General features: G+C 43.8%; 2 protein-coding genes and 1 pseudogene across 5 annotated transcripts; 2 read left to right on the forward strand and 1 right to left on the reverse strand.

The window, feature by feature from the left end:
• The first annotated feature begins 6,454 nt into the window (after positions 1-6,454).
• IGF2R (insulin like growth factor 2 receptor) lies at positions 6,455-67,178 on the forward strand. Its single transcript, XM_072856206.1, has 48 exons — positions 6,455-6,714; positions 14,889-15,022; positions 21,166-21,290; positions 22,968-23,066; positions 23,459-23,588; positions 24,702-24,822; positions 26,698-26,812; positions 28,245-28,407; positions 28,556-28,736; positions 30,014-30,117; positions 30,554-30,718; positions 31,033-31,173; positions 31,560-31,706; positions 32,595-32,726; positions 33,138-33,285; positions 34,485-34,662; positions 35,239-35,354; positions 35,771-35,933; positions 37,481-37,660; positions 38,711-38,812; positions 39,544-39,645; positions 40,311-40,485; positions 41,841-42,008; positions 42,591-42,734; positions 43,439-43,617; positions 43,976-44,063; positions 45,185-45,391; positions 45,773-45,903; positions 46,616-46,713; positions 47,581-47,717; positions 48,349-48,539; positions 49,180-49,306; positions 49,684-49,806; positions 50,900-51,162; positions 52,865-53,077; positions 54,007-54,156; positions 55,228-55,389; positions 55,888-56,095; positions 56,504-56,650; positions 57,124-57,358; positions 58,353-58,489; positions 59,529-59,643; positions 60,623-60,769; positions 62,221-62,405; positions 62,905-63,091; positions 64,186-64,350; positions 64,973-65,042; positions 65,475-67,178. Exons 1-48 carry the CDS (start codon positions 6,584-6,586, stop codon positions 65,874-65,876), a joined length of 7,431 nt encoding a protein of 2,476 aa, XP_072712307.1. The 5' UTR covers positions 6,455-6,583; the 3' UTR covers positions 65,877-67,178.
• A 130-nt stretch (positions 67,179-67,308) lies between these two features.
• On the forward strand, positions 67,309-81,202 carry LOC140649267 (solute carrier family 22 member 2-like). 4 transcript variants are annotated; one of them, XM_072856207.1, is made up of 11 exons: positions 67,309-70,108; positions 72,338-72,441; positions 73,558-73,712; positions 75,885-76,053; positions 77,047-77,161; positions 77,262-77,368; positions 77,485-77,699; positions 78,120-78,228; positions 79,309-79,421; positions 80,471-80,570; positions 81,080-81,202. In XM_072856207.1, the coding sequence occupies exons 1-11, from the start codon at positions 69,698-69,700 to the stop codon at positions 81,144-81,146; spliced, it is 1,665 nt and encodes a 554-aa protein (XP_072712308.1). In that variant the 5' UTR covers positions 67,309-69,697; the 3' UTR covers positions 81,147-81,202. The 4 variants fall into 4 exon arrangements, 2 of the variants coding, with proteins under 2 accessions (XP_072712308.1, XP_072712309.1); XR_012041545.1 differs by lacking the exon at positions 81,080-81,202 and having other exon boundaries at positions 79,137-79,421; positions 80,471-80,506; XR_012041544.1 differs by lacking the exon at positions 81,080-81,202 and having other exon boundaries at positions 79,270-79,421; positions 80,471-80,506.
• Positions 81,203-86,893: 5,691 nt separating this feature from the next.
• On the reverse strand, positions 86,894-100,497 carry LOC140649889 (solute carrier family 22 member 2-like; annotated as a pseudogene).
• Positions 100,498-121,903: the final 21,406 nt, after the last annotated feature.

A 121,903-nucleotide genomic window follows, 5' to 3' on the forward strand; every position in this document is an offset into this window, starting at 1 on the left:
CTTAAAGAAACAGATTGTTACTTTTCTTCTAAATGAGTTTATATGTAAACCTTTTTTCTTACTCTTCTACTTCAGATATCTTAAAACATTTTACAGACAAATGTAATGGAAATAAAATGCATATCTAGAAGACATTTAATATTGGTCTAAACACATTTATGAATGTGGCTATGAAATCAAATGTGTATACATGGACAGAATATATAAATATATTCTAGCAAGACAGGGTGATAGAAGAAAACTGAATAAATTATACCACATATTTTAGTCCTCCACAAATAGCACATTAGGCAAGAAATGTCTTGCATAGCTTCTTTCCCCTGAGAGGAATATGAAGAAAGAAAATGTAGGTTGAGCCTTGATGCTTTAAACAAAACTGATTTGGTCATTTCTCTGCTGTGTATGAAGTTTGTTAATTTTTAAGTGTGATGTTGAAGGTGCCATTTTCATTTTAGTGTCCTTCAGTTACAAGGGAAAGAAGTCACACTACACAGAGCCAGGAAAAATGAAGCAAAGCAGAAATTTATCAGCTACCTTGTGACAATCAGGATGGAACAGATGACAACTTATTGCCATACATAGTAATAATGAATTAGGTGAAATAACTCCTGAATTAGAAAAAGAAAAGTTGCTTATTGTCTCAATAAAAATACAACATGATGGGGCAGTAAGTCTTCCAGATGTAAGAATTTTCATTTAGTCACTTCAGCTCCACCAGAGATACCTGCAGGTTTTTGCCATGGCAAGTGGTCTTTACATATCTTGTATTAGCTTGCACTTCTCACAGCAGAGGAACCATGACTGTTTTCAGCTACTGTAGGTGAGGGAGCAGAAGGTTATATTTTCCCATTATCACATCCTTCTGTGCTGAGCTGCAACTTACATTGAGATAATTATGTTACAGATGAGGTCCCAGATGCAGGAAAGAGAAACACGTCATCTGCAGAAGGTCCCAGATGCAGGAAAGGGAAACAGTTCATCTCCAGAAGTTAAAAAGTGATTGGAAAAATCAAGTTACTGGAGAGTAAAACATGATAGATTATCATATATGGAAAGAGATGGTGATATTTTTGGAGTACATGGTTAATGACAACAGATAACAGCCTGGGAGATTGCTGACAAATATGTCAGGAGGGGGATAGAGGGAACTATCAGAAAATAATTCTGAAATAACAAATACGTTTGGGGACATTTTCATTTCCAAAGCCTGCCTTGCAAGTGGGGGCTGTGTTTGCTACCACCACACTTACATCTGCTCGTCTGACAGAATGCTCTCTGGGAACACAGCAAGGTCAGCCAGAGCAGGTTCGCGTCGCATGCCCGTCTGGTATCGGCATAGGTCACAGAACCAAAGGATGGTGGCTAGCTCAGAAAAGGCTGTCAACAAGAGGCCACAGAGACAAAAGCTCCTGGGAAAAGAACAGACCAAAGTGTGAAGAGTGACACTGGAGTAAAAGTGCCCAGGACTGGGTAACAAGGTTTAAACCACTGAAGAGTCTTTCATTCTACATTTACTGCCTTGGTAAGGTGCTTTGAGGTTAAATCGTTTGTGATAAATTTCTGGTAGGTGCTTCAAATGAAACAGGATTAGCAGAGAAATCAAATCATATTCCTCTGACATACATAAAAAACTTGTGCTAGTTAAATTTCATTGACTGCCAATGTAAGTACCATTGGTTTACTCTGGTGAAGTGGTTTGTATTTTACAGTTCTTGCTCTACTTGCTGCAAGTCCACCAAGTAACCTAGGCCCTAGCTGGTGAATCAGAGCCTTCATCATTATAAAATATTGAGTTCTGACCCAAGCATAAATAGCCAAGAGTCATATGCCTTGAAAGCTAGACCAAAGATGTGAAAAGAGATGGAGGAATACAGAAAAGCTGCTACAAACTTGCTCAGGCAATGACTCAAGAATGGCCTTGACTAGGGCCGTCTTCTAATCTTCTAAGCCACGGTAAAAAACAGTGCCCTTTCCAGCGCATACACCGAGTACAGCATGTAAAGACTTTCCCAACAAGACAAAGATTTCAAATAAAGTCAATGTGTTTAGACAAAGTTGATATTCTTTTACAGTTTCGTTGAACAATATCAGCTAGATTAGGAAATGTCATTAATTATCTCTCTAACTGCATTGGGAAGCCTAAACCTAAGTCTGCGAAACAAGGTCATCAGGCACTGTTTTACTCAACTGTCTTATTTTAAATTGTTATAAAGCAGGGTAACTCATCATAACAAATCAGGAGGGAACTCTTATCAAGAGCTTGCCTTTGAAAAATGCTAGAGAGAAAGAAACACGGAAGAGTAGAAGTGGAACAGAAAAGGAAGGAAAAGGAGTAGAAAGAATTAGAGAAATGGTGAAAGACTGAACGAGCAGCAAAAAGAACAAGGAGCATTCAGAAATAATGGCAATGGGTGTCAGATTAGGAAGACTAAAGTTTAGGTGTAGCGAGCAAGGAAAAGGGAAAGAAGAGAACAATCCAGTGAGTGGTGCCTCTGTGCTTTCTGAAGAACAGCATGGCTCCATGAAAGAGCCTTATGAAGTTTTCACAAAGTATAAAAACAATTATTTTATTATAGTGTAGCTTACAGACAGATAGAAATAAACTGTTCAGACATCACTGGGGAAAGAATTTCCCACAATCAAATGTAAACCACCTCTGGATTCTGAAAGAGTTTTTGTTCCTACTTTATTGATAAGACAGAGATCAGATATGAGTGTTAAAGGGAACCGAGACAATAACAGTAGAAACGAGCTGCCTCTCAGCCAGCCTGTACTGCACAGCTGATACTGGCCACATGAAGCAAGACTGTGAATCAGAAGAACATGAAATGATTTGACATTTGACACCTGGCAAGCTGCAAGGAAGAATCGCAGAGGACCTATGTATTCATCACCTATTCATGATACCCTGCCTACTGAAAACCTTGGAAGTTTCAGCATGAGTTTCAGGTGTACCGGGATTTACTGCAACGTAACTAGCAGTCATCGTGCTGAGCCTCTCCTGAGGAAAAGGAAAAGGTAAGACTATGAGATTACATTTCAGAGTATTTTAAGACTGTCCCACAGTATCTGGTTAGCTGAGATGCTGATATCATTAAACATGGGTGGTAAATATTTAAATGATTATTTATAAATGATATTCAGAATGAAACATTCCTATTTGCAAAATATAGTTTAGGATACAAAAATGACTGACACATAGCTCCTGCCAATTCTTATGCGTGTATGTAGCTTTAAACATGGCAGAAATTCCATGGATCTTGAGAAAACCACGGGATCCCCCAGATTATAAAAGTTAAGGAAAAGATACAGGAAATGGTAACAGTCACAAGATTGGAATCTGCATGATTTGCATAGGATTGCAATCTGCAAACTTTTACTTTATAATTTTATTTTAAAGGTATTTGTATTTACAGTGTATATTTCAGTATTTATGCAGCTCCACAGCTATCCTTGCTGTGTTGCAACTTTGATTCATTATTAGCTTGATGCATATGTATTAGTACTGCAGATGAAAGTAGAATTTCTGGTTTTTTCCCTTTCTACCTGGGATTTTTTTCCTGATGTTTCAATTTCTTTCCTTCTTGTTAGGTAGCTGTTCACATACTTTTCTCTGTATGCAAAGAAACTGCTCCGAAGTCTCTGAGCCTTGTGCAAATATAGGGGCCTATGCATACAAAGCAGTATGCAGAATGAAGAATGTAACTGGTATGAACTTCTTCATCCTTTTGTCAGTAAACAACTTTGAATTAGCTCTTATCAGATAACTGACATTAACTGTTTATACACTACCAGGCCCTGACACTGCAGATCTTTATACACATTCTTAATGTTAGCAAGGTGAGCAGTCACATTGTCTTCAGCGGAGTAATTCACATGCTTACATGTACACAAAGATCGTTTCAGGAATAAAGCTCTATTTGCAGAAACTCAGGTAGCTAATAAGATCAGAAGCTACAGTATGCCTCACTGCTGTCTGCAGTGGTCAATACTTTTTTAATTCAACTTGGTAAGCAGAGACAGAATTTACCAGTAAGTCTTATGTATCTGCACTGCTTTGTCTAGAGTGAGTGATGCTGGTACTGCCAGCAGAGCAGCAAAGTTTAAGAAACATAACCACAGAAATAATAAACTTGGTATTCCTTTAGTCTACTGCATTTGTCTTCTTTTGAGCCTTTGAGTTCATGCCATCAAGCTTGTCTTTAAACTATACACGCTAGAGCCTTAAAAGCAGACAACTGGGATTCTTGGGTAATCAGATTTGGAGCTTTAAGGAATCCACTGAAGGCTAAAACAAAAGAGCAAGAGTTGGCAATAATCCATCATATAGTAATAGAAAACTGCCAAGGATAACAGCATTTACCCAGTCCCTTTCATTAATTTTTTTTCTTAGGTTCTGAGCAAAGAGAGATTATTGTTTCATGTCACAACTCTCTTTCCAGCATAAAGATTGAAGGTCTTCCTCTCTTCATCAGCTGAGGACATTGCTATGAGGTTAGGATGTGATAACTCTAAAAGCTAAGTTGCCACCACAGCTGAACAGACCAACCGGTGCGGTCCTTGTTCTGCTTTACCTTCCTCTTGCTCCTCTGCCCTTGTGCCAGGATTACATAACTTCACTAAACTGCTACAACTGCTGAGCCAGCAGAAAACTATTCCTTTTTTTTTCAGCAGGTGATTTTTTCTGTTGGACTAATGGGTTGAATTGAGTTGAGTGGCTTTACACAAGTACAAGCACATAGTGTGCAAGCAGACAGGCAGAGGGGACCAGGGGCTGAGGCCACACATGGCAGTAGGGAGCCATTGGCTTGACTTGAGCTGTAACTTCTGGCTTCTCTGGTCAGGTGAAATTTCACAGCAGCTAAAGCTGATCTTACTCAGGGCCTCCTCCCACCGCAGCACCAGCTATGCCTTCCTGTCCCCCTTCTTGAGCTGGTGTCGGTGTTTGTGCAGATATGCAACGAGCCAAATTAAGTCAGGCAATTGATGCTGCTGAAAACTTACCTAGAACAATCAAAATAGTATGTTAGCTTTCAGCCAGATCAGCATCTATAACCAGCTGACTGCCCTGTTGCAGAACTAATGCTACTTAAAAGGAGGGAAGTGGAATATGTAACCGAGAGAGAGGAGGAAGAAAGGAGTAGATCACAGCAGCCTGGAATCAAGTTAAACTGCCATAGAAGCAGACCTGCAGTGCTGTCTTATTCCTTTGGATATCAGGGAATGGCATTCAAGCAAGAAAAACAGAAACTATTTCAGTTGTAGGCCTTTTGCATTTCTTTGTGCAAATGACTTTTGGAAAGCATTCATAATTAGTGAGCAGAATTTCTCCACACAAATAAGACAGCTGTCTGTTTAATGAGCGTAACTTTTATTTTTCTTTCACTCTCCCCACCTTTATGCTTCTGCCCACTCTCAAAGGTGCTTTGCTTAACTGCAGTCTCATAAAAATTAAATGCCAAGTCCCTCTTCTGAATCTTAAGCACCCCAGTTAAAATTTGCTAAATCCTGGAAATAATCTATTCTATAAGCTCTGGGCCGGCTGGCTCTTCTCAATAGTCTAGGAGGCAAAGGCAGTAGGACAGCATCTCTTCCACTTCCCTCTGATGACACTGCTGCTTTGTGCAAGCCTCCCCTCCTGCCTGCTGTTTGAAACGGGGGATAATTTCCACACCACGCCAGCTTCCCTGCTCTGGTAGTAATTATTGCAATAGAACCAACGCCGCTGCTGTCATCGCCTCCTCAGTCTTCATCCCCAACGGGTTTAATTTTCTGGTCTCTCCCAAGCCTTCACAAGCACATTTTGAGTAACTTATTTAAAACCCCATTTAACTTTTTCCAAACAGCGTCTCTCTGACTCAGACACCATGCCACTCACCATGCATTTCACAGAGTGAGCCTCCGCACACCTAACCCCACCCAAAAGCCAGCCAGCAGCCGGCACAGCGCAAGGCCTCGAGTCTCCGCGCCGACAGCACACGGCAGGGCAGGCAGTCCGCCCCTGCCGATGCCGGCGCTCCAGAGGAGGGACGACCCGTCCCCGGAGCTGCCCGTGCGGCAGCTGAGGCAGGCAGCAGGTCTGCCCCGCGCACCCACACCCACACCCACACCCACAGCGTGGGATGCAGAGGGCTGGCACCCCGGGCCGCCTGTTTCGCGCTGGGCGCTGGCGGCCGTCCTGCACCCGCCCCGGCCGGACTGACTGACCGAGTGACTGACTGACTGACCGGCCGGGCCGCGCCACAGCGCTGCAGCCGCGTAACCGCCACCCTCCGCGCGCGCGCGCGCGCCCTCGCGGGGCGGGGGCACGCGGCCAGAGGGCGCGCCCAGCACGTGCAGGGCCCTCTGAGGGGCGGGGGGCGGCGGGAGGCTCCACCCACCGCGCGGCAGGGGAAGGGGCGCATCATGTGAGCGCCGCGCCCGCACATGACGGCGGTCACGTGACCGGGGAATGGGCGGACGGGGGTCACATGACGTGCCGCTGGTCACCGGCGCCGCCTGACGTCCCGGGGCAGCTGCGTCTGCCCGGCCCGGCCCGGCCCGGCCCGCGCCCACGGCGCCCACGGCACCCGCCGCCCCCCGCATGGCGCCGGCTCGGCCCCGCGCCGCCGCGCTCGCCCCGCTCCTCCTCGTCCTCCTGTCGCTGCCCCTCGGGCCGGAGGGAGGCGGCGGGGCCGCCGCGGCCCTGAGCGACGCCTACCGGGACCTGTGCAGGTGGGCAGCGGGAGGCGGCCGGCGGGCCCGGCGGGGCGGGACGCGCGGCGGCTGGAGAGGGCCTTCCTGCGGGGAAGGGCTGTAACCGGCGGAGTGCGGGGCGAGGGGTTCTCCCGGTGCCTGCGCTCGCTCCTGCCTTCCGCCGGGCCCCGTGTGAACGGGCGGGAAGCGCGGGAGCTCAGCCCGGGGGCTCGGCGGGGCGGGCCCCGTCCTCGGGGCGGCCTGAGCAGGGCTTTTGGTCGCCCGTTCCTGTGAGCGTGAGGCCGGGGAGCGTTGGGGGAAGCGGCGGCTGCGGCTGGGCGTGCAGGTGTGCCCAGGCAGAAGACCAAGCTTGGTCTGTAGCGATCGCGCCCTGGGAGGTCGGCAGAGCTGCGTGAGTCTCTTCAGAGGGTGGGCTGAGGGGTGTTGGCGGGCTGGCGGCGTGGAGCAGTCCCCCGTGGGACCTCATCGTGTGACTGTCTGCAGATAGAGGAAGTTTGCAGGTGAGAAGATGGGGAGACTTGCTCCGTTCACGTCGCCTGCGGTCAGGACTGCTGGGTTATGTCACTGTATCCGTTCCAGTGTGAAAAAACCCAGAGTGATTTGGAAGGGGCATCAGTTGGTAGCCTTGTTTTTACTAAGGGTATTGCCAGATTCCAGTAAGTTACTTACAGGGGAGTTAAGAAAGCTTCCAGAAATGAGAACTGCTGTGTGGAAATGGCAGTAGTCTTCATGTTTTGGCATGTTCCTACTCTGAATTCAGCCATGAATTTAGTCTGGCAGCAGTATCTTGCTAGTCTTAATTTCTTCATTACTTAGCCAGCATATGCAGCGGTACTTACAGGATTACATTATCTCAATCAGCAGCACTGGGCAGGCACCAATGTAACACAGTGGATGTAGCACTGAGGGCAGAGGTTGGGTCACTGGAGGGAGTAGGCTCTCCTGGCGCAGTCTGGGGTATGTTACTGTTAAACAATGAAAAAGGGGAAAAGTAGGTTCGCTTGCAAGATTAACCTGTGAGGGTGGCAAAAAGTGGTTTTGTCAGATGACCACTGTAATTGTAGAACTGAGACAGAAATGAGAAACTATTGTGTGACTTCTGGAGGGAATATAACTCCTCTGACTCTAATGATTTTTTTTTTTGAAAAAAAAAAACCACCCCTACCCTAAGTTACTTGATTCTCAGGCAGTTCCTATTTTGAGAATAGCGTTAAGTCCTATCAATGTCTGTCTTTGTTTTGTTGCATGTCTGTGACTAGAGGAATATTTGGGAGTGCAATTGAGAGACATGCAGTCTCTTTTTGGACGCAAAATACTTAAGCTAGTTTCCTTTTGTTACTGGCAAGTGAAAAATAAATTGTGAATAGATAGCATAATCGGCAGTTTTCCTTTTAAGATGGACTGCTTCAAAAACATGCGCTTGCTGTTTTGCCATGGTGGGAAAAACTGCTTTGAAAGACTTATGCCTACTAATCTAGAATGGGTAAAGGAAAAAACAAGAACTTGTGGTTTGACAGGTGGGAAGACCCCGTGGATATTGGTGGTGAAGTGTCATCTTGGGCACGGTTGCAGAAAAAGCTACCAAGTGAGGGATGATGCAGTTAGGTAATGCAAACAGTTACACTACTGGCTGATGTCTCGGCCAAAAGATACAACATGGGTGTGCAGGACAAATCCCTGAGCAACCTGGTTTTACACTGCCTTAAGACAAGGTTTTGCTTTGTTTTGCAACTGTTAAGAAAATAGTGTCCTGATTTTTGTGTGGCATAATACGGCTGGTGAAGCTGCCACATTATGCCACAGAGCAGCAGCCTCTGTGTCTGGTGTGTGAATGTCAAAAGGTGGGCGAGGAAGGAAAATGTTGGTGATTAGAAGAGGCACTGACTTTTCCTTTAAATAAGAGTAGAGTGATACCCAGGGTAGGAAAGCTGTCTTGCAGGGAGGAGGAAAGGTGTCAGAATTGTTTTGTGCAAGAACTGTGGCATGGGGCTACTTAAACTTGAGTTAGTGGTTTTCATTGCTTGTTTCGTGTAGCCTTACTGCTGGTATGCTTGGACAGCCTGGCCAAGGAAGAAAAGCTTTCATTCTTTGTCATGAAACTTTGTCAAATGTCATGGCTTGTAGTGACTGGTTTCATCATGCTTCCTCCTTTGTTCTTGTGTGCTCCGACAGCTGTCTGTGCTGTTGTGTGACTTGCAATTGGAATTCTCTTTTTACCTTCTGTGTAGAGGTGTCTCCAAGATTGCTGCAGGATGAGCACCTGGGAAAGAATACAGGGAACTGGTTGGATATAGGAAGTTACTAGCCAGTTTGGTCTCTTTCCCTGTTTTTCCTTCTTCCCCTTATACCTTTCATGTGACAACACAGGAGAAACAAATTCTGTAGTTAGAGTTAATTTTGTGAACTGATCTTTAAATCCATGTACTTTAGAAACAAAATAAAGCTTGACAGTTTGGGTTCACCTTCCACGTAACATCAGGGAAGTTACTGTAAAACCTTCCTTCCCCTCTAAAAAAATTGCAGGAAATGTTTCAAGTGTGATGGCAGAGCAGCAAATACGAACTGCCTCCTCTGCCTGCTGTTTTGCCTGGTAACCTACCCTGGATGAGAGATGATTTGGTGACAGGTAATGTTTCTGTCTACTGTGGAAGGGTAGGAGTTGGTGCATAACTTCTGTAACTTTTAGACTTCTGAGTGGAAGGAAAAGTCCTTAAACTGCTGTACGTCACCGGATTGCTATTATGCAGAATTTACAATTTTGGGGTTGTAAGTCAAGTCTACTTTACATTTAGTGTTGTAGTTTTTAATAACACAACTCCTACGGTTGACTGTACATACAGTTTTATTCATTCAAGCACTGTCTTTTCAGCCTTTGTCATGAAACCACAACTGTGCTCTTCTGTGCTGCTGGGAACCCTGGGTTTAGCGTTCAGCTTAGCCTTGGTGAAGAAGCATGTGCTGAGTACAGAGAGGTGACCTTTAGGTGAACTTGCTCAGCTCTGTTAAGTGCTTTGACATATTTAAGTGGGAGATGTCCTAAATAAGTCATTACTGGACTTATTTGCATATGTGCATGGTTGCTTCACATGCCTGGGAAGCTGCCATTATAATGGCTTAAACATGATTTCTCAGCACTTGAGCTTCCTATACCTCTTGCATACTTGAACTTCAAATTGCTATCCCTTTTCTTACACGTTCTGCAAGATGATGTAGTAGATGTGGTTTACAGTGTAGCGGAAAGACCAAAGGTTTTTTGGATGGAGAAAGCTCAACAGCTTGTGGTGTAACTGTAAGGCTATTATGCATGATGCACATGCAAGAAAACTTGCCTGAAGACATGCACTGTGTGTGATGGTTGGAAAAAGTGACAGGTAAGCTAGAGCAGAGCTAAGCATGAGTAGGGCATTAAAAAGCTCTTGAAGCATAGCTATAGCTTTGTACCTTGTGTCATTCAAGCTCTCATTTTCTGTAAGGAGAACTTGCTTTGACATAGAAGTTTCTTTACCATACGTATTTGTGCTAAAATGTTAGCCACATCTAATAGTGATTTTTGTGGCAACTAGTGGATCTGAGCTGCCAGCTTCAAATTTGAAGTGGTCATCCTGGAAATTCTTCCTGAGCTTGTCTACCTGTGATCATGCTGGTTGAACCTGCTCATAAAGACCTTCAGGTATTAGTTTCATCTCTGCAGTGTTTTGATAGCTGAGGAGCTGCTGGGCACAAATTTGTGTGGATGCATAATCACATACAGATCCACTTTCCAACCCTGTGGTTGTAGGTTGCCTTGTCTCTGTGCTGGGTCATCTGTGTAACGCCACTTCAGTGCGTTCCCTAGGGAGCAAACGCATGTTTCTTTGTAACTACGCTTTACAGCTGTTTGGAGCAGGGTGTACACTTTCTAGCAGTCATCCCTTGGGTAAGAGTTTGAGAACCAAAAACTTGAGAATGGTTATGAGAACGGTAGCAATACTCTTTCTGGTGCTCTGTTGCATTTGAAGTGGTTCACTGGTGCTCAGACCTCAAAGTGGCTCTGGCGTGGGGATGCACGTGCTGTGACAGCCGTTAGCTATCTGCACCTTGTCTGACTTCAGTGCCTGAGCTACTGATTCGCAAGGTAAACTACACTCACTAATGCTCATATCCCTTTTCCCTTTCTCATGCGTTTTTTTTCCATAAGTTGCTGCTTTGCTTTGTCAAAAAAAATGCAGAGCTCTCTTTTGATCTTATGACTTGCTGGAAAGTGGTTTAATTTTCTTTTCATGCTGTTGCTTCAGTGTCTTAAAAACAAAGCTAGATAACTGGAAAGGCTGACCTGCAGGCAAGGTTATTCCCAGTAACTCGTTTGGACCTTACTTGCACAACTGCTTTTGACAGTAGCCTGGGTTGGTGCTGCCTCCAGCAGGGGATCCTCGCTGCCTGCCTCGCTGCCTGCCTCGCTGCCTGCCTCGCTGCCTGCCTCGCTGCCTGCCTCGCTGCCTGCCTCGCTGCCTGCCTCTGGTGTATGGCCAGAAACCACTGCGAGCCAGACTGGGAACTGGCCAGGTTCAGTGCCCTCTCCACACGCATGCACGTGCACCTGTTGCTGAGTTAATTTTGAGAGAAGGCAGTCCCTGGGTCCAGCTTGTGTCGGGCACTGGGGCCAGCAACACGCAGGGGAGGGGAGAGGAGGAGGGCCTGCCTTTTGAGGCTGACATGGGTGTATGTTTCAGGCCTCTAAATGTGGGCTAGTCCACTGTTGGGTTTATCTGGAAACAGGCATCATGTTGTGACTTCAGCAAAAATAACTGTTTGACAGTTTTAATCAAGGCAGATGCCATGTTTGAGCCCACATCTTGAACTGCACCAGAAATGGCTGCTTGAATGGTGTCATCTGCAAGGTAGCAGCTCTTTGAGCCCCCTGGATAGAGGGTGCATCGCACCCCACCCCATGACCAAGGCTGTTGCTTTTTAAAGCTGTTGGTATAACAGCTCCCTAAACTAGCTCAACTGCATTGAATCTGGGATAGCTTAAGCCCTTCAAACAAGATAACTTTGGCTGGCCCTGGCAAGGGGGTGATTACATGAGGCATGACCGCTGGTGGAGGTGAGTGCTGAGCAGCTGGAGGAAGCTGGTCCATGTGGCTCAGCCATGGTCAGGATGGGCGATGTGATTGCCAACAGATTGTTTCTGTTATGGGATGCAGCAGAGAGGTCATCTTGTATCTTACTGGGAAGTAGAGCACATGCAACTTGAAACTATTCCCAGGCTCTGATTTAATGCCAGGAGTCTTAACTGTGAGATAAATAATTCTTGCTTTTACTGTGAAAGTGTATTTTGCATCTCTCTGATGAGAACAGCTGCTTAGGCTACATCCAGCCTGCTGTTACTCCCAATGAATAAATCCTGCCCTGTTCCTCCCACCCATTTAAAAAAAAAAAAAAGTCCCTTGAACTTCCTTGAAAGTAATACTACCCTGAAACTGCATTAGATTTTCACTTTTGTGTGCCACTGAAGGTGTGGTTTGGAACATGATTAAACATGGGATCTCTTATTTGCTTTCTGTGCAGTGTTTTGAAGGACTCCTCAGCCTTCCCTGTCTAGGGGCCTGTGAAAGGGCGGAGGGAAAGGCTGGCTTCAATGACTGCTTTGCTTCTGTTCTGTAAGCTGCTTGTCTTGTTTCTCTTTTGCTTCTGGCATGTGGGTGAACAGACTTGAAGATGTTGGATTCCTCTGTTTCATAACATGGAACTGGGAAAGCAAACCCCTTAATCTCTCATAGAGTGATAATTTTTTGTGTGAAGGACTTAGATTCTTGTTCAGTTCACAAACAGATTTTAACTTGCAAGTCTTCTAAAAAAAAAACAAAAACAAAAAAACCAAAAACCACCACACTGAAGAACACTGTAACTTGATCAAAAACTTTGTGCCTTAGTATTATATGTTACCTTTTTGTCATCTTCCAAAACCAGTCAAAAAGGAGTACTGGAGCCCTTGGGAATTTTTCAGTGAAATGCTAACTTTCTGGGGCTTCATTGTGAAGAAATTGTGTTTTGATTGAAATACATTTTCTCCTGGAGGTAAAACTGGCTTAGGCTTAATCTCTTGCTGTTTTCAGAGCCCTTGAAGGTAGTCAGGTTCTTCTAACTTTTTTTGTGTGTGTTGTCAAGCTTTCTTCCATTGCTGAACTTTGGTTATTCTGTACTGTAGCTTAAGTCTCATCATCATGCTGCATCGGGATTGTCCTTATCCACTTCAGAAATGCAAGAAACTAGCTCAGAGAACTAATCAGTATGATTGTAATATGTCAGCTCTGCCCGCTTATGAGGAAAGAATAATGGCAAGTATTTGTCTAGGATTGAGACACAGTCCTTGAATCTGATTAAAAAGTAATTTTATTGGTGTTTTGGGTAATGACTCAGTACCTGGTAAGTTATTTTTTTGAGCCTTATATTATTATATTTGAGCCTTTATATATCCCAATATAATTAGGATATAAAGATTTTCTTTTTTTTTTTCCAAACTGTCTTGTAGTTGTCCCTAACTTGTTCCAGCCATTAGCAGACTGAAACTGATAACAGCTGCTGTAGTACAGAGAAGCCAAGAACCCTGTAGTCAGTAATTAAATGGAAAAGTATGTGGTATCTTACTGCTGGCTCTTTGATTAGAGATGGGATGCACAGGATTTGAGAGGAGTTCTCGGAGGACTCGGAATCTAGAGTAAAGTAGCTTGAACTGCTGTTGCCCCTTCCTCACCCAAGGACTGGGCTTCAGAGTGGAACAAGAATGGGTTCTCCTCCTGGGGGGAACTGGGGTGTGATAACGTCAAGTGGTGCAACACCTACGAGCTAGAGATTAAGGCAAACAAACCTTATGGGTGAAGCTTCTGGTCAACTTCTAATTTCTTGATAGCTGAGAGGGGGGAGTGGAGCTCCCTCGCTGGATTTGGTACTAATCTGTAGATTAAGATGAATGCTTCTATGGATCAGATAGATGCATTAAACCCTGTGTGGGTTGTAAATAATGGGAATACCTAATATGTCACTGTGCTGTCCTCAGTTTTCTGATGTGATGACTCTGTATTAAATCCTACTGAAGTTTCCACCTGGGATAGAAGGGAAGCCAGGAAATCTTTTATGTTCCAAAAATCAATACCATCCAGAGGGTGCAGGCTGCTGCCAGCACCAGAAGAGGTGTAGCTGAGCCAAGCTGACAGCAAATGTTTACTGAGCTGTGCCTTTTTAACAGAGCTTGGCCACAGCACCGTGCTAGTAAGCCAGGCTGTCTAAAGAGCTCCTGATTCCAAACTGGCTGATCTGGGCCTGCCTTGAAACTGGGTGGTGTGTGTGATGTGGCGGACCATGTCTCACTGCAGTCTCAGTGCTTGCTATGAGGGAAACGAATCCTTGCTCTACCCCTGAACTACACGGCATTTAATTTTTTTCTTCTGTTACACTGATTTATTCCCCATTGTTATTTAACCAGAGCTTCACGTTCCTTTTTTCAGTTTTTAGACAGCTGATGTTCTGATATGGCTGTAGCTAGCTAGTGTGATCTTTCACTGGGTCTCTCGTGGATAGCTCTGCTTGCTTTCCAGCTTCTGACATCACCCTTCAGAAACAGTCCTTTCAATATTGAGATAGATACATATATAAAATGCATAAAAGTGCAGATAGGCCCTAATAAGCATTATTGGCATCTTTCAGTCAGAACGCTGCGAGAATCTCAACTGCAATTTTGGCCCTGAAGGTAGGTGGCTCCGCTGCTGGCAGGCAGGATGTGGCTGGCTGTTCTATTCCACTTAGACTTAGCACTTCTGCCACTGTTATTTGGTGTCGATAAAGTGCAGTAATGTGCAGCCTGCCAAAGATGTTTAAGAAGTATATCAGGCTCTCAAGGAAAAAGGTTCACCACCTGTGATATACCTAGTCAGAGTGGCCTTCACAGAGATTTGAGGGGGAAGAATGGGTGGTTGGGTGTTCAAGAAAGGGGAAAATGGACCTGATAGTAATTCCTCAAGTGGTTAAATCTGTTTTGTTCTTGGTCCCAACACAGTAACAATTACATCTGGTATTTATGGATATAGATCACGAATAGGAAACTAGAGTTAGTGGTGCTCTTAGCTTTATGACTTGGTTATTTCAGGGACTGGTGTCCAGAGGACGGCAGTGCAGACAATATGAATACCACCTGACAGGCTTTTTTTTCTTTTCAGTTACACATGGGAAGCAATTGATGCAGACAAACATGTGCTTTATAAAATAAACTTCTGTTTTGGTGTTGAAGAGTGTGGAAGATCAAGTGCAGTCTGTGCATATGACATCAATAAGAAGACCTATCTGTCCGTAGGTAAGTAAACAAGTGTCTTTCCTCATTAGTAGTTCAGAGTCATGTTAGTGTATGGTCTTATAACTATTGCATACTTTGACATGTTAGCAAAGATTTTTTTCTTCTCAGAACAGTGTAAAACTTTATCGTGTTGTACATTTACTGGGGAGATTTGGGAAAACGTGATCTGATTGCAGATAATCACTTCACAGGACAGTGAAACTTATCTTATGCTCTAGTTAACTGTACACTAGTGTGAAACTGTGCAAGGCTATCTCAAGTAGAAATAAGTGTATCTACCTGTGGCAGGATATGCCCTGTGCACAGCCTTGTTTGAAGCTTGATACCAAACACAGGATAAAGCTTGAGTTATAGCTCTAAACTATACCACAGCCTAGCCTGACATTACATCAGCTCAAGGGTTAGGGTTGTTCAGAGTCAAGTTACTCACTGTAATGCAATCTTGGAGTCTTGCTAAGCTTCTGGGCTGTCATCTAAGTTGTTACACACAGAAAGGAAGTCAATTACATGCAGTCCTCTGTTTTCAGTTACACTTCGTCAAATCTGGTGGCTGCTTCAGTAGTTCACAGATGTCCTTGGTATTCTGAGGAGCAGTGGACTTCTGCATGCTGATCTAAATATGAAACTGGCATATTCCTATACACATGCTTGCACATGGTTTCATCAATCAGAAGCAGCTTGTGCTCTGAACAGTATTTGTGTGCTTATTTTCATGGATGCTTGTTGCTTTCAAGGTTGCTTCTGTGCTTCAGCTAATGAAACAATAATAAATGAATACTGATTAAGAGGTTTTCTGATAGTTGGCTGTTACTTCTAATAGAATAAAGCAATAGCTTTCTGAAGAGTAATATCTCTTCAGTCTGCCTCTTAGTCCAGCAGATCTGAAGTCTGAATCTAACATGCTTGCCAATCTTCCTTTCCATTGTCAGAGAGCTCTTATGAGAAGCTGTGAGTCTTCAGTAAAAGTGTTTGAGCTTGAACTGCTGGAAGATGGTGAGGAGGAAGATGATTCCCACCTGTATGCAGATGCACAGCAGTTGATTAGCCTCCATTCTCCCCACCCCTCTCCATTAACTGTAGAGGTACTTTGGTTTCAGGCTGTGGTCAATCAGTGCTTTTCAAACAAACTACTAGTGTTGCGACCCGGGCTTATAAAATCACTGGGTGCATGAATAAAAGTATATCTCAGTTCACAGCTGCATGGTTTTTTTATGTAGAGCAGTATATCCAAGCTCCAGAGTTTTCTGGGATGACCGATTAGATGCATCTGAGTTCAAACTGCAGTTGCGTATAGTAGCATCTTCTATTCTGAGGAGCGTGACATCTCAGTAGACCACTTGATGCTGTTAATGTGTTTCATTCCTAAAATGTACAGCAAGAATTTTGTTTCCTGCTGATGTGGGTCTCAACTCATATGTGGTTGAGGCTTCAGCTGCCTGCGGATTACAAAAGGAAGCAGCATCTGGGCATCTGGGCATCTGTTTTAACATGCTTTTTTGACTGAGAGTGGAATGTGGCAGGTTGAGGAAGCTTCTTCTCCCCAGGGAAGTGTGGGACCTAGAGGCTTGTGTAGGTTTTGTTCCATGCTTCTTGTGGAAAGAGGAAGGGAGAACAGAGGTGGGTGATGACCATGAACAGTATCAAATATTCCACTGTATGCACACTTTGAGTGTATTATTGCCTGACTGCTACTGGGTGGAAGAGGATTTGGCAACAATCATCACTTGGTCTTGCAGAGGCTGTTTGAACTGATTCTCGAGGGTTAAGCCACAAATCCTGTTCAAGAAAGATATGTTTTTAACCACCCTGCAATAAATTAAGAAATCAAGGCAGTGCAGTTATCATCGACATTGAATTTTGCTTTGTTTTATTGGTCAAATTGTCTAAGTTTTGTTCTTTTTCATGGTAAGTCTGAGGCTTATTAGTGATGCCTGCCATGCTTCATTGTACTGCCTCTAGTTGCATTGGAGCTTCAGCACCATCACACTGAGTTGAGATCATGTTAATGGATTATTGAGCCTCTTGTTTGTCAAAAAAAAAAAAAAAAAGATAATCACTCTTAATGAGAAAAGAGGAATCTCCTTAATCCACGTTTAGGCAGATGTAGACTCCCAGTGTAGATTCCAGTTACGTGGGAGCTAAGCTGCATACATGTCTTCAAGCAATCCAGCTGATATGAGGTTCCTTGTATGCCAAAGTTGAGTGCAGCTGAAGGGCTTTGATTTGGGGGAAGAAGGGCAATTTGCCAGCTGATAAACTTTGCTAAGTTGTAAGATTCCTTCAAATAAGGGCTTAATCAGATCTCTTCTTAATTCTCTCAGAAAGAGGCTTTCACTGCAAACAATAGTTTTGCTTTTGAATACCAGCTATGCAAGAGGTAACAGCTATGGAGCTGGTTCTGTTTGTTGATCCCAGCTGTAATAGGGGGTAAGGCCGAATGCTCTGTGACTGTGATCAGTCTGTATCCAAAGGAAGCCTTGTGGCTAACGTTAACTTGTGTCAGTGTGATGTACCAGTGTTGGTGTTGAGACCCCAAAGGCCTCTCCTGGAAAAAGCTCTTCAGCTTCATTGATTGACCTTCGAAGTTTTCAAGGTGTAGGCAAATGCTTAGTTCTTGAATGTCAGTGAGAATAGAAATGATGTGGTACTTATGTAACTTAGTGTGGCACCTAGTGACTCGTGTGCTATTTAGCTGAACTACTACTAAAATTAAAAGCGGAAATACTACCATAATTGTTTGTTAACCTAAGTGGTGGAACGTGTGCTTTGTCCAGCTGCAGTAGAAGGACTGGACATGAAATGATAGCTGCCACCTAAATTCCCCCTTCTTCTGGACAACTGATTGGATGTGTTCCGTTATTGCCTTTCTCCTTCCAAACAGCTGAACAGATAAAGGAGTCAATGAGTAAAAGGTGTGGACAGTGCCTTTGATACTGATTTAGCACAACTGTGTAATATGAAGTATCTGGCACTAATTTTTGTGAGCTGTACTAGCCGATTTTAGTGTGTTACTTCGTGGAAGGAATGCATCTGTAAAGTCATGAAGAAACATGAGTGATCATTGAAGAGAGAGCTTGATGTTATGGAAAAGGTGGTTGCAGAACTGGTGCTCTGGAAGGAAGCTCATAGGAAGCTGATGGTGTGAGGGGATGGTTCATGAGACTACCCACTCTGTGAGCAGGGATGGGAGGAGTCACGTGCCACTGAAGAGATTCTTGCTAAAACTTTTAGCAAGTTCTCAAACTAGTTTTAAGCATGCAGTGGGGAGGAGAGCATGCATATTGGCCTGTAATAAACAAGATGTACTGACTTAACTTGATTTTTCTTGAATATCACTTTAACTAAGGAAATTGGAATCTGCTCACATGGCCTTTAGAGCAATGTAGTATTTTCTCAGATTTGAGAGAAAACTAATGCTTACAGAGCATTGAGGTAAGTCCTCAGATGGTGCTGCCATAAGTTTTCTGCTAAGTTGGCACTTAAAACGGTGTACATTTATAACCAGAGAGTTTTTAATAATGTGTGCATATTGTTACTATACACAGCTCTCTTGACTAGAAAGTTGTGTTGGCTTCCTTCTGCTAATTTAGGGAAGAAAAGAGGACACTTTGCCAGCATCTTCTAAGCAATGATGTGATAAGTAGAAATCTTGCTCTCAAAGGTTTAAAAGGGCTGCATTGGCATCTTTGTCAGCACCAGTGCTGGAAGTCTTAAAACCTGAAGATAGCCTTTTGATAACAAGAGTGCCATCAAATACAAAAAGCATGAAACAGTGACAGTGTCCAGGTGCCTGGAAGGTGGCACTGAACCGTGGTGGTGGTACCATGTTCCACTGTTGCAGGTTCTCAGCCTGCACACATGCATGCATGTACAGGTTTAGTCTGTGCTGCCATTCTTCTGGGCTGGCAAGTTTCCACTCTTACCTTCCTTTGAGAAGGTGGAGGGTTATTGAAAGGTCTGTAATACTTGTCACCCTGGTTATACAGGGAGTGCTGCGAATGGCTGCTTAGATATGAGCATCTTAATGTGCCTTCCTGTAGTGCAGTTAGCGTAAGCATATGCAGCATGAATAGAAGAGCCCTGAGCTGCTGAGGGGATGCTGTGTGGGTTAGCATCCAGTTTCTGTTCTGACTGCCACCATTTCAGCTTTACCTGCAAGTTTGGTGGCTATAGTAACTTTCTGCTACAGTTCAACGCAGCTGATGATTATCAGAAAGTCACAAATGGACCTCTTCCAGTTCCTTTGCAAGATTGAAAAATAGTGCTGGGGAACTTTTTGGAAAGATGCCAAACAGTGCCCATCACTAAGAGAAGCACTCGCAGCTGGTAATAGCCTTGAGTATGGGTGCCTGGAATAGTGTTTCTGCAGAATATTGCCTTGACTGTATTTTTGAAGTTCTCGTACCCTCTTCCTGCCCAGTTTGCCTACTTCTGCTCCTTTTGTTCTCAAGACTATATTACTCGAGTGTAGTGTAGTTTTGCTTGCCTTGAGTGAGGAGATAACAGGCTGGGCAAAGTTCCAGCGAGTATGTTTTTAAGATGAAACAATGTCTGGCCTAGGTGCAAAGCTGTTGTCTGCAGTCATGACAGATTTGACTTGCTTTCTCCCTAGTGTAGACATCAACAAAAATGGAAAGGGGCAAGCTGGTCAATACTCGTATTTTATAGCATTCTCTGTAGTTCCACCCAAACTCTGTGCAGAATTAAAATCTACCTATCAAAAACGGACAGGGTGGAGTTGGCATGCTAGATCTAAAAGGGCTTGGTGCTTAATGCTAACCAAAATAGGTCTGAGCAGGAACATTTCGGTGGCCTGAGCTGCTGTTCATGACTTGAAATGTGCTGCACCTTTCCCCTTTGTGTCAGGTGCTGGGGAGGAGAGGGGTGCGCAGTGACGCAGCACTGACCCCAGCCTTCATGCAGCATGCAGGCTGTGCTAAAGGGGATGGGAGCTGCAGGGGCACATGCACTGAGGCAGTGGATCTGTGTTGGGTTTGTCTGCAGGCAATGCCAGTAAAGTGGCTGTGCCCAGGCACCAATGAGTTCTTCATTAAGTAGACTTAAGATTAAGGTCTAACTAGAGCCGGCAATGTGCACATGCAGCCCAGAAAGCCAACTGTATCCTGGGCTGCATAAAAAGTGTGACCAGCAGGTTGAGGGAGGTGATTCTGCCCCTCTGCTCTGCTCTGGTGAGACCCCACCTGGAGTACTGTGTCCAGCTCTGGGACCCCCAGCACAGGAAAGACATGGACCTGTTGGAGCGGGTCCAGAGGAGGGCCACGAAGATGATCCGAGGGCTGGAGCACCTCTCCTATGAGGCCAGGCTGGTTGGGGTTCTTCAGCCTGGAGAAGAGAAGGCTTCGGGGAGACCTTATTGCAGCCTTTCAGTACTTAAAGGAGGCTTATAAGAAAGGGGGGACAAACTTTTTAGCAGGGCCTGTTGTGATAGGACAAGGGGTAATGGTTTTAAACTAAAGGAGAATAGATTCAGACTAGATAAAAGGAAGACTTTTTTACAATGAGGGTGGTGAAACAGTGGAACAGGTTGCCCAGAGAGGTGGTAGATGCCCCATCCCTGGAAACATTCAAGGTCAGGTTGGATGGGGCTCTGAGCAACCTGATCTAGTTGAAGATGTCCCTGTTCAGGACCTGTAAAGGTCCCTTCCAACCCAACCCATTCTATGATAGACTCTCTCACATTGTGCTGATGTTATTTGTATAAATGGCTTAAAGGCTAAAAAACTGATAAATAGAAGCTGGTGGGAGGAAGGAGTGAATTGTGGTACTTGAAACTAGTTGGTAACAGTTTTCTGGTGGAGTCCCTTGTTCCTAAGGCAGTGAGTGACTAGCTTGTAGTGGCACCTGCTGTTGGGCTTCTTAACATTCAAAGTGTTTGCTAAAAAGCTTTGAGAAAGTAGAAGTGTGATTAGAGATACCAAACACTATATTAACTTGGATCTAGTCTTACAAATCGCAAGAACCTCAAGGAAGGTCTTCAGTTGTACGCTGTTCAAAGACTGTCTCCAGGTGGACTAGTGTGTCTTGTGCTGCTCAGTGCTTGAAATTAGAGCCTGTCTGTTGAGCTTCTGTGAAGGCGCTGTTTTGTGATAACCCTCGTTTCCTTTTTTTTTCTTAAACCCTAGGTGACTTAGGCTTGCAAAAACTTTCTAACACTCTTCTGGAACTCAACACTACACATGACTGCTTGCAGCAAGGCAGTCAGCACCAAATTCAAAGCAACATTAACTTCCTGTGTGGGAAAACACTGGTGAGTCTAAATCACATGTTCTTATCTTCAATGGAAATGGCAAGTACTTCTAACTTGCTTTTTAAGGAGACTTGCTGTACTCATGGATGTACTAATTACTGAGCTTCATAGCTTAAGGAAGAGCCAAATTGGTTTTAGTACCAAATTAAGGTCATTATCTACTGTGGCTTTCAAAATTCAGTCTCGGTAGAAAATAATTGCAGATCTGCAGCTTAGCTCTGATCACGGGCTCTTCTGGGTCTTTAATGTTTTTACAAGGATTGCACTGCAGTATTTTAATAGTGTAATATGGAGGAATGAGTCAACAGTGTACAGGGTGCTGTAACAATGAGAGCTATTGTTTAAATGCTGGTTGTTCCCAAGCTGTGGACCTAGCATGGCTGTTTAATAGAACAACATTGAAGAAAATGACTGACCTCTGTTATGGGTCAGTGTAGCTGACAACAGTAAGCATTAGGTTTTGTCTGCACATAGTTGAACTAACAGTGCTTGCGTGTCCAGCTGGGCTTCTGGGGGAGTAGTTTTTTGTGAGAATCTGCTTAAAGTGTGAATGGAGATCCCCGAAAAGTTCCGAGGGGCGTGTGTTTATGCAGTTCACCTCCACGTGCTTTTGGAGTTACGCCTTCCACGCACTTAACTGATACCACAGCTTGGTATACTGTACAGACTGTGATCAGTTTACATATTTGTGTATCAGAGATAAGTACTTATTAGTGCCACTGTTGGCACCAATGATGCTGTTGCACACCCCCTCTTGGAAATCTAGCCAATTCAAACAAAGTGCCAGTGCAGCAGAGATTTAAATGCTTCCTGTTCTGTTTCAGCAGATGACTCTTTAAATTAAAAATTATTGCTCAACTCCAGATCATAATGATCTTTAAACAACTTCTAGTTAGCGTAGTTCTAACACCTATTCTTCACGTGACCTAGTAAAAGGATTTTGTAATAGTTTCTGGAACAATTTGTTTCCAGCACTTTTATGGCAGGGTAAAACAGGGAGGGAATCAGTTTAAATATGCTAAAGTGCTTCTAGCTGAGGTGGTGGAGGGAGAATGGAAAAATCTGATTGTTGTCTTTCTCGAAGTAGAGACGTTCATTTGAGCATCTAGCCCTGAACTGTGGTAGAACCCCCATCTTGAAATAGATACAAATGTGTATAACATGAGCCTATAGGAAAAAATAGCTGAGATCAGAGGTATTCTTTCTGTGTAGCAGAAGAGATTCCTAATCAGTCTTCTTTGTAGGATAAAAGGCAGGGAACTGGTAAACCATGCATTGCCTTGCTGTTCATCTATTTATACACATTTGTATTGGTGTTTTCCTTTCTAGTAACTAGATGTGACTGGTGCTTCTGCCAATATGAATTGGCATAGTGAGCGCTTCTAAAAGATGTAGTATAATTACTGCATATTAGGACTGGCACATGTTAATTTGAGAATTGGGGCATATGCACACTAAGAAGGATTTGGCACCCTGCACCTTTCTGAGTTTACCAACAAAGCTGTTAAATAACAAACTTGCTTTTAACAAGTGCTATTAAGAAACTGTATGCCCTTGCTCTGTGACATGCTGTATTCTGTTTTTCTTAATCTCTTCAATGAACTTCTTGCTGTCTACAGATGTAAAATAAAACTGAAGTCTGTTTTTCAAATAATTATTTTTTTCTCCTTTAAATAGGGTACCCCTGAATTTGTAACAGCAACAGAGTGTGTGCACTATTTTGAATGGAGGACTTTTGTGGCTTGCAAGAAAGACTTGTTTAAACCTGTGAAAGAGGTAATCTATGTACTATACATGCAGAAGTTACTCTTCACACATCTGGCAATTTTACCCACACCCTAAACAAATCCCAGCAACCTTCATAGACTTAACTTCTTCATAGGCATATAAAGCATCTGTTGGAATTGAGTGGAGCTGAGAATTTTGAATAACTCTTCAACCTTTTTTGCCATCTGGATGGTTGTTTATAGTAGAATTCTTCTAAAAGCTAGAGCAGGACAGTCTAACTTTGGATGCCTCATTTTAGACAGCATATCTAGCTTTAAGTATTTGAGCTTCCAGAATTAAAAACCTTTCCTGCGTATTAACTTGGCTTTATATATGCCTGTTCATAACTTCTCCCTAGTTGTGTAGCAGGGATTGCATGTAATTTTTTGCTGTTGTTCTAGGTCCCTTGCTATGTGTTTGATGAAGATTTGAAGAAACACGACTTGAATCCTCTCATCCAAGTTTCAGGACACTACTTGGTGGATGATTCTGATGATGACTCCTTGTTCATAAACATCTGCAGGGACTTAGGTGTGAACACTTGCTTGTGTTACCTGTTGGTGTATAAGTTTCTAGTAGTGTGGTTCTTTTCCAGTGCCTCAGTTGAGGTTGTCCTATGACCACAGATCAGTATTTTAGGACTTGTGCTATTGTTTCAAGCTACTTTTGATGATTTGAAGGCTGCTTTCTGTGAAGCCAAGTCTTACCCTCCAACTACTGAGGTGTTGAGAGATATGCCCCTTCTGGAGGGGCAAGTGCCGTTAGAAAAGTTGACTTAAACTGGACTAAGTGAAAGAGCTCAGCTTGTCTTGTAGCTGCTTCTTTTTGCTGCCAAATAGGACTGGGATGGTTCATAGCACTTCATGTGCTCTAAATTTATTACTCTGGGCTCCAGTTCAGGCTGTTGCTTAGTTCCAAGTGAATGTCCTGAGATGCATCTAAAATAGTGTTTAGGTGCTTGGGTAAGTAATGGTGCATAGTTAGCACTTTCATGCTAGTTGGGAGCTATATATGTAAGGAATTAAACCAGCAAAATCACTCATTTGAAGCTTGCTGAAAAGGCTAGTTTAGCTGTATACTCCCACTGTAGTTTTTTACTCTGCAGTTAAATATGTATTTTGTGCCCCTGTTAAGGGTTTAATACTTCTAGTTTTAGTGGCAGGTCTATTCTTTTAAAAATCCCATTAGTCTGAAACTTTTCGCTGACAGCTTTGAATAAGTTGGTTTATAAGAAACAAAGGAGGGGGAAAAAAACCTTCGCTGTGAGGAGGGGTTACCCATTATTTGGTATCATTTTGGTGTTGTGGAAAAAAAAAAATACTTGGCACACTTCTAGAAGTTCTCAAAGCCCTACACATCCAGCGGCTGTACTAGCAACTGGAAACTAGTTGCAGCTGTTTCGGCAGGAGGGATGAATTTGCTGTCCAAAAACAGGGCAGCATGAACTTCCTCCTGTATATCACAAGCACTTCAGGTTTTGTCTTGCCAGTTTCACATTTTAACGTAACCCATTTTAAAGGTATTTTTAGAAAAGGGTAAAGCAATGAATGGTAAGTGAGCCTACAGATAAAATGGCAAGATACTTCAGGTAGAGCAGGGTTTAAAAACTGAGTCCTATATTCTATTTTCTGTATTCTGTAACAGGAAGTTCAAGTGGAGAGACCAGAAACTGCCCTGCTGGCAGTGCTGCTTGCTTGTTACATGAAGGTCAGGCGTATGATGTTGGCCATCCATGGAAACAGCTGAAACTTCATGACAAAGACAGGTACGTAATTTTTGTGGTGATACTTCTGTGAACACTTCTCAGTCACCCGGGCTGGAAAAAGCAGTCTTGGTAACAGATGAGTCTTCTAAAACTTAACTCGATACCACTTCAATTTTGAAGCATTGGCAGAAAAAATTTCTTAAAATACTGGCAGGGCAGTGTCTTTTTCAGGCACCCTGTTGTACTGCCATAACAGATCAAATTTTCTTCTTCATTGTGAGAGACTCCTTTTTACAGAATTGTAAAACTCTCAGAAGTGAGGGATGATTGCTGCTCTCTGCCCACAAGCAGAAGAGTGAGATTTGACCCCATCTGCCTACTGTCTGAGGGCCCACAGGGTAAATGCACTTGGCTCTCTATGGGTTTACGCACTGTATTTGGCTCACTCTAGTGCCCCGGAGTACTTTAAAAGTTGATAGATGTTGCCCTTCTGTATTTTTACATTAATGAGTTCTTAATAGAAGAAATAGATAAGCAATGCAAGGCTTATTGTTCCTGGTGGTGGCAGAGCTGGGACTAGGAGAAACTGTTTCCTTGATGCTGCCTCTGTTCTGTTTGCTGCCTTTTGTGCTGGAAGTGTACCTTGAAAGAAAACAAAAACAAACCCCAACCCCCCAAAAACAACAACAAAAACCCACACCAAAACCCCACCCAAACAACCCAACATGGCTCAGGGGACTGACTTAACATGCTGATCTTTCTGAGCTTCAGGTCATCTGAGCCTGCTTACCTTGTCTGTAGGGTCAATAGTACCCTGTTGACTTCTGCGGTACTTTTATCTCAGAGGCAAGCTGAAGAAAACAAGCAGAATAAACCAGGTTAATAACAGGGTTATTTTCAGTGACAGGGTTGTGGGTTTTCTTCCGGTTTACAGATGAAATTGTTAGTCTTTTGTTGCAGGGCTTTTCCCCCAGCATGAAACAAGTGGCTGAGGTGTTCTGTACCAAGGCAGAAGCTTACATCTTGAGGAAGCACAAGCTTGTTCTCATATTAAAGTGCAACCAGTACTCTATAAAAGTGCTTGGCGAGAAAACTTTATCTTATCCCTGCTAGGATTGAAGAGCTCTTCATTGCTTGAGGAAAATTTATTGTATGTGCTCAATCAGACTAGGGTGGCCTGGAAAGAGAGTAAGATGATGGTATATCTGTGTCCTTGGGTATAGAGAGGCCAGTTAGAGGTGTGGCTAACCTGAAGCCAGGCTGTCATCCCGCCATGAGCTGTTGTCTTCTGCCTCTTAGATTGTATAGAACAGTAATGCTTAGCTGGGAAGCGGTGTTGGTTGTCTTGTTTCCTCATCCAAGTCATCTTGCCATTTGTCTCTTGCTGTCAGATAGTTACCATGTTTCATTCTTCTACTCCTGCCCTGTCTGACCTGTCCCAGTTGCCTTGCTCCTGTCAATTTGCTAATGACTTCATCTTGCTTTTAATTCTGGGGGCAGAATGGAAAGAGATTATGCATACAGAGGTGGTAAAGTATAGGAATGTGGTTAAAACATGAGTGGTTATTCCAAAAGTTGCAAGAGTGTTTATCACATCTGCTCTCCAGCAGTTTGAGAGCAAAGCTAGAGTGTTCTTGTGACTATCAGCCAAGTTCCCACTACAATATGGGTTACAAGGCATTGAGTGTAGTCTTAACTGGGGTGCAAGAGGATGCTGTATTAAGTAATTTTGCTGGGACTGTCTTAATCTTTATTCTTTTAATCTTACAGTTAACCAAAATAAAGACCTCCATAAAAGTATCTTTCAGGAGCAGGGCTACTTTAGTATATCTTCTCTGGGTATCTAGCAAAGGGTGGATGTTCTTTCAAAAATATCCTTCTGTACAGTGCATAGTGTCTTAATTGTATTTTTGGTTTGCCATTTTCTGTTTCTAGGCTGATATTGAGTTATGAGGGAATATACAGTGATGGAGAAAAGCCAGACTTCTGCCTAGGCCATAACCCAGCAGTGACGATCACTTTTGTGTGCCCATCAAAGAGGGGAGAAGAGGTAACTGCTGTTTTAGTTTGTGTTGAATGGTTGGTCTTTAACTTCTGTTATAAAAATTATCTTTAATTTTTATTGAAGGCTGAAGGGAACAGAAATCCTCCTGGTTTGCAGCTTGTGAAGAGTGTAGGAATCTAAATAAATTCTAGGAGGCTTTTGAAAAGTATAAGAGATAAACAAGAACTTGAATAAAATTTTCCCAGGGGTGTGTTCGTTATTGTTTTGTTGAATTTGGTTGCCCTTTTCTGGGTTCAAAGCTTTCCTCTGAGAATAGGACAGAACTAGTACAATGTTAATTCTTGTCCCAGAGCTCTGCTTGCTGATGAGCAACTCTTCATCATCAGTCAGGCTGGACATGCTTACAACTGTTGTCTGTAACTTGTTTCTTTATTAATCTGGCCTTCCTCAGGGAAAAAAAAAAAAGCTAGTAAGTGTCATTGCATGGCAAAAGTCTGTTGTTTACTAATGAACTCCTGTTACCTTAAAGTAAAATCTGTAGTGTTAAGCAGCAGCTCCGTTTTTGCAGGACACTGTTTTAGCCCAGCTTCAATGCAGTATGGTGACCACTTTGATGTGATGCCAGGTAGTCTCAGCCACCCACACTCCTTAAATTGGGCCAGATGTAGACGGGTACCATACTTCATCCTCATTGCTGCAGCAACAAGCCATAGGCCTTTCTCTACTGTCATTTTGTAATACGTCACTACAGCTACGCACACATGTAGTATGAATAGCATTGCTAATGTTACTTGTGCCTGTAACTTATCTGATACTTTACCTGTGTATCTGCCTGTTGTTTTAGTGGGTGGCAGAAATACAGATTTATGAAACAAGGTGAGCTTCTAAATGTTTCACTTTAAAGTGAGGAAAAAACAAGACTACCCCTTCTCCCAGAGGTGCAAAAATTTTTCACTACAGAAATGCATCTGACGAAAGCATTGGCTAAAGAATTCTCAAATGTCTTTCAGTCTTCATTTCAGTCTGAGGGAATCAAAGTTGCTAAAACACCAGTGTCTAAGAGGCTGCTTTGCCTTTGGAGAACACTTGATCTCTGCTCCCTTCTTTGAGGACACCTCTGAGGCAAACACAATCCAAGCTGTACTTAGCAGTTTGGGTTCACGTGTCTCTGCTTCTGCCAACATGTTAAGGAAAAGTGCTTTTTAATGTACTGTTACTGCTGCTGACCTTCTGCTAATGCTTGATACTTTACCTCTGTTTAGACTTCTAGTTTGCCACATCATTAATAAGAGCTGTTTTACTTTCTTCTCAACACCTATTTCTGAGAGGCCAGAGACAATGTTTGCAGCTGTTAAGCAATTTACAGGTGAAGTTAGTTATTACTGACCCTATGTGAATGTGATACTGTTGCTTTAAAGATTATATTTCAAATAAGTCTCTGTACTTGTAATTTAAATAATGTTCACTTCTGTATCAGAGTGCAGGTCCCAAACTCACAGCAAAAACAAATTGCCGGTATGAAATTGAGTGGGTTACTGAGTATGCCTGTCACAGGGATTACCTGGAGAGTAGGAGCTGTCTTCTGACTAATGAGCAACATGATATCTCCATTGATTTAAGTTCACTTACTCAACTTCCAGGTAAGCTCACTATTTTTCTTTTGTAGTGTGACTAGCCAGTTTTCCAGTTCCATGTTTGGAGACAGGAAAAGTGTCCCATATAGATATTTGGTTTTTTACATCTGTTTTGCTGTGGTTTAGAACACTTTTCTTTTTCTTATTCATTCAGATTATGTCACACCATATTTAGCCAAAGATGACAAAGAGGAGTATTACTATTACTTGAATATATGCGGGAAAACCACTGCGGGTAACTGCAAAGACAGCACAGGATACGTTTCGTCTTGCCAAGTAAAATCTTCAAATAACCAGCAAAAAGTGACAGGAAGATTTGAGAACCAAACCCTAAGGTGTGTAAAGGCTCTTTAGCCCTGTTGACTTGTCTGAATGACTGATCTTTGTTTCCTAATTTGATGCCCTTATTTGTCATGTAAGCAATATTTGATACAAAATGCAAGTATTTTTGATCAGTTTTGTATAGAAAAACTTTAACAGTATACCAGAATAGCATTAGGAAATGAAGGCACAGATGGGGTTGGTAAAGGCCATTGCCTAGACAAAGAAGAAACTTTCATCAACTTTGGTGTCAGAGTTGCAGATTGTGCTGTGTCGCCTCTTGCCCTCCTTGAGTTTTGCAATGTAAAGTGGCATCAGGATTGGATGTTTTAGAAGCTGTCCTCAACAAGAGGGCATCTCTGCTTCCTTTGCAAGAGCATGCATTAATCATATCCAAGACTACTGAAGTCCAGGGTTTTGTGATTTTTTTTTTTTTTTTTTTTTTTTTTATTTAAAAGAACTTCAGGATTCCCGAGTGGCATACTGGGACAATAGTTTGCATGAGATTGCAAAGCAGAGATTATTCATCTAGATATGGTCTTCCATTCTGTCTGTACGCATATGACAGAATTGTTGGAGTGATCTTCCAGGAAGTATGAGTTCTTCCACCTGCAAAAATAGCCATGCAATAAACTATTTGGAGCAGATATTCCACCTTTGGAGAAAAGGAGGCTGAGGGGTGACCTCATTGCTCTCTACAGCTTCCTGAGGAGTGAAAGTGGAGAGGGAGGTGCTGATCTCTTCTCCCTGGTATCCAGTGACAGGACACATGGGAATGGTTCAAAGCTGCGCTGGGGGAGGTTTAGACTGGACATGAGGAAGCATTTCTTTACCAAGAGGGTGGTCAAACACTGGAACAGGCTTCCTAGAGAGGTGGTCGATGCCCCAGGCCTATCAGTCTTTAAGAGGCATTTGGACAATGCCCTTAATAACATGGTTTAACTTGGTCAGCCCTGAAGTGGTCAGGCAGTTGGACTACATGATTGTTGTAGGTCCCTTCCAACTGAAATAGTCTGTTCTAACTGAAAGCACAGATGATCTATTCTATTCAAAGCTGGAATAGCTCTAGAACATTCTTTAAACTTTATACAAATTCATGAAAAGTAACCAGAAAAATAAGAGGATGCAAGCCTTTGTTGCAGTAGAAATGTCAGTATTAATGTTGAACGAGCATTTGTTTTCCCTTTGAGTGAGACAATTATTAAATAAGAGTGTGGCTTCTGTTATATGAAGAACACTGTGTGATTGTGTCTGATGCTATGTTTCTGTCTAAAACTGACTTTTCACTCAGATACTCTGATGGGGATCTCACTTTAATTTATCCAAATGGTGATACATGTAGTTCCGGCTTTCAGAGAATGACTGTCATAAACTTTGAGTGTAATGAAACAGCAGGTGAGTTTAACGAGCTGTGATGACTTTGCTCAGCGTTTGACTTCTGTGCTTGCTAGTAGACCTTATGTTCAAAGGAATGCATGCTTTGAGCCCAGCTAATACAAAGAATAAATATTGTTAGAGTAAGTGCTAATTTCTATGGCTGGCAGGATTGTTTTGTGCTGTGTAGTAGCACTACTATTCTAAATTTACGCTGATGATCAAAAATATCGAGGTATAAAAGACCCTCATTTCTTAGCCAACTGTTTAAAAAAAAAAAAAAAAAAAACACCAAAAAACCAACCAAACAAAAAAACCTCAAACCCCAAACCACAAATGCAAGTCCCGTGCAGCAAAAGGACTTTTATCTTCCTTGCTCATTGCTAGTCCTCAAGTCTCCTTGCTTTTCTCCCCCCACTGCAAACCTAACATCTGTTTATCCATCTTCAATGTTAAGGTAATGATGGTAGAGGAACTCCTGTGTTTACTGGTGAAGTGGACTGCACATATTTTTTTACTTGGGATACAAAATATGCATGTGTTAAAGAGAAAGAAGATCTCCTTTGCAGAGTTGCTGATAAGAGAAAACACTATGACTTGTCACCTCTGATCCGCAGTTCAGGTATGGCAATGAAAACTAGCTTTCAGTTACTTTTGTCCGGAGTTTACGTGCCATCTCTAGTGCAATTCTTTAGCTGAACTTTAATCAGCTTTTGATTTTTCTTGGTGAATTTCTGGGGTACTGGTGTTCACTTCCCTCATTCCAGAAGGAGTGAGTGCCTTATGAAAGTAGCCATATCCATGACTGCCTTGGTTGCTGTCATCTTGTGTGGTTTTAAATGTGGGTCCTTTTTTTGTGATAAAAGGCATTTTGGCATGGAGAGGCTAGAACAATTAAGCCAGATGACTTGTTCTTAACAACAGCCTGTATTTCAGAGTTAGCCCAGAACTGGGAAGCTGTGGACAGTAGCTTTTCGGAGGTAGGGAGGAAGCATTATTACATCAATGTCTGCCATAAAGTGCTGAAGAAAGGAGGAGCTTCCAGCTGCCCAGATGATGCTGCTATTTGCTCTGTAGGTGAGTCTTTTTGTTTTGGTTGGTTGGGGTTGTTTTTTTGTTTTGTTTTTGGTTTTTTTTAAGGCTCTGAATGCTTGGCACTTCCTCTGCAAATGGAGTTGGCCGCCCTGAGAGCCTTCAGTTATTTGAGGAAACAGAAGTTAGGAGCACATTTCTCTTGTGCTCTCAAAGACCCTAGAAGAAATTACGCAAGTAGCCCTTTCTAACTAAAGAATGGCATTACGCTCTCCTCCAGGCTTTTTAACATGGTTTTGGTGAGGTCAAAAACAAACTCCTAATCATATGCTTTCTTAAGACTTTCCATTTGGCTAGTTAATATTCTCTTAATAGTGTAAACGTCACTTTTTTCCAGGGAAACAAAAGTGATGTATTTACTGTCTTTACAGATAAACAAAACAAGAGTAAGAATCTTGGAACATTTGTGTCTTCTCCTAAAAAGGTTGGAGAAAATATTCAACTTACCTATTCAAATGGAGACAGCTGTGGTGTTAACAAAAAAATCAAAACTGTCATCACGCTAGTGTGCAGACCAGGTGAGACTATCCACACCCTGTTTTCTGATCCAGTTAAAAACTGGAGGTCATTTAATATGCCCAGGCATGAGTGCTAAATATTAGCATATGCCTTTGTGTTCTCTTTCCTTCTATACAAAAGCTGAAGCATTGTGTCTTGTTTACTAGGATGATAGCAATGTAATTGCAGGTATTTAGCTCTGTTCACCTTTTATACAAGTACTCTTTAAAGACCCTTGAGCAAATCTTTTGAACTAAGGTTCTCCCAAACATGATGAAAATATGTGTAAGAGTTTAAAGTTCCACAAATACCTGGAAGCTATACAAAGCACTTTCTATCCGTAGATTGTCTTGATGGGAAGACTGGTTCTGAACTGAGATCAGATACTTTAACCTTCTTTTCCAATGAGTATGTTTTGTGTCTAAACCGCTTGCATTTTATGAAAAGCAAAAGCATTTGCAGAAGTTGTTAATGTTTATCTCCATATAATAGCCCACTAGTTTAACCATCTTCCATGGAAATAGAAAGTCTGAGGAAGCTGAATCTTCCAACTGTGCTGGCTGTTAGGATCAGGTTATGTACTACTTCCTAATAAAGCTGTTGCTTTGTAGCAAAACACCAGGTTTGTGTATCAAAGCAAACATTTTTTCAAAGAGTGTGATAGTACTTGGGAACAGACTGAGCAGTGCATCTTCACCTCTGGGCTAAACTTTTATTCTGGGGAGGAGGATGCAAAGAATTTGTGCAAGGAATTTTTTATTCTATTTAGTCCTTATTTTCAGAGGAGAGATACTTTAACTGTTAATCTTGGTCTACTGTTGGGGAGGACTTAGTGTTCCTAGGTTTAAATTCATAGTTCCTTTTGGTAGTCTGACTGTATGTGTAACACATTGCTCTTGTGATACCAGGTGATCTAGAAAGTGCTCCAATCTTGATGTCTGAGGGTGTATGTTCTTATGCATTTGATTGGTATACTGCTGCTGCATGTGTCCTGTCTAAAACTGAAGGAGATAACTGTCAAGTCTCTGATCCTCAGGCGGGTATGTATTTATGTTCAGCATATTGAAAGGTCGTGAGGGATAGAATATGTGTCACAACACTGAGTCCTTTTGATATGCAAGAACAAAGTCAGTTCAGCCTAAGTCTAAGCACCCACAACATTTGATCACAGCAGTTTTAAGCACATGTGTATGGAGGATCAGAACAGCACGGGCTTAATATTCCCCTAGTGTGTATGGAGGAAAACAGGTGTAGTGTGCATTTTACTGTAGTGAATATCTCTGTATAAGAAAACATGCTTTTAGTATGTCCAAATTGTTTCTGGAACAATCATTACAGAGAAGGAGGCTTATGTGGGGGGAAGTGAACTAGCTATGTGACTGGTAGAATCAAAACCTGTGAGAGATGGCAGGAAAAAATTAAACTGATAAAGTTTATTCCTTCCTGATTAGGCTTCTCTTTTGATTTATCACCTCTGGCCAAGAAAAATGGGCACTATATAGTTAATACTACTGAATACTTGTTTTACATAAACATCTGTGGCAGTGTGCCGGATGAGTTGTGTCACACAAAATCAGCAGCATGCCAAGTAACACAAAGGTGAGTAACTAGTTCTGTTGTCTGTAATAGAAGATCTGTTGTTGCATGATGTGTTGTCTGTGGTAACAGTGAACAATTTGCATGTAGAATAATTACTGTGCTGCCTGTAATAGATTCAGGTAATTTGCATGTAAAATATTATTTGGTAGTGCAGTAATTATGCTGCCAGCTGTTTCAAGCAAAGTGCACACACATGTAATCTTGCTTAAGCTAGCTTTTGACATTGAATGAGTGTGTCCATTGCTCCCCCTTATGTTTCCCATAGGGACTGTAAGCTGTAGATAAACTGCTGCAGCTGTATCAAGCTGACACACAATTTGGATTCAGGGTCAGTTGGATTCCAAGAGCCAGCCTAAAGAAGCACTACTGTGCTTGGGACGAGTAGTGGCTGTCTTATGCAGATGTGGAGCCTAGAGCTTGGGTGTTGCACCGTATTTTCATTACTAGAAGTGTTGCGCAGGCACAGTCCTAGTGTATACTGCTACTCTAACAGCATCATTGCTGTTATCTTCTACAAGCTATGTCTGAGACAGTATCTGTACACTTTAGGTTCCAGGTCAGCCTGTTGCCAGAGATGTGGTACAGTGCAAACACATGCAGCTGTACTTGAGTTGGCTCTATCTGAGTTACTCTCCAGCCAAAGAGAGTTCACTGCAGACACTTACGACATTCTTCAGGGGAAGGTGGTCAGGCTAGGTCTGACAGAGCCACTGTTGAGTTAGGGTAAAGAAACCACCCCGAACCAAAGCTGGTCCCGAGCTAAGAGCATGTGAAGGCAGTTTTACCTGAGTAAAAAGACTTGCTGTTGTGCAGTGCTAGGCCTTCACTGTCCACATATAGTTGCATGGAACCAGTTTGAGCCCAGCATTAGGGTGTCTGCAGTTTGAATTCTACTCTGGAGAATGGGAACTTGATATTTCTGTCACTCCTCTAGAGAAGGGAGTGTTAAAGTTTTCTAGATATCTAAGAAAGGTACAACTTCCTTTCCTTTCCAAAGAAGGACACCTGTTCCTGTTTTAAGTTTCCTTTTGGCAGCATTCTATTCATCCTAGCTCACTTATTCTAGTCAACCTTACTTAATTCTTTTGTCTTATTACAGTGTCTTCTGTAAACTTACTTGTGTGCTTTCTACTTGTAAGACTTCTCTTACAGAGATTTAATTTTGCGTTCAGTCTCAAAGCCCACTTTTTCTTTTCTAGTAAGGATCAGTTTTGGAGCCTTGGACTGCCCAGTTCCAAACTTTCATATTATGATGGTCTGATTCAGTTGACCTACAAAAATGGTACAGCATACAATGATGAGAAGAAAACACAACGATCTACCCTTATAACTTTCCTGTGTGACCGTCAAGCTGGAATAGGTCAGCCTGAATATCAGGTAAGAAGTTTTACATGAAGAAGGGAAAGAATCTCCATCCCAAAATCCTGACAATAATTGCTGATAGGCCAGTGCATTCATGGATGGAAATATCCAGTATCTATAAAGCAGGCTAAGAGAAATAGTTATTTTCTTGATATATCTGCCTCTTGTTGCAGCCATAAAGCTTGTCTTAACCACTGAACAGTAAGCTGTTCACCTGGATCCAGGTTCTTACTTCACTCTTCTCTGGTCTCTGGGCCATATAATTACTAGTGCTTTGGATCATCCTGTATTTCTAGCTGAAAGAAACCAAACTGTCTGAGAAGTAACAAGTGGTGGGACTGTGTGTCCTGCAACACAGCAGACAGCAGTTACATGGCGCTGATTGCTCTGGTTCTGTTATTTTTGGAAAGAGTATTTTTGGTGACACAGCAAATGACAAGATCTACAACAAAACAGACCTACACAAATCAGTCTGAGAAGGTATATCCCAAACCCAAGGGGAAATAACAAGCTTAACGTATAAAGGAGTAGCTACGAGTCACGAAGTGTTCTGTGTGGAAAGCCTCACTGACCTATTCTGCTGTTTTTTAGATAGAAGATAACTATACCTACAACTTCAGGTGGTACACTGAATATGCTTGTCCTGAAATGCCACTGGAATGTGTTGTGACTGATCCCAACACCATGGACCAATATGACTTGTCAAGGTAGGAAAGTAACATATACAACATAACTTGGCTATTCTAGTTTAGTGTTCTGGCTGATAGCTTAGCACTGGATGAAGTTGGTTTCCTGTATAGGCAGCACTAGAAAGTTCATCTGTTGTGACAATCTTAACTGCAAGTATCTTGAAATGAAAACAGTATTTCCCTCTAGTATATTGACTTGCCTCCTAAGATGTAAGTTGACTTTTTGGGATGGTTTTGTTTAGCAAAAACTTACTACTTTGTCAACTGTGTTCTGCTTCCTAGGAGTATTCTTTTTAATTGTAACACTTAAAAATGAGGGGGAAAAAGTTACTCTGAAATGCCTTCTGATTGCTCTGTTTCTTGAGACTGAGAAAGCTAGAGAGCATCTATGAAGAATGTGTGTTCTTAGCATAGAACTTTCTCTTCCTGCTCAGCTTATCAAAATCTGAGAAGAGAGGTGAAAACTGGTATGCCATGGATAATTCAAGACCAAGTGAGCGCAAGAAGTACTACATAAACGTCTGTCGACCACTGATTGCTGTCCCAGGATGCGACCGGCGAGCATCTGTCTGTCAGATGGAATATCGGCATGATCATGTGAGTAGCCTTTCCATTCCAGCTCAGGGCTGGTTTGCCAAGTGAGTGAGATTAAGGGGTATGCGAGATAGGCATGTGAATTCTGGCTTCTTTGTGCAAAATACAGTGGTATTCTGTGTATCCATAATGTTGGCATAAGCATTGCAGAATGGTAAACCTCCTATCCACCTCTTCAAAGGCCAAAGCCTTAATTTTTATGAGTGTACCGATGTCATGTTTGACACTATTCTTTTGTCCTGTGTTGCAGAGGCAGACAAACTATGTCTCTTCTGTGTAAACTGCTGTGGTCTCAGAGACTGCTAGCATTGCTTTAGGAACAGGCTGCTCTCCTGGATATTCTGTCTTGCTTCTGACTTGTTTTAGATTGAACTGTGGAAGAAATGTGTTTAAAGATTCTTTGTCACCCCCCTCTAAGCTCTCTGGCTTTGAGGAGTAGATTAGGCAGAAGTTGCCAAGTAAAAAAAAAAAAAAAAAAGGTGGTGGTTATGGGCTTCTACTTCTATATTTCCCTGAAGTGTAGCAGTTTATCGTGGGACTGTTTGTGCTGACAGGCTGGATGGACACTTTGCCCAAGGCCTGGCTTCAGCGCTACTCAAAGCTGTAAGGAGAGTTGAACTAGAGGCTAACCAATCTGTCCTAATTCCTTCTGTAAAATGGAGAGAACACCTTCCCTCCATACTGTTGTAGAGGATGCCTGAGTGGCTGAATCTGTACGTCACCATCGTGGCACTTGAACTAAATATTACTAGTTCCCTGTGCTTGCATTAGTCCTTGTTGTGTAAAGCTACTTACTTTACATGTGGAGACACATTAGGGCTTCATTACTTCATTGCTGAAGACAATGGAGTAAAAAGTGAGCACATTGGGTCAACCTAAATGCAGAGCTCTTTAAAAAAAGAAAGAGGGGGGAGGGAGGGCAAAAAAAAAAAAAGGCAGAAGTCTTTGTGGACAGAGCTGCTTTGGAGGTGTATTCTCCTGTTTGTTGCTAACTTAAAATAGTTTCTTAAAAATAGGAAACACTAGTTATCTTGCAGAAGTGAAGATTAATTTGGACCTTGGTAGTAGCACCTACTGTTGTTCTAATGCTCAGTTTCTGCTAGTGCTTTTTAGGCTTTGTTAAGCATGGCAGATCCCTAAGGTGAGTTCTAAGAATGCCTAGAGGCTTCCACATACTGTGTTTTAAGGAACTGTAGAAATTAAATCCTACTTACTGCACATGAGGCATAGGTCTCCCCAAATTCCCAAGCTGTGTACCTGGTGAGATGAGGACGGCTGTTGTGAGGCACTAAGGCACTTTATTGTACTAAAAATAAAAACAACAAAAACCCAAACAATGCCTGCTTGTGGAGCTTGTTTGTTAAATATGTGAAACTTAAGTACAGAATGGGGGACAAATGTAGGGGGATCTCTACACCTTTTATCTTCAAAACTCTCAAGATAACCTTCTGTATACAAGATTATTGTGGTAGGTATTTTCTTCTTTTTGACTGTATCTGTAACTCCTCACTTGAGTTTAGAATTGCTGACATGCTTTTCTTTATTTCTAGGTTTCTTACTCTGAAGTCACCTCTATTAGTAATCTTGGTGTTGCCAGCAAAGAACTAGTAGTTGAAAGACCTGGACACATTTTTCTAACCTATGCAAATGGCTCTGTGTGCATTGATGCTGATGGAAAGAAAACTACTTATACCACCACCATCCACTTTATCTGTTCCAAAGGCACTCTTGTAAGGACAAATGATCTTTCAGTTGTTGCCTCATCATAATAGGTTTTCCATCATATAACGTGAAGCTACATGAAGATCTATAGTGTATAGCAGATTCATGACAAGGGAGACTTTTTGAGGACTTAAAATAGAGATGTAAAAACAAAGCTGACTTAGATGCTAGAGAAGCGTGTGTCTCAGACTGAGTATTTTATCATAAGCAAGAACTAGTTAAAAACTAACAGCCTCAGTGGACAGTGATATTTCAGACTAGTCTAATTAGCATGAAAAATACACAGGGACTTAAGACTGAGGAGTTATACATGCAAACATTGCAGACCCTCTTAAGAGGAAGAATATTGTAAAGTGTATTTTCAGGCTTAGGTTCTGCGTCCTCTGTAGTTTGTTGATTCTAGAGGAGTTCTTAAATCTATAAAGCTTTTGCTGATACAACTCCACATACTGAAGTTTAGACTGTGAGGGGATTGTTAGACTGAAGCTTGCCTAGACTTGTTCTTGCTGGTTTGTGAATCTGCAGGTCTTACTCTCCTCACTCACATGATCTTCAACCCAAGAGGTATGATGAAAATCTGTGACTTGGAGCAGTTATGAACTGCTTTGCTTTTTCCTGAAAACACTGAAATGGAGTGTATACAATTAATACTCCTGTTACCTTGTTACCTCAGCTAACAGAGAGTTGTGTTGCTTGGTTTTTACTTTTTTTTTTTTATAGTGGACTGTGCATTATACCCCAAAACTCTTCAAAGCTTAGCCTGAGGCAAGGTCTGGTTATGCATGTCTAGATCCAGTATTGAATTTAGTCTGAATACGTGGATGTCAGATTCAGTTCTTTGCTAAAGTTTAGTGACATGCTAGGTGTTCAGCTAGATAAAGTTTTCAGTGGTGATCTCCCAAATAAATAGGGGAGAGGGAAGTGGGGTGGGAATTATGTGCATTTGTAGTAAAGTCTTTTAGAAGAATCTGACAGTTTCTCATTAAGTAGAATCTCAAACATGAGAAGGTGTTGGCTGTTATACTTAATCTGGTCATCTTTCTGCAATCTCTTTCCAGAGTAGCAGCCCAAGGTTTATAGCTATTCAGGAATGTGTGGCCACATTCTTATGGGAAACTGAGGCTGCTTGTCCAATCAAGGAAACAAAAGATGATTCTCAGGTGAGAAAGGGGGACATAATTATATTCATAGTCTCAATGTACTATTTTTTTCTCTAGCACTCCTGGCTGCTGTGTTTAAATGACTCTTGGAGAAAACTAACTACAGTGAAGTCTGAAGTTGATCATGATGTGGAGTCTTGTGATATCTTATTGCTTTCCTCTTGAAGTGTTCCTGAAATGCGTAACTTCTGACCAAAGTATTCAAGTGCTCTCTCTCGAGAACAACTTACTTGCTGTGGCACTGAATGTTCCATTCCCTTACAAGGTTGCTAGTAAAACTGAGTTTATATGTAAGGATATATATTGTCCTTGTTTGTGTACAGATCATCAAATGAGGCTTTTTTTTTTCTTTTTTTTTTTTTTTTTTTTTTTACACTGAGCCACTCAGTTGCTTCTACTTTACAGGTCTCAACATAAACACATCAGTGTGAAAACAACTCTCAGTTAAAATTTCCTTGCTCTTAGCTAACCTTATAGATGTCATCTGTTAAATTGTACTTTGATATGTTGGTATGTGGCTGATGTCAATGTACAACTGTGCAAAAGAATTGAATGGAGTGTTGCTACTGCCTGAGCTGTATTCTGGTTGTCCAAATTAAGTTGCTGATTGGTACGCAGGCTAGGAATATGTGTAAATCACTACTTTGGCTCTTTAAACAAGTTAGAGGTAAAACTTAAATAGAAGAAACACAGAAGGAGAAAATAATGTTGTCTTTTTTTTTTTTTTTCAGTCCTGCTCTGTGCGAGATCCAAACACTGGCTTTCTGTTCAATCTGCAGCCATTAGCTTCTGGAAAAGGCTATATGGCTTCTGGCATTGGGAAGAAGTTCTTGGTAAGGATTGTGACTGTACAATCTGTTGCTTATGGATGCTGTTGTTGCATTTTTCCGGTTTTGCTTAGTGAGCAAGTGGAGCTTTGACTCAGTCCTCTTAGGAAATTTGAGTTGGCAGGAAAGCGCTGTGCTTGAGGGGAGGAATGGAAGATAACTTGATTCATCTCAGATGGTCTTAAAAGCACTGAACTTCTGGTTCTTAGCAAACATAAGGTAGCCACACTTTCGAGGCTATGCATGGTTTTCCAGTTATGGACTCTGTTGCATAATACCAGTTTATCTGCTGGTTCTGAAGAAATGGACAGTGGAAGCCTAGAAAGGGATTTAATCTGTCCATATCAGTGTTCTTAATGTGATCTGCATGTATCAGTAGTCCTAGGCTGTCCACAGATACTACCATAGTGTTTTTCAGTTTAAGAATAAACTTGCTAAACCACACCCTCTGCTTCTAGTGGGGAGAATTTGTGGACTCTGTAAGCTGAAGATTGAGGATGTTGTTCCTGTATTATAGTTGGTTGTCTTGCAGTCTAGAAATGGCAGACATTTCATGCTATTTGAAATAGTTCTTGACAAGTGAGTTTTACTGATGTAAAAATGACTGCGTGGACCTAGTTTTTCTGATGCAGTTAATACTGTCAACACCCACGTGTTTTCAAAACTTCTAGCTAAACATTTGTGGACCCATGCCGGATTGTGGTAAAATCAATGGCAAAACAGCTGCTGGATGTGAAGCAGAGAATCTGACATTGGTGAGGCTGGTGGAATTGGACAAAACCCTGTATCTGTCTGGTGAAGGGTTTCTAACTCTTACCTACAGAGGTCCTCTTCGTGTGCTATCAGGTGAGTTCAGGAAATATACAGTGGAGATGGATGCTGATATTGTACAAACTTCCTGTGAATGGTCTTCATTCCTTCCTTTGTTGCTGTACTAAAACCTGCTGGGCTTGGTGTTAGTCACTTAAACAAGCTAGTTCATATGAAAATTTTAGGAAGAAATCAAATCATGCAGAATGGCAATGGCTCAGTTTTCAGTAATACTTGTGTCTTTCCAGGAGTTTTGAAATGGACCAAATACAGTACAGGATTTTTTTTTCCTTACTGAGTAGGTGAAAAATATTACTCCTCTCATGGAGAAATGGATAGTCAAATTGGGAAAACAAACAAAATGAACTCTAGCTCTTTTTCTAAGTGAAGTCATTGCTTTAAGCTTCAGTTTAATGAATAATGCTCTTTAAAGTTGTTTCATATCTGAAAAGTAATTTTTCAGTAAGCTTATACTCTCTTACATGGAATTTCTTGAATAAGTGCTCTAGTACTTCATGTACCCCTACTTCATGAATTTAAGTCTGTTTTGCAGATAAGACTAATGAAAAATGTGTATCTAGCTCTTGGATTTTACATGCTCTCCAACTGTACTGAAACCGAGTTTTTGTAGAAAGGCATATGACACCTTAACAACAAAAGGGTTTTAGGGAAACAGGATTTTGGATTCAGGAACCTCAGACTCCTGCATGTTCATCCTCTGTACAAATTGCTATGGTGATATCTTATTTTCCCAGTTGTGACATTTTCATAACTAATATGCAACAGAAAACAAGTAGTTGAGCTCTCGTATTTTGCTTTGAGAGCTTCTACCATTTTGACAACACTAGGATACATTGATAACAAATACTACTCCCCCCATAATTCTACCATTTCTTTTGGGCTGTGGAAAGGAGGACTAAACAGAACTTAATATATGCTGCTTAAATAGTATTATTTAGTCTGCAGTCATTACGCTGAATTTCTTACAAACAAACAAAATCCCCAAACCCAAAACTTGGCTATGTCTGATGTAATTTAGAGGTTGCTGGTACAGCTGACTTGATGTTTTATAGGTTTTCTTTTTCTTCAAATGTATTGTGTCAAAGACCTAGGAAGCACAGTTCAGTGAAGGTAATTATGCTCTTGAAATGTGTCAAGGCATTCTGGTCTCCCATTTGGAGAGTCAGTTGTGGCTGCTAGGCAATTTAGCACAGGTGTCTAAAGAAGGCTTGTGTATTTACAGTTAAAAAACCATAAACAATAAGGTAGTATTTTCCTTGCAGCAGTTAGTAGTGAGAAACTGTTAGAAAACTTTAAAGTCAAGTGTTAGCTTGAACTTAAATTCAAATATTAAGGAGTGAACCAGCAGCAGATAAGTGTTTGTTTTACAGGAACATCAGACACGTTCACAGTGACTTTCATTTGTAATGATTCATATCCTGGAGAGCTTAAGTTTGTGCGTGAAGAGATAAACAGCGTGCTCAACATCCATGATACTTTTTTTGAGTTTCACACAGCTCTGGCCTGTGCTCCTGCTCCTGTAGACTGCCAGGTTACAGGTAAGTACCTGGAATTTGGGTGGGCTCTGTCCAACAAATGTTGGAAGAATTAACTGAACAGCAAACTTCTGCAGAGGAGGACTTTAAGAATACCTGTTGTGAAGACATTTATAAGACTTAAAGTCTTCATAGAAGTTGTAGAGAGGGAGAAGAGGTAAGTTGTTTGAAGTAAGCTTAACTTATGAAGGCAGGCAAGAAGCTAATGTGGAACATAGTGGTATACACAAGAGAGCTGATTATTACTTTGAAAACCTTTAATCCTTATCATGACTGGGTGCTACTTCAGCCCAGCTCTGAAGAAAATGAGTTCATTTAGTATCAGCCTCTGGAAAAATGCACCTGTGAATTGTGGAGTAGTTACCTGTGGGAAGTAACTGTTAAGGGAACTCTGTTCTACGTTTGGTGTAGTGACATTTTTTATGGCAACAGTACCTTCTCTCAATGGATTTCTAATGTGATTCTGAAAATTACTTTGAATTATATGTATTCATCAGTGAAACTTATATCATTTGAAATGCAATACTGCTGCAAGTATCTAACTGGTCATCTTTTAGCTTACCATATGTACCACATTTCTTTCAGATGCTGCTGGCAATGAGTATGACTTAAGTGACTTGAGCAAAGAGGGTGAACCATGGGTTGCTATAGACACTTCAAAGGAAGCAAAGAAGCGAACATTTTTCTTGAATGTCTGCAAGCCTTTGCCCTATGTGCCTGGATGCCCTGGTAAGCGAAGTGGCAAGCATTTCTAACTTGTGACTTCTGGTGCAAGACCTTATATGCAGAATAACATCATTGGTTATTTTAGTAGGATTTCTTGAATCCTGCCCGTTCAATCACTGAACTTGCATAGACCTGGGTGAGGTATGTCAAGTGTATAATAAACAGACTTTTTCAAACTGAGGGCAGTCTTAATGCTCATCAGGACTCTTGCATTGAGGTGTGTGGGAATGCATTTGGGAAAAATGCATTGAGGGCAGTATTTGCCAGCATCATTGATTTTATTTTATTTTTTTTTTTAAAGACAAAAGGAAAGTTAAATGTTGTTGAAGCCTCCTAACTGAATGAGGCCGGAATGAGAAGCTTATGCCACGTCTTATTGCACTTCTAGCCAGTTTGATTTATTTAACCTGTTGCTGTAGTCTTCCATCAGTCTGTGGGAGCAGATAAGTTAGTGCAGTTTTTAAAACTCTGAATTTCAGTGAATGCAGGACAGTAACTTGTTCTATACCTGAAAGGCTTTGGGCACAAAATGTCTCTAAATGTATTTATGAAAACATTTCTGTTGTGTTCTGCTTCAGGAGTTTGAGACGGTCTGCTTTAATGCTCAAAGCTCTCTTAAAGCTACTCCATTATGTTATTTTACAATAAAGTTCACTCTAGTTGTCAAAGCTTTGAACTAAAATACAGGCTTTTTCTTTTTCCTGTAGGTGGTGCCATAGGATCTTGTGTGAAATACACTGATAAAAGCAAAAACCTTGGAGTCATTCAGATAAACCCACAGGCTGCTACTGATGGGTCATTAAGCATTATCTACTTGAATGGTGACACATGCAAAGATAAGCAGCGTTATTCTACACGTATAATCTTCCAGTGTGATCAAACAATGGTAATTTTCTGTGCCAATTGCTATTAATGAGGATTTTAGAGGTTGAACTTACTATAACAAAATAGACAGTGTTTATTCCTCTTGGAATGGAGAGGCTGGTTCTAAAAAGTAATATCTTGTATGCAGGCTTTTTCCTTGTCTCTCCTTACAACTGCTTTCCTGAGCTCATAGAACACAACAGTGAACTCTATTGTGGAATCCTGTGAGCCACCACAAGCAGCTCTTTGCTGAAAATGAATACTGAAATTGGATAATAGAGATAGACTGTGCAACTGCAATAAAGAAGGATTCTGCATGTACATTTGAGACTTGCAATGTAATTGTTAGTAAGCCTCCTTCACATGGCTCTCTTCTGCAGGGATCTCCAGTGCTTGAGCAAGAGGATGACTGTGAGTTTGTATTTGTTTGGAGAACCTTGGCAGCGTGTCCTGTTCACAAAGCAGAAGGTAAGTGTAGTTATTTGAGCTTTAAAATATGAAACAAATCTGTGCAAGAAGTAAATACTTGGTGAAGCTATGTTTGTTTCTTGCCCTGTGAATTTTTCTGTAAAAGGTGCTGGCTTGTGGAGGGATGTTCTAGTATTCGGTTGGCTCTTAGATGGGAAGTTGAGTGTGCAGGTATCTTCTCTGCCCTTGCAAGCTTTGTTTTGCAGCTTGTAGATAATACCTTATAAAACATCCAGACTTCCTGTAAAGGATCTGTTGCAACAGTCCTAGACATCATTGAAACTGCCACTGATCTCATGTGGCATAAGAGGAATGTTTACAAGCTACTGCTTTGTAGCACACAATTACTGTGCAGGACACTGGTAACAAGAGTTGTGTTTTTGAAGGGAAGGAAAATGATGTGATGTCTTCAACTTGGTACCAACTTGTTGGATGATTGAGGGGAGCATAATAATCATATGCTACAATCTGATGGTTTTTTAAAAGCTTCAGAATATTGAGCAAAGGGTCATTTTAAAACTGAGGACTTGATCAGCAGCAAAGTTGCTGATGTGTATCAGCTGATTAGACTCATGAAACTAGAATTTTCCCAAACCTTTTCTGTATATGCCTTGGCAGACCTGTAAGCTGTAGCTAACATTTCCCATGATCAATTATTTCCTAACTCAGCAAACTTCATAGCTGTTAAAGAAGATACGTGACTTACATTTAGGACATCTTTTGCTTCGGCCTTGTGACCTCCACATAATTTCCACATAATTAGGTGCTGGACTTATTGTCTCTGGTTCTGTACTTAACCTTCAGCATGGCTGACGAAAGAACCTGTGAGGCCACTTTGAGCTAGTTTTTGAACTACAGTATGACTTCTGCATCTTGCTTTAGTGGCAGTTATAAAAGAAATGTTCCATTTGTAGCTTAGTCTCATAGTTCTAGATATTGGTGACTTCCTGAAATGAGCTGCTTAGCTGGACTAAAATGATTCTTCAGTGTCACTGCCCTAAAGTGCCAGCTACTCATTTTTGTGGCCTTATTTGTGCCAGTAAGCCTTCATTGTCCTAAGTGTATTTGTCATGGCTCATAGATATTAAATTGTATTTTAAATTCTTAACTTTTCTTTAAAGGAGAGGATTGCCAGGTGAAAGATCCAAGGTATGGTCATGTTTATAACCTGAAGCCACTTTCCAATAAAGATATAAAAGTGAGTACAGATGAGTATGACTACTACTTCAGAGTTTGTGGAGAAATAACAGAACCTTGCAAACCAGAGGCTCACACTGTGTCATCGTGTCAAGTAAAGAAGATGGACAATACTTTCAGAAAAGTAGCAGGTATAGCACTTGATCGGAAGGAACTTAGATAATGGGAAGATTAACCAGGGTCTAATTGAAGCTACTACGTGATACAAGAGGGGTTCTTGCTAGTCTTGTATGTCTTATGAGATAAAGCACCCTACCACTTTTGCTTCATGTGCAAATAAAATGTCATGTATATAGTTATCTTGATACACAATTAGGAATAAGCTCAACCCTACTGTACTGGAGTAGTACTCATTCAATAACCAGGTCACAAGTTTCAGGGAAGGTTGAGGTCTTTCTATCAGTACTTTATTGTGTATGTTATTGCTGTCTATGTAATCCTGTTGCCAGAGGCATTACTGCAGTAGTGTATTTACTGGATTAGCTGTTTACTCTTCAACTCTTTGCTTCTAGGCTTGCTTACAGAAAAACTGACTTTCAGAAATGGTTTAATAATGATTAATTACACCAATGGAGAAAAATGTCATAAAATATACGAACGATCAACTGCCATATTATTCTATTGTGACAAGACTACATCTGAGGTTAGTTTCAAAACTTATGCTTCCTGTACGTACTGTCTTCCAGAGTTGCTCTTTTAATGTGTGGAAGGGTAAGGTGAAGAACATGAACAAGCTTCCTTCAAGGACTGCCTAATCATTACAGATTAGGCAGGAGATTGAAAGGTCCTGTGAGGTAGTAAAAAATGAGGAATGTTTTGAGTTTCCTATTTATGGAAGGTACCTTTGTCGTGCCCCAGGAAAGTCAGGGCATGTTGTTCCTTTAAGAGATGCCTGCCATTAGCAAAGCTCTTGGAGATGTTGGGAAGGGATGTTCTCCCAGAAATAACAGCCATTTCTTTGTAAGAAATAAAAGGTAGGAGGATGAATCTTCAGGAAAGCAGATATTACATGGCCAGACCAAAATAAGCTGGTGACTTACTTTTAGTATCTCTCTTTGTACTTGTGCTTTCCTTCCTGTTCTTAAACAATGGTGCCTAGAGTTACTTTCGCTCTTCCCCTTATTTCATGGAGGAGGCAGAAGCTCCTAGTGGCTGTCCTTTTAGTGGGAGCGTACACGTGGATAAACTCAGGTTTGGGAAAAGCCATGCTTTCAGATGGTCAGAGACATAGTGTGGCTCTAAGATAATATGTAAATACAAGTTCCTGGATCTTCCTGGAGAAAGACTGTGACATTTTGGTAGCTTCAGTGTGTCTAAATGAGAAAGTAAATTCCTTTTGTATTTTGTTCTTTCAGCCTGTATTTTTGAGGGAAACTCCAGATTGCACTTACATGTTTGAATGGCATACTCAGTATGCTTGCCCACCTGTTAAATCTACTGAGTGCTCCTACAGGTAAGTTGTTTCCACAAACTTAAAATGGAGCTGTATGATGACAGAAACAAATACAGCCTTATTGCAACTCAGTGCAATACTGCCACTTTAACTATTGTGTTTTGACTTAGTCAGAACCAGTTAATGTGGCATTCAATGCCAATGCAATGTATTTTAAGTAACTTTTGCAATTTGTACTTCCTAAAACTAATTTCACTGAAGAAAAATACTTTCTTTGAGCTTCTTCTGGGCAGTAAGCTTAGTATCAAAGTGAACTGTTGGGTATGCAGTTATTGATGGTTGAACTCTATGTTAGGTTGTATGTTAGTATGTTAGGTTGTTACAAGTGTCTAGTTATTTAACTATAGCAAATATAAACAAGAATACAACTGCTGTCTGTTTGGGACTTCTGCCAAACAAAGCTCCAGGAAAAATGTCATCTATTTCTGTCACAACCAAGTATTAGCTCATTAAGATTTGATAAGTGGGGTGAAATGTGGCTAATAATTGGCCCAGAGTTTTAACATCTGGCATCATGATAGGTTTCTACCCTAAGGTAAAACAATCCACTGCAACTGTGCATTTGTGCAGGCTTTCAATGCATGGCAAGCATGCTTCAATGAAAAGTCAGAATTACTCTTGCATTGGTTGAGGGCTGTGTGCACGTGGACAGTTACTGTGGGGATGGTTGGTGCAGTGATATATGTCTGTTCTGAATTTGAGGTTTGTAGGAAGCAATGGGTTTGGTGCAGATTTCTTTTCCAGCATGATACTCTGCTTATAGAGTTATTAGGTTAAAAGTTATTGTAGTAACTTAAGTATGGTAACTTACAATTACTTAATTTTTTTTAAATGCCTCTTAATTTGAATCCTTTGTCTTTCTTACAGGGATGATGAAGGAAACTTCTATGACTTTTCATCTCTGACACGGCACAGAGAGAACTGGGAGGCAATTGCTCTATCTGCTTCTGCACAGAAATACTATATTAATGTCTGCAAGCCCTTAGTACCATACGGTGCTGCACGTAAGAGAAGAATATATTTTTATTTTTGCTGTAGCTAGGGGAGGCAAGTGGTAGGACAGTACTGCTGTTTGTTCAGAGTGAAAAAATCACAAAGCAAAGTATGTGGAGACAGTGGTGTAATTTCAGCACCAGAGGGAAGGGTAGATTGTGGGCCTGATTTCTGTCTTGGCTTGGCAGACAAGATTCACTGGCAGCTCTTATCTTCTCTTGATAACTTCAGCACTCTAGCTCTTCCACCCTTATCCAAAGTCTGCTGTAGATTTTAAAGATTAAAATAACCTTTTGGCGCAAGATGTTAACTTCAGAATTTTCTCTATGGCATCTTCTGACTGACTCTACATTTTGTGCAGTGGAAGACTAGGTAACAGACTCTAGCTTTCACTCTGTGTAGTAGTCTACTTCCCCAGTAGTAGCTGCCACTACTTTCTGCATGACCTTGAGTGAAGTGAGGTGGTTGCTGCTACTTGTGATTTTGGGGAAAAAAACCCACCCCAATGAGTATGGTTTGGACAGTGGCTTGGAGATAGATCAACCATGGCATACCTGAAAGTAGAGTAGTGGCGTTTTATTCCAGGCAAGTAAGCCTTAATAATATTTGGAGTAATAACGCAGTTTTTGTTCATCTGTATAGGTTCCTGTCCTTCTGATGCTGCTGCCTCCCTCATGGAGGGTGCAAAATGTACAAGTCTCGGGGAAGTGGCTGATGGTCCCCGGTGGGAAAATGGTATTTCTATTCTGAAATATATTAACGGGGAGCAGTGTCCAGATAAAATTCGCAAGAAAACAACAATATTGCGCCTCAAGTGTGATGAAAGCAAAATTGTAAGTGGGCTCCTTCTGGCGGGGTTTTATGTTTTCATGAGTTGTTCATACCACTGTATGTGTATGGAGAATGGTGGGCAGTTCTTATCCATTCTCTAATCACCTGTAGTTGGATGGGAGCCAGTCTTGTAAGCAGACTGGCTTACAAGTACTTGAATTTTAGATGCTGAGTGGTTTTTAAGAGATCTTTTTGTACAATCCACTAGCACAGATTTTGTCATCTGTAGTAGCTTCACATTGTCTGTTTGTGTCTTGAAGATGAAGGTATCGCAGGTTGGAAAGTGTTTCAAGTAGTAAATAATGCTATTTGCTGTGTAGTTCTTAACTCTTGCACATCTGTATGCCTTGCCATTAAGTACTCTTCTGTTTGGTGAGATGTCTTACCCTTACCTTTTGGATTTTCTGTTGCCCAGCTAGGCTGCCTTTGGCTCTCCTCTCATCAGTCCTGATAATGATTCTGTACTGTTGTGTATTTGAAATAGTCACAGTTAAATACTCTGTCCTTGGGTTAATTCATTGGACCATGATGGTCTGTCATTCGAATTGAGCTCAGCTACAGGCTTCAGGGATAACCCCATGGCATGAAATCATACGCTATCACTCTGTAGAGATGTCACTCCCTCCACTGTTTCATGTTTAGGAATCAAAGCCAGAACTTATAACGGCCATTGAAGATTGTGAATATACCTTCTTATGGTTCACAGCTGCTGCGTGTCCTCTTAAAAGCAATGTGCAAAATGACTGCCGGGTAACCAATCCTGCAACAGGTAAGGAAGAGGCCTCAGGATTTTGTATGTGGAAGAGGCTGCTGGAAGTGGCACTAGTGTGTTTGTGTTCTTGAGGGACTTCATTAGAAAAGGGCAGTGTGATGCATCCTCTGGATAGCAACTAACAAGCTTAATGGTGGGTAGAAATATCTTGTAAGGTACTGCGATGTCCCTTGGAACATAAATAGTCTATAGTTTTGAAACTAGTTTTACCTCTAATTATTAATATGAATAAGTAACTGTTTGCCTTTCTAGCAGGCAAGTAGAGGCTGGTTGACCTTCCTACTAAATGAAGTTACTGAAAGCTTTTAATACAAAGAAATGTCTTGATTTTGAATCTGAAAAAAAGATTAAATTATTCCCTGATCTGCCTACAGGCCACCTGTTTGATTTGACATCGCTGAAGCGAGAGTCTGGCTATACCATCAAAGATTCACACAACAGAAAAATTGAGTTGAATGTTTGTGCTGAAGCTAAAAGTTCATGTGCTAATGGAGCTGGTAAGCATCTTATCCCCTCTGATACTGTAATCACTGACTATAGAGTACCCAAAGGAAATACTTATGCTCATGTTTACAGTAAAATGTGGGGGGCAGGTTTTACTGCAAATGTGGAAGGAGTGAAGAGAACAGCTCCTAGACTGTTCTCTTGGAAACAGTCTAGGAGCGGAGCTAGGATTGTTGAATTGATGAATTGATGGTGGTAGGATTGGTGAATTGGCTAGAAGATCCTAAAACTGTTTTAGGAAATGAAGCAATGTATTCCTGTCAAACTCCATTCCTAAATGTACATGGGCTCACTTCCAGTCCAGTCCTTTTAGGTCCGAATGGGTGGGTATTCTTTTGGACATGAGGGCAGGAGTGTAGATGCCTCTACTGCACCTCTTGGCTGTTGTGAAAAGGAAGAAGTTACAAGCTCCCAGCTAGAGTGAGCTGAGCACAAAAATTGCTCTATGGTGATGTATTGCTGTAACACATCTGCACTGAGCCTTGTGTCTGCACTTCAAACCCTTGCCAACACTCTTTCTAGCTTTCTGGTCTGTTTTGGATGGTTCTGAAACATCAATAGAAGTTAACTTGTATTTTAAGCTGCTTACTAGCAGATTGAATTGCTAGCTCTTCTGTCAAACTGTATATGAGATAATATTTAAGCATCTTAAATGCTAAAATAGGAGTATTGCTTGTGAATTAAAACTTATTTTTGTGTAGTTAGAAGAAAATACTGGATTGATTTGGTTTTTAAGAGGCATCTTAATAAAATTATGTACAATCTGGCTGACATTTTGTGTTAATCTCTTGGTTTTCAGAGAAGTGGTAACCAAACGCTGTGCTCTGTGATTGCTTAAAAGTGTATAGGTGCAGTGCGTTGTGCTGGTTAATGAAGTATTAGAAACAATATTTGGTCTTTTGTTTCAGTGCAGTTCAGCTCAGTTTAATGGCAACTCCTGATGGTGTGAAAAAGCCTATCTTTTGTAGGAAAATTAAAGTGAGACTAAAATCTTAAGTTTCCCGCTGTTCATGTTGCAAGGTGCACTTCTGAAGGGCAGTTATATCAGACTTGATCTGTTTGGTTAATTTTTCTTTTTTACTTTAGCTGTCTGCATCACTGGTGGTCCAAAACCAATTAATGCTGGAAAACTGAGTAAAACTTTAACTTATGAAGATCAAGTGTTAAAGCTTGTCTATGAAGATGGAGATCCTTGCCCTGCAGACCTTGAACTGAAGCATAAAAGCTATTTTAGCTTTGTATGCAAGTCTGATGTTGGAGGTGACAGCTGGCCTGTTTTTCTGTCTTTTGATGAGCAGACATGCACTAGTTACTTCTCTTGGCATACTTCCTTGGCTTGTGAGGAAGAGGTAAGAATTACTTCTATGGAAAACACTTGCGGGACTAAACTTCTGGGGGGTTAGGCATAGTAGCAGTGTATGTTTTAAATTCCTTGAGGGAAAGGTCTCTTCCTGTAGTACAGAACCTAAGTTCATATAGAAGTTATCAAATACTTTTTTCTTACTGACTTTTTCAGCAGGTATGAACAACATTTTTCAAACTTCTGGTCCACGTGGTTAGCCAAGTTAAAAATTTAACACTTCAGAATAACCCCTCGGTGGAACCTACTTAGCTGCTTTTCTGTACAGCTCAAATGGAAACCATAGGGCATCTTCTTGCCCTATTCCCATCATCCGGGAATTGATGGTTAAGATCCTCCGATGCAACAGGCCAACAGAGCTTAGGTTGAGTTGAGGATGGACAGCATCTCTGTGCATGGGGATAGTCTTTGCTTCTAAGCAAGCGACTAGAGGCCAGGCGAGTGTATGATCAGTTTGTTCAGTGCAAAAACTGATAAACCTTGATAGCATGAATTTAGGATCTGCCTCTGCTGTATAACACATGCTGTAATAACTTGATTTGGTCAACTCCAGGTGAACTGGTGTTCCAGACAATACTTTCGGCTAGTCTTACAGTAGTTAATTTTAGCTAGTTAAATTGTTACCAGTAGTGGGTGCACAGAGTAAAAGCTAGCAGTGGAAATAGAAAGCTAAAAGAGCTATAGGGTGAATTCAGATCTTTTCTTAACATCTGAACATTACCTTTTGTGAATCTGCCTAATCATTCTTTTCACTGCCTTGATTACTTCTGGTATGACCATCATTCTCTGTGACAAGTTGTTCTTCCTCCTCATCACTGTCTCAATACTACCATAGCTCTCGCTTCCATTTAGGAGAAACATTTTCCAGTTTTCCTTTCCCCAACAGGAACTGTCACATGTTCCCTCCTTCTTTTGTAGGGGTTCTGCTATACATAGCTCTGGTTTCCTCTTCAGCAGTATGTATCATGCTGCAATACAAATCAACAGTGCCTAAAAACATTGTGTTTTCTAGCCTATTAACTCTGTTCAGTGATCATTTGTGCATTTCAGACCACTTTTCACAGTATATCCATAGTGACCCTAGCTATTTCAGTGTGGTGATAGCTAGGTAGCAATGATGATTATTTGTCCTGAAATTAAACGGTAATTTTGTTAGTTGCTCCTTACCTAATATCTAAACAAGAATAAACTTCCCAAATTCCAGGTAGGTTGTCAGTAAGCTTATGCGCTTTAAGAATGCATGAAATAGGTTCTGAGGAAACGCAGTGCTCAAGCCATCAGCTTGCAATACAATAACTTTACATTGTTATAACCAAGCTTGTTTATTGGAGATGGTCCAATGATGTGTGGGAGATGGGTAAAGGAAGGAACTTGTAGGATCTACTGATCTCATGAAGATGTAGTGACTATGTATGCTGGAGTATGCATGCCAGAGCTTTACGTCTTGGTATTTTTCTGATATGGACTCTATTCCATAAGAATGTTTAAATGATTGAGGTTTTTCATACGCAGCTTGTAGGTCCTTAGTATCTACAGACAAACAAAAATTGTAACAAATGCTGCTTTACTTAAATCAAATTTGAAACTTTTAAATGCAGCCACACTTCTGGCCCTATGAAGGACAGGATGTTTGTCAATAAATCAAAGCAAGTAATAAAAGAATAAGAGCAATAAAATGTACTTTCTTGTAGGTGAAGTGCTCAGTATTGAATGGCAGTTCCATTATTGACCTGTCTCCTCTGATCCATCGTGCTGGGTATTATGAAGCATTTGTGGATGAAGATATAACAGATGTTTCTCCAGACTTCTACATCAACATTTGTGAGCCTCTCAGTCCTATCAAAGATGTCAGTTGCCCACCTGGAGCGGCTGTTTGCATGGTTCCTGTTAATGAATCACCAATAGTAAGTACTATGCCTGGAATCACTGAAACATGCATTTGCCTGCTAGTTTAAAACAGTATCCCTGCGTAGAGGCCTGATTTGAACCAGAGGCTTGACAATGTGTTAAAGAAATGGAGTACAAAATTAAAATCTACCCTGCAAAATTCCCTTTCATCTCTTCTCCCTATGAAGAAGTATTTTCCTATCCTGAACCCCAGTGACTTCTTTGGGTGTTGGAAGATTCCATACTGTGACAAATATGAAAAATTACTACAGATAATTTTTTCATGTAGTGCTGTGTGCCAAATACGGAGACTGGGAAGCAGAACGCCTCTTAGTCTGCCATTCTGTGACACAGAAATGGCATGCTTGATCTCATGATAGCCTGTTGCAATATGAAGCAGGATATGTCCTAGCATGCTCCAAAATGCATTTAGTACTTTCATGTAAGAACTTGACAGCTGCATGAGTAGCAAGCCTGTGACGGAATATTGGTTAACTTGTCTGTGTCACTGCCTCGAGAGAGGGAGGTTAATACCTTTTCAGGTCTTGTGTTTGGGCTGTAGAAGATGCACTAAAAAGTTGAGATTGTTTTCCATGAACTTCCACATTGATCTAGGGACCTTACTCCATTGTTAATACTACACTATTTTTAAGTGATGTGTTGGTATTTTGGCACAATGATTTAAAGAAGAATCTACCTCTAAGATGCAGAACCTCCCTGACTTTTGTCAAGCGTAATCAAAGAGTGTTTTGAGCTGCTCAACTTGTGTTTTGTTAGGATTGAAATGTAACAACTGTTCTTTGAGTATAGAACGCAGTTTTCAAAAGTGCAATAGTTGTGCTCCCGTGTAAATCAAACAGATGAATCTGAATTGATCTGAATCTCTGGGCTGATCTGAAATCTAGGTGTCCCATATGTCTCTTAATACATATTTTTGCTTGTGTAGGATATTGGTCGCATTACTGAACCTCCCAAGTTAAATGAGGCAGTAAATGAAGTTTACATCACTTACAACAGCACTACTCCTTGTCAGATAAACAACAAATTGAACTATACTTCTCTTATTGTATTTCACTGCAGCCAAGGAACTAGTCTGGTAAGACATCTATTAAACTTACGTTGATATTGGAGTGCAATGGGAAGTGGGTAGTAACCAGGGTTAGCTTTGTTTAAAACTAAATCAAGGATGTGTTTCTAGCATGTAGGGATGGACTTGTTTCAACAAAGAATATACTTAGTATTTGTATTCTTAACAAGGCAAAATTTCATAGAGTGCATGAACTTTAGGCTTGAAAGTAGCAGGTTCTGATGGTTTCAAGGATCAGATTCCACTGAAGTAATGTAGCATAACTTATTGCTGGTGTTAAACTTAATGCTGTATTGCACCTTGTCTAGGTCCAAAAGCTTGTACTACCACAAGCTAACACAAGAACCAGTGTAACTGTTTGTAAAGCTATTACTGTGAAATGTTTCCCCTATGTTGTAACCCTTTCCACAATCATACACAGCTTTAAAAAATTCACATTTAGATGCTTATGTTTTTATTTTGTGTTGACGCCTGAACGCTAAATTGAGGTTGCATGGTGGTGTGAATCTAAGACTTCTTGAATTTTTTGAATGCTTCAACAAACTGTAGAGAAGCGCTCAGGTATGATGATTGACAAACTAGAACTTGTTGAAGATACTCAGTGGAACCATTTTCCATCAACATGGGGCATGAGCTGAAACGCTAGGCAGCTCTGGCTATTACACAGGCCATACTCATATTTTTCTTTAAAATATGACAAAGGAAATGGCATTCTTTCTAAACCTTAACTCAGTGAACTTTCTTAATTTTCTCTACCATGGAGAAATACAGCACTCTCACACTTTTGTTGCTGCTTGCAACTAAGCTGAACATAAAAATCTCGACCCTAATGAATAAGAAATCTTGTGTCCTTCAGTTACTGCTTTGATTGTTTTCTGGAGCTAGGTAGAATGTACTTCACTTGTAGCTTTTTTGGTACTGGTTGAAATATGAAGGCATGGTGTTTGTCCTACAGTCAGTAAAGTCTAGCCTCAGTAATAACTGAGGTTAACTGTTGGAGGTGGGGGGGAAATGCAGAAAGAACAACAAACTCTCAAAAAAATTAAACCTAATGTATGTTGCTGTGTTCTTTGGTAACAGGGCAAGCCAAAGATGATAAGGAAACTTGACTGTAGTTTTGTGTTTGAGTGGGAAACTCCAGTTGTGTGTCCTGATAAAGTGAAAACTTTAGGCTGCTCTGTGACTGATGAACAGCTACACTATACTTTTAACCTGACCAGCCTTTCTGGAAGATCATTCGAGGTAATGCCTTTTTGATTTTTTTTTCTTTTTTTTTAGTTGCCCGTTGCTATCAACATTTTAAAACTGAAGCAGGGGTTTCTTTTAAATATCCTGGGGTGTGAGGGGAGACTGAAGCATGTGCTACAGCTGTGGTCAGTGTTGATATTTATTTGGCCTCTGACAGAGGGAATAATATTAGGCTTTTAATATTTTTGAGAGGGAAATTCATGGATATGCCGATGGGGAAAGGAAGGAGAAATCTTCACCTGTGGCAGAATCCTGAACATGAAAACAAGTGTGCTGAACAGTCTATATCCTTGGTCCCGTGGGTGTACTTTATCTGCAGTTTTGCCATAGTAAGGAAGGCTAGACTTGCAAAATTAGTTATCTTATTTTCCTCCTGCATTATGCAAGTACTGCATGAGACTTGGTTTATAAAGCACTCAGGTGGTTCTTTGTAAGTATTGACTGTAGGCTCTGAGGCAGCCTTGTTTGTGATGCTTCTGGATGTCCACACAGGTATTTGCTGGATCCAACAGTTACCATGTTGGTGTATGCAGTAAGGCAGCAGACTTGCCCCAGGGAAAATGCAAAGATGGGGCAGTGTGTCTGACTTCTGAAAGTGGTGCATCATCTTTTGGAAACATAAAGGAAATGAAAATGGACTATAGCCACCAGGATGAAACGGTCATCTTGCAGTATACAGGAGGTGATCGGTGCCCTCCAGGTGAGATTGAAGCAGACCTATTCTTTATGTAAAAACTTGTCAGCTTTTTTTACCCTTAAAATATGAGGTTTTGTTGCGATAGGAGGGAAGCATCATGGATTTTGTGTACGTTAATAGAAGCATGTAGTTTTGTTAAATTACATGCACCATACTAATCTGCAACATCAATGTGTATCTTCTTCCTAGAAGAGAGCGTGCAGCTTTTCTGTAGGGGTGATCATAGCTAATTGTATGCTACATCCTAGTTTTCTAATTGGATTTAAACTCAATGTTTCAGTATTTCTGTTGTCTGCCTCTGCCTATGACTTTTCTTTAGTATTGAAGGACAGGCTTTGGATATGGTCCTGAATATAGATATGCCTGCTATTCTACTGCATGTTATTAAGAGGATATACCTTTCCTTCTCAGTGACTGAAAAGGGAGAGCTTTGTGTGTTCCCCTTCAAGTACAAAGGGAAGACCTATGAGGAATGTATTACAGAAGAAAAGGATAGGCCATGGTGTGCTACAACTGAAAACTACCAGAGAGATGGAAAGTGGGGATTTTGTGGTAACGGTAAGAACTTCCTATACTTCATGTGCAAGGATCTGAGCTAACACAGGGAGTTAGCCTTTATCAGCCTGGGCAAATGACCTCTGGTGCAATACAGTAGAAGTAAAGGGATCGGAGTGGGCAAGACAAGGAATCTATGGGACAAACCTGACTTTACTCAAGTGAGTGAGCAAAATACTTTTGAAATAAAAAGTTCATGCCTTTGGATCATGAATATTCAAGTCGTAAGTGATGACTCTGCTTTGATGGAGATCAGTCGTTTTGGAAGGAACACTACTTTCTAAAAAGCATGAAAGCTAACCTAGGAAATAAAATTGCTACGTAAAGCATTTGTGCCTCTTTGCTATCTGAAACAATACCCAATTAAAATTTTTGTTGATACAGCAAAATTGCTACACTAAAATCTATACATGCCTGAAAGCCTCTTGCAAAGTATTTTTTTCTTTTTTTTTTTTTCCCAACCTTCCCCCTTATAGCAACTGCAAGAAGAGAATCTACCATTATCTTCACATGTGATGAAAATGCTGGTGTTGGGAGACCACACCTTCTGAGTGAGACACTTGGCTGTGCTGTGACATTTGAATGGAAGACTCAGGCTGTTTGTCCTCCCAAGAAGATGGAGTGCAAGTTTGTCCAAAACCACAGAACTTATGACTTGAGAATGCTCTCTTCCCTGACGGGATCGTGGATCTTTTTCCACAATGGGAACTCGTGAGTAATGAGCAACTCCCAGGGAGCAGCTTGCTAATCAGTACAGTTGAGGTTGTAATGTGACATAGTACTTCTGTTTTGTCCCTGTTCAGAGTCTGTTTAAATTGCTGATAATGTCTTAAAACTGTCAATGCTTAACACTGCATATAGACAAAAAACCAGAAAGGAACCTATTTTATCTGAAGAGGATGAATAATTACTATCTTCATCCTCACCCCTTCCCTCTATTGGTAACCCTGTTTAAAGGATGAGTAAGTCTAAACTAAAAGCTTTTTAAAGGCTTTCTATTTAAACTGCTATTTTAAAGTCATTTTGTAGTTTAAATGCAATTTTTTGGATTCTTAATAATGTTGAACAAAAATCTTAATGACTTAGTTGCGGTCTTTTGACTCAAGTGTGTAACTTTTTGTCTAAAGTTTAAGTAGGACTTCCCCCCTCGTTCCTCTAAGAATCATCTTAGAAGAAAATACGAATGGCAGGAAGTTATCAACCTCCAGTCTCCCCGCTCCAGTTAGCAAATAGAAATGAACAGGGAAGGATGAGAGCATCTATTTCTAAACTTATGATAAACTGTGGGGTAACAAAACTGTTTCATTCACTGCCTTGCTACTAGTTCCTCTGTTCTAATAAAAGTTAACTGGTATAGCTCCAAAGAGATGCTGAATTTAGGGTAGTACTATAACCTTTATAGCTGAAAAAACTTTTGGGCATTTCTTGACTCAGTTCCAATTTCTAGTTTTGACCTAGGTCAAAATTAACTAGTGAACTAATCTGGTAAATGATCAATTTTTTTTCACAGTGTCATTTACTTGAAAATGATAGTTAGAAGTTACCTGCTAAACCTTAGTGCATGCTTTCTTCTGTCAGCTAATTAGAGTATTTAATTTCTTTCAACCTAGCTAGCTTCCCATGAGGATTCTAAAGTTTATATCTCACTTTTTCAGTTTAGCCTAAATTAATTTTAAAGAAGTTTTGTCTACCATGTTCTCCATAGGTACTATGTGAATCTCTGTCAGAGGGTACATGAGGGACCCACAGGCTGCCCTGAAAGAGCCAGTATTTGCAGGAAAAGCAACAATGGAGACGTTCAAGTTCTTGGACTTGTTCATACACAGAAGCTGAATGTGACAGGTAGAGTTACTTTTGGTCCTGTAGAAAGCTAAAGATGGTTAAATCATACAACTTAGCTGTAGTGGTTCTTAAATTATGGTGAAGCCTTTATTTTGAAATATCTTTACCAGTGAATCTTCTGTTTAAAAACAAAAACAGTAAACGCTACTACTAAAACTTAAAAGTGGTGTTTAAGCCATGAGGAAACATTGAAGCAAATAAACAGTGTTGTCATTAAAGCTGTAAGAAGTGAATTGTCCATCTGAACATCAAGAAACAATTTTTTACAGTAAGGCTGACTGAGCACCGGCACAGGTTGGCTGAAGAGGTTGTGGAGTCTCCTACCTTGGAGATATTCAAAAGCCATCTGGATATGGTCCTGGGCAGCTGGCTCCAAGTGACCCAGCTTGAGCAAGGGGTTTGGACCAGAGGGCCTCCAGAGGTTCCTTCCAACCTCAACCAGTCTGTGATTCTATAATTGTGGGAGGGGGAATTATTTTTGTTCATCCCATTTTGAAAGACTTGTTCTGTGTCCACTAACTTCTTCAATTAAGGCAGTGTGTGAAAGACGATTAATTGGCTTCACTCTTAAGAAAAGGAATTAAAAAAATCTCAACCTTACTCAAGTTTTCAGTTTAAAGAATATTTTTTAAATTGCTGCTGAGTTTGTGAAATTGAGGGAAATTTTCCATCCAGCTACAAAAACAATGGGATGTATTGCATGTGTTTATTGCCTGATTTCATTTATAAATGGATATCTTCATTTACTCTCATGTTTAAAAAATGACATCTTAAATGTAAACATTTGTTATGGCCATACTGGTGACCTGAACACACGGTACGATGTAAATACAAAGGTGTTTGAGGAGTGATTTTTAAATGATCATCAACGTGAAGGCATCAAATTACTGAAGTGCTGTAATTGATAGAAGGTCTATGCAGGGGGAAAAAAAAAAAATCCTAGAAGTTAATCTAAAGTAATGAACTCTGAAGAAAGAGCAAAGGGAATTTCTGACAGCTGCTTACAAAAACCTTGAGTGTCACCATTTTTCTCTTCTAGGTGATATAGTGTATATTAGTTATTCCAGTGGGCAGGAATGTAGGAAAAACAAGAAAGTAACAACAGTTATAGCACTGAAGTGTGCAAAAACAGTTGGCATGCCCATGCTGCAGAGGTGAGTAACAAATTAACATACCACTGATCTTCATGGTTTATTCCTTTGTACCTTTCTAGTTAATTATAAGTCTCAGGACAGGGACTGTCCGTTCTGTTGGACAGTCCCTAAAATAATCCTTGGTCTGTACTTGTAAGACACGGATTTTCTGGAGTTTCTGCACCTGTTCACTTCCATAAGCAATTGTATTCTGTATTTATCTTAAAATTTCTCGGCAAAGATTTAAGCATTCAACTTCCAAATTAGATCTGACAATGGCTGGGATGCTGTTGTTTTCAATGTCAGTTGTAGTACAACTACTCTTAACTTTGCTCAAAATCTGTTTAGTAGAGAACACTTACTGTAGGTAAGTGATTGAGCTAATAAAACATGGTTTATTGTTGCCTCAATACAGATGATTTAACTAGAAGCTGTCCAAAGTGAGGTATATATGCACGATCACAAATACTAATGAAGCTTGATGGCTTTTTGCTCAGTCTTGTTTTGGTTAACTGTATATTGTTTGTAGAATTGGAAAACTGAGCAAGATGCTCTGTATGAGTCAAAGAACTAGGCAGCAAATTCTGTCTAGCTTATACTCCTTGTCCTAGTTAAATAATAGTTATTTAGTTACTATTTAACTAAATAATAGTTAAATAACGTGCAGCACGTTAAACCTGCCAAGAGCAGCCTGACATGTTTGTTAGCTAAGATATTTTGATAAAACCCTCTGATACACTGTGTGACTTCTGGAACTTTTGAAGTAGGAATTTCAAGTGTAGCCAGGTCTCTTTAGGTCTTGGGACTGCAGAAAAGCGCAGTGCAACTCTTCAAGTAGCTTTTTTTGAGTGCTACTTGGCTATTTTAGCTTACTCTTGACATGATGCTGAGGCAGGACGTTCCCACACATGGGTTAGCAGCTGTGTGTCTTCCCTTTCTCAAGATACTAAGCACTTGTTACTGTTTCCTGGGATCATGAGTTGTGTCTGTTATTTGGTAGGATTGATGAAGAAAACTGTGCTTACTACATCACTTGGGACACACGTGCAGCTTGTGCTGTGAAGCAGCAGGAGGTAGAGGTGGTGAACGGAACAGTTATTAATCCTGCAACTGGGAAAAACTTCTCTTTAGGGGATGTTTATTACAAGTAAGTAAAAAAACCAAACAAAACCCCCCCAAAAAACCCAAAACAACAAAACCCCAACAACAACCAAAAAACCACAACACCTTAGTCCTGTAGAACTGTACTGCAAGAAAAGAGAGCTTGGTGTGAATATTCTATGTTGCCTTAACAGTTCTTAGCTGTCACATGGAAATAGCACTGAATTCACCTTGTACCAATGACTGACTTAAAGGCCTGATTAATAGTGCAGCTCACAGCTGGGCTTATAGCTTTGAGCATGTCCAAGTGTACTCAAGACTAGTCTAAAGCCTGCACATACTCGCCTTGATGTTAGATCTCTTTATTGTGGGTTATTGCTCTCTTCCACAGTGTGTAGACATTAGTTAGGTGTCAGAGAACTTGATTTTTTTCACCTAGAGTGAAAAAAATCCTTGGCTTTTTACATAGCGCCTCTTTCCTGCTCAGACAATCCATATGGAAGTAGGAACCCATGCTTCGGAAGCCTTACAAGTGAGGAAGGACAGCTCTGGAGGAATGGGCAAGCATGACTGAACTCAGCAGAGGGAGGTGAAGACCAGCAGTTACACTGACTGTACTACACACTGCACATCACTCTGGTCCAGAATCTCTTATAAACTACTATATTTAACGCCAGTGCTGGTGTTATGGAAGGAAATCTGCCCCTACTTGTGTTATGGGAAGAATAAACTCTGCTTGCAGGGCACAAATCATTAGTGTGCAGGATTGGAGTAGCTGAGGAGAAGTGTTGTGAATAAACCTGCTGTGCAAACGTGGTGATAGCATTACAAGCATAGAGAAAAAAAACAAAAAAATCAAACAGGCCTAGATGAAGGAGGAGAGGAAGTCAGGACAAAAGTAAAACTTGGTGTAATGTGAGATTAAAGGCAAGTCATATTTGAGCAAGATCAGCCTTCAAGCAGGTGGCTAGAACAAACAGCTATAAATCTCAGAGCATTCTCACTCTTGACCAGCACTGTGAAAGGATACAATTGTAAATAGTACTTAGGTAACACTTATGGTAGAACCAGTTACCCTTCTGGAGAAGACAGCTAAGCTATGCTATTTATCACAGCTACAGAGCATACAATGTGGTTCTTATGATCAGTAGGCTAGCTTGTGTATGAGCTGCTGAATCATGCTTTTGTCTCCAGTTTATCTTAATCCATTGGAGGTATTTACATATTCATACACCTATTGAGAGCAATATAACTAGAAAAGTTTGCTTTTTGTGTGTGCTTAGAAAGATTATATTTATGCTAAATATAATTGTCATTTGTGATGTTCAGGGAGGAAGCCTCAGTCCTGCATCTCTTCTGGTTGCTGAATCAGTCACTCCAACTTGCTCTGGAATCAACCAGTGGTAGCAGCTACCACTGATGCCGGTCTTATGTCTTGGGAATAACCTAAATCTGTGAGTTTAGACTTAAGGGTGGACCTGTCCTCTGTTTCCTCAGGTTGTACACGGCTTCTGGAGACATACGGACAAATGGTGATAAATATGTATATGAAATTCAACTCTCTGGTATAAGAAACTCAAGTTTCCCAGAATGCTCTGGAGCAAACATCTGCCAGGTTAAAACTAATGAACGTCGCTTTCGGAGAATTGGTTCTGCCAGAAAAGCTAAATATTATGTTGAGGGTAAGTACTTGCTGACTAGCCAGAATTGCTTGATACTCTGTGTGAATTGCTTCATCAGAAAATGGTTCTTGTTTCACAACATCCGTGCTATCCATTTCTGTAAAGGTATCCAGTGTCCGTCTAGCAGAATTTAGGTTGTTTTTATCCTTACTGTGTAAGCTCAGTTGCAAATGTGGCCTTAATAGGGTTTGGGCTTAACACTTGTTGAAAGACTTTGGTAGAAACAATGCAAGATAGAAGACTTGGTCTCCTGTTTTCCTCTGTGCTTGTGCTGCATGAGCAATGATCTCCTTTATCTAGCTACTTTGTCTTGTGAAGAGCTTAGCCCACTGTTCCATAGCAACTGATGGGATCAGCTATATAAAAGTATAAGCTCACCTGCAGATACTTCAAAGTGTAAGCTGTTACTGCAGAACAAATAAATAACTTTCTAGAGTCTAGTGTTAATAAAGTGTTTCTCAAGGAAGTAGTAAACAATAAGGTTTTCTTCTCATTGTAGATGATGACTTGGATGTCACATTTTCATCAGACTCCAGATGCGGTAAAGATAAATCAAAGTTTGTGTCTTCAACCATTTTCTTCCACTGCAGTCTACGAGTAAAGGAAGGCATCCCTGAATTCCTTCATGAGACAGCAGATTGCCAGTATTTATTTACCTGGTACACATCTGCTGTGTGTCCGTTAATGTGAGTAGTTAAGCATTTTCTGAAAGCAGCTCGTGTCAGAACTTCTCAGCTAAAGGGTTTTTTGTATTTGTTCATCACAGTGATTGTGAAAAAATGAAAAGCTAAAAAAGCAGTAGACTCACGGGTAGATGGAATTGGTGTTCATGTATGTAATGTTTGGCACATGACCACTAAATAAAAGCTCATCGAGTTGATCCGGACCTAAAGCTGCTTGTTTGCATGGGAAATGGAGAGGCACGGTGGAATTAATATTGTTGTTGTTACTAAGTAAAATCTACTGTAGTTAACAGAACGTGCTGTTTCATGTTACTGAGAGGAGTAACCAGTATTTGGTTTTTTGTCCTCCTTGTCTTACTGTCTGGAAAACTTTAAAGCCACAGCAAAGACTGGCCTTCCCCTCTATCTGCCTACTTCTTTAGGCTGGAGTGAAAATCTTTACAGGTCTTAGAGGAATAATGAGGTATTTCTGCAATTAATGATGATCAGCTTATCTACAGATCCAAAAAGGAGTAATGAGGTGACAGTGTTAAAAGCAGAGTGATTGTATTTAGGTGCTTACTGGCATTGTTGACATGTAGGCAGCCTCACTGCGAAGAATGGAGTGACTATTTCTGTGACTGTTCACTTTCTGGCTACTAGCTTGAAAACAGAGGGAAACTGTTTATTCTGGTTTAAACAAGCAATTAGCTATTGAGGGCTGTGTAGTGCCATAGTCGTCTGGAAGGTAAATAATTGCTGTAGCTTTTGCAGCTTGCTCAGGTGCAGGTTTGGTTCTAAAATAGCAGCTTTGTGTGGATAGCTGCTGCTGTGTAAGGTCTAGAGTGCCTAATCGTGCACTTCAGTCTTGACTGTAATCATTTTTATGCACTATTGGAAAGCATACCAGGCTGTAGGCACAGTACATACATTTTGATTTTTTCAGTAATTTTTACTTAGAACAAAATCCCCTGAATTCAGTTCTTTATAGCTGTTAGGTAGGACTGACAGGATGGTGTGGTGTGTTTAATTTCTTTGAATCTGCTGTTTCTAATCCAGTTTGATGCAACTTGTCAATAGATCTTACTTGTCCTTTTCTTCCCAATGTATGTTATTAGATCAACCAATGATCCAGGAAGCAATGAGCACCAGACTGATCAGGAGGCCCAAGTACATAAAGGGCTTTCAAGGAGAAGTCAGGCTGTTGGTGCTGTGCTGAGTGTCCTCCTGGTTGTTCTCACTGCATGCCTAATAATCTTGCTGTTCTACAAAAAAGAGAGGAGGTAAGAACTGGTCAGGAGGCTTTAGAAGTTTCTTTGGTAGGACGGTTTCCTCAGTGAAAGGGAAGTAGTGAACTTTAGATATTTAAGTTCTGTTTTTCAGTTGGCAGCATCAACTGTCAAACTGTTGGGGTTTTTTTAATTCCCCATTACTGTCTGAAGGTCCATGTAAAGAAGGTACACAATTGAATTGGGCTTGTCTCTATTGCGGACAACTGCTCATTAAGGAGGATAAAACAATGTGACAATATTGTTAGTATTTGATATCCCTCTCCTTTTATGGTGTCAAGCTGGAACCATACAACAGCAGCAAGGAACAAGTGCAAGTCCTGCTGATTCTCTCTTTCCAGACAAGTTTGGTTTTTTTCCCTTAGACATAAAGGCCAGAGTCACCCTGTTCTGGTTTCAGAACAGTCACCCTGAAGCTGTGGTAAGGGGGAAGATGTACATCATCATGGACTGAATTTTGTTAATTAGGATGGTTCAGGATCAAGTGTCACTATGCAATAGCTTGCAGCTTGCTTGGTGAAATGCTTGCTGTTGATGGTAAAAATCCAGTGAAGAAAAGTGAGGGCTAATAAGGGGGATACAGTTTCCCTAATGCAGTATTCCTCCTTTTCTTTAGGGAAATTGTAATAAACAAGATAACGAACTGCTGCAGAAGAACATCCGGTGTTTCTTACAAATACACAAAGGTAAAACAGTGGCAAAATCAAAGGTTTTGTTTCTTGTCAAGTTTTCTTAATATGAAGCTTTTATTAATAAATCCCCCTTAATTCCTAGTTCCTTCAGTGCATGGAAACTGTACTGTGTGGCTTCAGAAAAGCCACATAGCTGAGATATCTACATTTATATTGTGAAATGGGAAAGGAATATAGAGTTGAGGAAATGAAGAGCAGTCCATAAATAGCCAAATAACACATAAATGTACAGGAAGAGAAAGAAGTCTGTTTCAGATGTTGTGAAAAGCCATAGTAACAGGATGTTATTGCAGTATTACTATCTTATGACTAGGTTAAACCCAAGGCCATGTGTGGTGTGGGGTCTAACAACTGGGGAGATCAGCATGTGGCAGAGTCTAGAGTGGTATATGCAGTATCCTCTTGCATTTTTTTTTTTTCTTGCAGATAAACAGTGAAGAAGAAGCTAATGAGAATGAAACAGAGTGGCTTATGGAGGAAGTTGCAGCACCAAATCAAAGAACAGCAAAAGGGGGGCAGGAGAATGGTCACATTACTACCAAGTCCGTTACATCTGAAGCCTTTACTTCTCTCCATGTGGATGACCAGGACAGTGAAGATGAAGTGTTAACCATTCCAGATGTAAAGATTCAGACAGGAAGAGGACTAGACAAGAGCAAGCACCCACAAAAGAAGCCGCCCAGTCTTGGAAGTGATGACAAAGCTTATTTGCTGAATGGGGGAAAAGAAAGGAAAGCAAAAGCCAAGCCAGGCCAGCAGCAGGCACAGAACTCTACAAATACAGTATCGTTTCATGATGATAGTGATGAGGACTTGTTGAATATTTAATAACCCCTCTTGTGCCTAATCAAATATATAGAGAGAGATTATATATAACGGGACAACATTTCCAACCAAATATGAGGACTTCAGCCTGAAAGATTTTTCTGAATTTTGCCTTTAACAAGAAACCATTGAAAAGGGAAGACGAGAAAGATTTCTTGGTTGTTTACAATGATCTGTTCAGTAATGACTGGATTTCTAACATCCAGTTGGCTGAGTTATGTTGACTCTCTCTAGCCAGGACACTTTGGTTTTGGTTGTTTTTTTTAAGCCTCAGCATAGATGTTAAATGCTTGCTTAAAAAAAGAGAAACCTTTGAAAGGAAAGGATTAAGGCTCAATGAAACCCCTGGCTCCTGAGACTCAAGTTATCTGACTACTAGCATTTTAACTCCTTGTATTTATTGATCCTCACTACTCAGGTTTGCTTAATAGCAACATGTTCTTCCTGCCGGCAGGGTATTATTCTATGGGTTCACCCATCGTAAGACAAGGAAAAATATAAGTTTTGTGTGTTGGGATGATTTGATGTAAATTTTGGAACTGGTCTAATTTATCCTGTAAATTTGAATATCCATTCTAATTTAAACAGATCATTGGTTCAAAGGTATTGACTGAAAGGTACAACTCTGTATAGCTTTAGCCTGAAATGGTTGCTGTTCTTTGCATGATATTTTTTTGGTACTGGTCATATGACTGACTTCATCAGTATTTGCCTAAGCAGCTGACAAGCACCCAAAGATTTTTTTTTTTTCCCTACAATATGGCTGGACTAGGCCAACTGCACAGAGCGCCAGAGTTTTCAAGGACATAGAGGCAGAATTCCTATACAATCTGCACTGCCTAGTTTGTCATCACCAAGAAAAGCCCAACAACTAGAGGAGCCCTAGTTGGCACAATACCTCTCTCTGGTACTAATTACTAATTACATTACTGGTAAGAAAAAAAAATTGGGCAATGTTTTCTGACAGCCTAAGTTCTAGCTCTTATGCTACAGTCCTGGCCATGGTCATTGATTTGAAATGTTGCTGGCAATGAATGCAAGTCAAATTTCCTCTAGCAGTCTTGCTCTTCTCCAGGTGTTTCCTAAATTAAATTATGGGCAATGATAGGGTCTCAAAGCATCATAGAAGTACACGCATTGGTCAGAATTTTTTGAAACTTCATTGTTCCTTTTGGCTGGCTTACTCAGTTTCAACAATGGTTTCTTTTTATAAAAACTCAATTTTGAATCAAAATAGTGTAATATAAAGTATTCAGCAATTTCAATAAAAGATATGAAGTGGGTATTCCAAATCCCACATCTCAAGTCTGGAATCTTTCTTACGCTAGTCTGTAATGCTGCTTATCAGCCTGGTGATACCCTTTTTTTGCTGTGATAGCTAATATCTTAATCGCATCACTCAAAATGAGAACCGATGTTTGATGACAAAGATCAGAATGTATAGGTAAGCCCCAGTGGTATATTCTTTCTTTTATCAGACTTGGGTTTTCTTCCTCTTGTATTGTTACCCAGTGAAGCTGTAAATCAGTTCGGCTAAAGCTGCATCTTGTCATACTTAAAAGCAATATTTTTTGTATTTAGCATTAGGTTAATTTGGGGGAATGAGAGGCGTGACAGTGTATTGTTAATACTGTCAGTTACCATTGCAACAGTTCTCTCAATGGACGTTGAATGCTGCTTCCCTTCCCCAAGTTGTCAAGCCTGGCATCTTGGAGGAATTTGATCCACGAACCGCTGCATGAAATGACTTCCCAGGTATTAAGGCATAACACCGCATGGTCTCTTTGTTGTGACTGTGCATAACGAGGCTTGGGTAGAACAGAGGTACTCTGCCTGGGGGTGCTTGTCTGAGAAATATCAATGATATATTTCTAATATGCAGCTGACAGCGGTGAGTGACATCAGTCCCTAGCCTTGGAACTATTGCCCACTTTTTATCTAGGCATTTGTAGGTAGGCTGACTGAACCTTAACTTGTTCAGAGCTGGATGCAGGACTTGCTTCACCAGACTATTTTTCTACTAGAAGGCCCTCCTTAACCATAGGGAGGAAAGTGTTATGAGAATAGTGGGGACCAGAGGAGTATGTACAAATGGGTGGGCCAGGAGCAGAAACCTTGGCAGTCAGCAGCACGACTCCCTGGGAAGTGAGCCTCTAGGACAGCCACCTGCGTGGCACAGTGCCACCCAGCCCCTGTCTGGACCGCAGAGAGGGTGGTGGCAGATCAGGAAAAAGGGCCCAGTCTGGATCTAACTTTTTTAGTTCACGTGGAACTTATGCACACAGTTACCAACTGGTTAAACAAAACCGCTAGGAAAGAAGCAATGTGGGGTTTTTGGGGTGTGTTGTTAAGATACAGCCTAATGGCTTCAAACTTTCACCCACTTCCCAGGCAGACTTTGATTTTGGTTTCCTTCGCCTCAGCTGGCTGCACACATGCTCCTGCGGGGACAGGCTGTGAGCCTGGTGGCTGCTGTGAGCTTGTGTCCCCCCTGTCCCTCTCCCCAGCTCCACATGGAGCCCCTGCAGCCACGGGAGCCAAAGTTTGGTGTGGGGTGCTGTGCTGGCGTGGGGGTAACGCAGCTGTAAGTGGCTGCAGGAGAGGAGTTCTTACCTTGCTTCAGCCATTCCTGCCTGAGAAGAGGAGGTGGGAGAGGAGGGGGCACATCTGTGTGATGCAGGGAATGATCCGAGTGCTGGTCCACAAAGCAGCTTTCATAGCTGGTTAGGCCACTCTGATGGCTGATAGGCAGTGAGACCAGGTGAAGAATGGGTTCTGTTTCTGTCCCTGGGCCAGAATGGCCTTCTAAGCTGGTTTATTTTTTGGAGTGTATTGAGAGGAGGTCTTCAAATTTTTTTGCGTGGTTGCCTAAACCATGCAAGTCACTTTCCAGACCATTTTTCACTTTTTCCCATCTTTAAAATGTTACCTTCACTTACGCTTTTCTTTCTGATGGAAGAAGCTGTTGTCAGCAAAAGGTGTCGCAGTAGCAAGTGTCTGTCCATAGACAGCATGCAGTATCATTGGAGCCTGATATAACTGGACTTTTTTGGGAGTGCCCCACAATGAATTCTACCTAAATTCTTACAGGTCTTCTATAGAAAGAAATAGCTGTTTTGGCCATAAGTATGTTATGCTATGGCTTCCCAAAGCTATTCCCAGGGCGTAAGTCCTTAGTGAATGCTTTTTATGTTTTGTATCACTGCAAAAATATGGTCAGGTGAAAATTGTGTTCCCTGATGTAGGTGGGAAAGTTTTTCCTTGGAAATGGAGGAGTGTGGCTGCAAGGGTGAGACATACACGATGCTGGACTTCGTGCAAAAGCTGTTCCTTTACCATTACATGGCTCAATGTAGAGACACTTCTGTTTCACAGTGTACTTACCTGTTCTTTATAGAACCTGGTTGATAAGCCTTGTTCCTGTGTGGTGCCCAGCAACTGCTACACTAAACTTTTTTCATTTGCTTGCATGTTGGTGGAGTTTTCCATCCACACTTGCTCCTTAAAATGCCTCCTCTTTGAGGAGCTGGTTTGGCTAATAAAAAATACCCAAAGTGCTGTGGCTGTTAGCGGCTTTTCTGGAGAAAAGGAACATATATGCTCTGATTAGGGGTTAAATGCAAATTCTCCCTGGGTGAATTACGGTCTGATTTCAAATGAAACCTAAAAAATACAGCTTGCAACATGTAGTTTAATAATTTATGGAGTTAGTCTTGACTTTTGGTCAAATGTCTTTGTTACTTAAATAGCTTTGCTGCCAACTAAATATATCAGTGCTGCAGAGAAGACCTAGATGAGGTTTTTGGGGTTGTTTTGATGCCGAAATGCCAACCCTAGATGACATTTTGGAGAATGTTGGAGAATTCGACAGGTTCCAGAAGCAAACCTTCTTTGTCCTGTGTTTGCTTTCTGCTGCCTTCACCCCAGTGTATGTGGGTGTCGTCTTCTTTGGGTTCATCCCCGAGCATCGCTGCTTCAGTCCTGGGGCAGCTGAGCTGAGCCAGCGGTGTGGCTGGAGCCTGGAGGAACAGCTGAATCACACGGTTCCTGAGTGGGGCGGCCGCGGGTCTGGTTTCAGCAGCCGCTGCAGGAGGTACGAGGTGGACTGGAACACGACGGGCGTCAGCTGCACCGACCCCCTCGGCAGCCTCGTGGGCAACCGGAGCACCGTCCCCCTCGGTCCCTGCCAGGACGGCTGGGTCTACGACTCCCCAGGGACCTCCCTCGTGACAGAGGTAAAAACAAATACCCTCCTTCCCTTGCCCCCTGACTTACAGACAAGCTGAGGGATGCGGGAGAGGGTTGGCGTAGCCTGGGCTCCGTTAAAATGACACCTGCTTACCTGGACGAGGGGATCCTCTTGCTTGTGCAGGGCGCTTTGCAAGTTGTCTTCCCTCTGTCCTTGCTGTGCAGCGTTGCCTTGGCTGCTCAGCAGGCTTATATCTCCAGCTGGGGAGCAAAGCATATTTCAGCAAATAAACCCCTAGGTAGATAAAGTCCAGTCTGAATGAAACTCCTGTCACATGAGAGGCCCGATGGGTGGGGGTGCGTAAACAGTGCCTGTGAGGCATCGGTGGCTTGCAGCACTGCAAACAAAACCGGCCGATCCCCAAGTGGGTGCACGGCACAGACCTCCCGGTCTTCCTGGGATCTCGTGAAGATCTTGATTTCTCCTCTTTTTTTTTTTTTTAAATGAAGCAAGTATTTTAAAGTTTGTTTCAAGTATGATTGAATGACTATGGGTGGGGGAAATGTAATCACCTCCTGCAATTAAGCAGCTTAATTCAGGAGTAAATAGCAGAAAATCAGACGGCTGTTCTGCGTGCTCAGAAGATGTGTGGATAAACCGAAAATGAAAAAGCTACTTAGGGTACTTTAGGGTTTTAGGTGCTTTAACTTTAAAAACAAATCAGTATCTGGGATGACAAACTTGATTTTTGTCATAAAGTTCCACCAAATTTTTAGAGATGGTGGAAGTCAGGATTCTTTCCCCCATATATCTAGCACAAACACAGGAGCAGGTAAATTCTGTGCTCTAGCCACTTCAGCATTTATAGTTTTGTAAGAGGTTGGAGCTAGATTTTAGGTGGTGTACTCTAAGTGTACTTCTTTCAACAAAGTATGAACTGGGTGATATTAAAGTGAGGAAGTGAGACAGCTCAAACGGAGGGTGACCCAGGACTTCTACAAAGCAGCAGCACAGAAGGCACATCTCGCTGCAAAAGGCTCAAGCAGATGCTGTGGTCCAGATGCCCCCACCATGATCTCTTGAGACTGGGAAGCTGAAAACTTGCAGCCTGTGTGGATTTGCGCAGTCACGCTCGCGCATCAGTCGTCTTCCCTTTTCTTCTGAAGGGGGTGCAAGGCCAGGCCCACGGGCCACTTCCTTCACAGGATAACCAGGAACGTCACACGCCTCTGTGCGCATTTTGGCCATGTGTTTTGCTTCTGGATGTGACTGTTTCCATGAAGGCTGTCGGGCTCTGTTATGTTGTCCCTTGCTCGGGCAGCTAAGCCAAGGAAAGAATAGTGCAGAGTAAAGCACGTTACTTTTCTCAAAGGAAAAATTTACGCATTGAAGAATATCCTCATGGGAAGCCCCTCAGAGCATCAGGAGGAGTATCTGGTTTTATGTTGATTAAAGATGCATAGCTTTAAACCCAGCTACCAGTAGGATGGGAAGGGATTCTCAGTCCTGTTAGGACAGCTTTTCAAAATAACTTATTCTCCAGTAGCTTGTACGTATATCTACTTAAGTAAGATAAGAGAACTAAGGCCAGATGGCAAATATAGCTGCGTACACATGTGGTATAAAGCTTGGCCCTGGATACAAAATACCTGGCCTCCAGACACCTTGGGCTGTAAGACAATTTAGTTGAGCAAAAGGCCAGAGCAGAGAGAAAATGCTGTGGCCTCAGGGGCAGATGCAGATACCTCCTCCCACCCTCCTCGGGGAGCTGGTGCTCCAGAGGAAGCGGGACGAGGCAGGCTTCTGCAAGCATCTCGGATACCTTTAGTGAAGGCATCACCCTTAGTCCTGAGGGGTCTGCAGGGACTACGGTAGCATGTGAGGCTATGAAGCAACCAGAACTGCTTAGAAATGTTTACCATCAGCCACAAAAAAAGCTGTTTGAAAAGGCCAGGGTGATCATCAGGTCCATGCTGATTTGATCAACAAGGCCTAACACAAATTAGGTCCCGATCTTGACAGATAATAGCTCAGTTATGTTCTTTCCAGTAACGAGAGGTGAGACATGAATGGGAAATACCAGGAAACTGCTCAAGGGCTTGATGCTGTTTTTAATGTTGGACACTTAATTAAGTCAGTAGGGTTTCTGGGTGCTGATAAAATGGTCATTGACCCAGAAATGAATTTAAATCTTTGACTGAAGTGAAGGAAACTTGTGGATGTGAGCCAGCTCCTCGTTTCACTCTCTCGCTTCTAACTGTGGTTGCTCCTTTAGTTTAACCTGGTGTGTGAGGACTCCTGGAAGCTGGACCTCTTTCAGTCTTCTGTGAATGCTGGGTTTCTTATTGGCTCCATAAACATTGGCTACATAGCAGACAGGTATGTGTGGGCTGACAGTAAAACCCTCTGACCTCCTTTATCAGTCTTCAGCAGCTAAGCTTAGATAACGGCAGAGAAAGGTTGTGCAACTGCTATCCTCTCTGCTCTTCTCAAAATAAGGTCAACCACCTGGATGTTCAGTCACGGCATGAGGAGCGAGTACTCTGTCTCTTAAGTCATACCTGGTGGTTTGCACAAATCTCCTGCTTGGCGAGTCCCACAGAGCCTGCAAGGACCATTTTAGGACCGTATACCCCAAACTCGCTACTGTGCCATGCCAGAGCCCTGGGGTGTTAACCGAAGCCGGGAAGCGCTGGTTTGGAGCCCCCACTTGGTCTGTCACACTCTGTGTGGCCGCAGCTTGGAAACATCTTGCTTCCTTTGGAGAAACTTTGAAATAGTAGATGCAGAGATTGCCAGATCGGTACAGCAGCAGTCACTGTGGAAAAGCAGAAATCCCTGTGTGCTGGCATCTTTAGCTCCCTGTTCAGAGCCAGTGGAGACAGCTGCCCCTAGCCCAGGCGGCTGGGGTTAAAAAGAAACAAATGCCAGTATTTGAAGGCCCTTTTTCCCCCCTGTTCCCCTCCTGCCTAGGACTGTTAGTACAGCAGGCTCCGAGTTGCTCCAGCTGTGAAATGCAGCCCACTCACAACAAGATACATACATACTAGATTTTTGGAGATTGTGGTATATAAATCTGTTATAAATCTGGTGCACGCAGACATATCAGAATCAGAATATTAACCCATACTTATTTTTCACTGCCATTATAAAAAAAACAGATTACTAAGCTGCCTGTTCTGAAATTCGGGGACAATAGTCACAGTCGAAATATATGTAAATATGGGACTATTGTTCTTTACCTCGGGAAATTTTTCTTTTTCCTGAAAGCCTTTGTGGAATTGCAGAGCAATTGGCACAGTAATTTTTTAGGGAATAGAAAAGCAGATAAGCGAGTAATGGGCTAAGAATAAAAGTCAGTATGTATCTATCCCTTGTTATAGCAAAGTTGGATTTTTTTTTTTTCCCAAAGATGCACAAAGCTTTTACTAGTTTAAAACGCCTGTGTGTTCATGACTAGTGTTTTGCTTTTACGCATATTATCTTCCAATCCAGGTTTGGCCGTAAATTTTGCCTCTTAAATACAATCCTTGCAAACGTTGTCTGTGGAATCCTTCTGGTCTTCGTGCCCACCTACCTGTGGATAGTCATCCTCCGGTTCTTGCAAGGGCTCGTCAGCAAGGGCTGCTGGACTGCAGGCTACATCCTGGGTGAGTTCAGACCTTTTCCCAGGAGCAAGGCTGGCTGCAGAAGATGAAAAAAAAAAAACCAAACAATCCAAAAAACCCCAAACAAAAGCCAATTAAAAAATACCTCCCATGGTGTTTTATCAAGGAGTTTTCTCCCTCTTTGACTTCTCAGGATTTTTTCAAGCACTGTCATTAGGGAGATGCAACAGTAGCCTTCAAAGCTCAAGCAAGCAGTGGTATATTAGGGCTGTTACCTCAAGATAGGCTTTCCCCTGTGACGCAGATCCCCTTTGCAGATCCAGGCCCCTGGGCTCCTCTCCCTCCCCTCGGGCACCGGCTGGGGAAGGCAACAGCTGCTGGGCAGACCGCAGCCACTCCAGCCCAGTCTCAGACGGGGTGATGGCAGAGGCGGCCATTAAAGAAGCAGGTAGAGGGTGGGGAAAATTGGAGGCATTTTTATGACACAAAGAGCATTAAAGGGCAAACAGAGGCTCTACAGAGTAAAAATAACCGAAGAACAGCATGTACTTGCTGAGAAAAAGACAAGCTGTTTGGGTACCTGTGCACGTGTCCGAGCGGAGGCCAACCTGCGGGAATGCAAAGCAAGGCGAGGAGCCAGGCTGGGCTGGAGCCTCTCCCAGCGCCTCGCAGTGATCGTGTCTGGGGTGAAGCACGGCGGCGGGGCAGCAGGGCTGGGGCCAGCTCAGGACCACTTTCTGGTGCATGGTAGAGCTGCCCGGGATTTCCCTGACTTCTCTGGCGTGGAGTTCAGGCTCTTGTCAAAAATACCCAACACCAAGCAATCACCAAAGCAGCAAAATAAATATTTTAAATGCTGCCCAGTAGAGCCTTATCTGGATTGGGGTGTCAGGTGGCCCTACCAAATGGCTCCGAGTGATCCAGTTCACTGTGATAGTGGAAAAAATGTGAATGTCAACACCCTAAACTTCTATTAAGTCTTTTAGTGGGGACATCTTGCTAATGCAGTTATTGAGATGTCTGATATAAATAAAATAAAAACATCTAGCCCACAGTCCAGACCATCTTCTGCCAAGACATGGTTGTTCCTTCCTGTGCATATTCTAGATGCTTGCTTGGCCTCTTAAATCTTTTCCTGGCACAAATGAAATCTTTATCACCTCTTCTCGGGAACTTTATGTCATTTTAGAGCATAAAATCCCTATCGGCACAATGACTTGCCCTAACCTGGTGTTTTCCCTCACTTACACCTTGTTACTTCTGGATTCTCCTTGAAACTCTCTCATGAGAGAGAAGTCACCTAGAATCAGCCCCAAAGCCCCTTTAAACTTGTATCCTCTCCCTAAGAGTGGCCAATACTGAATGCCCAGGGAGGGGTACAAGGACAGAGCAACCTTGTTGTCACGCTCTCCCAGGACACTTATCTACCCTTTAGCTGCTTTTGTCTCAGTCCTACTGAGCCTGAGGAGATGTCTTTGTCTCTGTGCATCGTTTGGCCAAGCAGTATTAGCTAATCCGTGGCTCCAAAACACAGCACTTTCTTCAGTTGCTAAATAACTGCTTCCTGTTCTTTTTCTAATCGGTTTGCTTTCTTGAAATCACACAACCGGATGCAAAATGTTGAGTGTGCTTGTGCCTGCCTGCTCGAATAGTTACTTTTAGCTCTGTATCAACAAGTCTTAAGCTGTGGGTCTATCCTGTGATGTGCACTTGCAAAGTGCAGATGACTCGTGAAGCCATCCTGACCAGGAAGCTGTATGCCATCCTGTGGTACAAGCATTTCTTATGTATTTGGAGTGAGATGCAGGCTGAAAGGCTGCACTTAGAAAACAAAATATGATGTTTTGTTATTGAGTTGGAGACATTATGTAGGTTGGCGTTAGATTTTACAACAAAATCCATCTGTGCTCTTTGAGGAATGTTTGATTTACTCGGAGATTTCTGCGACAGAGGACAGTACTGGATGCCTTAGGCCAATGTAAGAGCAGGAGCAGTGTTTTCTCCTCTGCTGAGAGTTTGGATCACAGAAAAGCAACCCTTCTTCCGTGAGCACCAGGGGATTTCTGCCTGGAGGCTTTATGCCAGGAAGCCCAGGATCATCAAGATGGTTTCTTCAGGGCGTTAACGCAGCATTGGTCTTCTAGCGTCCCCGCAGAGCAAGTTACTGCTGCGCTGAGCGGTCATGGCTGAGCTGTCATTCTGTCTTGTTTGCAGTGACAGAAGTTGTCGGTCCGAAGTACCGGAGGACGGTGGGCATCCTCTACCAGATGGCCTTCTCCGTTGGGCTCCTGGTCTTTGATGCCATCGCTTATGCCATCCCTCACTGGCGGTGGCTGCAGCTCACTGTCACCCTGCCAAGCTGCTTCTTCCTGCTCTACTACTGGTAAACGGGCTTTCGTTGTACCTCTGCCCACGACCCAAAAGCCGGCTGCTTCTAGCTCTCAGGGCTTGATACTGAGGGAGATTTGGCACTGCTTTTCGGCTGTGTGTGCCTCTTGGTGCAAAGAGGAAGTACACAGCAAAAAGGAGAGGGAAATAGGACCCCTCAAGCTGAGCCTTCACTGCATCTCAGCCTGTGCGCCGCACCAGACTTCTGTTTAAAAGAAGGAACCACTTTGAAAAACACTGGGAGAGAGTGGTTTAATATCATATATTATCTTCATTAAGGATTTCATAAAGGGAAAGAAATGCCTTGACATAATTTAGTGGATCCTACACTGAAAAGATGGTTATTGAGAGATTGTTGAATGCTAACATAACTGTAACAGGTTGTTAACTTGTTCTTTTAAGGAGAAAGAGTTGCAGCTTTTTGTGGTCCAACCAAAAGAAGGCACGTGGGTTCACCCTTATTTTGGATTCTTTCCTCTCTTTTTGATTGATATTTTTCAGTTTGAGTGCTTTGATTTGAGACATTGTCTGGATGGGTTGAGAGGTTAGGAATAGTAGAAAGAGATTAATTGTCTTCCTTTTTCCATATTTGTGAATTGGTAAGCCAGTTCTAGCTTATTTACTTCTTAACCTGTGATGGCACAACTGAAAATGACTCTCTAAGAGGAGCCAGTTTGTGGTGAACAGGGTGAATAAAATGATAGCACTACTCTCGCTCAAAGCCCTTCCCTGATTTATCTTTAGTAAACTCATTTCTGGCTAACGCCACTACAACAACTGCTCCTCTTCCCATTTCAGCAGTAGGATATACTACTTTTCCTGATGCGGGGGGAACACACAAAACCCAAAAAAAACCCCACCACCTCCAAACAAGGAATAAACCCACCTGCCTCTATTCAACCAAAGCCCTCTCTCCACAATCTCCATACATGGGAGCACTATGTGAGCTTTATGTTTTGGTATATAATAGCATCCACTTGCATTGTAGGTGCCTCCCAGAGTCTCCCAGGTGGCTGATCTCTCAAGGAAAAAATGACAAAGCTATGAAAATTGTCAGTGATATGGCTAAAAAAAATCGGAAAAAGATGCCTTCCCATTTTGAGGTGAGCTCAGGGTTTGCTTATGCATGTAAGCAAGCATCATGATAGTCCCTTCCATCAGTTCCTCTCAGTAGAAACCTACTTTGTACTGGCTCTTCCACAGGATATTAAATTTGAAGAGGAAGATGGCGGAAAGCAGAGTCCTTCACTCATCGACCTTGTCAGGACACCACAGATGAGAAAAAACACGTTCATTTTGATGTACAACTGGTAAGGAGACAATGTTGGAGAGCTGTTTTTGAAGCTCTGGTTACAAAGTCTCCAGGAGGACACAGACCTCGGTCCTCCGACTGACTAACGAAGCCGGGATGCTCTTCTCTGTCCAGGTTCACGAGCTCCGTCCTCTACCAGGGGCTCATCATGCACATGGGAGTAGCCGCTGGGAACATGTATCTGGATTTCCTCTATTCTGCGCTTGTCGAGTTCCCAGCCGCCTTCATCATCATCATCACCATCGACCGCGTCGGGCGGCGCTACCCCTGGGCTGCGGCAAACCTGGTGGCTGGGGCCGCCTGCCTTGTCACAGCCCTGATCCCAGAGGGTGAGTCACCCGCGAGAGGACACATGGTGGCTTCCCACCCTGGCGTTGCCCCGTGGGAAGAGCACCCACCTCTCCCTCCCTTGACCTGAGGTCCAGGCCCAAAGGTGTCTGCAAACCCACGCCTGCCCTTGGGTGCTGCCTCCCTGACTTTTAGTAGCGCTCCTCGTGCTGCAGAAGTGAAATGAGGTTGATGTGTAGCGCTGCTAATAACAAATCTCAAAGCACCTGAGTCCCCCGTGCCACAGCTCACGCGGTGCTGGCTGTTCCCATTCCCCCATTCGCACACGTGAAACAAGGCCCCTTAAAAACGTTGAGTGATGTGGGATCAGAGGTCCCCCCTAAAATAACACTGGTGTATTAACTGACTCCTGCTAAATCGCTGGGATACTTTCAAATGTGTTGAATGCATTTTCTCTGCAGACATACATTGGCTAAAAGTGATTGCTGCTTGCATCGGGAGAATGGGAATCACAATGGCTTTTGAGATGGTTTGCTTTGTAAACACTGAACTGTATCCAACATACATCAGGTAGGTGCATCCTCGTCCCCGCTGGCATTTGGCCTGGAAACGAATAGTTGAGGCCAACGTGTGTGTTATGTTTCATGCTAAACTAAGTTATCCTCAAATGCTTCAGAACTACACAGGTACTGCTGAACATAAAGTAGGCCGAGCATCAGTAAAATGCTTTAAAAACCAGATTCATGAAGACAACAAATATACTTTAAAGCAGATGAAAACTCATGTGACTGAAATAAAGGGAAAAGTGGAGACAACCAGGGTGGATGAGGGTTCTGAAGTACCACGTAGTGCTTGGTTTGGTACCTTGTTTGAATCAAAATAACAAATGGATCTGCCCAGAGTGGAGTCTGCTATGGAGGATATGTTTTAACTCAAGCCCTTCACCTGAGGACTGGATTTTTTCCCAATTTGTAAGTGGGCTGCAGGGTGAATAGCTCAGAAGCAGATATGCGCACTGCAGAAATCTAAAGCTTGGGAGTTAATTCCTCCTCAAAATTTCCTCTTTCTACCCAGTGACTGTAGGCCATTGCCTGCAGAGGACATGTCTGCACTGACCAGATGAATCTTATTCCTCCTTTCTTCATTGGAGAGACACTGATTATATGAAGCTATGACACAACATATGAAATCATGAGACTCTATTCATTATAGAGAAATAAGATTAATACAGTGGAGTTTTAAATTTCATTAATGGTGTATAGCAAACAGAAGGATCGTTTGCCACCCCTTGCACTAGGTCACCTAAGATGTACTGAAGCTAATGGTTTTACATTTTTACTGTATCTGGAGACTTCCCTCAGACACTTTGGGCCCAATTCTCTTCTATCTTTAACCTTGGGAATTTGCTTATACCTGTGAAAATACAGATATACTCTCCTGTTCCTATTTGCTAAGCTTTTTATTTTTGCAATACTTAGGTCTAAATAACTTCAGGATGTGCCCACCAGTGGAAAACTAGGGCTTTGTAAACTATTTTGGCATTTTGTGGTCTGCTGAGCTGCATGCCCTGTGCAAGGGTCAGAACTGTGATCCGTGCCCTTCCGTCCGCAGTACTGTGCTGCTGACGTGATCCCTTTGCTGTTGAACCAGGAACCTTGGGGTGATGGTCTGCTCCTCCTTGTGCGATGTTGGTGGAGTCATCGTCCCATTCATTGTCTACAGACTGGTGGAAGTCTGGCATGATCTGCCGCTGATAGTCTTCAGTAAGTGCTACCTTACCTCCTTGCCAGCCTGGGGTGCAGCAGCAGGGCCCAAGTTTCAAAGGGAGGGAAAAGCAGCTAAGGCAGTTGCCCCAAATTCAGCAGAAGCCCCTTCCCGTCTACAAAAGACATAGCCTTCAGTTTACAACAGCCTGGAGACTGTTTATGCATTCATGTCTCCTTTGCCCTTATTATTGTTCCTTGCATTTTAAAGGCAGCTAGAGGTGAATACAGGTACGACAGATGGCAAAGAGCTGAGAAATGTTCTAGTGTTTTGATGAGATCAATATTTTTATGAATCCAGATCTGATCAATTACTGCTCTTCTGTGAGGTATATTGTCTCAGTCCAGGAGCCAAAACCTAGAATTTCACATAATTGCCTATTTAACAGAGTACAAGCGTGGCTGTTACACTTCAGCTTTTCTGTCAGTCTGATAACTGGCTGTTCTCCAGCTATTTGTAAAGAGTTTGGTAAATAAATGCAAGATGAGTGTTTGCAGACTAGTGACCTGAACTCTCAGGTCAGGGTCTGCAAAACTTATCTGAATCTTTAGATCAGCACACTATTTATAGAAAAATGTCTTGAACAGCAATGTGCAGTTTTTAACAGACAGCACGTTTAGGAGGGTGTTAGGTAGATTTAAAATACGGCCACCAAACATGTACAAAGTGGGTAAAAGAAATTCAGTGGAGAAGTTAATCATGTTGTGTAGGAGATAATACATTGTGTATGCAAAATTGAATCCATTTTCTGGCATACACTCAGACTAGAAAGGGTTCTTTCCTCTTTACAGTTGTCTGTCCAGCCTGAGATGCCGTAGTTGTGAGTTAAGCGCTGAATTGAACTTGGCTCATTACTGTCCATGTGGCTGCCACATCCTCCAGAGGTGGCATGCAGGTTTTGCATATAGAGCCTTGACGTGCACATCTTGTATGAAAAACAAAATAAAATGCCATTTGTGAGTCCTTTGCGCCAGGCAATAGAAAGTGGTGTATATGCTGGAAATTGGTATATGCTAACAAGCTCTTTGTGCATCTGTTCGATTTGAAGCTGTTCTTGGTTTGATTGCGGGTGGATTGGTGTTGCTTCTACCTGAAACTAAAGGAAGAGTTTTGCCTGAGACTGTTGAAGATGTTGAAAACTTTCACGGGTAAGTCAGAATGATGAACTCTCAGCAGCTTTCACTTGAAATTGTGCAAAACCCTTGCCCAGAGCTCCTTGGGGAATCCCAGGGGTTACTTGGCTGCGTCCTCTGCTTCCAAGAAGTTGCTAGTTAATTCCCAGACTCTAGCTGGAGAGATTTTCTTTTTACCACTTGTCTACCTAGGCATATGAAAACAAGCAGCATAGGCCTTTACTGGCCTGTGAATAGCTGCACTAGTCTCTCAAACCTGCTGCAACACTATTACAGATGTTATTTGTGCTTAAACAACCTAACTGATCTTGTGGAACAGAAAAAGGGCATTCTTGATAGCAGCTATTCATGCAGTGAGTGAAGCACCAGTGTCTACTGAGGAGCTGGAGCAAATCTAGAGGATTTGAGGATTACCTGCTCATTTTCTCTGGGGAAGAGGCAGGGCAAGTGAAGAACTTGGAAGTTAGGTGCTCACTGAACACCTTCATTCCTGGTTTGCTGCTCATGTCTTGTTATTCTTGCAGGCAAAGTGCTACAAAGGCCAAAAAGATCTATCTCCACGTCCAAACATCAGAAGTAGCACATGACTGAAGAAGGCATAACTCTTTTGGGTAGCCTGCTTTAAGGCACTTGCATGGAAAGACAAATTGGAATAAATACTTTCTCCTGTCTTGCCTCTTTATCTGCCTATCCTTTATTTACAATGTTTGGGGGTTTCTGAGGGGATTGTCCCTATTACTGCGTAGCTGCTTCCCCCTCTGTACACTATAATATAAATACGTTTCAAAGATGGGAACTTTTTGTACCAGCTGTGTGGACCTCAACATGGGGGCACATCTTAACTTGAGGTTGGGTGGGTCCATCCCAACAAAACTTTATAAGCCTCCATAAATCGGACTTTGTTGTTTTGTCTTATGAAGGGGCAGCATAATATGAGAGGTTTACTTCTGTTATGGAGCTGAGATGACTACAAACCTCATATGGTCTTGGTACAACTTGCAACAGATTTGCACAAACTTTTTTTTGCTAGCCCTTACGTGTTATGGTGTTCATGTGAGTCCATGTGCCTGTACAGTAGCCCTCTTCGGGGATTTTATTTGCTATCCTCAGTCTCACAAAGATGGGCATGTGGCAACTCCAGAGCATGGAAAAGGGTGTGTGGGAGAAAGACTCATAGTCCTTCATAAGGTAACAGCCTTACTCAGTTTTCAGTGTGTAACCACTAAATTTTCTTGTCTTGATATAATCTTCATAGTGGATAATCTATACCGGTTTTTTGTATGAAACTGTTTTCCTAAGCCTCCATAGCATTATAAATGTGTGTGTGCACAGACATGCAGAATTTTATTAAAAATATTATGTTGAGACTCCAGTCAGGGTGGGAAAAACATTACAGCTGCCAGGGGACTGAGAGCCCACCTGAGTCCTGCTCCACTGGAGGCTTAGGATGGGGCTGGGGCCAGGACAGAGCTGTATCTCTACGTGTTTGAAGGGGGCATCCCTTTGGCGTGAGCTGGGCTCAGGCTTAGGGACCGGCAGGACTCTGAGCTGGGATTTGTCCAGGGGTCCTGTGCCTCGGGGAGCACTGGGGCAACGCTGGGTCTGCCAAGAAATATCCAGCACCTTTCACAGTTTTCCTAGTCCTTCCCACTTAGCAACTGTAACAGCCTTGTGGTTGCAGACGAAAACAGGCACAATGGTACTGTGGCTCCCCTTCACTGTTTCTGTCTTGTTGGTCCCTAGCACTGTTGGGGAATGCTGGTTTTCAATAAGGATGCTGTATGCAGGGCACAAGATACTGCTGCCATTTAAATATCAGCTGCAGAGGGAGAGATTCCAGCTGAGCAAAGTGTTGCTGGACTCTCGCAGACAGTGTGGTATTCCCCCAGGATTGCTTCCCGGAGTTGCAGTACAGTGATCTTGCCCTCGCTTTTGACTGGCCTGAGCCCCAGTTAATGTTCAGTGCTGCTGTGAGGGCCTCAAAGGCAGGGAAGCCTGTTGTCCAGCGAAGCAGGGCCATGATAAGGTTGCCCTGAGAAGGTAAGGACAGATCTGAAGTGATGTTACTTTGGCCCAGGCAAAACTAATATTTGCTTCGGGGTCAGAGAGGAACAATCTGGTCCTGAGATAGGCAAGAAGGACAGTGGGGACGTAATTATGTGTCCTGTGGAGCTGGTGTCCTGCTGTGATTGCGGAGATGTCTGCTCTGCAACAAAAGAAATCTGGCAGAACAGCTGTCTTTGTTATAGTTCATTGATCCAAAACCTGTTGAAAACTCTGTGCAGAACGAAAATGGGGGAGGAGGCAAGAAGTCAAGCAAAGCAAATACGGGGATGAATAAATGAGTAACTACAAAAGCTGACTCTCAAGACCCTTATGCATCACACTGGCGCGTGGTTGGAATGGATGTCCTCCAGGGTATGAGACAAGCTGTCTAACATCCTGCCTTAGATAAAACAACACTTTGCCAGCTTCCCTTCCCATTAAGAGCAGCTGAAGCTTGTCTGCTGCTGGGGCTGCTGGAGTGTAACCAGCGGAGTGGCAGGGAAGCTCTGGAGCTCAGGAAGGAGCACTTCAGGGCCCAGCCATTGACTGGCTCAGGCAACCTAGGGAGAACCTGGACATGGCTGTGTCCAGGTTAATGAAAGTGAGACTGGCCTTTTAAGAAGACCCTGTCCCCTGCTCATCTACTTAAAACCACTGTGCCTAAAAAGAACATAAAACCTCCATGTTTCAGGGTACCTGTTGCGTTGAGTTACTGTTGCGTAGAAGTCTGAGGAGTGGCTGGGGGGGGAACCCTCCCATTGAGTCACTAGGTTCAGACAGGACCCCCTTGCTTTCTAAACTCCTTCTCAGAAAGGAGTCTAGGTGCGGCTAGGCCCAGTCTTAGTCTCAGACTTGGTCAACAGTTTATTTTCTAAGGACTGTATATGTAGCCACCCATCAAAGTCAACGTTTGCCTGTCAGAGCCCTCTCAGGGCTTGTGCTGAAACAGCTTCATAAAGTCAATTAAGGCAACAGCATTAATTTGACAACGTTATAAGTCCAGTCGTGTTCAGTGTACTGAACTTCATGATTACGGATTCACAAATAATGTGATGCACCCCCAGTCCAGTCGTGTTGCGTGAACTATCACGGCCACACTTAAAGAGTCTGGTCATGTTCAATGAGAACTGCAACGGCTAGATTAATGAAGAGTGCAGTTTATTAGAGCAACAGACACACAGGTTCTTTTGGATTACCGGTGATAAATTCACCGTCTGCAAAGCATGTGCAAATACCAAGAGTATGAGTAACACCGCCAGCTACAAATGCATTAAAAGATATAAAGTGACTCTATAGAGATTTCTAAGTTTCCTGGGGAGGCACTTGGTATAACCAAGTGTTCGAATCTTACACAAAGGCGTCCTGATGGGGGGGAAGAGAGGCTCAGCCCTTCAACTGATCCCAGAAGTTAGTGGTACATGATGGTGTCTTCCCTAACATTCTCTCTCTCTTAAGCTATTTTATACTGTTTTTCACCTTTCAGGTGGAGCTTGAGTGACTCTAGTCATACATACCTTTGTTTAGGATTGGTGTAAAGTTTTCTCGCTTCGCTTTTAAAGGTATAAGCTAGGAAAATTCAGTGCGCAAGCTCAGTGAGGGGCGGTCACACCTTGGAGGCGGGTAGCTTTTGGGATGGAGGGGTGTTTTGGTATTATAACGATGTTATAATGAGCAAAGTTCACCAAAAGGACAGCATTTTGTCAAAAACATGACAGGCTGTTGGCCCAGGGTAGCAAATATGCAGCTTATCAGTTCCATGATACCTTCAAGTTCCCATATTATTACAGAGCCTGGCCACGGTATCTCCACACCGCTCCACCCTCCGGGCAGTTCCTCTTAGAGCCAACACACCAACTTCCCCTGGCGTTGCCAACATCTAAGGTTGTAAGCCTAGGGAACTTCCGTGGAATGGATTCCTTGCATTCCTTGTCAGCCGCACTCCACCTGGGAAGCTTTTTCAAAGCTGTGCCTTACCTAAAAGTGTGAATATAAGTTCTAATTTCTAAGTCACCTCCAGCAATTATTCCACAGTACCTACCAACCTTCAGTAACTGGGTTTTGGAAAGAATTGCTCTTTACTTTCACAAAGTTTCTGGTGTTCTGCCTGGCTTCATCTGATGGACAGCCTGGCTGCAGATGTGGTCCCGGGTGGCACTGTCTAAGCACTGCTCTTATATTCTGCTATTGCTGTCAGCACCGACATCCTCACCACCTTGCCAGCGTAGCTGTTATTTGGAGACTCCGGTGCTAATTTTATCCCATCAAACGTGGCCTCAGGCTCTGTGGTGTATCAGAGACTCATTGAGGCTTATCGTCTGCAAGCTGTAATCTGAACATGGTTGTTTTGTCAAGGTGTTCTTGTGTGCATGTGTTCATGAATTGGCAGAAAATCACATCCTACAGGTCAGTAAAGCTCATGTGGTTTCCGGCTCCCCTGTTTATTGTGTGATCAAAACAATACATGTGCTAGATTTTATTTGCAACTTGCTCCAATCCCATCCCTACTGTATGGCACTGTGTCATCCTACGTTCTGTAAATGTTTTAAAATATGAAGAAATTGGGCCTTTTCCCAAAACTGGGACTGGTCAAACAGGAGACAAACCCAAATCCAGAGAATATACACAGGTTGATGAATGTGAAATGAATCACGTTTTAAGTGCTTCCCAAGGGCTGTGGAAAGGACCCTTCAACCCTCAAAAGCACTAGAGCAGTGATTTTCCAGCATGTTATTGAGGGAGATCTACTTAGAAAGCCTTATCCTTTTTTTGGCTCATCTTTCCCCCCTGCCTCAGTCCTTATCCCTTACTGGTTTGGAGTTTGGCCATGGAAAAAACCAAACTCATGGCATTAGAAAAACAAACATGCATAAACACAAACGTGAATATTCTTTAATATGCAGTGTCCTGTTATTGTTCATGCCACTCCCAGTGGGTGTCTGTGATGGGGCTTTCTCCCACTGATCCCTAATGAAGTTGTAGTTGCATGCAGCCCCCCATGTCGTGAGGCTTCGCTGCCTCCAACTCCTCTTCACCTTCCTTTTCGTTTTCCAGCTTGCCTAATATCCAGTCAAAATCTGTGATGCCAAAGCATAAAAGCCAGTCTGGACTTAGAAGTACTTTTTTTTGGTACTGATTTCTCTGGAAGAAAAGGAGTAAACTGGGAGGGAAGAGGGGCTTCTGGATGCCCTGGGCTCCTGAAGCGGGCTCTGCAGTGGCAGTGCTCGCTGCTGGGCAGCAGGAGCTGTCTCACGAAGCCGACCTGCTGGGCATCAGGAGCCATAGACCAACCGACAGTGCCAAGATTTTAAGGGGTGTAGGAGGAATTGTGACATTAAATCAGTTACTGTCTATATGCTTGCTTTCATGCAGAATCAGGTGTAGCTTGGAGGAGGTGACTTGGGCTCACAAATGTACTCCTGCTCAGAAATGAGCTGTGAGTGAGCAGCCCACAGAGATTTTTAGTTTTATAACAAGCAGAAGAAAGTGTTCCTTCATGAATTTCCCACTCATGCCCTACAAGTTGCTGCTGCCAGATGCCCTGGGATGCCAGAAGCATGAATGCGTGTAGAAGGCAAATAGAAAAATTCATGGAAGGACAGTCCACAAGGCACAGAAGCAGAAATGTGGGCAGATGACCTCTGGCTCAGGAAGTCCCCAAGCCACAGATGGCTGGCAGCTGGGAGAGTGGAATGGGGAAAAGATCACTGCATTGGCCTGGCTTGTCCCCTGCATGTGGGGTTGAAGGCTGGGCTTGCTACGGCTGCTCTGCCGGCCCCCCTCTGCTTTCCTGCCCCAACAAAGGCAGATCTGGGGCAAAATGGGTCCTTGAGGTGCTGGAGCGTGTCCAGAGAAGGGCAACGAAGCTGGTGAAGGGTCTAGAGCACAAGTCTGATGAGGAGCGGCTGAGGGAACTGGGGTTGTTTAGCCTGGAGAAAAGGAGGCTCAGGGGAGACCTTATCGCTCTCTACAGCTACCTGAAAGGAGGTTGTAGAGAGGTGGGGGTCGGTCTCTTCTCCCAAGTAACAAGCGATAGGATGAGAGGAAATGGCCTCAAGTTGCACCAGAGGAGGTTTAGATTGGATATTAGGAAAAATGTCTTCACTGTAAGGGTTGTCAAGCATTGGAAGAGGCTGCCCAGGGAAGTGGTTGAGTCTCCGTCCCTGGAGGTATTTAAAAGATGTGTAGATGTGGTGCTTAGGGACATGGTTTAGTGGTGGACTTGGCAGTGCTAGGTTAATGGTTGGACTTGATGATCGTAAAGGTCTTTTCCAACCTAAATGATTCTATGATTCTTACTTGGGGGCAGCTTTGGAAGTCAGAACGTGGAGATAAATCATTTTTTCTTTGCTTCTCTCTTGCCTGCGGAAAGAAAAGCGAAAAGGCAGATGATGCTCCTGGTGGCTAACAGCATGATCCACCAAATAATCCATATGCTTACGTTCATTAAAAACTAGGTTTAACAGATGTCTCATCACTGGCAATTTTTCAAATGAGGTTAGATTATTTTGAAGAGCAGCAGAGTAAGGAGTAAATTGGAGACTTTCTGTGGCCTCACTGCAGCTGCGCTGCTGTCTGGAAATCCTATCACAAAGGTAGCATTAGTAACTTTAAGTCTGGCATTTCCTACTATAAAAACTGTTATTCTAGGTGGTTTCTAAAGTAATGTCTGGGTGTGTGGCTGCATGTATGGACTTCCTAACTTTTCCTAGAGGCAACATCTCCATGCTCTACCCTGTGCTACATTGCCATCCCTTTCTGGCCAGGCTGGGCCCTTTTCCTCCTACAGGCCGAGTGTCTTTTGGCTTTGCATCAGCTTCAGTAAATCTGAGCAGCTCCTTCAGTACCTGTGGAACTCTTTCCTCAGCCTGAGACCTGCTCCAGCAGGTGTGAGTCATGCCAGAAGGAGAAAGCACTGAAACCACAGGACATTCCCTGCATTGCTTCCCAAATTTAAAACCACACCTCAGCCAGCTTTCTCCCCATCAAGTGTGAGCATTTCTGGGGACATCAGTGGTCCCCTCACTGGCACAGCTGCGTATGGGAGGTAAGACCAGGGTGGTGAGCACCCCCAGGCACACATGGGGTGCAGCTGGCAGCCACAGCCGCTTAGATGGGACTGCTAAGTTTTCAGGAGGATGGTGTGACCAAGGGTTGTGTTCCCTGGCTTTACTTTGCACAGGTACAACAGCCAGCTCGAATAGGGTTTCAATGCCATCAACCTGCTTGCCTTTCCCCGAGGAGCTGTGCCTTTGCCCCTCTGCCTCACCTTCCCTGGGCAAATAGGATGGCTGAATGAGCTGCTGAAAGCTCCTGCCACCGTGCCAAGGTGCTCTCCTGCTCAAAAGCAACCTTCAGCCGCCGGCAGTGGCTGGCCGTGGCAGGGAGGACGCACTTCCCCATGCTGATGGATGCCTCTCGAGGCAGGAGTGGCTGTACGCCCTGCCTAAGGAGCAATCGAAGCCCAGATCGATGCTTTTCAGATGGCCTATGAATGCGCCCTCCATGCCTTCTCTTACTGTCTAGCTCCCCCATAAGGTGTTAGCAGATTCTGGTCAGATCATACAGGAGAGCCCAGAGCCTGATATTGCCATCAGGGATGAGTTACCCACCAGCCATCCACTGTGTTTATATGTCTACAACAAAACTCAACAGATCCTCGGAGATGTACAATAAATGGGGTTTTTTAGCAGATTTTGCAGATGTAAAGGAGAGTTACTCTGCTCTGCAGGAGGATGCTTAATGCCATACCTTTGCAGATTTTCAGCATCTTCGATGGTCTCAGGCAGAGTCTTTCCCGTCATCTCAGGTAGGAACAAAACCAAGCCACTGTCGATTAAACCAATCACAGCTGCAAACTCAGAACAAGGATCACAAAGGCAACGCAAAGGTCATGCCTGAGTTTAATTCCAAGTCCCAAATTAATTCTCATTGAGACACAGCTTCCCTGACGATTGAATAAGGACGCCTCAAAGTGATAATAATGCTTGGCTTTTTATATACGTGATTCTCATTTTTCAGAGTAATTGCTGATGTTTCTGAGGTGCATCTGAGGCGTGGAAAGCCATCCTGGGCCATAGACCCAGAGGTGGTCTGGCTCCCTTGCTTTGTGCACACAATGCAAAGGAAACAGGTTTGGGCTCTGGTTGTCCAGCTGGCATGGGACTGGGGTGACACTAGCTGTCATCCCCACTTTTAGGGGGATGTCCTAATTTTTTAGATTAGGACATGCATGAAAGGTTGCTGTCAGCCCACCTGGCCAATTTCACCTTCTGATTAGTTTTAGACCCTGCTATGACCGTACTCAGGGCAGACGGTGCATGCAGGCACACCGATTTGAATACATGCAGTAGCAGACATTCAAGGCAGCCCTTTTTTTAGGATAGCAGCTTTATCATTAGGGCTGACATGCTGCTTTGCCATCCTAAATTGCCACGGCATCCTTGACAGACTGGGCCCCCTAAGGTGCCAGAAAAAGGTGGAGTGTGACTTTTGTGTAGGGAGACAAGAGGCCATCCTGCTCGGACCTCAGGTCCTGTAACCACGCTGCAGGTGAGAGGAGCAGAACCCAAAGACGTTCCTCCCTTGGGAAGGGCTCAGCAGGAGGAGGTCAAAGCTTGAAAGAGCTGTCCCAAAAACATGGGGTCCCCTTCACTGCAGAAAGGGCTAAACTTTTTCATCCAGCTCTGCACCCCAGCACCCCGGCAGGACCCACAAGGGTTCGCGCACCCCTGCTGCCAGGATGACGGGGTCAGCACCCTGTCCAGGGGATTTGCAGCTGATGGGAGGAGGGATGGGCCATGAGCCTCAGGGAGGAAAAGACAGATAACACCCCGGAGCTTATGAAGGGGCTTAAAAAGGCCAGGCCCCTATCGTGGTGAACGTAATCAAAAGGGAAAACAGGCAGAGCATTCTCCCGTGGCCAAATACCACAAGATGAAATGGGTGCGGAGGGAGAGAGTTAGACAAGGCAAGACATTAAGACTTAGCCCTGTATTGGAGGAGAGATGTTAATGAGCATTTGACTTCTGGTTCACTTAACTGCACTGGAAGGGGAGCCTGAAGGGTGTCTGGGAAGGTTTCTTACACATCCCTTCAGAAACCTGCTGCTTCAGTGCTGGGCTCAGAAGCGGGGAAAGGGGCTTTGGCCAGGGAAGGCAGTGGGTTTCTGCTGCACCACTCAGCAGCTCTCCTCCACCTTTGCAAGGTGTGTTTTACACACGCAAACTCCTTTTCCAGGGCAGGGCATGAGCCACAGGCTTCTAAGCTGCATCCACAGCCTTGAGTCGGCCTCTCGCAGTCTCTCCCAGAGAAACACCCGGTACTTTTACCAGCTAACGGAAGATGGTGCACTTAGCTGAGAAATGTTGGACACAACTCAGGATTTACTAAGCAAATAATTTCATAGCACATGGTAATTCCCATCCTGCCCAAGCAAACTGCAGTCATTTTAAGTCAATAAAGAGCTGGAAAGGCATTGTGCACATTAAGGATGGAATACAAAACCAGGTTTTTTTCTGCTCTTGACATAAAACAGCATTAAAGATTTAATTTAAAGAAACAGTAAGTTTGCTGTCATGAAAGGTCAAGAGGACAGCACATGATGGTGTTCCATTTCACTCAGTAAAGAATTTATAATGCAATTGTCTTGTGATTCAAGCAAATAACCAAGACCTGAGACTTTGCTAGCTTGCTGTCAGAGAGAAGAAAAATCAATGATACAAAGTAGTTTGGGTTATCCAAAACCTTATGCAAGACACCATTTCTTGCTTGCAATAAAACTAAACAGAGGGCAGCTGCATTGTTTGGTAGCTGAAATCTGCTTGTCAGCAAGATACTCCGTACTTTTGCACAGAGGCTTCTGACGGCTTTCAGGCCGGGACAAGTTTGTGTTGCCTCCCTGTCTCTCAGTGTGTGCTCTACAATTGCTTTCACACCTGGAGCTACAGATGTCTGCTGCAAATAAATGAACATCCCAGCCCTGCACGTAGAGTCAGTCCAGGACACCTCTGTGTGCCACGTGGGCTTTTAGATCCCAAACTGACCTTGGATCATGGCTTCAGATGTTTCAGCTATGAGCACACCTGAAGCATTGAGTTTCTCCCTCATTTAGCCAGCTGAGGGACACATCAAGCCCAGGGCAGTATTTTACTGACCCATAGCTGCCAGTAAGCCCTGCCAGCAGAGCCTCTCCAGAGCTGAGACACCAGCCACTGCTGCATGTGGTTTGCAGCAATTGCAGCTGTGGGAATCCGGGGCCATTCCTGCCTCCGTGCAGGGGCTCTGCCCACCCCCACCCCCCCGCAGAACTGGCCTGGGTGAAAAACAACCCTTTTCTGGAGGGCTGGACTTTGGGCTATGGGCTTTGAAGGAGGCTCAGCTCGGGGCTGGGTGCCGACACAGGCAAGCGGGGAAGGCTGGGGTCTCTGCTGGTGGGTGCTGCTGCCAAGCCCGGCAGGGTGTTAAACCATGGTCTGAGCTGGGTTGGCAGCAGCATCTTCACTGGCTGTACCTGTCCCTGGTGCAAGGCGCTCGCCTGGGCGCTGCTGCTCCCCATGCCCTGGCACAAGCAGCAGCTGCAGGGCCACGGGACTCGCACCCCTGTGCTCCCCCAGCAAAGCCCAGTGGTCCCTCGCACAGCCCCTGCACTCCCCAGTAGCAACGTTATGCAATGTTAAAAATGAGTTAAAATGAGTTTCCATTGTCTGGACCCTTTGGGTTTTTTGCCTATGACATTTTCCCATAACATTTTGTGGTTTTGTCCATGTCCCTCCCTGAACTGATAGTTGTTTGGCACTGTTATGTCTGTGGTTTCAGTTGAGTTGTATTCCATAAAGAAAAAGGAAAGATGTTTCATTCAGTGGCCCTTAAGGGACACATTGCTTTGAGACTATAGCCTGGGAGGGAACGCTTAGCTAAACAAAAGCCAAGTGCCTGTCACTATGGTTGCTCAACATCCTGCATTCATGGCAGCAGCCCTGTTGATGGCAGAAAGCACTTACTGTACCCAGAGGTGTTTAAGTGTATGAGTGTGCCCATACATTTTTCCTTTTTAAAAACAGAAAACGTGGAGATTTTTGGATGAAAACCCTGAATGTGCATTCAAAACCAAATTCTAGGCCAGACAAAAATTGTGGACTTAACATGTCATGCTTCGTGATCTAGTACCTGCAGACTTGCCATCTGACTTGATGCCATTTTGGAGACTGAATTCACCCCATTTCTCCAGCCTCTCATTAGCTGGTATAAATGCTGATGGTGGGACATACCTTAACTTTTATGGTATTGGTCTTCATTGGATCACAATAGTGACATGGGCCAGGTTAGCAAGGATTGTTTTCCATTTTCCAGGGCAATAACCAAGAGACAGGGAGAGAATTCATTGACGGAGGAGGTTTGCATGACTCTCTGTCTGGGACTAATGCTGTAACGAGGCAAGCACCACCTGCCATCACATTTGCCGCAGCCCAGGGGTAGCAACAGCCAATGCGATCCAGTGTTAGCATGAGGACGAAGGCGGCTGGGAACTCGATGAGCAGAATAGAGGAAATCCAGAGACAAGTTCCCAGCAGCTACTCCCATGTGCATGATGAGCCCCTGGTAGAGGACGGAGCTCGTGAACCTGGGCAGAGAACAGGGTGCAAGTGAAGCCAAACCCTTTGGGAGAGAGTTTGTGCAAAGAACTGAGATTTGCAGCTGGTTGGGAGCAAAACAGGCTTAAATTGATGATGACGATTTAGGGCACCGAATCACACACCTCCATTTGGGCTGCAAAAGCCTTCCCTTAACAACTGTACATCAAAATGAACGTGTGTTTTCTCATCTGAGGTGTCCTGACCAGGTCTAGAAATGAAGGTTTCAGTTTTTCTCCATGTTAATTTTCGGAGTTGAGATTCTGGGAGCACAAACGACAGGACAAGAGATTACAGTGGGCAGGGGAGAGGGTGGTGAGCGCTGCAACGAATATTTTCCTCTGGATTAATGGGAGGATGAGGGTTTTCATTTGCCAGTTAAGTAACTGTGAGCAAAATAACCTCTCTAGAGTGTTTTGGGGAAAGGAAACATGAAAATTTATATAGACAGTCTTCATATCTGTGTAGCCATGTGTATGAGGCTGTTGCATGGCATGAAGCAGCATTTAAAAAAACAATGAATAAGAACAATGTTCTGGAATTTTAAGTCATGAGATTTGGTGAGTTTACTGTTGATTGACACTACTTAAAGGAAGAATTTTTCTTGCCTGTTGGCTATTTTTGCAAGCCTCTTTTCCCGAATATGCTCTGCAAAGGTCCTAGGCAGTCAAAGAGAAGAAAACTCACTTACCTTTGCTTTAGGGAACTGCAGTGCTTTTGGTCGCCAAGCTGCTCCTTACTCTAAACCCAAAACAATCCTAAACTCATAACATTATTTGCCTCGAGGTTTGCATATATGCAGCAAATGCAGTGCAGTCACCTGGAAAGAGAGAGGTAGCTGCTGCTTATTTCCCTTGGCGATGTGCTTAATAACTTCCATAGCTTTGTCATTTTCCTTTTCAGCTACGAGCCACCTGGGAGACTCAGGCAGACACCTGCAACACATGTAAGCGTGACAGCTACAGGGAAGGAAAATGCACATTACTGGTACACAGAAAATGAAAATGGAACTGAGTTTCTCAGGCTAGGATTGTACAGTGTATTGAATATCCATGGGCAGTGTTGAACTCAGGAGTAGCTGTGTCTGTCAGTGATTGCACTCTGATTTGTGCTCCACTTGAATGACAACAGAGCCTGATTTTTTAATTTTTTTTTTTTTTAAGGCTAAACCCAGTTTATTGTAGTTTGGAAACATTAGTCTGAGATAAATTCTGTTGACATGTTTTAGAAATGGCTAACAGTCTGTGGATATAGAAAAGAACAGCTGCAAACCTGATCCTTCAGCTTCTCCATGTTAAAAATAACCTTTAAAAAAAACCAGCAAACCCAAACAAAAAACCCCTTCCAAATCTGTTCCCTGATCTGGTTATGGAATTTTCTAAGGAGTGTCTTCACTCAAATTTTTTGCAAATAGTCAACAAAAGGCTGTTGATTGCATTAAAAAAAAGGCAATTTTAATCAATGATTAGAAAAACTCACTTCTCACAGTATCTCAAGTACTGTTCAAGAAATAACAACTTACTAGTTTGTGATGGGTGGCAAGGTCTCCAAACACAGGAGCATTACAACATGTTGCAGGCAGTCCCCTGCTCTTAGGTGATTCAGACTAAAGCCCTGGGCAGGGGGAACAGAACAACAGAAAAATGCCAGATCTGATCAGATGTCATCTTAGAAATCCTACGTGTAGCGTTATCGCCGATCTCTACAGAGAAGCCTCAGCTCCCAGTTACAGTCCCTTGTTTTTGGCTTGGTGTTGCTGGGAGCTCTAACAGCGGGCATTTATCAATAGCAGAGCAGGAAGAAGAAACTGGGCAGTGTGACCACGAGCTGGAGCCACCTCCAGTGCGGAAGCGCGGAAGCCAGGGCGGTGAGGACGAGGAGTCCTAGGCTGAAGGCAATCTGGTAAGTGATGCCCACTGCCCTCCGGTAGTTTGAGCCAACAAATTCTGTAACTACTAGGACAAGTTACAATGAGGCACAGAGAAAATAAATCGTTTTGGAGAGCCGGGGGGACTCTAAAGCTCCTGCCAGCTAAAACCACGTGGAGCCCCTATGCTTAGCCGTGCCCTTGCAGCATGGTGCGCGGGCGTGGGTTTGGATGGGAAAGCAGAGCAGGTCTGGGTGCCTGGTGTAGAGCACAGGGCAAGTCCTGACCCTTCCTCCTCCGCCAGTCAGCTGGGGACTTTGCCCCTGCCTTCGAGGGTGTCAGGCCATCACCCATCAACAAGGGGCAAAGGTTGCTTTCTTCCTCCCACTCCTTCTAGCTAAGAACTAGATGGGAAAATAAAATAGACAGCTGGCACTTGCTTGCCTCCGTCTTCCTCCTCCCGTACAGCTTGGGAACAGAGCCTCCCCCCCGCCAGGCATGTGAAACAGCACAGCAAAAATCGATTTGGCACCAAGGCTGTGAAACACAGGTGTTATCTCTCACAGCACCACTTGCTGCCTTTCCTAGAAAAGTGTCATACATCTTCGCAGCATTTTCAATTAGTTCTTGTCTCTAGACCTTGTCCTTCATTTTGGCAAGTGCCTCTCCAGGTATGAACGCTCCCCAGTTTTCAGAGCTGCCTCCTAATTATTCCATTTAAGTCTACGAGCTGGTGCAAGCCTGGGTCATAAACACCTCCATTTAAGCAAAGAGGTGCAGTATGGCAATGAATAGCACAGTGTCGCTGTCTGCTCTTGTTACACATGGCTCCTTAAAAATCGGATGGCACCAACAGGGGTCAGCCCTACTGCTAAACAGGGGGTTCCTCCCCAGAAAGTGTGATTGCAAGCTGTCGTAACTGAGGACATAGCCTGTCAGCCAGCCTCCTTTGCTGACCAGTCCCTGTATCAAGCAAAAGATCACCGACCGGGTGTAGCTCGATGCAAAGGCCATGAGAACCCCCAAGGCCGAATGAGGAGGAACTGTAACCAGGAGGCAGAGTCTGTGGCCAAATGTGCAGAGCGAAAGAAGAAAAGAGAAGAAACAGGTTCAGCTGCCAGCAGGGTAGAGTGGCAAGCCAAAGTGTTTGAAGAGACTGGAGATGGTCCCTGCCCCCCTCTTCTCTGTTCATTTTGGGTAGGAGTCTGCCTCTGCTCTTCCCTTTGCAGCATTTTTCGTCTTGATGGAAGCTCAGGGGACTCCCCCATCCTGTGTTTTCAGGTTGTTGTTCACTTCTGGTTAATGACTGAGGTAATGAGTTCAAGAAACGCTCTGGTGTGGCTCTTCAGCCCATCTTGCAGAGCTGCAATAGCTTTTTAATGGGGATCTGTTTGATAACTGTGGTCGTTACCTATTTTCTCATCAACCTTGGCTGACTATTGAGTGCTTCTTGAACAGGGTCTTGTACGTCCCTGTTATTTTTCATTCCCTGTATCACCGTGGCTCACTGATAGTCAGAAATAAATTGTTTCCAAAAGAAACAAGCTTACTGGAACACTGGAAAGGCATTTATTTTCCAGCTGACAGAGATATATATTCAGTTAGGAGTATGATTTATAAAACCCATTAAATTAGTCAATGTCCACTAACAAAAATAGCATGATAATAAATGCCAGCCAAAATACATGTCTTCTGTTCTCCACAATAAATCAGCAGATCCCATTGCTCAAACTTTCCTCCTGTCATGAGCCTGACATACAGGCATTTTTGACTTCCCTTAAAGGCCAGCCCAAGAAAGCCTCATCAGACCATAGGAGGAGCCCTCTTCTGCGAAGGCCCTTTCCCAGTGCCCCAGCTCTGAGTGGCAGAGGTGCAAATGCATGTTAGCACTGACCTCGGGAGCTCTCTAGGGACACAAGGGTGCCATTTCCAAGACACTTATGACTCTTGAATGCCAAAGTCAGCACCTGGGTGTGTGCCCAGAGACCAATCAAGTAAATGAGTAGGGATAATCCCTCAGATAGAAGCACATTTGGAAAGAGCTTATGAAACCTCCCCTGAAGCACCTGAAACGTTTGCAGGAGTTGTCCCGAGTACAGCAGGTTGCAGCAATCTCATGCAGGGGAAAACTTGCATTCCAGCTGCACTCAGGCTGTCTAACAAGAAGAGGATGGATACCTCAAATCCAGGACACACAGAATTCATAGGCCTTTTTCCCATTCCCTCTACTAAATTTGAGACTTCTGGGTTTGTTTTTGCCCTAAACACAACAGCCTCTGGGTATGGGATTTTGTATTGCTCTTGGGTGCTTGCAGTGCAGGCACCATGGCGAACTGGGGCAGGATGAGCAGAGGAACAGTGATCAGAGCAGTAGAAAACCCCTTGATGCTATAATATGCATGTGCTTTATCTTAGCAACAATGATATCCTACTCCCTCATGTCTTTTCATACTTTTGTTTGATAATAAGCCTTGCTAAAAAGACTCCTCAGTATCTTGACACAGAGAGAGAGCATTTCAGATATAAATGGCTGTGGGTTTGGGAGCTCCAGTTTCTATTGGCTCGCACAGCCATATGCTGCCAAGAAATGCCTTTGCTAGTGAACATGATTGCTTAATCCATCTCTGTGCTGAAAAGGTCATCTGAAGAGTGGCACTTCTGATGGTCACGGGATCTGCTCACTGCTGTTTCATGTCCTGTCGTGTCTGGATGAGCAGCTGCTACATATCCCCTCCTTTGCTCCCATAAGCTGTGCATCATTAGCTGAGCATCAGTTCAGGGAAAAAGGACAGAATACATTCAAATTCGCTAGAAGATCGGCCAGAAAACAATAATTTGGGTTTAAGGGAAAGAGATGATGGGTGCCTGATGTGTTTCCGATGCAAAAAAGAAACCAAGATCTTTCAAAATGCATGTGAAGAAAAGCAAAAATTGGCGTAAGCATGTCAACCTTTGTCCTTCAAATTAGACAGGGGACTCCAGACCAGAACTGAAGACTGGATATAGGATCTTTGCAGTACTGCTGTAGCCATTTGATGTCTTTCACCTGAGAGACCTTTTTGCCAAAGGTGTGGCCACAGACAAGATGTGGCCAGAAAGAGTTACTTTGATAAATCATTATCTTCTGATGAAAAATGCATTAAGTAGAAAGCTTAAAAAAAAACATGGTCTGGTTCACTGGCAGTAAGATAATGGTTTACTGAGGACTGGAAAGCAGTCTGTCCAATCCATGCATAGGTGAGCTTCTTCACAAGCAGATTTGTCCACGTTGAGGGACAGGTTGGGGTTAGCGAGGACTGTGGTAGCTACTTTCCCCACAAAGGTGGCGTGTGCAACCTAACCGATGATGTGTTTGCCTGCAATGAAACATGGGAGCAGGGACCAGTGAGACAAACACAGTCCCATCCTTATTTTGGGACACTGCAGAACTGCTATGGGGGACGGCTGTGCCCCTTCCCGTAGACCTTCCCCCGTCGAGGAGGGGGAAAGGGAAAAGAAGGGAACGGTGGCAATATCTATTCAACAGAGATGATTCTGGGGCCTGATCAGCATGGGAGGAAAAGGCTATTGCTCATTGTGCTCCCCCATGTTCTGAGAATACAAAGAAAAAAAACATTTCTGCAAGATAGACTGACTCTACAGAATGATTTTTCACCCTGTGTTACCTTACCTCTTCAAATTCCACTCTCAGCCTCCCTTGCTATTTTATTGAAAAATTTGGTAAACATGCACAGGAAGGTCAGCTACAAAGCATTAAATTTGTTCAGAGTCTAACCTAAAAAAAACCCCACTGGGCAGATAAATGGCACAATGACATTTGTGATGGAAAAGAGGAGATGAGGGGTCTAGGTCTGGCTACATACAGAGCCAACTGAGAAAAAGAGGGACCAAAGAAAATTTAAGAAGGAGCAACTTCTTCTATTTCTGTACCTGAGAAAAACTCTCCTGTTTTGAAACTGATTTATGGCCGTCTGGATACTGTTAAAATTAATGTGAAACAACTTTATCACAAAAATGGGCAAATAGTTCTTGGTGCATGAGTTAAAATTTCATCTCAAACTCTGAGCTCGCATTGCAGTTTGCCACTGTGAAAGAAAACAAAATCTCTTCACTTGTGAATATACAAATTCCCCATGGAGCCACTGAAAGGCTGTAAAAGTGGAGCAACACCAGGACAGTTCCGTGGATTCCTGGGTCACAACAGCTTTTGAAAGCAGGGGATTAGAAAGCACCGTCCACCCCTTTGTAAGTAACACACAGGCCTTTTGAATCAAGTTTTAATTGCCTTCATTTCCTCTTTGAATCGTGTATGTCGTTCAGCAACATGCAGAAAGCAGCTAGCTAGAGGAAAGAGTTCATCTCACATCTGTCTACATATACATACCTGTCTGCTATGTAGCCAATGCTTATGGAGCCAATAAAAAACCCAGCATTCAGAGAAGACTGGAAGAGGTCCAGCTTCCAGGAGTCCTCACACACCAGGTTAAACTGCAAGGGCAATCAGTTAGAAGCACAGGAACATTCAACACAAACCATGGCTGTTCGAGGAGGGAGGAAACCAATGACACACAACTAGAAAACAGGCTCCAGAAAAGAAACCCTCTAAACTCTTAAACTGACATCTGCAATACATCTCGTCTGGATTTTCCCAGACTTTGTGGAAAAGTTACACCCTGGAAAATGATTGCACAGTGACACATAAGGAGAGTGAGAAAGGGGGAGAAACTTTGAACGAAAAAAATAGAAAGTTCAGAAAAATGTCACCCTCTCCTCCCCACCTATCTGCCTGGAATTTGGAGGACACTTGGAGCATCACTTCCTTCCCAGATGCCAAGGCTTGCCTCTAACCTCATATTACCTCTCTGCGTGAAAGCAATGTCAGGCATGAGAGGTGGTGGGGCTGCCGTGAGCCCTGCTAGAGGGGAGCCAAGAGATGGCTGTCCTGCTCTTCACTAGCACTGGCAAAACGCCCAGGATTTGGTTGACTTTTCTCTGCAGTGAACCTGTACTCTGTAACTTGCTTTTGATTTACAATTAACAGGTTATCAACCCGCATCCAGTGAGGGGAGGAGGGCAAACTGGTGTTAACTTGTCTACAGCTGGAAACATTCATTCAGGTGTAACTAGACTTCAGCCTAGAAAGAAGCGTGAATATCTTTGGCTGCTTATTTTAACCTTTCTAACCCAGACAAGCTTGCTGGAGCCATAACAAACAGCTCAGATCGGTTTTCCTAGCTCGACTGACGTGGAGGATGGCTGGGAGTGCTCTTCTCTGCCCCAACCCATCTGTCCCAAGGGAAAGTGAGGTGGGGTTGCTTTGTAAATGGTGATGATAGCGAAGCAAGGGAATACGAATACCCTGCCCAAGGAAGCTCTAAAGTATCTAGCGTTAGAGTTTTTTAAGAACAGGTTACAGAAACATCTGCTAGGCATGGTTTAGGTATAGTTAATACAGATTTGGGACTGCAGGACAAGTAGAAGAGATCTCTCTTGAGGTCCTTCCTATGCTTCAGGTCTCTACATGGCTTTTAGACTGTTAGTACTGGCTTGCACAGTTTTTCAGTTTCTAAACTATCTGTTTTAGATAGTGTAAGTTGCTGTTGCTAACTTATTATCTGACAAATTTAGCCCCATCTTCTACTCCTTGTTCTTTGTATGTGAGTATCTGTTGGATTATCACCCAAATGTGCAATTCCTCAGTTTGGGCTATGGGGTTGTACCCTCAGTTTGGTGACTGAAATACTGAATTAGGAGAATAGCCGTTGTCTGATTGATGACAATTTTGCAGTATTATCCTCCCAGGAAAAGCAATCATTTCCCATTATTTATTCATATAAATCTTTGCTCTAAGTCCCTAGCAAGTCTTGTTAATCACTATTTATTAGCAGTCAGGCTCAGGCTGTGCACCAAAAACACTTTACCAATCCAGCATCGTCTAGCTTCAAGGTGTGCAGGCAAGAGTGATTTTGCTGGACAAACTGTGTCTTACCTCTGTCACGAGGGAGGTCCCTGGGGAGTCGTAGACCCAGCCGTCCCAGCAGGGACCGAGGGGGACGGTGCTCCGGTTGCCCACGAGGCTGCCGAGGGGCTCGGCACAGCTGATGCCTGTCGCGTTCCAGTCCACCTCGTACCTCCTGCAGCGGCTGCCGAAACCAAACCCACGGCCGCCCCACTTGGGAACCGTGTGATTCAGCTGTTCCTCCAGGCTCCAGCCACACCGCTGGCTCAGCTCAGCCATGCCAGGGCTGTGGCAATGGTGCTCGGGGGTGAATCCCAGGAAAAAAATCTCCACGTAAATGGGAGTGAAGGTAGCAGAAAGCAAGCATAAGACAAAGAGAGCTTGTTTCTGAAAGAAGTCAAGTTTTCCGATCTGCTCTAAAATGTCATCCAAGGTTGTCATCTTTGTGTGTTGCAACTCATTAAAATATCAAAATCAGCTGCTTTCCAGGGCTTTTCCCTTCACTGCATGCTTAAATAACAGGCGAAGTGTTTGCTCAAAACCCACAAAAAAATAATTAATTTTGTTAATTGTCAAGCCATGCATCATAAGCTTTGTTTCTCAAATGCCATTTCTAAACAAGCTTTGGCTCTCTTTTTTTGACCTCTGTTGTTATTTTGTTTTGTATATGACATGCTTCAAATATAAGAGCTGATGCTTTAGAGTATGGCCCTTTCAGTCTGTCACTGAGAGTCTGTCAATGCACAGTACGCGGTAGGCAGTAATTCCTTTGTCCAGTATTTTCAGAGGCCGTAAATATTATGAAAGCAATGTTGTCCTCTCCCTTGTATATATACAACTGAAGAACTTTATACTCAAAATTACACTGGATATGGATGACATTTGCGTGCTGCTTTGGGGGCGTAGAAGAAGACAACGCAGAGAAGACACAACAGGGCAGATTTCTTTTAGGCACCTAATAGCTAAAGAATAGTTTTGTGCCCCAAATAGGAAGCAGACCAGCCACCGCAGTACGAGTTGGCACTTCTGAGTCAGAGGTGCCCAGACCGAACTTGCAGGGGTTCCCATGTGGCTGTCCCGCACGTGAGGAGCTGAGGGTGGCCCGTCACCAGCCCTCACGTGCCCTCCCTTCTGCCTCCTGCCCTGCACCCTGGGGAGGCGGTGCGCAGAGGCTGCCGTGGACCACAGCCCCGTCTCACGAACATTTTACAGCTATTTCATGTGAACTTATTAGACAATGTAATGTGTAAATGTGTGCTTAAGCAATGGAGACATCCTCAGCCTCTTCTACTGAGGGGGATGATTTATGTCATGTTCCCATAGGTTGCATAAGGTCCTTTCATGTTGCTCCCCATTTGCCTGCCCTGCAAACAATTAGCTTGTGTCAAAAAATGTAAGCAATGACAGATGACTGGAAGAGGTTCAGTGCAGCTGAACATCAAAAGTGTGGATTTGGACAAAAACCCCATCTATGGGCAAAGAGCTCTGCCTGCAAATTTTCTGCAGACACGTTTTATTATCTCTCTTTCTAAGCCGGACTGAAATGACTGTAGCTTGTTTAGTGCTTCTGAAGGGAATCCCTGAGTAGGCTGCTGTCACTGAGTTAATTTCCCCCCCAAGGAGCACTCGGTGTTTTATGTGCTTCAAAAACTTCCAAGTTTTATGAAGCACAAAAGTAAACAATGAACTTCAGAGGAAAACAGAGGTGATAAGTAATGTGATATTTTAAAGGGCTATTAATAAGAAGCCCTGTTGAGTTACAATGACCGGCATACCTAGGAACTGTCGTGAATCACAAATGGGTCTGCTACTTTGCAATAAACATCTTTCACAGCTAAGAAAAGACCAGACCTTTGACCATTTACAACTAAACTGTTTCCCCATCTCTGTTCAGGTCTGTTTTACATCAGAAGGAGGGAACGGGCTATTCCCCCTGTTAATGCTCTAGGATCTCACTGCACTAGCAGCTTTTAAACCTTCCACCCACCTGCACGCAGACTACTCAGCAGTGCACATATTTAATGCATTTGTTAACAGGTAAAACCTGGGTCAGCCAAAACCGAATTAAATGGAACAAGAAGTGCATAAAGCATCCTGGAAATGTGCTTTAATCCCTTTCCTGCTTCTGCCTAGTGTAGTTTCATGCTGGGGAGAGCAAGAAGGAAGACAAATGCAGTTATTGTGTTCATATGCCAGTTGTGCTGGCAGAAGGTTGTAGATCCACTTTTAAGGTAAACTGATGCTCTTTCTCTTGGAAAACCTGCAGTGTCACTTGGGTATTCTCTTGTATCACCAGTAAGCAAAGTATTGTCCTATGGTGGGAGTAACCACTGAGTAGCTTCAGATATTGCACGATGTCCAGAGGTTTTTGTTATTGACATCTGAGCTGCCCTCAAATATCCTGACAAGACTCCCTCCTGTGTATGGCAACATCTTAGGGGAACAGAGTGGTCCATCCCACCAACAGAAGGGCATGTGAAGTCCTGCCAACAGAAGGGCATATGACTCTTGTCACCTGGACACACCTGAGTGTGTTCGTGTGACCTCTTTAAGATGCTTTGCAGCAGGGTTTTTTTCCATGTCACTGGGGACAGAGCAGGGAGTAAGCATGCATGCAGTTCTGCTGGTGGATCTGAGCGCGTGTGAACAGAGGTAGCATGACAGCTTGCCAGGGTGACATCCATACTGAGAAACTAAACGGGACTGTGTAGGGGCTCAAGCACTGTCCCATATCCACCCTACTTAATCTTTACCACCCTCCCTAGCACCGTTTTGCCCAATTCCCGTTAGCACAGTCCTCACAACGGCCAGGCGTGTTTGGGGTGGTGACACCAGACAGGCTGTTTCTGGTAGTCAGAAGGGAAAAGATCACTCTGACTGGGGATGGTGTATACAAATGTAAGCCATGCCATGCCCCATGCCTCCAGCAATAAAAAATGGGCCTGCCCATTTTATTTATTTGCACAGATGCAGCACGACATCAATCAGCATATAACATGTAAGGCAGCGGGAGGGGCAAAGTAAACAAAGCCAGAGCTCCTGTGTTAGCAGAGGGCATCTGTGCCTCTGACAGAAGATCCATATTGCCCTGCAGTGGCAGGTTTGTGAAACAGTGTCAGCTGTGACAGGTTTACTGCATAGAATCAGTAATTCCTTCAGTTTACAGTAGTGAAGCATTACCATGCCTGCTTTAAAACATGTCAGCCTTCTAAAAGCTGGGGTAAGCATTCCCGTACTCTGACCTTCCTGAACTTTAGATGTGTGCTCACAGGTGAAATGTGAACAAAGCGAAGCCTAAAACACTGCTGAAAAAACATTACATATACAAGACAGGTCTAATCCATCCATAAAAACAATGCATACTGATAATATATAACTCTTTGCTATCAAACAATAGCCCCGATTCAAAGATCTGAAAGCATCTTCTAATGAAATCACTCCTGAAGACCGAGAAACTAAGGCAGAAAGGCTAGCTCTTCAGAGATACTGGTTTTCAGGTCTTTGAGAGTTTAGGCTAAAATGATTTACTAGAGGTGCCTCAGACAGACATTTCCATTCAGGTGCCTCCTGAGATGTTCTCCGACACACCTTCCTGCACGAGTAAACATTTCTTCATTGATTTCCTTCTAAGGAGTTGTTCTTTCATCCACACTGTTTAGTAATTATTTTGGTTAGGTACTTAGCAATGCATATGGACCTTATCACAGCTCTGTTTCCTGTGAGTATAACAAGAGCATAGGTGTTTAACAGGGAGCTTTGGGCACAATGCTGTCTGCCACAATTATGTGCTACCATGGGCCTGAGCAGGACATACTACGTTCAGAGGAATGCGGTGGAGAATCACTGGAAACATCCAAACAAACAGTGATTTGTGCTCCCACTGGGGTTCACTGCCTGTGCATTAGGGTGCAGGTACATGAGACGGGGTAAGCCAGTCCGATTTCTTGGTGTGAAGGTCCCACTCCCCATCCCCTTTCCTATGGCCCATTTTGGCACTTGTTGGTCCTACACTCTATGAATTAAGTCAACTTGCTGACTAGGCAGAGGCTGATCCTAGCAAATATCTGGGTAGATTTATCCTGCAGTAGTCAGTCGTAGGGACTCAGCGAAGGGACGAGGAAGAACCAGCACAAGGGAAGGGACTGGACCACGTGGCTGGGAGCCACTGGGAGAGGGAAGCTGGAAAGGAGAGGGAAGAAGCAGGATGCCCTCCTTGTAGTGACGGGGAGACAAGCTATCTTGTAGCTTTTGGTAGGGCTTCACCTGAACTAATGTCAGCCATGTGAAAGCTAAGCATCTAGACTGAGCTAGTTGTCCATGCCTGTTGTCCAGGCCTGTCCAGTCAACAGAGAAAGACCGGTATCTCCAGATGCATATCCAGATGTATAGCAGGAGCCTACAGCAGTGGTTAATAGGAGATCTGTGCACCCAGAACTGTTAATAGCAGTTGGAGCACCACACAGTACACAGCTAATCTGGACGAGGTGTTGACACAGGGGGACATTTCCGCAAATTAACTAGGGCATAAAGTGCTGAGCGCAAGATGGGGTTGACTGTGGATGGCCAGACAACACCCAATCTCACGTGAATCCTGCTGGGAGAAAGGTGCCCGTCAAAAAATTTTTAAGCAAATTTGGACTGCCAAAGTGTCTGTGATACACCAGTGCTTTGTGTCATGGGATGTCAGCTCTTCAGATCAGCACTGACGGCTAGATATCTAAGAGCTGACTATAGAGGGAGCCTACACACCTTGCTTTTAGGCTGCTCAAACTATTTCAAAAAACATGTGTTTGGACTTCATATTTATTTGCACCATGAGAATGTATTTTGCAACTGAGAGAAACAAAGTGTACTTTATGGTTGGCTCGCATACTACTAACACATTTTTCTTAGATGATAATCACACTATATTTGGCAAAACCCTCTAGTTTTTGATTATTTGCGTCTGGATGCAAAAGTCACAGCTTGAGCTCATTTCCTTATTGAACACTAATTGCCACTTACTATTGTGCAACCTAGGAATATCTCCCTTGACGACAAAGACAGCTCAGTGCACAGTCCTCACTCCTCGGCTTTTGCCGTAGCATAGGTCATGACGTGTTGCTGGATTTTGTTCTCTGATAATTTAATTTCTGCAGTTATGAGGTGGCATGGATTTTGCTAAGGGTGGAAGCGCTGCTGAGCTGCTGTGCCACTGGTATTTGGGTCCATGAGCTGCCTGAGTGCTGTGTGAGGAGCTGCTTAGGCCAGGGCGAGGGATGCTAGAGCTGCCTGGGGAAAGGGAATTGGCCCTGGGGCAGCTTGGCTTGTTGTGAACCTGTGCCATGGTCCCCAGGGTCCTCCTGCTTTGCTCTGACTTCCCAAGGAGATGACAAGGTCACCCCACAACGCGCCTGGGATTTGCATAGCCGCACTTATCAAAGGGGGCAGCGATAACGGGTTACCAAGGGGAGCAAAGGAGTCCAGGCAGACCTGTAAGTACTGGCACAGAGCTGGGGGCATGCTAGGCACTTCAGGAAAAAACACACAGGTTTTGTTAAATGCTGAACAGAGCGTTTTCCCGAGCCCACACACCCATCCCGTTCACAAAACTCCTCCCAGAGCTGCCTGAAAGGGGTGACTACCTCCAGCAGCAGAGCTGAGGCTGGACCTGGCCAGAACAGCGTTCCCAGCTCTGGGACAGTACAGCACAGGTTCAGCACAGGCTGTCCGCAGCTATCCTCATGTCTCAACCCAGACTGCCATCACAGCCAGCGATGTGGCTGGGAAGCACACGGGTCCCAGGGCTCCAGCTTCCTGGTGAGCGGCCATGTACAGCTGGAAAGACCAAGCCCCATCCCCAAGACTTGCAGTCAAAGTCCTAGGTTTGTTATTTCTGTTGCATAGGTGAACTGCTGATACCTGCTCGAAGGGTAGCAAGACTTGACATGAGACGAGCAGTGCAAACAGTACAGGTATTACAAGGCTAGATCCTGCACAAGGGACTTGATAAACAAGGGAGGGTGGAGTGAACCTGGGGACTGAGGCTGCAGCATAACGTATGTTTCTGCTGGTGGTGAAGGTAGGCTTTGCTATCAATCATCAGAGGCAATGTACGGCGTAACTGCACCCATAGTTACCTGGCCAGGGCTGAGGCGGTATCTATTTCACCGTTCTCATTCTGGGCGTAGTCACTTCTGGGGTGGTTTAAACACATTGACTCCTTCTCTCCCACATATAGATGCTCCTTTTGAACTGGCAGCCCTGCAAGAGTGGGAGCTGCTGTGTCTTGAATAAGAAGGAAGAGGCAAGTTAAGTAGGCTTCAGGTGAAGCCTGTGATTTTGAAAGGGAAGAAGAAAAAACATAGGAAAAAGCAAACTAGCAAGTAGCAAGCAGGTTTGCTGTCAGGACAGCCAAAAGACACTGACGTTTCTACAAAGGCTGAGAACTGGCCCTGTACAGCAAGACTTTAATACATAGTTAATTGCAAGCATTTAATTTTGCAGTAAGGTCTTGGGGGTGTGATTGCTTAATTAATGCCTAGATTGCACATATTAATCACATACTTACTGCTGTGCTGAGACAGGGTATCACAGCTGCACAGCATGAGGTGAGGCATGGAGCCACCCCTGGCACCTCACCCCAGCTCAGAGCAGGGGCAAAAGTAGTGGCAGGGGGTGAGGCTGCCCTGCTTGCAGGGATCAGAGCGGGGGATGCCCCCTTCCCACCCCTGCAGGGCTCTGGTCCCAGCGCTGGTGCCCTGGGCAGCCTGGGAGGAGAGCGAAGGTGACATGGGAGCAGCACATCCCATCACTGTTTCCAGCATCGGGGGGCCCCAGATCCCTGCTTTCTGGAGCTCTGCCCTGGCCTGTGCCTTTCTCCACCTCTACACAGTGGGGACAGCACCTACCCAGCGGTGTCCCACCGGGAAGGGGAGAAGGGGGTGCTTCTCTGAGGGACTGGTGGCTGCGTGGAGGAGAGGGCAACTCTCTGTCTCGTCAGACAAGACTGCACTGGGGCAAAGCATCCTGACCCCGGGAAGATGGGGAGGAAGAGGAGGGCATGGGGAGGGACTGCTCTTGTCCTTCAAAACCAACTATTCCTCTTCAAAGACCCCAGACTCACCTCTCTGCCCTGCCTCAACCTGCGGCAGACCCCCCTGACTCCTCCTGCAGCCCCTGCCCTTGGCCTGACCCCTGCTGAGATGCCATTCGATCCTTGAGGCAGCAAAATACCATTACCTGGAGCGCTGGGTTGTCTCAAGCCAGCCCTAATTGAATAAAAAGTGGTATAACATTATGAGATCTGAATTTCTGACAGCCCTGCTCCTTGTGTGTCACCATGCAGCTGTTAGGATCACTGGTGTGAATGCAGTCTAACGAGAGACAGGCAATTACAGAATCCCCCACCCACACCATGCCAGAAGACTTCAGCTTCAGTGTCGTTATGCAGATTATTCTTGGATTTTTCTGTACGGTCCTCAGTTAAAGTACCATTTTAGCACTTCTGAGAAATGAGTAAACACACTCGTCTTTTCTGGTGTGGTTATAAATGGTTTTCACGTGACAGAAGGCCTAGAATCAGACACACAGCACTTATTAAAAAGAGCAGTGAAGCAGTTAAAACTGACCTAGAAAAATGGTAACTGGGGATCAATCAGTGCAACAGATTTAGTGAAAGACTTTTTGCCTCTGAGTTTGAGTGTATGTTTTCCAGATGCAAAAGGAATTTGAATATATTCTGCAAGCTTGAATCTTTGGGGAGTTAAGTATTATATGCACACATCTGTGGTGCAGTTTGTCAGTGTTTGTTTTTAACAAACACTGGTTTAATTGTTATTAACAATTAAACCTGTGTTTAACAAACACAGGTTTAATTGTTATTAACCCTGATATTTATGCTTCTAAAAGGGCTTTCTGCTCAGTGGGGATGAAGCTATTGCTTCTGTTCGAACTGCTTGTAAAACCAGCCCTTTTGTAGCTGAGAAACGACACATTTGTCTGTGAGCTTCTGTGTTCAGGTCTGCTGCCTCTGACACTGTACAGGTGCAAGTGAGGTGCTGCCCCAGTAGAGAAGGAGGTATCTAACACTACTTGTCATGGTAGGTGCTCTTAAGTCTTCCCTTCTGGAGAAGCTGAGAGCTCCCACTCCTAAGTTTTATTTCTACTATCTTAGCTTGTGTTGTAAATTTTTGGGGTTTGATAACTTCTAATTTGGTTTTATGAACATTTGGGCATCTGTCTACACTTCTGGGAGATAATGAAACATACTGATGGCACAAATCCAGTTGCAGCTACAAATGAGATAATGAAATCACAATCTCTCAGGATCTGCAAGGATAAAGCAAGCTGCCAAGGAGCAATGGCAAGAAGGCATTAGTAGTTTAAGTCCAAAGGCAACATACAGACCCAACGTTCACGGACAAGCAGATAGCCTTTGGTAGAGAATTGGGACTGAAAGGTACAGACCCATGCAGACAGCCCTGCCTCACTTTATCCCCAGGACTGCTGAAATTTCAGTGGGACTAACTAGACTAAAAGAGGCTGGTCAGAGAAATAAGGGGAGTCAGATTCAAGGGCAAGGAAACTAGCTAGCAGGCAAGGTTGAAGCCAAATATATAGCATGTGGAATAGGACTTAGGAAATAGAGACCAATGTTTTCTGGTTGAGTCTTCCCCCGCCGTGGCTAATTGTCCTGGTGTGCTGCCCAGCAGGCTTCGGTGCTCCCCTCCCTGCTGCAGTAGGTGCCTTGATAACTGCCTCCAGTGTAAGAAATGAGGCAGTGGGTAGATATTGGTGGTGGAAGAAGCAACGAGACAGTGATGGTCACCATTAGATATCCTGTTTGGGGCAGTGGTAGGTGGGAAGAAGTTGCCCACATGCTTCAGTGAGATCATGCTGTTATCCTTGAGCATCTGTAGGGTTGGTCACCTCTTGAACAAGCAGCTTTTGAAGTGAAATAGCCATGGGAAGGCCTAGCCACTTTACAGCTAAGGGAGCGGGTGGAATGAGATCGTTGGACTTGGCACTTTGTATGGATGAACCATAAATACAGCTCGGGGGGACTGTCGGGCTGGAGCGGGTCCGTTCGCGAGTTGGGAGGAATTGGCTAAGTGAAGGCAGGGGAGCTCCTTGCGGAAGAGCCCTTCCCGGTGGACTGAAACTAAGGCATTGAGTCAAGCATGTTAAGTGACTGTGGAAGTTCAGCCTCTAAGTCAAATAAAGATAAAACCAAGGACAAAGTGCAGGAAGCATTCATAGAAGGAGCCACAAATTCAAGTACGGGAACAGCAGCGTGTCCCTGTGTGTGCGTACGTGGGGGTGGAGTATGTGCAGGGAGGGTTTTGCGTTACTCAGCATGTGATGGACAAACAGCCGCCCCCCAGCCTGCGTGGTCAGCCGTGCAAACAGCAGTGGTCCCACTCTGGTTTCCCAAGACCGAGGCGACAGAGCCGGCAGCACGGGCAATTTTACAGTACAGACTGTTCTCCAGGGAGGTATTTTGGACTGAGTGACCTTGTAAAATGTATGTCCTGACTCTCCTTTGGAGCAAGCTGTCCATTCGGTACAAGAGGTTCCCAATAACTTCTGAACTATTGGGCTGCTCCCATAAATACACAAATAAGTGAACTATGGGTGTACCAGGAAATTGTGAGCCTAAATGACTATTAAATATATCTCCATGAGTCCCTAACAGTGGAAGTGGGTGGGCAGCGTGGTTAGTCATACCTGTGGGGAGCATCCAGGTGAGTAACTATTCTTAGTCATATGTGCGATAAAGTATGTGCTCTTACATTTTTGGGCCAGGCCGTAGCTACATCACAGCAACGTTAATATTTAATTGCATCTGCCCCTTGGTTACATCAGAAGATGTGCAGATCTCAGCTTTTCTACCTGATTTCAGGATGTATCTCCGCTGCGATCCGCAGCAGAATTGTCCCACACCAGTAACACCAGTGCTGGTTCTCAGGTCACACAGCACACAAAGCTGACCTGAATCGCCTGCAGGCAAACACGTTTCTGTTGAATTAGTGCACATGACATAGGGTCTATGCCAACTTTATGCTTTTACATCGGTTTCAAGGCCAGCCCCGGGATGACAGGTGATATACCCAAGCCAGCAGACAGTGAGGGACCTCAGCCAGCACAGATAGTGCCAGAAGGTCTCTTCAATATTTTCTGGACAAACCATACTCAGCTGAGCAAGCTTATGCCAGCTCAGTGTTCTGCATCATTTTTAACCCAGCAGTAGGAGCCTTACAGCCACACTGACCAGAGCCTGCCATTGCTCCTGGTAGTGCATGGACACTGCTGCGCATCAGGCATGTCTGGTGTCTGGGATATGTGTGGCTTCACTTGAGAAACGTTTTCTTGAACTCCACAGGCAGAAGGGGGATAGCAGATAGTAATACAGCTATTGAGGACCATACCAAGCAGGAGAGAGCATCTGTGCTTCCATGAGTTTGGGCAGGGTAGGTCTGGCTGGGTATGTAGACCTCAGCGGAGACTCCTTCCAGGCTGCTCCCGGAGTGGATGTACTCTGGTGGTTCACACACAGGTGCTCTGCCGGGCTGATCCGCGCTGCCAACAGACCTCAAAGCCTTGCCCAATGCAAAACAAATCTGACAGTTACCGAGCAGGGAAAAAATACACTGCAGACTCACAAACTCTGATTCTGTCAAGAACATCCTGTAACACTTGTGTGAGCTCTTAGATAATTACAGGTGGCAATTGTTAAGAGAAAAGCTTTTAAGTAAGTCAGCTAGTCGCATGCAAGAACTTTGTTTAAACTTCTGTCTGTGCTGTGGTTATCTCAGGGTTTCCAGGCACAGTGAACTCTATGAAAAAATAATCTTAAAAAAATAGCCCCTAGATCTGCTAAATAAAACTGCCTCATAGCAAGTAAGAAGCTGAAAAACGTCTGAAAAATTTCAGAAGCTCCAAAGAAACGAGCCAAGGTTTTCTAAGCAGGCACCGGGAGTGATTGGTGACGCAGGCTGAGTGCGAGGGTGTGGGAACGCCATGTCCCCAGGGACGCCCTATGGAGGTGGTGGCATTAGTTCTGCATTAACAATCAACGATGTTGATTTTCAGCATTGCTAATCTGTACCTGAGAGTGACAGCCACTGGACGAGCAGTTGTGCTTCCCCTCACTCCTGCGACCGCTTTTGGTCCCCTCCTGGGGACGAGACATCCCTGCTCCCACGGCACAGCAGCCGGCAGGAGCCCGCGCCCAGGCGGTACCCACAGCACGGCAGTAACACCCGGTGAGGCAAACCCCTGCTCTCACCCTCGCGGCTCCCTGTGGGTTCAGAGTGTGATGCGGTGAAGGTTTTGCTGTTAGAAAGACGTGACTCGGTGCCAGCTGGGCTGATGCCTGTGTGCGCAGGATTCCCTGCGGGGCTTTCCAGCCATCCCTGCGTGTCCTCGTTTCGCTTCTTGATCCTGGGGTCACACTGCCCATGTGTTGTGTCTCCATTCAAGCTCAGTGCCTTGCATTCCTGCTTCTTCTGCAAACACTCCTCATGATCGAGTTTTTCTATCCAGGGACCTTTGCCTCAGGCCTCGTCGTGCATCTGGCCTCTGTGCACAAACCGTCACCTCGGCCGCCCCTCGGGAGCAGCCTGTGCCACCTGGCCGTGACCCGGCCTGGCCACTGCCTGCTGCCACTGCCAGCCAGCGGTGTGGCACCACTGAACCTCATCCAGCCTCGGCCAAAGGCACACACGCACACACGTATACACATGCACACAGAGTGTTAGTTTATTCCTCTGAGAAAACTGAGTGGTAAAGGGAAACCCACTTCCACCAGGAGAGCATCAGCTGCATCCCTGACCTCAGCCACCATGTCACGGACACCGCAGCAGCAGACAGTGATGCTAGATGCTGGGTGCTATCTGGGACAGCAGCTTCCCTGCCACTGATGTCATTTTTCCCTGCATGGGAGGCCAGCTTCTTCCAAAATATTGTGTGCAGTGACAGCACTGGAGAGACCCCATGGACACCCATGGCTTTGGTGAAGACAGACTTCTGCTACCCTGGGGTCATGGCTCAGCACCACAATGCTGACATGTCCCCAGGGAGGACCGAGGGACAAGGATGTCTCCTGCCTCCTTAGCCAGCCGGGAAGCCCTTCTCCTCTCCAGCCCCTTGGTGAGGATCTAACCCAGGCCCTTCTCCTGCTGCGAGCCTTCAGAGGTGGCTCCAAACCTCACTCAGCTTCTCTATGGCTTCTCTACATCTGCAAAGCATGATGTAGAGGAGGGAGTTCAAGGGAGGACTTCAAGGCTGCAGCAGCAGGGAAAAGGACCTCTGGGTGCCAGCATGAACTGTGTTGGTGCGGATGGAGCCCTCTGTGGCTGCCGTGGCTCTGGAGTGGGTGGCACAGTGGTGCCTCTGCCCTCGCTCACTTGCGTGGACTCACAGCAGGAGGTGGAAGCGATGCCAAACGCAGAGCCAGGCATGGCCAGTAGTCCGCAGTGGCCAGCAGTTTCTCCCCTGCCCCCTGACTGGTCCCAGCTCTTCCATGTCTCCCTGGGGCCAGCAGAGCTGTGGGGCCACCAGAGGAGCTCACACAGGGACCTAGCGCTGCATGGTCATTGCACCAGCTAGCCCGTTCCCTCTCCTTTCCCTCTGTGCCTGCTTCACACACCTTTCCATTTGCCCAGCTCACACGGGTTAATGGTGTTTTAAACAGCTCTTTGCTCCACAAGGTGCTCGTTGCTCTCAGCAAGGTGTCCAATGGCCAAACCTGCCTGTAGGCAGGGAGAGAGGCAGAGGCAGCAGCAAACACCAGCCTGGGACAAGAAGAAGCCAAGGAGACCTGGTGAGGGTGAGCGGAGCCAGCCAGCCAGCCCACACCAGAGCAAACCGGCAGCAGACAATGCCGTTCTCCTCCAAGCTCTTTCCCATTACCATCCTCATCCCCTCCCAAACAGACTGCCCCATTTGCTCTTAACCCCCTGCCCCCATTTTTGCTGGTTTTACAGTGGTATCTGGTATGATAGCCTCCATATTTTTTACCTTGGTCAGAAATTCCTTTAAGCTGCTGCTTCCCTTTCATCGTATACTTAATGCTTCTCTTTTCTGCTATTTTTCATGTTGTTACCTTATAATTTCTCATGCAGTTATTTTGTTTGTGTAGGTACAGGTCAGGGTTGGCCTTTTGCCTGCATGCCTCAACAGAGCAAGCTAGCCGTGACAGCCTGGAGGTGAGCGCCGGTTAGTCCAGCTCGGGTATTGTTAGCGTAGCCATCCCTATGGGCAGCGTGGGGGTTAGACCCCAGGCCTGGTGAACACAGCTGGCTTGGTACCACCACAAGATGCAACTGACAGGAATAATTTTGTTATTTGGCACTAGCAGTTTTTTGCGCAGACACAGAGTATTTTCTGCTAAAGGCGTAAGAAAGCAGAGCTGAAGTTACAGAAATTCAGCTTGGCTTTGTTTCCCAGAAGCAGTGAGGGGAATGGCTTAGCACAGGTAAGGTAGGCTGCAGTTGCTTGGAGCTTTGCAGGGAAAAGGAAACACAGGATTGTCACAGACTGGTTGAGGTTGGAAGGGACCTCTGGAGGTCATCTAGTCCAAACCCTCTGCTCAAGCAGGGCCACCTAGAGCTGGTTGCCCAGGACTATGCCAGATGCCTTTTGAATATCTCCAAGGATGGAGACTCCACAGCCTCTCTGGGCAGCCTGTGCCAGTGCTCGGTCACCCTCACAGTAAAAAAGTGTTTCCTGATGTTCAGAGGGAACCTCCTGTGTTTCAGTTTGTGCCCATTGCCTCTTAAAACATGCTTCTTAAGAACGTGCTTTAATCCCCTCCTGGCAAAAAAATCTGCAGCCTCTGTACACAGAAGGCTGGACAGGGCCTGAGTCAATGAATCTCTAAAAAAATCTTGGCACAGTATGAACTAACAGGGATCACAGCTAGGACTGTCATTGCAAAGTCCTAGGCCTCCTTATGTAGGTCACAAGGCCAATGTTTCCCTCTGGACTGATGGCTTTATGGAACAGGAGAGTAACAGGACAAGGGATTTCTCATATTGTGCACAGGGTTTCTCAAGTTTATTGATTTGTCCAGGAGAAGACTGGAACTGCCTGAAAGGTTCATCTCCAGAGGAGGGAAAATTGAGGTGGAGCAGAATAAAATGAGAATAAAGCATGATATAATGGAAAAACCAAGGGATAAACTTCCCTGAATATAGAAAAATCAGCGAAGGATTAGCTGGGAAGACCACGGACTTCCAGAAGATAAACAAGAGGCTTCCTTGCTGAAAGCTGACATATTGCTTAGCTAGTGTCACCTCTCTGAGCAAAGGCTGTTAGCAGGAAAAATGTGAATGAGGTGCTCCTGGTACTTTAGAATAAATTACCATTCTAATTATATTAAATGAAAAAAAGGACGAGAAAGAAAGGACGAGAGAGAGAGAGTTTTTCCCATATTAGTTGTGCCAAGTTGTACTCTATCTGGCACAAAATTGTCAGCGATCCCTTTGGAAAATGATTGTGAGAGGACAGAGGTCGGGGAAGATGCCTTTAAGTCCCTACCAAGCTGGGATGAGGGCTGGGAGGGTGAAAGCCAGGACCTGCAAAGCGTGAGGTGTGTGACAGACAGCCTTCCTCCGGTGCACAAACCGCTCCGACGTGTGCATCACTGTTGTGGTTTAACCCCAGCTGGCAACTAAGCTGGCTGGGGTTAAACCACGACAATCACCTTGCACCCCTGCTATGCCAGCCTGTGATGGATGGGCAGCGGGGCTGGGATGGGCTCTGCTCCCCCTTGGCCCCATCGGAAGGCGGTGAGGCCCGCAGCCCTGCTGGAGGTGAGGAGAAGATGAGGTCCGTGCTCATGCCTTCTCGCTGTGCAGGAGCACAAACATCTCCTTGGCTCCGCTGGCCCAGGCGCAGTTTGTTGCTGTACACAGTGCTGGAGCAGGGTAGTTATCTGAGGGGTCAGGACAGTGCCAGCAGCTGTGCTGATGCATATATGGAAATGATACGGTAATGTTGCTGTTTTCATTTATTAAACAACTCCAAAATAAATCCCTTTTGCTTTTCTTCAGCTTTCATTTTGCTAAAAATACCGTATGAACTAATCCTCTAAATAACCTTTTCATAAAGCTTATCGTTGGATTAGTCTTCTAAATCTAAGTTTCAAGGAGCTGGTAGTTAGTCCAGTAACTGTTCACTGAAACTGGTCCATTCTCCATCTCCTCATCTCAGCATGGAGGAGCAGACAGGTGGAAGGACGGGCTGCCCCAGAGGACTGATGGTGGGCCTGCCCCCAGGGAAGGCCACCCACTATGGCAACGGATGGCACTGCCCTCGACTTTCCGATACCTGCCCAGTTCCCTATTCCACTGCAGCTGGACAGCATGGAGCTGGGGGGGGAGCTGTGGTCCCATCCTTGTCTGTGGCTGATGTTGTCCCGTCATCATTTGGCAGCCCCAGCTCTTGGCTACTGCATGGCTACAAGGGCTGAGTCAAGGGTTGCACACCTTCTGCTGAGACTGACTGCCAAGGGCAGCAACGTCACGGTAAGAAGTCTTTTGCAGATGATGCCTTCCAGTTCCTGGTGGCCAGGGCTTTCTACCTGCTGCCATCCTTTGCATGGTGGTGACATTGCCAGGGTCCACCTGTCCGAGTTTCCTGATGACTGCACTCCCCTTACGTAGGGTCCTCTGTTAAGGTATGGGTTTGGTCTGTAGACCGTGACGACTGAAAGCTCAGCCTAGAAATACAGCAACTGTCTCAGGGACTCCCTCTGCCATCTGCATTATTTTGTCTGGTCCAGCTTCCCAAGATGCAGGTGTTAGACTATCCATCCAGTCACTGCAGGATTGTTTCATGGGAAAACAAATACAAATGATGCAACCTTTTCAGAAACACTCAGCTTGAACTGGCCTCTGTTTCAGCTCATCTGGTTGCTCAGGATTTTGGGATGTCAGACCAATGTAAAAAATTCCTTGATCTTTGAATGTTTGTTGAATCATTCTTGCTTTGCATCTTGGCATCAGATATTTACATCTTTGTATTTTTTTCTTAAATACACTCAGGAACATTTACTAGGGAAGGGAAAATATAACAAATACTGTGTAATAAATACATTGACATTTAAAAGCAAAGACGCATTAAAACAACTGAAAGTACTGAGCAATTGAAACTACCACACCACACCTACCTACCCACCACCTGTGGGAGGTCCGCATATCCAAAAATGCCCATTTTAAGTAGTGTGCTAGGTGCTGGATCGTGAACAGCAAGCGTGTACGCCCAGCTAAGTGGCCTGCTGAAAGTGGCCTGGTCCCTCTTCCTATTAATAAAGCATGCTAATCAAGCAAGAGGTGAGAACCCAGCTGTAATGAATTCCTTTGAGTTGGTATTGTGCAGTTAGGACAAAGGACACAATGTTATAGCAGAGATAAACTACAAAAACAGAGTCGACTATAAATAGATTGTTACCCCTAAGGGCTTCCAAAAACAGCTACAGAGAGCTTAGAGAAAGGCTCTGAGGAACTGCTAGTTCCCATCCATCCTTCCAGGATGACTCAAACTTTTGCTGGTGCATTTGGAGTGCTCTGGGTCTCTGCTGCTGCTCTGAATTTACCCTGCTCCTGCAGCCTTTTTTATTTTCTGCAGAGCTGTATCTTGGTTCTTTTTCAGTGGTGGTAAAAAAAAATAATTGTTATTATCTTGGAAAGCCAGAAACAGGAATTTTCTGAAACTAAATAATTTTTCACATAAATATGAGATGGACATTAATTCTGCCATGTGGAGTTTGATCAGCTAGCTATTCAGGCTCATGGGGTATTTTGAACCTGAATTGTTTTCTGTACTGAGTGATGCTGCTTCTACTCCAAGCTGTCCATAAGACGGACAGTGGTGGTCTAGGAGAATTGCCCTATTACCTTCTTCTCATATGTATGAATGCTAGCATTTTTGTTACACTGACCAGCTTTGTGGTCTTCAAAGATCCTAAGAGTTCCCAGAAACAGAAATGATGCAATAGAAAAAGGCTTGTTGGGAATATTTGATATAACAGCAAACTAAGAAATGGTATGAAAGTAGATTAAAAAGACTAATCTTAGAAAGTCTGCAAGAGTTTTTGTGGTTTTTTTTTCTTTTTCTAATGGAAGTCCCACTTCAGAAACAGCTAGGGAAGCAGGCTGCTAGTGAATGGCACCCCCAGAAGTCTTCATTGCACTGATACCATCCTTGATATGGTTTAAATGTTTCACCTTTATTCTCACAAAACAGGGCTGGAAACTTTCACTCAGAGCCCTTTTCTTAGTCTTTAGAAATGTTTGCTTGCAAGCTTGATGGAAACTGAGTGACAGGAGAGGGATGTGCAACCATGAGAAATCACAAACAAAACCGATGTGATTTCCTCCATCTTTCCAGGCAGGACTTGAGGCAGGTGCAGGTGAGAGAGAAAGCAAGCTTGTGATTCACAGCTGTCTGATAACACGGGGGATGTTTTCATTCTATCAGGCCTTTACACCCATCTCTGGAAATATCCCTTGTTCGTTCCATTGTGTAAAATAGCCTTTGGTGAACTCAGCTTGTCTTATCTCATGGCCGAAATGCTCGGTTATTCGAAGTCATTAGCAAGGGTCCTGACAAACATGCTGTGGGATTACGGCATATTTATCTGAACAGGAAAGCAGAGCCCGGTGCAGCCTCTCCGCTAGCCTCCAGAGTGACCGGGTGAAGAGGAAAAGGATGAGGGAAGCCACATGTGGACTACAAAAATGTGTGTGTAGGAACCCCTTTTCCTCTGGCTGCCCTTCCTTCAGCTGGCCTTGGAGAAGCTGATGAGCCCTTTTGGTTCCTCCGTCTGTCTCATACTGACCTGAAATCCTGATGAGCAGGTGTTCCCAGACGTGCTTGGAGAGCCACAGGTTTCTGCTGCTTTCCCTAAGTAGGATTAAAGTCAGTGGGGAACAGACCCTGGGTGTCCACAGGCACCCAAATGTGTGGCACCTGATCTCCTCCAACGGGCAAAGAGGAACAGCGTGCAAGTACCATGGTGTCGAAAGAGCACTGGGTTTGGGTAAGAAAACACAGACCCACCAGGACCCCATTTGCCTTGCAGCAGAGGATGCTTCGACCCCAGAAAGAGCACATGCTAGGAGAGGTGTGGGGCAAGGGGGCGGTGGGGAGGGAGGTCTTGCTGCTGGCTGTGGTGGGGATGAGCCTGTGGGAGCCCCAGGGGCTGTGACCACCTAAACCCCGTGTGCCTCCCACCCTCTGCACTAGAGCAGCAGGAGGAGAAGCTGAGGGGGTGAGATTGAGCACAGGCTGTGGGTAGAGGATGGCTTCCTCCCCTGCTGTAAGTTTTTTACCTGCATGTGCTCAAAATGACAGACATATGGACCGTCTCAGGTGTGGTCACTAGGTCACTACTTGTCTGGTTTGTTCCCCCCCCCCCCCTTGTGAGGAGAGAAACAGGAGCCTCTTTGATCCTGTTTTGCTTTTCCTTTCACTCTCTGCTTTTTTTCTTCCTTGTTTGGATTTTCCCTTCTCTCCCGTGTCCCCATTTTCCTTTGCTGTTTCAGCTGCTGTCCTAGTGATGAGTACAGATCCCCCTGGTTGTTGTACTCTACAGTTCCTAGAACTACATTTGTTTATATTTGTTCTTGGAACCAAGATGGTAAAAATAGCCTAAAGGCCATGGAAATAGTGAGGGAGGGGAGTATAATGCATTGTGCGTTGCTTTCATGGATTGCCAAAAGGTGGAAACCCTGTTGATTGGAATTGACTTTTCCCATGTCTCAAAGTTAGCCTGCAGCTCACTAAGTTGATCTGGAGGCCTGGGAAAGGACATACTCCATTGAGAAGAGTTGCCACCTTTTGGAAAGAAAAAGAGGAAATCTGGAAGAAAAAGAAGGGGGAGATAAAAGATGAAGATGAAAGTGGGGGGTGGGAGGAAGAAGAAAGATTAATAAAGTGAAGGGAAAAAAACAACAGCAACAAAAACCAAAGCACAAGAACTGTCAGAGAAAAAGCTGTGTGTAATTTAGTGTCCTGACTTGGAATGTGATTGTGTGGGAGAGAGGAGTGTAAACAACTCTAATTGCCCCACGAAGAGGTCTCGCTCTGATCTGAAACAATCCAGTATTTATTTCATCTCCAACACTGGGCTCCTATATGCTTTCCAGCCTGGCTTTTTAACGAGTTATGTTGTAACAACGTGAGCTCTATGAACATGTGGTGTTCCTGGGGCTGGTGTCAGGCTTCTGCGCTGCAGCATGGAAGAGCAATGATTCTTGCACAGGAGAGCCAAACCTGCAGGGTGCAGCTGGAAGGTGCATGAAAGGTGAAGTGAGTGGTGAAGAATGACGAAGGGCTCTGCCATCTTCTGCTGTGAACCAAGCGTTGCCATTAAGATCTGCGCAACGTACTTTGAGCTACTACTGCTGGGTTCCTTGTGGCGGTCTCTGCTGTGGGGTCACCAGTTAGCAGAGGTACAGATAGTCCCCAAATGTGGAGATCTCTGCCCCTTCTCCTGGCATGGAGAGCTGAAGAAAAGACTGGTGTAAGTAGTCTCCTGGCCCTAGGATGGTGTGATGCTGACTGGTTTGCACCCCTGCTGCTTAGGGCTATCTAGTCTGAGGACTAGATAGATTAGTCTGGGGACTAGGTAGACAAGTCTAGCAGATTTGTTTGGGGGATGAATATTTGGTGCAATATGAAGCAGCATCAAGCAGTGAGATAACAGGCAGGGGGGATGATCACTGCCCAAGCTTGTTCACAGGCCCTCTTTTATTTAGCAAGAGGTGTGTGTCTGTAGGAGATGATAAACCTACGTCATGCTTTTCTGCATAACTTTATCATGGAAACGGTGCTGTTATGTAGGATGATGCCCTCAGGTGTCTGCAGACTGGCTGATGTCACTGCCCCACTGCTCACAGTGTCCCAAAGAAGGATGTTGAAGTTTTTAAGTGTTTCTCTGAAGCACTGGCAAGGGTCATCCAGGGTGTTACAGTAAAGTTGTAACTTTCCAGGAATCAGTCAGAGTAGCTATTGATGCAAATGTCTCATGCTGTCACCCAGACATCTATAAACGGTAGCCTAGGGTCATAAGTGTACAGGGAGTGTATGAGCTTTCCCCTCTAGACTACATAGTTTTCATTCTGCTTCTGAAATAGGTGTGACATTTGGGCTTCTAAACAGAGCTCCAACCCAAGATGCTCACGACTGTAATTTAGTTGTACTTCTACCTCTCTTTCTCCTCTGCTCCCCTTTCAACACCGTTTCTGCCTCTGCTCTTTCCCTGGCTTGCGGCCTTCCCACTCTTCCCCCTCCCTCTTTCTGTTCTCTTCTCCGCATCTATTTTTACTGCTTCTGTCTTCTTCATCAGTCAACATCTTCCCTCTTTCTTCCCTTGCTTCTTTCCCAGTGTCAAAGAGCATCAATTTTTACTGTATGTATAGGATAAAATGCTTAAATGCTGGTTTGACCCTGAGATCTGTCCTCAAAGATTTAAAGGCATTCTTTCAAGAGATTACAGTTATAGGCTTTGTATACAAACTCATCATCTTCCTGTCCTTAGATGTGTTCAGCTCTCGCAGCACGCAGAGCTGAAGTTCCAGGAAAACCTCGGGGAAGCTGGGAATTGCTTGCTGTAGAATAAACGCGCTAATGCACACTCTCATGCATCTGTCACTAGGATATTTTAGATTTCTTTGACAAACTGGAGTCTTGCAGCACACTGATACGGTGGCAAATATTGATAAGCTGGTTTTGGACAGAGAAATGAAAACACAGGTGAGCACTGAAGTATCAAGGTCACTTTTACATCACCTATGCCAGGCGGTTGAACTGATTCTACTGAATGAATCTTTGTGTCTATGACCAGCAGCGTAACTGCGGGGAATGTTAGGAAGACTTCCAGGTGTCTGCCGCTGTGACATGAGCGCTGATCCCTCTCAGCTGCTAGAGTCTGGCCTCAGGTCTGGCAGACTGCGATGCATGTGCTGTGCATGACAAGAGTGTAATGGATGAGATGTGTGAAATTTTGACAGCCAGCTACTAGACCGTGCTTTCTTTTGGGGAAAAAAGTAGCTCCAGAAGCAATGTTGTGATAGCGGACTGAATTCTCACTCAACCGAATCTGGTCTAGCTCCACTGATTAGCTAAGAGGCAGCAGTGGTAGGTGCACCCACGGATTTCTGAAATAGGTAAAATACTGAGCACAGCTACGTTGGTACATGGCTTACAGGGAACTAACCTTATGATTCACAATTGGGCTAATACCCAACAGGGATAAAAGCAACATTTTTTATTGGGGTAAGACTTGAGGAGCATTGGAGGTTTAACACACCCTCGAGCAGAGCTGTGAGAGCAATGCACAGGCTGAGTATCAGGCTCTGTCCCCATTTGTTTGTCTTTGTGGTGGTCCCTACAGAGACAATCTCCTCCCCAGTTGCTGGAAGCTCTCAGCATAAACCACCCCACCTTTGACATCTCAGCATGACTGACCCCCCAGTTAGCCCTGTTGGGATAAAAGAGCTTCTCTTGTTTGAAACCAGCCATCAGACAGTGCCCCGTCTCCTCAGACACAGACCTGGACCCAAAGGTGATGTGTTCATGGCCTCTAAGCTGGATTACTGCAAAACGGCGTAACCAGGAGTCAAACAGAATTCCCTCAAAAGCACCTTCTGATGCAAGCACAGCAGCACATCTACCTAGCAACACGCATCTCTGCCGAGCTCACACCACAGCACCGTTCTTCATGTCTGTTACAAAGTCTACGTCAGATAGTCTGTATAGTAATCAAAGCCTTCCTTGGTCTGGATCTAACTGTTTTAGAAATTGTACTTTGCTTCAAAACCATAGACAACCATGGTCAAAGCTGTAGGGAACCAGA

Source organism: Ciconia boyciana, chromosome 3 (assembly GCF_034638445.1).
Source record: "Ciconia boyciana chromosome 3, ASM3463844v1, whole genome shotgun sequence".
In the NCBI taxonomy this organism is placed as follows: Eukaryota; Metazoa; Chordata; class Aves; order Ciconiiformes; family Ciconiidae; genus Ciconia; species Ciconia boyciana.

Bases quoted from the DNA above. Each gene is read 5' to 3' on its own strand.
- LOC140649267 (XM_072856207.1), top strand. From the start codon at position 69,698: ATGCCAACCCTAGATGACATTTTGGAGAATGTTGGAGAATTCGACAGG. The intron at 70,109-72,337 runs GTAAAAACAAAT...TTGCTCCTTTAG, and splicing joins GGACCTCCCTCGTGACAGAG to TTTAACCTGGTGTGTGAGGA. The intron at 77,162-77,261 runs GTGAGCTCAGGG...GCTCTTCCACAG, and splicing joins AGATGCCTTCCCATTTTGAG to GATATTAAATTTGAAGAGGA.
- IGF2R (XM_072856206.1), top strand. From the start codon at position 6,584: ATGGCGCCGGCTCGGCCCCGCGCCGCCGCGCTCGCCCCGCTCCTCCTC. The intron at 28,408-28,555 runs GTAAGCTCACTA...TTATTCATTCAG, and splicing joins TTCACTTACTCAACTTCCAG to ATTATGTCACACCATATTTA. The intron at 63,092-64,185 runs GTGAGTAGTTAA...GTATGTTATTAG, and splicing joins TCTGCTGTGTGTCCGTTAAT to ATCAACCAATGATCCAGGAA.